The following is a 128,033-nucleotide window of genomic DNA, read 5'->3' on the forward strand; positions in this document are numbered from 1 at the left end:
CCTCGTGCATTGTGCCTGGAAGGCGCCCCAGGCCTCCTGCCGCCACTGCAGATCCCCCTGCACGCGTTCCCTAATGGAGGCCTGGATTGCCTCCACCGCTAGGATGTGGCGGCGAAGGAGCTGGTCCCGGTGACGGAGCCTGCGCCTCCGTGGTTGGCCAGCTGGGGGTGCCGCTGCTGCCGGACTGGAGGCTTGTGCTCGGTCCCGCTGCAGGGAAGAGAAGAAAGGATGGGTCAGTCAGGCAGGCCGGCCACTGTCCCCACACCTCATGCCCTCCACCCCGAGCCCAGGTGACCCCCACAGTTGTGTGGCTTGGGCCCACTCGGTTCCCCTCCTGCCCCCCGTGTTGTATGTTTGCATACAGGACCGCCCCTGGAGTAAGGTCCTCCTTTAGTATTGTAACCACCGGTCTGTGTCCTGGCCCCGTGGAGGGCGGGATGGCGCTTGTGTTGTGTTTGGGCTAATCACTGGTGTTTGACAGGGAGCGAGATGCATCCCCACACAGTGCCTGGGAGCACATCTGGCAGAGGTGGTCTGGGCTCTCAGATCCCATCGTGTGGGATATCTCCTGGACGGAACCAGAAGAGTGACTGGGGGGGAGGGGGTGTCCCATCCTTGCAGCAAAACTCAGGGCGGGTCTTCTCCCTCCCACAACCCCGGTAGCCCAGGGACATGTGTGGCTACAGTGGGGATTTCCCTCAGGGAGTCAGCCAAGGCATCAGAAGCAGGCGAGAGGCTTGATGGGGGTCACGATCACAGGGCTATGACACTGCAGTTTACCCAAGAGCAGCTGGTTATGCCTCACAGCCAGGCATGGGACAGTGTGCCATTCTCTGTACTGCACCCTTAGTAGAAGTGTGGGCTCTGAGGTGAGTCCCTGGCCAGTTCCAGGCAACATCCACTTTTTCTCCCTGGTCCCACCAAATGTGAGTGAGCAGCACAGTCCCAGGCATGCCCTATAGCTGCCTACCATGGCCACATGCCACTCAGTCACCACATGGTTGCAATTGGTGGGCTTTAGGCCTTCAAACAAAGCCCAACCACCAGGCACAAATATCTATCCACAGCATTTGTCAGCTTGACTTGGTTTGGAACCCATGCCCCTTGTCTAGCGAGTGCTACTTAGTTTATGGCGAATCCCTCTGTCCTAAAACAGTTCCACTATTCCATTGTCCTTGATTCATATAATCAGAATAACAACACTTTACCCCCCCTGCCTCAATAACAGAGAGACTGGGGATCCCACAGTGGCCAAAGTGACCATTTGGGCTGCTGTGAGCACATACTAGGCGGGGTGGATGTGCCTATGCAAATGAGATCAGCCCCTGAAGTCTTTTTGCACCATTCACCACAATTCACCACCAGATGTCAGGGTAGAGCTTACCCTGATCCTGCTTACAATAAAGCATGGGGGGTGGGGTCCGTCACACCGTGTCTCTGCTCAGGGTGGCAGCTAAGGTGGAGGATGAGAGGACCTACATGCTGAGAGGCAGACCTGTACACACAGCTGCTGAATTTCTGCCATGAAATTCTGTGGGTAAAAACACTGGAGATGTGCACACACACACACCCTCTCTGCAACAAGCACACCCATGGGCTACGTCTACACTGGCATGATTTTCCGGAAATGCTTTTAATGGAAAAGTTTTCCGTTAAAAGCATTTCCGGAAAAGCGCGTCTAGATTGGCAGGAAGCTTTTCCGGAAAAGCACTTTTTGCGGAAAAGCGTCCGTGGCCAATCTAGACGCGCTTTTCCGCAAAAAAGCCCCAATCGCCATTTTTGCGATCGGGGCTTTTTTTGCGGAAAACAGTACTGTGCTGTCTACACTGGCCCTTTTGCGCAAAAGTCTTTCGGAAAAAGACTTTTGCCCGAACGGGAGCAGCATAGTTTTTCCGGAAAAGCACTGATGATTTTACAGTAGATCGTCATTGCTTTTGCAGAAATTCAAGCGGCCAGTGTAGTCAGCTGGCAAGTTTTTCCGGAAAAGCGGCTGATTTTCTGGAAAAACTTGCCAGTGTAGACACAGCCATGAGGAATTGTCACATTCACAAGGGTTATTCTGGGAGCAAGCTCAACCCCACAATTCCACAGGAGCTTGGTTTAAATGTGCAACCCTCCCATCAAAACAACTTCCTCTCTTACCCTGGTAGCGTGGTTCACATAGCAACCTGCAGGGTGTGAATAATTACATTCTAGGAGCTGGGGTTTGTACAGATAGGTGCAAAAGCTCCTTTACTGCCTCTGTCGTGGGATGGGAGCTGAGGCCAAGGGTGAAGATGCACAAAGGTCCTGCTGTATTTCAGCCCCACTGCTGCCTGTGCTACTGCAAGCTACAGGTTTGACTGAATCCTTTAATTAGCCCAAAGCCGCTTGGCACAGAACTGTGAAAATACGGCAGCCAGACAGTCAGTGAAACAGCACCAGCAGGCGTTGTGCCCTCTGCTACCCATCCTAGCATGACTGCCCACCTCCCTCCCACCTCAACATTACCACCCTGGGTCTGGGGCTTGTAGCTGGTTAGGCCTCCCGGAGGGGCTCCTCTGCCTCTGGGTCAGTGGGTGCCTACTCCTGCGCCCCACTCCAGAGAAGGAGGAGAGGGAACAGGGTGCAGCTGCTGCTCTCTTCCTCCTCTCTCCCCACCCCCGTTCCTGTTCCTGCACCAGCTGGAGCTCTCCCCGCCCCACCACCACCTGCTTGCTGAGGCCTCACCTGCTGGACCTGCTCCCCCCTGGATGCTGCTGCTCCTGCTTCCCAACACTAGCTGCCACTTGAGGGAAGAAGGGGGGCCTGCCGGCCTGCACCCCCTCCCCTCGCCCGCTCCAGAGGAAGAGGACCCCACCGGCACCCACCACCCTGAGGCATTCTCCAGCTAGCTGCCACCCGCCCGCTGCTGCTCTACCATCTGCACCCCGCTGAGGGAGAAGAAGACCGCTAATTGGACTGTGGAGGGGGTTTGTCTAAGTCTTTTTTCACCTGCTCTTGGGGTGGTGGTGGACTGAGACACTAAGAGGGGGGTTGGGGGAGAGGCGCAGAGCCCTCCCTCTGGTCCAGCTGCCGCCCCCCCATACCACCACCCCCAACCCCCTCCACCAACCCTTGCATCACCAGGACTCGCCCCTCAGTGGGGCTAGCTACTCCCCCACTTTTTTACCAGCTGGGACTGTTCCGCTGCAGCAGCAGGCAAGGACTGAGCCCCTCCCCCCCCCACAAGCACTCGTGGGTGTGCTCCCACCGCCCCCCTTTGGACCCGGCCCCCCTCCCTCAGCAGTGTTCGGTTGCAGGGCTCCTTCACCCCTGCTCTCCCCACCCTGGCCCCCCTGCAGAAGCCTTGCCCACCCCACCCTGTTAGCCAGTTCTGTTTCTCCCTCCCTCCCTGAGTTTGCTGGCCAGCCCCACCCAGCCTCAGTTCATTTTCACCTGCCCCACCCGCATTTAGCTTGCTGCACTGTGCGTCCTGCTTCCCGGTCCTTGCTTTGCCCTGCCCCGCCCCGCCCTGCCTTGCTCACCCAGTACTGCCCTCCAGCCTCCCAGTAGTCCTCTGGCCCCGCCCAGAATACCAGTCCCCGCCCCGAGCACTTGTGCCCCTCCCCTGTTTAGTTAGCCCCCTGCACATTGCACCCCACCTTGACAGCCCCATAGTCCCCTTTTGTATCCCAGTGCAGCCAGAGGAGCCGGCCCCTGCCCTGCACCTGTTACTTTGCCCCCGCCTGTCCTGCCAGCACCCTCCTCCTCTGCTTCCAGCCTCGGAGGGAGGAGTGGTTGCTGACTCCAGATCCCTTGGTTCCCTGCTTCTGACCTATCCCTGTTGGCACCCTGCCTCCCTGAAAACAATCTAGCGGGAGGGAGTGGCTGCCTTTTTCCCATCCCCCTTCCTCCCCAATCGCATGCCCCTTTCCCTCGCACCCTTCCCTCCCTCCCCCCACGGTAGCGCCCTCCTCCCTTGTCACAGCCTCACGAGGGAGGAGTGGCTGCTAACCCCCCTCCCCTCTTCCCCGGGTGTCCCTCCCTGGAACCAGTACTCTCCCTTTCTCCACTCCCTACCCCCTCATTAACACCCTCCCCCCTGCCTGCCGTTTGATGGGGAGGAGTAGTTAACCCTTGCCCTCCCTCCTTGCCATCTGTGCCTCCTTCCACCCTCTCCCTATGATGGAGGAGGCCCCTCCCCCTGTCGGCCCCACGGTCCCGCTATTGCCACCAGCCCCAGAAAAACGCTGCGGCTGACCTCCTGACTCCCAGCCCGAGCTCCGCCGCTGCCATGGCCGATGGCCCCCCTTACCTCGGCTGGTAAGAAGGGCCAGGGAGGGAAGAAGGGCAAAGACTCGGCCCAGAAAGTCAAACCTCTCACGGCCGATGCCACCTTGCCCGCTGTGGCCCAGCTGTAGGGTAAATTGAGGTATCTTGCTGAGAACTGACAAATTCAAATCTCAAATCATTAGGCCAGCCTGAGAAGCATACAGTACAGCAGTTCCTGTGACCCTGGTTCCCCTGGCAACCACATTCCAAAGGGGCCTCTCTCTCTGATAAGGTCTGGCTGGTACCAGCCAAGCTGCGCAGTTTTCTCACTGTCTCTTGTGATTTCAGATTAATAAGCTTGGATCCCAAAGATCGTGCCAAGGCAATACCACCCCCACAGGAGACGCATTATATTTCCAGCCGACAAAATGATCATCAACATGCCTTAGTTTGTTGAATTATTTAGCTTGTTAGGAATAACTACCCTCCTTTCCCTGCTGTTCCCCCCACCAGCTCTGGGGGTGATCCATCCACGGCCCCCAGAGCGTACGCCCAGGTGGCCGCTGCCACCCCCCTGCGTGCCGCAATGTCATCAGCCCCGACCACCGCCTCCAGTTCCATCCCTGGTGGCCGGGGCCCCTTCCCCACCATGACCAGGAGGCACAGCGTCCGTTGCCTCCTGGTCGCCACATCGCCCCACGTGGAAACTTACATGCGGGCGTTGGCGAGGGTGGTGGGGGCCTCGGCTGTGGTGGCGGCCTCCAAAATGTACGGCAAGGCGGTGTTCTTCCTTGCCTCGGAGGCCGCCGCCCAGGAGGCGGTGGAGAGGGGCCTGGCAGTGGGGGGCGTGCACATACCCCTCGAACGGCTGGAGGACCTGGGCGTATGGGTGGTTCTCACCTCTGTCCCGCCCTTCCTCCCTAATGCCACCCTGCTGCCTGCCCTCTCCACCTTGGGGAGGCCCATTTCAACCATCAGCCCTCTCCTGTTGGGCTGTAAGGACCCCGCCCTCCGCCACGTCCTGTCCTTCCACCAGCAGGTACGGCTGCAGATGCTGCCAGTGGTGTGTGGCAGGGTGGCACTAGAGGGGTCCTTCATGGTGCCCTACCAGGGGGCCCTCTACCGGGTCCACTATTCAACAGGAGAGGCCCGGTGCTTCCTCTGCCAGGCAATGGGGCACATCCAGAGAGACTGTCCCTTGGCCCAGTTGGAGGAGGCGTCCAGGCCCCCCGGGGCCCGGGAGGGCACCAGTCCTAACACCACCGGCCCCCCTGGTAGTCCGGCCTCCGTGACTGCCCCTCCTCCAACCGATGGCTCTGCTCAGGAGCTGGAGGCATCCCCTCCGGCGTGCCCAATGGGGCAGATGGGCCCCGCCTCTACTCCATACGTCTCTGTGGGGCCAGAGGAGGAGAGGGTGGTGCGGTCGCTGCCGGGTGAGGGAGAGGGCCCCCCCAGGTGGAGGTTTCCCCGCCCTCCTCTCTCCCTCCCCTGCCTCAACGTCCCCCCCGAAGAACAACTGCGCCCCCCGGCCTTGCCCCTGCTGACCAGCCCTCCACCTTTACCTCGGAGGGCTGGACGCTTGTTCGGGGGAAGCGCAGAGCCCACCGTTCGTGGGCTCAATCTCCCCCCTCCAATGAAGAGGGGAAGAAGGCCCCCCCTCCCAAAAATCTCAAGGGGGGCCAGCGCTGCCAAGAACGCCCCCGGCAAGTGTCAGCAGGAGGCACCGGCCAAGGAGGCCGTGGCAGCGAGGGGGGACGATGCTGTCCCCCCTGCGGAGCCCATCCATGAAGAAGCCTTGGGTGGAGCTCCCCCAGCCCCAGTATCAACTGCACCCCCCACTGTCACTGCCGAGGTAATTGTTGCCTCAGTGACCGGCGGGGAAGGCTCCGGGGCCGAGGGGATGGAGTTTAGCTCCATCTTCGAGGAGATCGAGGCCCTGGGTCTGACCCCGCTCACCCAGGGGGAGGATGACTCTCTGCCAGCGGGCCTTGGTCTGGGCGGCAACTCTGTGGCGCCGCCCCCTCCTCTCCCCAACCGTATGCCCCAGGTGGCCGACCCCATCCTCACACTCAGGGCGCCCCTGCTGTTACCTATTGGCCTGGCCAACTCGAGAGCCGGAGCTGAAGCCGCTACAACCTCAGGGGTGACAGTGAGGGGGAAATCTCGTTCCCCTGGGGTACAGAGCCCCCAGAAGGGTCTGAGGCTGGAAGTCAAATCAGTGAGGCAGGAGAGAAATCTAGAAGGGAAAACTTTATTATGCATGCATGCAGGCTGGCAGCAGAGCAGTAGCAGTCAGCCCTGAGTTACAGGTTTTTTGATCCTTTATACAGAATGCTTAGACAGTTCAGTTGTTGATTGTTTTCCTTAACATATCAAAGTCTCAGCAGAAGTACTCTGAGACTTCTGTTCACACCAGGAGTGCTAGAAGTAAGTTTTACACAACAAAGGCACATGAGAATGTGGAGTGAGTAGTCTTACAAGGCAAACTGTAACAAAGATAAGAGTTTACATGATAATTTGTGACAGACTAGGAGTCTCCATGAATTTGAGATAGGCATTGTAAGGGTCTTTGATTAGAGTTTAGATGATTCCACTCTGATACAGGGAGAGAGGTCTGGAAAACTTTTAACCCTTACAGCAGTTTTCTTTTAGAGAGTTATGATTTCCTCCAGTGTCCCCCCCTTAGACACAATTGGAGTTATTTGATTTTCCCCACAATTGCCGGCACCGAGTGGCCGGGTCTCGAGCTTGAGGGCACCCCCTCTTCCACAAGTGAGGCAGGGCGGTCATCTCCCCTTCCTGTTGGGGGCCCAGCAGAGAACATCACTCAGGCTGACGCTGTGGTAGTAACGCCTGCCTCTCCATCTTAGCCCGGCGTCGGCGTGGGCCCCCTCCCTGTTCCTGCCCCCCTGGTTCCCATTCAGGAGGCGCTACAGCCCAGTGGTATAAACTTGGGGGGTCTTCCCCCAGACCCCGCCCCAAATTCTGGTCCCCTCCTCTGCCCCGATTCTCCCTTCACCCCTGTTCGTGCCCTTGGCCCTGATCCCACCCGCAATGAACCCATTTCCAGCCCCAAGTCCTACCCCATCCCTAATCCCTCTCCTACCCTTACCGTTCCCCCTCTCTCTACCCCCAACCCACCGTCAGGCCCTGAGCCCACCCCTCCTTCTGCCCTTACCGTGATGCCCGCCCCCCCCACCGTCCCCCCATTCTTCTCCCACTCCTGCCCCCGCTGGGATACCCGCCCTGCCTCCGCCGTCCCCCCAAACCACTGTTATTGCCACGCCCACGAGAGCCGTCTCATTCCCGCTAGCTGTGGGCGGCCCTCAGGGGGTGGTATTCGTATCCCCGGTCCCCAATCCATTAGGGGCTGCCATGTTCCCTCTGCCGCCCCCTCCCTTGCCGGGGTTGAGGACAGGCAGTACAGCGCCGTCGCTGTTGGCGCCATGCCGGGGATCGGATCCCTGCTTGCCCATCTCCGTGGCCCTTGAGCTCCATCTGGGGGCCCAGACGGAGGAGAACCCTGGCGTCCCCTCAGTGCTGAGGACCGAGCTGCGCCAATTCCTCACATATAACTGCAGGGCTAAGAGGAAGATGCAGCTCACCCTCCAGCGCTGGGGGGACTTTCACTCGATCCTCCAAGCCACTAGAGCCCTTTTGCAGGAGGGGAGAGGGACCAATAGGCAGTACAACGCGGCCTACCGCCAGACCCGCGGATTCCGAGACGCGCTCCTGACCTTCGGGGCAGAGTGCGGTCTGCTGTGGGGTCTGGGGGAGGCCGATGACCCCCCTGCCCGCAAGGATCCACCCCAGCCCTCATTATGAAGTACACCACATTCGCGACATTAAATGCCCAGGGCTGTAGGGCGGGTCTCCGCAGGAGCCGGGTGCTCTCTTTCCTCCGGGAGGGGGGGTACTCGGTGATTTTCCTGCAGGAGACCCACACGACTCCAGCCGTCGAGGCTGGCTGGCGGCTGGAGTGGGGGGACGGGGTGCATTTTAGCCATCTCGTCACTCGCTCGGCCGGGGTGGCCACCCTGTTCTCCCCTGCCCTATGGCCCGAGGTGCTGGGGATTGCCGAGGTTGTCCCGGGCCGCCTGCTGCACGTCCGGGCCCGCGTGGAGGGGCTGACGTTGAACCTGGTCAACGTCTACACCCCGCACGTGGGCCCGGACCAGGTCACCTTTTATCGGCAGGCAGCCACCTTCCTCGGCACCCTGGATCCTAACAAGTGTCTGGTCCTGGGCGGGGATTTCAACATCACCCTCGATGACCGGGACCGTGTAGGACTCGTGAACTGCCAGGCAAGTAGGAATAAGGGATCTTCCGGAAAAGGGTTTATTTTCCGCAAGATCCCGTCTAGACTGGTGCTTTTCTCCAGCAAAACCCCGAGCATTTGCAATTCCGACTGGTCTCATTAACATCCCTTTTACGGAAAAGGGTGCCAATGTAGACACAGCCAGTTAGTTCAGAAGCCTGGCCCTAGGTCAGGGCAGGCAGCAATCCAACACACTTGTTCAGTAGCCGAGTTGTGTTCAGGCGGGGCAGCAAATAAACACCAGTACAGGGCGGGGCGGCAAACAGTACACAGTTAGAAACAGTAGTTCATTAGCCCAGGCCTTCTTTCAGGTAGGGCAGCAAACAAACACAGTTTAGCAGTTTCCTAACAGGTGGTTTGTCTCCTTATTCAGGAGGGGTTCAGGCAACTCACCTGTGGTGGTGGAGAGGGGAAGACTGCCACCCGTCCGGTGGGTGGCAGGGGGGGACGCAGGCCTGCCCACTCCACTGCATCCCAGCCCAGGGCCCTAATAGCAGCAGTGCAGTCTGCTGATGGGTCAGCAGGGCTCCACCCCGAAATACGCTGACCTGGGAGTTTAATTGTCAGCAGTGTTCCCTGGGCCACTTCCCTTCTCCCCCTCAGAGCATACCTGGGCGTCAGGCCGGTCTCTCGGGGGTTCAAGGGTTTCCAGGTCCAGCTGGGGTCAGCCAAGTCTGCAGGAGACCCACACGATTCCAGCTGTTGAGGCTGGCTGGCGGCTGGAGTGGGAGAACGGGATGATTTTCAGCCACCTCGGCGTTCGCTCATCTGGGGTGGTCACCCTGTTCTCCCCTGCCCTACGACCCAAGGTGCTGGGGGTCGCTGAAGTCGTCCCGGGCCACGTGCTGCACATCTGGGCCCATGTGAAGGGGCTGACGTTGAACTTGGTCAATGTCTATGCTCAGACGGCGGGCCTGGACCGGGTGATCTTTTACTGGCAGGCGGCCACCTTCCTCGGCACCCTGGATCCTCGCGAGTGCTTGGTCCTGGATGGGGACTTCAACACCACACTCGAGGACTGGGATCGTTCAGGAGTCGAGAACTGCCAGGCTGCAGCAGACCAGGAGAGGCTGGGGCCGGCCTATTGGCACTTTATCGATAGCCTGCAGGAGGACGTGGGTTTCGTGGTGTCCTTCTGGGAGTTCTGGCTGGCCTGGCGGGGGCAGCGGCCCTCCTTTTCCTCAGCACAGCGATGGTGGGACGTGGGGAAGGTGCGCACGCGGCTCTTCTGCTGCGACTACTCCCGGGGCGCCGGCCAGCGGAGGGATGCAGTGATAGGGCAGCTGGAGCGGGAGGTTTTGAAGCTTAAGAGGCGCCTGGCATCCGACCCCGAGGATCCGCCCCTCTGCAAACCGTACTAGGAGAAGTGGGAGGAACTCCGGGCCCTCGACGACCTTTGGGCCCGGGTGCCTTTGTTCATTCTCGCATCCATCTCCTTCGGGAGATGGATCGCGGCTCCCACTTCTTCAATGCCCTGGAGAAAAAGAGGGGGGCTAAAAGGCATGTCACCTGCCTTTTGGCAGAGGATGGCACCCCCCTCACGGATCCGGAGGAGATGCATGGAAGGGCCAGGGCTTTCTACACTAGTTTATTCTCCCTGGATCAGCGCGGGTGACCGAGACCGACTAGAGCAGCCTCTCACTCTGGCTGAGTTCTCGGAAGCCCTCCGTCTCGTGCCCACTAACAAAACCCTGGGCATGGACGGGCTGACCGTGGAGTTCTACCATGTGTTATCCTTGGAGAGCGGTGTCCTCCCTCTGTTGGGCAGGCGAGCCGTGCTCGCATTGCTGCCGAAGAAGGGAGACCTTTGCAACCTTCGGAATTGGCGTCCCGTCTCGCTCCTCAGCACAAACTATAAACTCACAGCAAAAGCCATCTCGCTGCGGCTGCGGTCTGTGCTGGCAGACGTGGTCCACCCCGACCAGACCTACACTGTCCTGGGCCGCAGTATCTTCGACAATCTGTACTTGGTCCGGGATTTCTTGGAGCAATGGTCTGTCGTTTGTCCTCCTGTCCCTGGTCCACGAGAAAGTGTTCAACAAGGTGGACCACAGGTATCTCCTGGGCACTCTGCAGGCTTTCGGCTTCGGGCCCTGTTTTGTGGGTTTTCTCCAGGTGCAGACTGTTTGGTCAGGTTCAACTGGACCCTGACTGAGCCGGTCAGCTTCAGGCGGGGAGTATGTCGGGGCATCCGTTGTCGGGCCAGCCGTATGCTCTGACAATTAAGCCCTTCCTCTGTCTCCTCCACCGGAGGTTGACGGGGTTGGTGCTCCAAGATCCGGAGCTGCGGCTGGTCCTGTCGGCATACGCCGATGACATGCTCCTCATGGTCCAGGACCCGGGCGACCTGGCGCGGGTGGAGGCCATCAACCGGGTGCTGCTCCGCAGGGTGGTCCGCCTCGCCGACCCGGACGCCGTCATCCGGGGATTCGGCACCCTCGGCTTCCCCAACTGCGGGGGGGGCCATCGACGGGACGCACATCCCCATCCGTGCCCCGGAACACCAGGCCTCCCGGTACGTCAACCGCAAGGGGTACTTCTCCATCCTCCTGCAGGCCGTGTGTGACCACCGGGGACAGTTCACGGACATTAATGTGGGCTGGTCCGGCAAAGCACACGACGCCCGGGTGTACTGCAACTCATCCGTGTGCCAGCGGCTGCAGGACGGGACCTTCTTCCCCGACCGCCACATCAGGGTCGGGGACATGGACATGCCCGTGTGCCTGGTGGGGGATGCCGCCTACCCACTGCAGCCGTGGCTCATGAAGCCCTACACGGGGCACCTCAATCCCTCCCGCCAGGCCTTCAATGCCAGGCTGACCAGGGCCCGCATCGTGGTGGAGGGGGACTTCAGGCGACTGAAATCCCGCTTTCGATGCCTCCTCACCCGTCTGGACCTGGCCGAGCACAACATCCCTCCTGTAGTGGCAGCATGTTGTGTGCTCCACAATTTATGTGAGAGAAAGGGGGAGGCTTTCCTGCCAGCCTGGATGGCTGAGGCTGACCGCATGACTGGCCACTACGGTCAGCCCCGCACCGCCGCCGTCCGGGAAGCCCAGCGGGGGGCCGTCCGGATCCGGGAAGCCCTGCGGGAGAGCTTCCTGGTGGAGGAGGAGGACTGACCTCTCCCTGCATGCCCCACTGGGGCCTTCTTCCACCCTACCCCCTTCCCCTTTCCCCTCCCTACCTACTGTCAAATAAAGACACCTGTTTTTCAAACAAAAACGTCTTTTTATTTTACATAACTGGGGTGGGGGAGGGAGGGAGGAAGGAGGTTGGGAGAGGGGAGGGGGAAACCTGGGACGAGGGAGCTGGAAAGGGAGGGAAGGGAGGAAGGGAAAGGAAAGCTCAGGGGTGGGGGTCCGGCTGCCTCTCCTGTCTCGCAACACTGCGGGTCCGGGGGCGTTGGTGGGGAATGGTTGTGGAGGGTGGGGCAGGAGGGACGGAGGGTGTGGAGGAAGCAGGAGCGGGAGCAGGGGGAGGAGGAGGAGGAGCAGGGGGAGCAGGAGGGGGAGCAGAGGGAGCAGGAGGAATTGGGAAGTGGTCAAACAGGCTCTGGAGGTGGCCTCGCAGGGCACATCCCTGCTCCTCCAGTGCCTCCAAGCTCCTCCGGCGCAGCCTCAGGTCCTCCTGAACCCAGTGGTCCTGGAGACGGAGCTGTTGCTCCAGGAACCGGAGGTGCCGCCTCTGGTACTCCTCCTGGTTCCTGGCTCTCCTGCTTGCCCGGGCGCGGGCAGCTGCTGCAGGCGGGGTGGTGCGCCCTGCAGTCCCAGGTGCTGCGGCTGTGGTGAAACAAGAATAGCGGTCAATTACCCCAGGGGCCCAGGTGTGTGAAACCCAGCTCCCCTCTGCAAGGCCAGGGCCCCTGCAGGATCCCCAGCTGCTGCTCCATGGTGGGCAAGGCCCAGGCGCACGGTCCCGGGGCTCCCTCTCGCCCCAGCCCCCCATACACATAAGGGGAGCATGATGGTACTCACAGGTGGACGCCTCCCCGGCCTCGGACGACACAGGCGAGCGGCTCTGTGGGGTGCCTCGGGGGTCCCGGGTCCTGGGCAGGCTGCCGGCAGGCTCAAGGCTCTCGGAGCCCTCCTCCTCCTCCTCCTCCTCCTCCTCCGTCTCTTGGAGTGGTCCCTCTGCCCCGGGGTCTATCACGTCCTGGGGGGCAGGGACGGCATGAGCCCCCAGGAGGCGGTCCAGAGCCTGGAAGTGGGGGCACGCCTCCGGGTCGGCCCCTGGCAGGCAGGCCCAGGAGTAGGACTGCCGCAGGTCCTTTATTTTCCAGCGCACCTGCTCCCAGCTGCGCTGGTGGCCCCTGGCGGCCAGGCTGGCAGCCATGCGGCCATAGACTGCTGCGTTCCTGTGGCTAGTGCGGAGATCGTGGACATTGGAGGCCTCCCCCCAAACCTCGATGAGGTCCACGATCTCCGCACTAGACCACGCGGGCGCCCGCCTCTTGCGGCCCCGGGCAGGGTCCTGGGAGCCGCCAGGCTGGTCCTGGGAAGAGGGGGAGGGCTGGGTGTCATTGGGTGGCTGGCTCATGGGTGTCAGCTGCTGGGTGTGCTGGCACGGGTGCTGGCAGCCTTGCAACTGGCACAAACTGTGTAGCCAGCCCGTGGCCCTTTAAGGGTTCCGGGGCCGGGAGGGGGGCAGTAGAGTTTGCCTGGTGTTGGCCAGAGTGGCCACCAGGGCAAGCTGGGAAGGGCTAGCCTCCCACTAGTTCCAATTAAGGGTCTACACAGCCCTTAATTCGAACTAGTAAGTTCGAACTAGGCTTAATCCTCGTGGAATGAGGATTACCTAGTTTGAACTAAGCGATTCGTTAGTTCGAACTAACTTTGTAGTGTAGACATACCCAGAGTGTTCAGATTTTCCCCCTGTTAATGAAACATATAAACGCGTGTGGAAATTGACAAATTTTTTCAACACAGTTCTCAGGAGCAGGGTTAAGAGAGTGAAAGAAGATATTAAAGTTGGAGTGAGTCCTGCAGAAACGGTCCAATGTCCCAAGTCTTTGTTAATTTTACATTTAAATAATTCCCTTTTGCAGTATTACCAACCCCAAAAGGTCAAAAATCCTGAGTCACACTGTTGGTCCCTGGGCAGAGTCCCCCCCTTTCAGTGCTACAGCCCCTTCTCAGGGAGTTCACTCTAAGGATGTTAAAGAATGATTCATTTACTAGTCGAGTAGTCGATGGAATTTCCATCAACTAGTCAACAGGCACTTCCGCATTCCTCCTTTGAAATGTACAAGAGCCCCAGTGGGGGCTCTTGTGCATTTCAAAACTGGAACTCTGCGTGCAGCCCGGGGTCAGTGGGAAGTCCCGCTGACTCTGGGCTCCATGATGGTGCTTCCGCTTGGAAATGCACAAGAGCCTGGGGGCTCTTGTGCATTTCAAAGCAAAAGCGCCCATATGGAGCCCGGAGTCAGCTGGGGAGTCCCCCGCTGACCCTGGGCTCCATGCGGCACTGCTGCTTTGAAATGCAACATGGAGCCGGGGTCAGCAGAGAACTCCCCAGCTGACCCCGGGCTCCGCGTGGCCTTTCCACAGAACCCGGGATCAGCTGGGGACTCCCCAGCTGACCCTGGGCTCTGTGCGCTTTGAAATGCCATGCTGAAGCCCGGGATCAGCTGTGGAGTCTCCAGCTGATCCTGGGTTCCGTGGAAATACCGCGCGGAGTCTGGGTCCCCAGCTGATCCCAGGCTCTGCTCAGCATTTCAAAGCGGCAGCGCTGCACTGAATCCAAAAACAGTTGGGGGCTCCCCAGCTGACTCTGGGTTCTGTGGAAATGCCACAGGGAGCCCAGGGTCAGCTAGGGAGTTCCCAGCTGATCCTGGGCTCCATGCGGCGCTGCCGCTTTCAAACGCTGTGGCGGCATTCCAAAGGGGCAACACTGCATATGGAACCTGGGGTTAGCTCTGTGCGGCGCTGCCCCTTTGAAACGCCACCCAGTGGAGTAGGGTGGGCCCGGATCCCCCTACCGGGACACAGCCCCTGCCCCCATGACTTTGGCCATTAGGCCGTCTAGCCCTGCCTTAAAGGACCAGCTTTGGACTTTAATTCACTGACTCTAGCCATTGGGCCGTGTCATAACCAGGAGAGCTGGCCAGCAACCTGGGGACTAAGGGGTTAACTATGTCTCCTGTCCCTAGCCAGGTATCAGGTCAGCCAATAGTAATGCAGGTAGGGTATGTCTACACTACCCCGCTAGTTCGAACTAGCGGGGTAATGTACGCATACCGCACTTGCAAATGAAGCCCGGGATTTGAATTTCCCGGGCTTCATTTGCATAAGCGGGGAGCCACCATTTTTAAAACCCCGCTGGTTCGAACCCCGTGCAGCGCGGCTACACGGGGCACGAACTAGGTAGTTCGGAATAGGAAGCCTAGTTCGAACTACCTAGTTCGTGCCCCGTGTAGCCGCACTGCACGGGGTTCGAACCAGCGGGGTTTTAAAAATGGCGGCTCCCCGCTTATGCAAATGAAGCCCAGGAAATTCAAATCCCGGGCTTCATTTGCAAGTGCGGTATGCCTACATTACCCCGCTAGTTCGAACTAGCGGGGTAGTGTAGACATACCCCAAGATGCCTATATACAAATGCGAGAAGTATGGGTAATAAGCAGGAAGAACTGGAATTGCTAACAAATAAATACAACTATGATATCATTGGTATTACAGAAACCTGGTGGGATGGGACGCACGATTGGAATGTTGGTATGGAAGGGTACAGCTTGCTCAGGAAGGACAGACAGGGAAAAAAGGGAGGAGGGGTTGCCTTGTATATTAAAAATGTACACACTTGGACTGAAGTGGAGATGAACGTAGGAGATAGCTGTGTAGAGAGTCTCTGGGTTAAGCTAAAAGGGGTAAAAAATGAGGGTGATGTCATGCTAGGAGTCTACTACAGGCCACCTAGCCAGGTAGAAGAGGTGAATGAGGCCTTTTTTAAACAAACAACAAAACTATCCAAAGCCCAAGATTTGGTGGTGATGGGGGACTTCAACTATCCAGACATATGTTGGGAAACTAACACAGCGGGGCACAGGCTATCCAATAAGTTTCTGGACTGCATTGGAGACAACTTTCTGTTTCAGAAGGTTGAAAAAGCTACCAGAGGAGAAGCTGTTCTGGATTTGATTTTAACAAATAGGGAGGAACTAGCTGAGAACTTGAAAGTGGAAGACCGTATGGGGGACAGTGATCATGAAATAATAGAGTTCATGATCTTAAGGAAAGGTAGAAGGGAGACCAGCACAATTGAGGTAATGGATTTCAGGAAGGCAGATTTTGATAAGCTCAGAGAACTTGTAGGTAAGGTCCCATGGGAAGCAAGACTGAAGGGAAAAACAACTGAGGAGAGTTGGAAGTATTTCAAAGGGACGTTGTTAAGGGCCCAAAAGCAAACAATTCCGCTGTGTAGGAAAGATAGAAAATATGGCAAAAGACCAGCTTGGCTTAACAAGGAGCTCTTGCATGATCTCAAAATAAAAAAGGAGTCCTATAAAAAATGGAAACTAGGACAAATAACAAAGGATGAATATAGGCAAGCAACACGGGAATGCAGGGGCAAGATTAGAAAGGCAAAGGCACAAAATGAGATCAAACTAGCTACAGGCATAAAGGGAAACAAGAAGACCTTTTATAAATACATTAGAAGCAAGAGGAAGACCAAGGACAGGGTAGGCCCACTGCTCAGTGAAGAGGGAGAAGCAGTAACAGGAAACTTGGAAATGGCGGAGATGCTCAATGACTTCTTTGTTTCGGTCTTCACCGAGAAGTCTGGAGGTGTGCCTAACGTAGTGAATACAAGCAGAGAGAGGGTAAGTTTAGAAGATAGGATACACAAAGAACAAGTTAAAAATCACTTAGGAAAGTTAGATGTCAGCAAGTCACCAGGTCCTGATGAAATGCATCCCAGGATACTCAAGGAGCTGATAGAGGAGGTATCTGAGCCTTTAGCTATGATCTTTGAAAAATCATGGAAGACAGGGGAGATTCCAGAAGACTGGAAAAGGGCAAATATTGTGCCCATCTATAAAAAGGGGAATAAGAACAACCCAGGAAACTACAGACCCGTCAGTTTAACGCCTGTCCCAGGGAAGATAATGGAGCAGGTAATTAAGGAAATCATATGCAAACACTTGGAAGGTAATAAAGTGATAGGGAATAGCCAGCATGGGTTTGTGAAGAACAAGTCATGCCAAACTAATCTGATAGCTTTCTTTGATAGGATAACGAGCCTTGTGGATAAGGGAGAAGCGGTGGATGTCATATACCTAGACTTTAGTAAGGCATTTGATACGGTCTCGCATGATATTCTTATTGATAAACTAGGCAAATATAACTTAGATAGGGCCACGATAAGGTGGGTGCATAATTGGCTGGATAACCGTAGTCAGAGAGTTGTTGTTAACGGTGCTAAATCCTGCTGGAAAGGGATAACAATTGGAGTTCCGCAAGGGTCTGTTTTGGGACCCGTACTGTTCAATATCTTCATCAATGATGTAGATATTGGGATAGAGAGTACGCTTATTAAGTTTGCAGATAATACCAAACTGGGTGGGGTTGCAACTTCTTTGAAGGATAGGGACATAATTCAAAATGACCTTAGCAAGTTAGAGAAATGGTCAGAGGTAAACAGGATGAAGTTTAATAAAGAGAAATGCAAAGTGCTCCACTTAGGAAGGAACAATCAGTTCCATACATACAAGATGGGAAGCGACTGTCTAGGAAGGAGCATGGCGGAAAGGGATCTAGGGGTCATAGTGGACCACAAGTTGAATATGAGTCAACAGTGTGATGCTGTTGCAAAAAAAGCAAATATGATTCTAGGTTGTATCAACAGGTGTGTTGTAAGCAAAACTCGTGAAGTCATTCTGCCGCTCTACTCTGCACTAGTTAGGCCTCAGCTGGAGTACTGTGTCCAGTTCTGGGCGCCACATTTCAAGAAAGATGTGGAGAAATTGGAAAGGGTACAGAGAAGAGCGACAAGAATGATTAAAGGTCTAGAGAACATGACCTATGAAGCCAGGCTTCATGAACTGGGCTTGTTTAGTTTGGAAAAAAGAAGATTAAGGGGGGACATGATAGCGGTTTTCAAATATCTAAAAGGGTATCACAAGGAGGAAGGAGAAAATTTGTTCCTCTTGGTTTCTGAGGACAGGACAAGGAGTAATGGGCTTAAAGTGCAGCAGGGGAGGTTTAGATTGGACATTAGGAAAAAATTCCTAACTGTCAGGGTGGTCAAATATTGGAATAAATTGCCAAGGGAGGTGGTGGAATCTCCCTCTCTGGAGATATTTAAGAACAGGTTAGATAGACATCTGTCAGGGATGGTGTAGACGGAGCTTGGTCCTGCCTTGAGGGCGGGGGGCTGGACTCGATGACCTCTCGAGGTCCCTTCCAGTCCTATGATTCTATGATTCTATGTGGCAACAACACGTCTCAGCACTTTCCTCCACTAAGAACACTCCTCCTTAAACTGAGCCGGTAATGCAGAATCATTTCTTCTAGATAATTTACATCTTTGAAGAAACTTACTGTAATGGACAGAAGGAATGCTGGCCAGCACCTGGTGACTAAGGGGTTAAACTCACATAGCTAGCAAGGTGGTTGGAAGGAAGCCAGGGGAACCAATAGGAATAAAGTGCTCAAATTTGAATTGGATAAAGTATCTTGCCTGCTATCTTTGGGTACGTCTAGACTACATGGCTCTGTCGACGGAGCCATGTAGATTTGTTGTTTTGGAAAGGGGAAATGAAGCCGCGATTTAAATGATTGCGGCTTCATTTACATTTACATGGCTGCCGCGCTGAGCCGACAAACAGCTGATCAGCTGTTTGTCGGCTCGCGCACTAGTCTGGACGTTCCCCCTGTCGACATCAAATCCCTTTGTCGGCAGCCTCGGTAAACCTCATTCCACGAGGAATAACGGGACTGCCGACAAAGGGCTTTGATGTCGACAGGGGGAGCGTCCAGACTAGCACGCGAACCGACAAACAGCTGATCAGCTGTTTGTCGGCTCAGCGCGGCAGCCATGTAAATGTAAATGAAGCCGCGATCATTTAAATCGTGGCTTCATTTCCCTTTGCCTACAACCCTAATCTACATGCCTCTGCCGACAGAGGCATGTAGTCTAGACACAGCCTTTGTGTGGGAGAGTTAAAACAGGAGTTGAGACACAGAATGATTTAAACCCAGGCAGGACTACCATGCCTCCAAAGAATTCAGGGCATGGAAGTGGACTGAACCAAGAAAAGACTGGGAGTAAGTAAAAGGAAAAAGTGAATCTAGTTGCAATCAGGGTATTTTTCTTTATTTTGTGGTTTGGTTTCAACTGGTCTCTGTGAATCTATACCTCTCCTCCCCATTTACCATCTAAGAATTGTTCCCAGAGATTTTCTCTGTTTTAATTTGTTTTTCTTAGTTGCTCTTTAACATCTAGCAACCAAGTATGCTTTATCAAATATACTGTTTTGTTTTGTAATAAAAATAACTTTTTTAAGGTGTTGATTTGATTCTTGTGTCCTGGAAAGCACAGGAGGTCTGTCTGTCTGTGTGTGTCTGTATGCCTCAGCCTAAGAGGTCAGCTACCAGAGCCTGCAGCTTGTTTTTCTCTTTTCTTTTTTCAAGCTCTCTTGTGGCAAAAGAGCTTGGGGTACCCGGGGGGGGGGGGAATTCAAATGTTCACCCCCAGTTTTAGGGTTACAAAAATTCATTTGATGGTGGCAGCTACCCCCCAAAGTCAGTGAATCTGTGACTCTGGGGGAGTTTTTGTGTCCAGAGCCTGTAGAGGCAAGGCATATTTAAAATCTTTGCAGACCCCCACCTTCTGCACTCAAAGTGCCAGAATGGGGAACACCCCTGACATAGCATTAATATGAGCTTTGGAAGTTTCACAATCAGCGATCTCTGGGTATGTCTACACTACAAAGTTAGTTCGAACTAACTTTCCTAGGCGCTACACTAGCGCTCCGTTAGTTCGAACTTAATTCGAACTAACGGAGCGCTTAGTTCGAACTAGGTAAACCTCATTTTACGAGGATTAAGCCTAGTTCGAACTAGCTAGTTCGAATTAAGGGCTGTGTAGACCCTTAATTCGAACTAGTGGGAGGCTAAGGCTTCCCAGGTTTCCCTGGTGGCCACTCTGGCCAACACCAGGGAAACTCTATTGCCCCCCTCCCGGCCCCGGAGCCCTTAAAGGGCCACGGGCTGGCTACACAGTTTGTGCCAGTTGCAAGGCTGCAAGCACCCGTGCCAGCAGACCCTGCACCTGCCACACGATGAGCCAGCCACCCGACGACACCCAGCCTTCCACTGCTCCCCAGGACCAGCCTGGCGGCTCCCAGGAGCCTGCCCGGGGGCGCAAAAGGCGGGCGCCCGCTTGGTCAAGTGCGGAGATCGTGGACCTCATCGAGGTTTGGGGGGAAGCCTCTAATGTCCACGATCTCCGCACTAGCCACAGGAACGCGGCTGTCTACGGCCGCATGGCTACCAGCCTGGCCGCCAGGGGCCACCAGCGCAGCTGGGAGCAGGTCCGGTGCAAAATTAAGGACTTGTGGCAGTCCTACTCCCGGGCCTGCCAGCCAGGGGCCGACCCGCAGGCCTGCCCCCACTTCCATGCCCTGGACCGCCTCCTGGGGGCTCATGCCATCCCTGCCCCCTGGGACGTGATTGACCCCGGGGCAGAAGGACCGCTCCTGGAGAGAGAGGAGGAGGAGGAGGGCTCTGAGAGCCAGGAGCCTGCCGCCAGCCTGCCCAGGACCCGGGACCCCCGAGGCACCCCACAGAGCCGCTCGCCTGTGTCGTCTGAGGCCGGGGAGGCGTCCACCTGTGAGTACCATCGTGTTCCCCTTATGTGTACAGGGGGCTGGGGCGAGAGGGAGCCCCGGGACCGTGCGCCTGGGCCTTGCCCACCAAGGAGCAGCAGCTGGGGATCCTGAAGGGGCCCTGGCCTTGCAGAGGGGAGCTGGGTTTCACACACCTGGGCCCCTGGGGTAATTGACCGCTGGTCTTGTTGCACCACAGCTGCAGCACCTGGGCCTGCAGGGCGCACCACACCGCCTGCAGCAGATGCCCGTGCCTGGGCAAGCAGGAGAGCCAGGAACAAGGAGGAGTACCAAAGGCGGCACCTCCGGTTCATGGACCACCAGCTCCGCACCCAGGACCACTGGGTCCAGGAGGACCTGAGGCTGCGCCGGAGGAGTCTGGAGGCCCTGGAGGAACAGGGCCGTGCCCTGCGAGGCCACCTCCAGAGCCTGCTCGACCGCTTCCCATTTCCTCCTCCCCCTGCTCCCCCTGCTCCCGCTCCTGCTTCCGCTCCTGCTTCCTCCACACCCCCTGTCCCTCCTGCCCCCCCCACAACCATTTCCCACCGACGCCCCCGGACCCGCAGTGTGGCGAGACAGGAGAGGCAGCCGGACTCCCACCCCTGAGCTTTCCTTTCCCTTCCTCCCTTCCCTCCCCTTCCAGCTCCCTCGTCCCAGGTTTCCCCCTCCCCTCTCCCACCCTCCCCCCTCCCTCCCCCCACCCCACTTATGTTAAATAAAAAGACGTTTTTGTTTCAAAAACAGGTGTCTTTATTTTACAGTAGGTAGGGAGGGGAAAGGGGAAGGGGGGGTAGGGTGGAAGAAGGCCCCAGTGGGGCATGCAGGGAGAGGTCAGTCTTCCTCCTCCACCAGGAAGCTCTCCCGCAGGGCTTCCCGGATCCGGACGGCCCCCCGCTGGGCTTCCCGGATGGCGGCGGTGCGGGGCTGACCGTAGTGTCCAGCCATGCGGTCAGCCTCAGCCATCCAGGCTGGCAGGAAAGCCTCCCCCTTTCGCTCACACAAATTGTGGAGCACACAACATGCTGCCACCACGGGAGGGATGTTGTGCTCGGCCAGGTCCAGACGGGTGAGGAGGCATCGAAAGCGGGCTTTCAGTCGCCCGAAGGCCCCCTCCACCACGATGCGGGCCCTGGTCAGACTGGCATTGAAGGCCTGGCGGGAGGGATTGAGGTGCCCCGTGTAGGGCTTCATGAACCAGGGCTGCAGTGGGTAGGCGGCATCCCCCACCAGGCACACGGGCATGTCCACGTCCCCGACCCTGATGTGGCGGTCGGGGAAGAAGGTCCCGGCCTGCAGCCGCTGGCACACGGAGGAGTTGCGGTACACCCGGGCGTCGTGTGCTTTGCCGGACCAGCCCACATTAATGTCCGTGAACTGGCCCCGGTGGTCACACACGGCCTGCAGGATCACGGAGAAGTACCCCTTGCGATTCACGTAACGGGAGGCCTGGTGTTCCGGGGCACGGATGGGGATGTGCGTCCCGTCGATGGCCCCCCCGCAGTTGGGGAAGCCGAGGGCGCTGAATCCCCGGATGACGGCGTCCGGGTCGGCGAGGCGGACCACCCTGCGGAGCAGCACCCAGTTGATGGCCTTGACCACCTGCGGAGAGAGACACAGCAAAGCGCCAATCAGTGGGGCGCCCGGGTGGCTGGGAGCGTTCGTGCCCTGGCAGTGCCCCGCGCCCCACTCCCGGTAGCAACCCCCCTGGCGGCATGTAGTACGGCCAGGACAGCCCGACCCCTCCGGTGCGGGGCGCTTTCGCCTCCTCCCGCCCCCGCTTTGTCCCTGGGGCAGCCCATCCCCTCCTCGCAGCCCCCCTCCCCCTCGGCTCGGTGGCCGACGAGCGCCATACCTGCATGAGCACCGCTCCGACGGTGGATCTCCCCACGCCGAACTGGTTCCCGACGGATCGGTAGCTGTCCGGCGTGGAGAGCTTCCATAGGGCGATGGCCACCCGCTTCTGGAGGGGGATGGCGGGCCTCATGCGAGTGTCCCTTCTGCGCAGGGCAGGGGCGAGCCACTCGCAGAGCTCCAGGAAGGTGTCCCTCCTCATCCTGAAGTTCTGGGTCCACTGTCGGTCATCCCAGCGCTCCAGGACGATGCCGTCCCACCATTCGGTGCTGGTGTCCAGACGCCAGACGCGGCGGGGCACGCCGGTGCCGGGGCGCCGCCGCGGCTCCTCCACGGCCCCCAGGGTGGCCAGGCGGAGAGGCAGGGGGCTGACGTTCACCAGGTGGTGCCAGGCAGCCTCGAGCCATTGCTGGCAGGCTTGCAGCAGCAAGTCCAGAAAGTGCACCAGAAGGTGCAGGGCGAGCTCTGGCTCCATGTTGCCACCTGCGGCGGCCCCCCCGAAGGGAAGCACCGACACAGACGGGCACAGAGACCAACGCTTTGCTGTCCCTTGGCGAGGTTGGCAAGCAAGCAGGAAAAGCTGAGGACCGGCTGTCCAGGGGGGGTCCCTTTAAGCTCGAGCCTCAGAGATAGCCTCAGACAGCAGCCACACAAAGCAACTACTGACCTGATGCCCTGCCAGAACCGGTTTCAGCTGCCCTTAAATGCCCCCCTGTGTCCAATCAGTGTGGACGCGCTAGTTCGAATTAGCAAAACGCTAATTCGAACTAGTTTTTAGTTCTAGATGCGTTAGTTCGAATTAGCTTAGTTCGAATTAACTAATTCGAACTAAGTTAGTTCGAATTAGCGCTGTAGTGTAGACGTACCCTCTCTTACAATATTTCTCCAATGAGCGTGCCCGTCGACAAATGTTTTCCTTTACTATGGTTAGGGAATAATTTGCAAACATAACAGTCGACTGCCTTGGTGGTTTCCAAAAAAAACCCAACCAATTTTTCGTTTCTGTGGTCCCGTTTTTGTTCATCCTCAGAAAATGGGACTCATGAAGACCTCTAAATTGCTTTTGTCCTCCAACCTCATACTCTTTTCTCAGATTTTCCATACTACCTATGTTTTTCAGTTTATTTACTAAGAAATATTCTATCATATCCAATTAAATAGATTTTGGCCATAATGCAATGTCTTCAGAGTAGGTTTCTTCCCTTATTTCAACAAAATTACCAATATTTTGTAGTTCCATTGCCACTTCAGAGTCCACTTGGTCAACTTTTGCCATCATCATAGTATCCCCACAACTTGTCAAGTGATCAGATAATTGAGATGTTTCCTCGCCCATACTTTGAGGAATGTCCTCTGTTCAATACTGCAAGAGTTTTAAAATAAGATGACAAACTGTCTTTTTGCCTCACTTCGTCTTTTTACCTCACTTTCATTTTTTTTTACTTTGCCAGTCTTACAGTATCACTTCATTATTTCTAAAAAACTGACCTAGATTTTTAGGCAGATTAAAAATGTCTGAAAGAGCACGGGTGTAACTATGGGTGGCCTAGGTAGGCCGTGGTCTGGACCACCCTTTGCCCAATTAGGTTTAACACCAGTGGCATTGGAACATTTTTAATACTGAGGTGATGAAAGCCAGCCCCTGTCTCGCCTAGGCACAGGTCCAGACCTAGGTGCGGGCCACAGGCACAGGAACTAATGGTTCAGGCAGGGCTGCTGACAGAATAGCCAGGCCCCTGGGCAAGATGGGGCGGGGGGGAGTCTGGGCCCCCAGAAGGGCAGGGCTTCAGGTGGAATGGGCAGAGCTGGGGTCCCAGCACAGGAGCAGAGCCGCCATGGTGGTGCTGGAAAAGAAGACTCAGGGTATGTCTAGACTACAAAGTTTTGTCGGAAAAACAGTTGTTTTTCCAACAAAACTCATGGAACATGCACACTGCAAGTGCGTTCTTTTGACAGTAAATTGAAAGAAGAGAGGAGTTTTTGCGCAATTGGTATTCCTCTTTCTACAAGGAAGAAGCCTTTTTGCGAAAGAGCTCTTTCACAAAAATGTGTGTGGACAGGGAGGAGGGTTTTTTTTGCATGAGAACAGAACTCCAGGAAAAAGTGCAGGTGCTCTAGTGGCCACTCCATACCAGCTAATCACAACTCTAGAGTTCCTGTCTCCTGGCCCCTCTTAAAGCTGCAGGCACCCTGGACAAGCCTTATGGCAGGAAGTCGGACACAGAGCAGCAACCTGACTGCGCGGCTTTCCCTGCCACAGGCATTGCCAGCCATGTCTGCCCCTGAAACTCCCCGCGACCCCCCTGGCCCTTGCAGGGAGCAGCCCCAGGGGTCTGAGGACCCACCCAGGGGCAGCAAGAGGCGCGCCCCAGCCTGGTCAGGCCCGGAGATACAGTCCCTCTTGGAGCTGTGGGGTGAGGAGGAGATGCTCCAAGATCCTCGGGCCAATCGGCGGAATGCTGAGATTTGTGGCCAGATGGCCACCTCCCTGGCGGAGCGCGGACACCCACCCTGGACCATGGAACAGGTCTGGAGTAAAGTAAAAGAACTCTGCCAAGGATATGTCTGGGCCACCGAGCGCAGCTCCCACTCAGGGGCAGGACCCCACACCTGCCCCTATTACAGGGCGCTGCATCACATCTTGGGGGTTGGGGAAACGTCTTCCCCACCCATCCTGGTGGACTCCGGGATCAAGACCCCCATCATTGTCCAGCTGGAGGTCGCCCCGAAGGAGGAGCAGGAGGGCCAGGGCCAGGGCCAGGGCCAGGGCCAGCCAGCCACGCCGGAGGAGGAGGAGGAGACGGGCACCGTGACCCTCTCCTTGGAGCCAGTGTGTGTGAGCCAGGACATTTCCCAGGCCTTCTCGGATGCCTGGGAGGGATCTTCAGGTGAGTGGTCTCACTTTCTCACACACAGGGTGGGGGAGGCGGGCGCACAGGGGGTGGAGGACGAGTGTCATGCGGGATGCTCAGCCTGGATGTCGTGCTGCAGTCTATGCACATGCAAACATGTGCTGTGTTAGCCCCTGAGCATGCCTGGGATCCTGCTCCCAGGCTCAGGGGAGGCCAAACACATCCTGCCACGGAGGGGGGAGGGGGGCGGCTGGAAGCAGGCTAGCCACAAGGGTGCAGGCATGACCGGTCCACACCGACCTGGAGTGGTGGGAGTGAGCATGGGACCAACTCATGGAGCGCTGTGACACCATGTGTGGCATCATGTCGCGACTAGTGGCGCACCCGCCTGAGGCTGCTGCTCCTGGCTTCCACCCTCCTGCCCCCCTATTATGCCTCTGCTCCCTCCCCAGGTGATGCCTATGGCCCCACCCCCCACCCACCCTGACCCCACTCCAGCCCCCCTGTGGTCCCCAGACCCTCACAACCCCAACGAGGTCCCCGCACCCGAGGGGGGCACCTTGAGCCGGCCCCATCCCCCTCCCACCTTTTCTCAATCTTTCATTAATACAGACTGCATTTTTTTTTAAACCAAACAGGTGTGCTTATTGGGAGGTCAGGGAAAGGGCATAGGGAGGGGTTGTGGTGGGGAAGGGATAGAGCAGCAAGCCACAGGCCCTATTGGGGAGGCCCTGGGGGGAGTTACTGGAGTCCTTGAGAGAACCTCTCCCTCAGGGCCTCCTGGATGCGCACCCCCAACTGATGGGCCTGGCAGATGGCAGCTGTCTGGGGCTGCTAAAACATACGGCCCTCGCAGCCAGCGTCTAACCCCCACCCCGGGAGGAAGGCCTCCCGCTTCCGCTCCACAACGTTGTGGAGAACGCAACATGCTGCCACCACCTCGGGGATGTTGTGCTCCCCTACGTCCAGGTGGGTGAGGCGGCACCGGAACCGTGCCTTGAGGCGGCCAAAGGCACATTTCACCTGGATCCTGGCTCGGTTCAGGTGGACATTAAACAGGTCCCTGCTGGGATCCAGGTGGCTGGTGTATGACTTCATGAGCCACTCACTGCATGAGGGGGTATGCCACGTCCCCCACTATGCACAGAGGCATGTGCACATCCCCGACCGGAAAATCCCAGCGGGGGAAGAACTGAGTTGCGAAAGACTCGGGCATCATGTGCCCTGCCCGACCACCCGACAAAAATGTCAGTAAATTGTCCCCGGTGGTCAACCAGGGCCTGCAGGACAACGGAAAAGTAGCCCTTTCAGTTAATATATTGGGCCGCTCGATGGTCCGGTGCTCGGATGGGGATATGGGTCCCATCTATCACTCCCCCGCAGTTCGGGAACCCCAGGGCAGCAAATCCGGCCATGGTCACATCCAGGTCTCCGAGACGGACGACCCTCCTCAGCAGGATGGAGTTGATGGCCCTCACCACCTGCCTAAGGAGACAAAGAAACACACAAAACAGAGAATGAGAGGGGGGGTGCCTGAGCCCTTGGGAGGTGCACTCCCCTTCCCTGCCCCCCCCAAACACCCCAGGAGACACCCCCTGTGAGGCCGCCCCCCCCAGCAGCAGGGCTGTGTGAGGGTGGGACGGCACAAGACCCCAGGGATGGGGCTCCCCCCCACTCCACCACCCACAGCCCCCAACACCCCTTTCCCGAGGGTCCGCCTTATGCAACACTCTCCCCCCCCCCCCCCCCCGTGCAGGGACTGCAGCCCCAGAGTGCCTTACCTCCAGGAGGAGGGCCCGAATGGTGGACTTCCCCATGCCAAACTGGTTGCCCACCGACCAGTAGCTGTCCAGGGTGGCGAGCTTCCATATGGCGACGGCGACCCGCTTCTTCAGGGGGATGGCAGGCTGCAGGTGGGTGTTGCGTCTTCGGAGGGCAGGAGTGAGCCAGGCACACAGCTCCAAAAAGATGGCCTTCTGCATGCGAATGTTTTGTTGCCACTGCTGGCTGTCCCACCACTCCGTGATCAGCTGGTCCCACCAGTCCGAACTGGTGTCGAGCCTCCAAAAATGCCTCACCACAGTGGGGTGTGGTTGCTAGAGTGGAGCAGCCGCAGGCACAGAGAGGGACCCCAGAATGAGCTCGGGGTCCAGGTCCTGCAGGACCAGGAACGCAGCAGACACAAAGTGCTGCAAAAACTGCAGTATGGTCATGTGGGGTCATTGCATGCCCTGGGGCAGCTTCGGCTCCATGGCTGAAAGGAAAAAGCTGTGGTGTCCAAAAAAAGAGCAGGGCAACTACAGCAGGCACTGCTGAAGCTTTGCTGTCCCTCAAAAAGGTAGGCAAGCATGCAGTAGAAACAGAGAAACGGCTGGCCAGGGGGTCCCTTTAAGCGTATGTCTCCGGCAAGAGTACTGGAAAGCAACTGGTGACCTAAAGCCCAGCTTGAACTGGTTCCGGGTGGCCTTTTATGTGAGAGAGCATCCAATGAGTCTGGATGCGCTCTCTCACAAAAGCAGATCGCTTTTTCGATGCACTTTTGTGTGTGGACGTGCTCTTGCACAAGAAGTTTTTTCAGAAGATCTCTTCTGATAAAAGCTTCTTGTGCAAGAAGCCTGCAGTATAGACGTAGCCTGACAGAGAAGATACGAAGATCTCCATGGCCGCGGAGGACAGCTTCAGGCGCCCCAGTGGCCCTGTGCTGGCTGGCCCGGAGAAGTGGGCAGAAACCCAAATGTGCTCCACCTGAAGGTGAAGGGTTGCACAGTTACATCGACCACCTGAGTGTCCCCTGCCCGCCCTGGTCTCTCCATCTGCCAGCCAGACCGCTCTCCCCCTCGCCTACGGGCAGCAGCCACTCACCAGGTGGCAGCCAACAGCAGCGCAACATTACAGGGACTGGAGGACTCAGGAGGAGGGGGCAGGGCAGCCACACAGCCAGCTGCAGGAGAGAAGCGGCACTTTCCTGCTTCAAAGTGCAGCTTTTTCCTGCCGGCTGTGCAGCTTGTGGGCTATCCATCCCCGGCTGCCCACCTCCCCTACTGTCACGGGTAGCCGCCACTCAGGTGGCAGCTAGCAACACCAACATGGGCTGGAAGGCTTCAGAGGAGCACAGCCAGCTGCTGGAGGGAAATGGCGCTTTCCCACTTTAAAGTACCTCTTTCCCATTCAAAGCGCTGCTTTTCTGCAGCTAGCTGTGTGGCTGCCCCATGCTCTTCTGGAGCCTTTCAGCCTGTGTTCGTGCTGCTCGCCGCCTCCTGACAACTCTCCTGAGGTTGCAGCCTGCAGGTGAGCCTCCCTGCTCTCCTGCCCCCCCACAGCCCTCTCTGCAGAGGGACTACCCCCTCCCCCCCCACAGAGCAGCCACCCCCTGTGTGTGGGGGGGGGGTGGGGGGTGGGGGGGGATGCCAAACCCAGTGGTGGACTGCCTGGCCCTGGAGGTTCCATGTTGTTGGGGGTGTGCGCGCGCCAGCGTACGGTATGTTTTATTGTAAATCTCCCCGTGGCTGCAAGAGCTCTGAGGCTATGTCTAGACTGCCCCCTCTTGTGCAAGAGAATATGCAAATGAGGTGAAACGGTGAATATCACTGCACCTCATTTGCATACTTAATGAGCCACCATTTTTGCACAAGGGGCTTTTGGGCAAGGAGCAGTCTACACTGCTCCTTCTTGCACAAAATACCCCTCTTGCACAAGAGCCATTCTGCTGCTTATTTTCTTGTGCAAGACTGGGCAGTATAGACGTAGCCTGGGATTTTTAAAATCTCCTGTTCACGGAGTCATGTGACTACCTTAACATCTCAGACTTCATTTAAAATAAAGTTTCTAACCATCCTGGTTGTAAAGAAAACAATGAAAAATGTGATGGCTTTAAAGAGCTGTCAATCTTGATGTTTGGGGAGGCCTGACTCTGGGCTTTTAAGAAGTTGGGGTTGATAAAAATCCTCCCCCTCCCCCTCAACACCTACTGCAGTATTGTTTCATGAAAAGCTTTAGCTGGAAAGGGGAATAGGAAAGGGATGGAGAATTGGCTATTTTAAGCTCTGCTTGGAGTTCTTTGCCATGTGTTATGTATATCAGATGAGATTATCACAGTAGCTCCTTCTGGCTCTAAAATCTAGGAAAAGTATTTTAACCTCTGACAAGATGGCAGTGAGGCTGCTCTCAATAAAGATAGCCCTTGCTTCCAATTGTTCTTAACAACCTGAAGCCAGGGTTTCCTAAGGAAAATTATAGTCAAGAGTTAGATAATGAGATAGGAAAGTGAGGGGGACAGGAAGCAGGCTGGTGCCTGGGGTTTAGGTGGAGACAAAAGAAGCCTATGAGGGATGTGCATAGGGAGGGGAACAGAGGATGGGTTGGGCCCTACCAAATTCATGGCCATGAAAAATGTCATGGACTGTGAAATCTGGTCTTTTGGGTATTTTTACTCTACTATTAATGGGGACACCAGCATTTTTCAAACTGGGGGTCCTGACCCAAAAAAGGATAATTGGGAAGGGGGTGTCTCAAGGTTATTGTAGGGGGCATGCAGTATTGTTGATGACTCCTTTTGTTGTGTTTCGTTTTCTTCAACCTCTTTCACCGAGTTCAAATGTAGCAATAGATTTTGTTTTTTGAGTCGTCGAGCAATATCAAGGAGCCCTTCCTTTGCCTTTGGTATTTCCCTTGAGGTAAGAAGAATCCGATACCGTGGGTCAACATAAACTCCAGCAAGGAAATGAATATTGTTAAAAAGCTTCTCTTCGCGTTTCTGCATGGAGGATAGAATTCCTTCTGCAATTTGTCCACCATTTTCTTACAAGAATTTTGACAGTTTTCACCATTCCTTCATTAAAACTCCCGGGGTTACATCGATAGTTTGAAGATTCACCGTTGTTTGGTTTGGCTTTGCCAAGAGGTCTCGCAGGTTCTTCACTTTGTCCCATTCAGCTTTTGTTAACTTGAGTTCTCTTGTTCCAGCAGCAGCCACTTGTTCACAGTAGGATTGAAAAACGAGAAGCCGATCAATCATCGCAAATGTTGAAACCCAGCGAGTCACAGTATCCAATGATTGAGTTACCCCATGTAGATCAAGCAGAACACTTTGAATACTTGGGGTTCGTAATTTGACAACAACTTGTTGAATTTTTGCCAGAAATTTCTTCGCATGTTCTTTATTCAGTCCATCCCAGATTGACAACTGAAGAGTGTGAATACCACACTTCATCAGTTGGACTTTTGAGTCGTCCTCATGAAGCCATGTCGGAAGTATGAGGCTAGGATCATTAACCCATTGCGCAGCAGCATCCATGTTGAGTTCGATTTCATCCATTCCTTTAGTTCCTTCATCAGGCAAAATAGCTTCAGTTCTGTTCAAATCCCTGTTCTCAGAGGTGGAAATTTCTTCGACCATGGGACTCTGTTCCAGGCACAAGGATTGTTAGGAAGAGATGAGATCCACCCAACGAAGAGAGGAAGGAGCATCTTTGCGGGCAGGCTTGCAAACCTAGTGAGGAGGGCTTTAAACTAGGTTCGTTGGGGGACGGTGACCAAAACCCTGAGGGGAGTGGGAAAGTCGGATACCGGGAAGAAATGCAGAGAGGAAGGAGCAAGAAAGGAGGACCCCTGTTTTGAATGGAGAAGATAGGGTGATCAACTGGTTACCTGAAGTGTTTGTACACTAATGTGAGAAGCCTGGGCAACAAACAGGAAGAACTGGAGGCCTTGGCCCAGTCCAAGAACTATGATTTAATTGGGATAACAGAGACTTGGTGGGATGACTCGCATGACTGGAGCGCTGTCATGGAAGGGTATAGACTGTCCAGGAAGAACAGGCAGGGGAGAAAAGGAGGAGGAGTTGCACTATATGTAAGAGAGCACTACGATTGCTCTGAACTCCAGTATAAAGAGGGAGAAAAACCTGTTGAGAGTCTATGGGTTAAGTTTAAAGGAGCAAACAACAGCAGTCATGTTGTGGTTGGTGTCTGCTACAGGCCACTGAATCAGGTGGATGAGGTAGATGAGGCTTTCTTCGGACAACTGAGCGAAGCTTCCAGATCGCAGGCCCTGGTTCTCCTGGGGGACTTTAATCACCTTGACATCTGTTGGGAAACCAATACGGCAGTACACAGGCAATCCAGGAAGTTTTTGGAGAATGTGGAGGATAACTTCTTGACACAAGTGCTGAAGGATCCGACCAGGGGCCGTGCACAGCTTGACCTTCTGCTCACAAACAGGGAGGAACTAAGGGTATGTCTACACTACAGCGCTAATTCGAACTAAGCTAATTCGAACTAACGGATCCAGACTAAAAAACTAGTTCGAATTAGCGTTTTGCTAATTCGAACTAGCATGTCCACATTAAGTGGACCCTGAACTGGGGTTAAGGATGGCCGGAAGCAGTGCCGGCAGGGCATCAGAGGAGGACTTAGAGCGTGGAGATGCTGTCTCAGGCTAGCCGAGGGCTGTGCTTAAAGGGTCCCGACCCCCACCACGGACAGACAGTTCTCAGGGGTGCCCCGCTTGCAAAGCAGTCCTGGCTTGGATTGCCCGGACTACCCACACTGGGCACATCACACCACTCAGCCATCAGCCCGGCTGCACTTGCCGCAGGCTGCCATCTGGGGAGAGGGGGCAATTGGGGGGCTGCAGGAGAGCTTCCACCCCCAGAAGCCCGCAGAGCCAGCCCAGTCCTCCCCATCGGGGGCTCGTGCCCCATTCCTCCCTCACCTCCTTCCACTTACCCTTCCCTAGCCCCTCTTCTTGATGTACAAAATAAAGATAACGTGTCTTCCAAAATGGAATCTGTCTTTATTGAACAAAACTGGGGGAGACAGGGAAAAGGAGGTGGGAGAGGGGAAAAGAGAGGCTAGGAGAGGGGAGGGCAACTAAAATGATCAGGGGTTGGGAACAGGTCCCATATGAAGAGAGGATAAAGAGACTGGGACTTTTCAGCTTAGAAAAGAGGAGACGGAGGGGGGACAGGATAGAGGTCTCTAAAAGCAGGAGTTGGGTGGAGAGGGTGCATACAGAAAAGTTCTTCATTAGTTCCCATAAAGAAGGACTAGAGGACACCAAAGGAAAGGAATGGGTAGCAGGCTTCAAACTAGTAACAGAAAGTTGTTCTTCACAAAGCAAAGAGTCAACCTGTGGAACTCCTTGCTGCAGGAGGCTGTGAAGGCTAGAACTAGAACAGAGTTTAAAGGGAAGTGAGATCAAGTCATGGAGGTTGGGTCCATGGAGTGGTATTAGCCAGGGGGTAGGAGCGGTGTCCCTGCCCAAGGTTTGTGGAAGGCTGGAGAGGGATGGCACGAGACAAATGGCTTGGTCACTGTCTTCGGTCCATCCCCTCCAGGGTCCCTAGGGTTGGCCGCTGTCGGCAGACAGGCTACTGGGCTAGATGGACCTTTGGTCTGACCCAGTACGGCCATTGTAAGCTCAGGGCTCAGGGTCGGGGGTCTCAGTGGACCCCCTTGATTCTCTTGCACACCTGCTCCTGGGTGGCCAGGCTGGCAGCTCTCCTGCCCTAGCCGGCCACTTTCCTGTGCCTAGTGCGGAGATCGTGGACGAGGTCTACGATGTCCGCACTAGCCCAGGCGGGTGCCCGCCTCTTGCGGTCCCAGGCAAGCTCCCGGGAGCCGCCAGCCTGGTCCTGGGAAGAGGGGGAGGGCTGGGGGGCATCGGGTGGGTGGCTCGATCCGTGTCAGGTGCAGGGTCTGCTGGCTGGGTGCTGGCAGGCTTGCACCTGGCACTGGCACCGTAGCCAGCCCGTGCCCCTTTAAGGGGTCCGGGGCTGGGAGGGGGGCAGACGAGTTTCCCTGGTGCTGGCCAGAGTGGCCACCAGGGAAACCTGGGGAGGGCTAGCCTCCCACTAGTTCGAATTAAGGGTCTACACAGCCCTTAATTCGAACTAGTAAGTTCGAACTAGGATTAATCCTCATGGAATGAGGATTACCTAGTTCGTACTAAGCGCTCCGTTAGTTCGAATTAAATTCGAACTAACGGAGCGCTAGTGTAGCGCCTATGAAAGTTAGTTCGAACTAACGTCCGTTAGTTCGAACTAACTTTGTAGTGTAGACATACCCTAATAGGGGAAGTGGAGGTGGGTAACAACCTGGGAAGCAGTGATCATGAGATGGTAGATTTCAGGATCCTGACCAAAGAAAGAAAAGAGAGTAGTAAAATACACACCTTGGACTTCAAAAAAGCAGATTTTGACTCCCTCAGAGATCTGATGGGCAGAATCCCCTGGGATACTAACATGAAGGGGAAAGGAGTCCAGGACAACTGGCAGTATTTTAAAGAAGCCTTATTGAAGGCACAGAAAGAAACCATCCCGACGCGTAGCAAGAGAGGCAAACATGGTAGGAGACCGGATTGGCTTATAGGGGAAATCCTTGGTGAACTTAAGCACAAAAAGGAAGCTTACGAAAAGTGGAAACTTGGACAAATGACCAGGGAGGGGTTTAAATGTATAGCTCGAGAATGCCGGGGGGTTATCAGGAAGGCGAAAGCGCAAGTGGACTTGCGACTGGCAAAGGATGTGAAGGACAACAAGAAAGGTTTCTACAGGTATGTTAACAAGAAGAAGGTGATCAGAGAGGGTGTGCGGCCCCTAATGGATGAAGGAGGTAACCTAGTGACAGATGATGTGGGGAAAGCTGAAGTACTCAATGCTTTCTTTGCCTCTGTATTCACGGACAAGGTCCGCTCCTGGATTTCTGTGCTAAGTGACGCAAGATGGGATGAAGATGGACAGCCCGTGGTGGGTAAAGAACAGGTTAGGAACTATTTAGAAAAGCTAAATGTACACAAATCCATGGGTCCGGACTTAATGCAACCGAGGGTACTGAGGGAGTTGGCAAATGTCATTGAGGAGCCTTTGGCTATTATCTTTGAAAAGTCGTGGAGATCAGGAGAAATCCCGGATGATTGGAAAAAGGCAAATGTAGTGCCCATCTTCAAAAAAGGGAAGAAGGACTATCCAGGGAACTATAGGCCGGTCAGTCTTACCTCAGTTCCTGGAAAAATCATGGAAGGGATCCTTAAGGAATCCATTTTGAGGCACTTGGAAGAGAGGAAAGTGATTAGGAATAGTCAGCATGGATTCACAAAGGGAAAGTCGTGCCTAACCAATCTGATTAGCTTCTATGATGAGGTAACTGGCTCGGTGGACGTGGGAAAGTCAGTGGATGTTATATACCTTGACTTTAGCAAGGCTTTTGATACGGTCTCCCACAATATTCTTGCCAGCAAGTTAAGGGAATGTGGATTGGATAAATGGACGGTAAGATGGATAAAAAGATGGCCAGAAGGCCGGGCCCAGCGGGTAGTGATCAACGGCTCGATGTCAGGATGGCAGTCGGTTTCTAGCGGAGTGCCCCAAGGTTCGGTTCTAGGACCGGTTTTGTTCAATATCTTTATTAATGACCTGGATGAGGGGATGGATTGCACCCTCAGCAAGTTTGCGGATGACACTAAGCTAGGGGGAGAGGTAGATACGCTTAAGGGCAGAGATAGGGTCCAGAGTGACACAGAGAAATTGGAGGATTGGGCCACAAGAAATCTGATGAGGTTCAACAAGGACAAGTGTAGAGTCCTGCACTTGTGACGGAAGAATCCCAAGCATAGTTAAAAGCTGGGGACCAACCAGTTAAGTAGTAGTTCTGCAGAAAAGGACCTGGGGGTTACAGTGGATGAGAAGCTGGATATGAGTCAACAGTGTGCCCTTGTAGCCAAGAAGGCTAATGGCATATTAGGTTGCATTAAGAGGAGCATTGCCAGCAGATCCAGAGATGTCATTATTCCCCTTTATTCGGTTCTGGTGAGGCCACATCTGGAGTATTGTGTCCAGTTCTGGGCCCCCCACTACAAAAAGGACGTGGACGCATTGGAGAGGGTCCAGCGGAGGGCAACCAAAATGATTAGGGGGCTGGAGCATATGACTTATGAGGAGAGGCTGAGGGACTTGGGTCTGTTTAGTCTGCAGAAGCGAAGAGTGAGGGGGGATTTGATAGCAGCCTTCAACTTCCTGAAGGGAGGTTCCAAAGAGGATGGAGAGAGGCTGTTCTCAGTAGTGACAGATGACAGAACAAGGAGCAATGGTCTCAAGTTGTGGTGGGAGAGGTCCAGGTTGGATATTAGGAAAAACGATTTCACTAGGAGGGTAGTGAAGCACTGGAATGGGTTACCTAGGGAAGTAGTGGAGTCTCCATCCCTAGAGGTGTTTAAGTCTCGGCTTGACAAAGCCCTGGCCGGGTTGATTCAGTTGGGATTGGTCCTGCCTAGAGCAGGGGGCTGGACTTGATGACCTTCTGAGGTCTCTTCCAGTTCTATGGTTCTATGATTCTATGAAATGGTTTCATTGTCCTCGCTGAAATTTTTGACGGCACACGTCATGTTTGCTGCATTGTCAACGCAGATGCTCAGCACTTGCATTTCACTGATCCCAAATTTTTCTAAAATAGCTTTTACTTGACTTTTCACGGAGGAAGAATTGTGATGCCCTTCAGTGTCAATTATGTCCAAGGTTTTTACCACAGCTTTATCTTTTCCTTCTTCGTAGTACTGAGCATTGACTGCAAGGAAATTTCTGTTTCCACGGGTTGCCGCATCCATTTTCAGGTAGCACAATTTTTGCTCCACAGCTTTCTTGAGCTCTTTGCGACCAGACTCAGCTGTGCTGACAACTAAACGACAAACCGCATCATGCCCCGTCGAAATGCCAAGCTGCCAACCCATTTCACCTGCAATTTTTTGGAATCCTTTGTTCTTTAGCCTGAAGGTAGTGAGCAGTGTTGAATTCAAGCAAACCATTTCCATCAGCCCTTTACGGAAAGTATTGGCATCCACGGTGACTTCAAATATGAGGACTTCAAATATGAGTCAAGTTTTGTTTGCTCAATTTTAGGTTTCTTTTCAGATGAAGCTCCGCAAAAAATCTTTTCTCCAGGAGTTTTCAAAGAGCCAGATGAACGTCGTTTAGCCGCATCAGCTTTCTGTTTTGCCTCATCTTCCTGGTCCTTTTTTGTAACCAGAGCTGCATAGTTTTCAGGATGGTTACGTTTTACATGCCACAAAAGGTTGAAACTTTTCACGGCACTTGCTTCACTTGTCTTGAAGGTACATGGTTTGAGCTCGCCATTCACTTCCTTTTCCACCTTGCACTTTGCCGATTTCTTCTTTGCTTTTCCCAAAAGCCCAAATTTGGGCTTTTCAAATTCAAAAGTAAAGACATTGTTGAGATCCTTTTCCGTAAATTGGCTATCAATCACGGGGGGCAGATTTGAATTTTTGTTGAAGCCATGGCCAAATCTTGTGCTGCTACCGCATCCAAATGTTTCTTGTTATGATCTTTGAAAAGCAATGAAGAAAAGCATTACACTTTTTTTTATAATGTACCTGCTTGTGATATCTTAACCACTTAAGATACTTCGAATTTATTTTGGATTTTTTGGACAAAAATGATCACATTTTCTTTTTACACAAAATTATTTTTAAAGTATATTTTAATATTTTAACATGTTTCTTGCAGTTTTAATGAAGTAAGAAGTATTTTTAATATACATAATTTATACATTTTTATTTATAAATTGCAAGTTAGTTTTTCTTATGAAATTTTGCTGTAAAAATATTTGAAATATTTTCCAAGTTTTTAATTAATATCTCAAAAACGCTTTAATATAGATATATCAATTAATTTTGGTATGTGCCGTAGTGTTAGTACGTGCTATCACTGTTCTACAACATTAATTGTTGGGAAGTAATGAGGCTACACGTTACAAGGTTGAAAATAAACACATACTAATCTAACTAACTAATCTACAAAAGTACATACTCACCTAACCTGGGCACAAGGGTGGGAGCAGTCTGCAGTGTTTCTGGATGTCTGATAATTATCTGATGCTTTAATAAGACATATCTCCAAAAATCTTTGTAATTTTGTATCTGTACATTAAATCTTGATTTCAGCCGAAGTGAGAATAACTGACATATTACGTAAAGTGGTAAAATAGATGTTAATATCAATTGAAGCTGCTTTTGTAGTTAGCTAGCCATTCACAGTCTTTGTTTAATCCTGAGTTGATAGTGTCAAACTTGAAGATGAACTGTAGCTCAGCAGTTTCTCTTTGAAGTCTGGTCCTGAAGTTCTAAAGGTAGCCATCCTGCAGCAAAAAAACTTCAGGACCAGACTTCAAAGAGAAACTGCTGAGCTACAGTTCATCTTCAAGTTTGACACTATCAACTCAGGATTAAACAAAGAGGCTGCGTCTAGACTGGCAAGTTTTTCCACAAAAGCAGCCGCTTTTGCGGAAAAACTTGCCAGCTGTCTACACTGGCCGCTTGAATTTGCGCAAGAACACTGACGATCTCATGTAAGATTGTCAGCGTTCTTGTGCAAATACTATGATGCTCCTGCTCGGGAAAAAGCCCTCTTGCGCAAATGTTTTTGCGCAAGAGGGCCAGTGTAGACAGGTAAAAACTGTTTTGCGCAAAAAAGCCCCGATGGCATAAATGGCGATCGGGGCTTTCTTGCGCAAAACCGCATCTAGATTGGCACAGAAGCTTTTCCGCAAAAAGTGCTTTCGTGCAAAAGCATCCGTGCCAATCTAGGTGCTCTTTTCCACAAATGCTTTTAACGGAAAAACTTTTCCATTAAAAGCATTTGTGGAAAATCATGCCAGTCTAGACGCAGCCAGACTGTGAATGGCTTGCTAACTACAAAAGCAGCTTCTCCTCTCTTGGAATTCACACCTCCAGATCAGCTGCTAGAAGTGGGCCTCATCCTCCTTGATTGGATCCACCTCATCATCTCCAGCCTGATTCTGGCCTGCATATTTATTCCTGCCTCTGGAAATTTCCACTACATGCATCTGACGAAGTGGGTCTTTGCCCACGAAAGCTTATGCTCCAACACTTTGGTTAGTCTATAAGGTGCCACAGGACTCCTCGCCGCTTCATGAGGATGAAATTGACCAAAGTGGACTGTAAATTTGGTAGGGCCCTAGTGAGGGGCACTGAAGAGACAGGAAAGGGTAAACAGAGCGGCGGACACTAGGGATGTTAGATAGCATGTAACTGAATAGTAGTGTAACTGCATCAAATTTTAGCAGTTACAAGACTATTCAATAGTCCCCAGGTGCAGGGCCGGCAGCCAGTGTGCTCTGACCCCATTTCCAGGGAGCCCCCTGCCACCCTGTGCTACTGCCACTCCTGGGCCTGCTGCAGACAGCATGGGCCTGAGAGGCAGCAGCATGGGGGTCAGGGAGACAGGTGGCTCCACAGCATCTGGTGTTTGTGGGGAGCTGGCTTAAAGGCTCCTACCAGCCCTGCTGCCTCTGATGGGGGGGGAGGAGTGCGTGTAGGCCACAGGATTAACTGATAAATCGTCTACATATTGACATGCCTAGCAGACACCTGGATGAGCATTGGGGGTGAGGGGAGAGGCTAGCAGCAGGCCTAGCAAGAGTAGCAGACCCGCTGTGTGCCCTTAAGGATGACCTTGAGCCCAGCGAGCAGTGTCCCCTGGCAGGTTCTGGTACTCACGGAGGGCGCGGGGCGGGGGGCAGCAGCGCAATTGCGTTGTGATTGGTGGAACGTCCTCTGAGGACGCGGGGCACTGGAGTGCGCGCTCGTCCCTAGGCTACGAGCAGCTGGGGGATCGCGGAGTCACTCTGTTAGCTCCAGAGGGAGAGACACGAGCTCTGCTCCCGCTAGCAGTGCAGGTCCCCCCTCGCCGCCAGAGAGTCGGCTCAATATTCCGTCTTCCGTCATCCTATGCCGGGGGAGAATAGCAGGCTGTAGTTTGCTCATGGGGGCGTGAAGAGCGCCTGCGCGGCAGCGTTCTCCAAAACCCTCCTTCAACCGGCGCAGGCCGCCATTTTGGCTTTGGCTCTAGGGCCTGGAGCCTGTAGGATAAAGCGCGAGCTGAGTGTCTTTCACTTCTTCGCGGCGGAGCTGGAATAGCAGCCGTCCTTCGCTAGAGCCCTGGGCCCGGCTGTGTTCTCTGCCGCTCTACGAGTCCCCAGGCCCCACTACCAGCTGGAGAGCGAGGCGGGAAAGATGCTTTGCACGCCCCGCCGCTGAGGAAGAAGCAGTGGCCCGCTCGCCCCGCATGCTCTTGGGCCTCTGCCTCCCTAGTCCCAGGGATTCCTTTCTCCGCCGTGTCCTTCGTTTTCCCGCTCAGCCTGCACCTCGCTTGACTTTCTCCGGACAGGCCTTTCTCCCTTCAGCTCTTCGGCCGGGCTTTCGAGCTCTACAGCCCTTTGTCATGTTTTCGGCCGCTCGCTTCGACTCGTCGGACCGTTCCAGTTGGTACGTGGGCCCGCTCTCGCGGGCGGAGGCGCAGACGCGGCTGCAGGGACAGCGGCACGGCATGTTCCTTGTACGGGACTCGTCCACTTGTCCGGGGGACTATGTGCTGTCAGTGTCCGAGAACTCGCGGGTTTCCCACTACATCATCAACTCGCTGCCCAACCGTCATTTCAAGATCGGCGACCAGGAGTTCGAGCACTTGCCGGCGTTGCTGGAATTCTACAAGATCCACTACCTGGATACCACCACCCTTACAGAGCCCGCGCCCAGGTACGTGCCTCCGTGAACCCTCTCCCGGGTTGTGTGTGTGTGTGGGAGGCATGGGCTGCATTAATGCTCAAATAGCCACACCGCCTTGGGAGCTCTCGGGCAAAGGTTCTGTGCCGCTTCACCTTCCTGCTTGCAATTGCCTTGCGTGAAGGCGTGTATCAAGCCTGTTATTTGAGTGGCTGTACTTAGGTGCCATGCACTCTGCTAGTCAGCGCAGTTGGGGACTCTGCTAGCCTGGCTCAGATCCAGTGGAGGTGGTACTCTCTCTCTGAAGTTTTGTGCTTGGTTATTCTTCCTTACTCCTGTGTTTCGTGCTGATCTGAACGAGAGCAGGCCTGTACAACACATAGAATCCACGTACGGACTCAGTTGGACTATGGTGTACTCGTTGATTTTTAATGTTGGCGTTTTCTAGGCTAACATTTCCTAAACTCTCAAAAGTTGAGCCCCCCCCCCACCCAAGTCCCACTAGTTGTTAACGGCCTGGCCATCTTAATGTAGGCCTTACATGTTCCACACTTTGGGAAAGCGGTTATAGAATATGGACTAAAGACCTTAGTACCTTCTTTGCAGCCAGCTCATTACCTTAGCTCATCTCATGTTTGCTCATGCCGTGCCCTATATCCAGTATAGTACCCTACTTGCCTGAGTCACTAAACTACAGTAAAAATGGTTGATAAATTTAGACTAAAGATAAAGAACTTCTCAGCAATCTGCTTTGAGGCCTTAGGAATCCTGCACAAACAGCTACTGTTGAAATGCTAAGCTAAAAATAATATACTAAAAAGCCCAAATGGTATTTAAAATCCAGTTTTAGCTCACTTGACTTACTTAGGCAGTTTAAAGTCTCCCCATTAGTGACAGGTGTTGTGGTTTTTTTTAAGAACTTTAGCTAAACTGATTCTCAAAAGGCTTGTCAAAAAACTTCAGCTGTCATGAAAGGTTCTGGATATAATTACTAAGCAGTGGAATAATTTTGCCAGGGACCTGGTGGAAACCAGTTACTAGATTTTTTTTTTTTTTTTTTTTTTTTAACATTTAGTTTTAAAAATATGTTCAGTAGTTAATGATTATGCTTTGGGAGGAAGGCTAGCTGATGAGTAATTACAGTAAAACTCCATTAGTCTGGCATCCAATGCTCCGGGACTCCTGATGATCCGGCACCATCAGGAACCCGGAAGTGCTGGGGCAGCAGGACAGGCTTCCCCCATTCAGCTGCTGCTGAAATTGACCAGCAGCTGAATCTGGGAAGCCGGGAGCAGAGCAGCTGGGGTGCTGCCGGGTTGGTCGCGTAGCGCTGCCCCTCGGGGCTGCGGGACCAACCCGGCAGGACCCCAGCTGCTCTGCCCCAGGGGTCCCCAAGTCAGCCGCTGCTGAAACTGACCAGGGCTGACTCCAGAAAGCCCGGGGCAGAGCAGCTGTGCCTGGGGCTTTCTGGAATCAGCCGCTGATCTGTTTCAGCAGCGGCTGACTTGGGGACCCCTGGGGCAGAGCAGCTGGGGTCCTGCCAGGTTGGTCCCGCAGCGCTGTCCTTTGGCGCTGCGGGACGAACCCGGCAGCACTCCAGCTGCTCTGCCCCAGGCGTCCCCAAGAGCAGCTGGGGTGTTGCTGGGTTGGTGCTGTAGCGCCGCCCCTCGGCCCTGCGGGACCAACCAGGCAGCACCCCAGCTGCTCTATTGCAGGCATCCCCGATTCAGCTGCTGCTGAAACTCACCAGCAGCAGCTGAATCGGACGCCTGGGGCAGAGCCGGACTATCGTAAGGGGGGGGGGGGGCTATGAGGGGTCTGGGGTGGCATCCCCTCCCACCCCACCCCAGACCCCTCATAGCCCCCCCCCTTCTGATAGTCCGGCATATCGGATAATCTGGCACCCCCTGGGTCCTAAAGGTGCCGGATTATCGGAAGTTTACTGTAACAGGTGCTCTTACCCATTTGCAAGAGCAGTTGAGCAGGACTGTTTGGTAACGGTCAGTCAATGAAGGGTTGTGGCTCATTGCAGATACTCCTTCAAAGTCACTTAATAAAGTAATTCTTGTCCACCTGAATGCTCATTAATTTCTAGGGAAGCAAGTCTCAGTTTGCAGTCATGTGCTCTAGTCACTTAATTTAGTTTAATAGATTTCAGGCCTTGGTGCCATCTAACTTGATCCCAGGCAAACCTGTTCGTTTGCTCTTTGTTGAACACTCAGTATGCAGGCAAAACCATAGAAATCAATTGGAATTCTGCCTACATAAAGAATACAAGAATTGGGCCCCAAGTTAATTCTTCCTAGCAGTAGTAGCAATGCTACAAAATGGGATTGATTTAGAGCAGCGGTTCCCACCCTTTTCCAGATGAGGAGGCGGCGGGGTGTGATGCCAGGACGCTGGTGTGACATGGCCCCGCTGATTTTAAAGGGCCGCGGCAGCTCTGCTCTGGCCGCGTGTCCCTGGGAGCTGGCTGCAGCATGCGGCTCAGCCAGGGCGTGCCCCGCCGGCTCCAGTCCTTCCATGGCCCCAGCCCCCCTTTGTCTCCATGCTTTCTGTTCCCCACACCTCCCGTGGACCCCCTGCGACCCTCTGGCTCTGCGCCGCCCTTGCACCCTGCTCTCCCCCCTGATCCCTGCCCCCCCAGCTCTGTGCTGCCTGTTCCCTGCACTGCCCCTAGACCCCAATCGCACTGCCCCTCCCGTTCCCCACATCCCATTACCCGTGCCTCCACCACACCCTGTTTCCTGATGCCTACGTCCGTTTGGCTCTGTGCCTCCCATTCCCCGCACCACCCCTGTACCCCCCCCCCCCCACACACAGTTCCCTGCACCCCCCCACACACACAGTTCCCTGCACCCTTCTGGCTCTGTGCTGTCCCTGTTCTCCCTGTGGGTCGGGAGTGAGGGGTGCTTGTCCATAGGGAGGGGCTGGACAGGGCAGGGAAAAGGCTGCTGTGAGCCAGCAGTGAGTGAAAGGGGGAGTTGACTTGAAGCGCCTTTGCCTTTATGGGAAAAAAAACTAATGAAAATGCTGTTTGCTATTTATAGGGCTAAAATGCAGGGACAAAAACGAAAACAAACCCATTGCAAAATGCAAATGTGTAAAAGACGACAAAAAAAAGGGGGGGGGGCAAAAAATGTCTTGCTTGGGGCAGCAAAAAACCTAGAGCTGGCCCTGGGGGAGGGGAAGGGGCTGGGCTGTGGGGAGAGGAGGTCAGGAGAAGAAGAAAGGGGAAGGCACCAAGGGACAGGGTGCAGGAGAGACAAATGCCAGGGGGCCAAGTGCAGACAATGAGGGAAAGGGCAGGTGGGGAAGTGTCAGTGGTAGGGGGGACAGGGTGATGCTGGGAGAGGAGAGGGGAAGGGCACTGGGGGCTGGAGGGGGAGGTGCTGGGAGAAGGCTTGAAAGAAGGGGTGGGCATGAGGAAGGCGGGGATGGAGTAAGGCCTCTGTGAGGGCATGGGCATGAGGGGAATGGGGGCAGAGGGTGGTGAGGGAGTGGGTATTAGGGGAAAAAGAGGGCGAAGGGGGAGGCATCAGGAGGGTGCAGGTGCCAGGGGATTCTGGGGGTGGAGCAGAAGGGCAGACACCTGCAGGGGAGGGACTAGCACCAGAGGGGAGAGGTAGGGCAGGTGTGTAGAGGAGGAGAGGGGATGAGGAGGAGGTAGCTCACATGATTGGGGGGAGGGTTAGCTCAGTGGTTTGAGCATTGGCCTGCTAAACCCAGGGTTGTGAGTTCAATCCTTGCAGAGGCCATTTAGGGATTTGGGGCAAAAATTTGTCAGGGATGGTACTTGGTCCTGCTGTGAAGGCAGGGGACTGGACTTGATGACCTTTCAAGGTCCCTTCCAGTTCTAGGAGATAGGCAATCTCCATTAATTTTTTTAAAAACTTTTAGGGTATGTCTACACTACCCCGCTAGTTCGAACTAGCGGGGTAATGTAGGCATACCGCACTTGCAAATGAAGCCCGGGATTTGAATTTCCTGGGCTTCATTTGCATAAGCGGGGAGCCGCCATTTTTAAAACCCCGCTCGTTCGAACCCCGTGCAGCGCGGCTACACAGGGCACGAACTAGGTAGTTCGAACTACCGTTACTCCTCGTGGAATGAGGAGTAACGGTAGTTCGAACTAGGAAGCCTAGTTCGAACTACCTAGTTCGTGTCCCGTGTAGCCGCGCTGCACGGGGTTCGAACCAGCGGGGTTTTAAAAATGGCGGCGCCCCACTTATGCAAATGAAGCCCAGGAAATTCAAATCCCGGGCTTCATTTGCAAGTGCGGTATGCCTACATTACCCTCCTAGTTCGAACTAGGGGGGTAGTGTAGACATACCCTTAGAGAGTGGGGCTACTGGAGGAGTAGGCACAGGGGGGAGAGAAGGGCTGGCAGAGGGGGGGCAGGCACAGGGGGGAGAGAAGGGCTGGCGGAGGGGGGCAGGTCTCAGGAAGGATGAGGGCAGTGAGAAGGGCAGGAGTCAGGACAGCAGAGGAGGGTGAGGGGTTGGGGGCAGCAGGCACCAGGGGAGATGATGGAGCAAGGGGAGGAGACACGGCAGCAGAGAGAAAAGGTAGAGGTTTAGAAGATATTTATTAATAACTTATTAGTAATTACTGTTCTTATTCTTATTAAGGATTTATGCCATTTTAAAAAAACTTTGGGGGGGATGGTGGCGGGTTCCTTTTTTTGTCTGGCGAGTAGGATTTTCCATAATTTGTCGACCCCTGATGATAGGGCTTAAAAGGTCACTTTAAAGAGGCTGGTGTGGGAATTTTTTTTTAAGCTGCATCATGTCTCAGATTTGTCTTCCTGTAATACACTAGCACAGTGGTCTCTAACCTTTTTGACCACAAGATCACTTTTTTGATTTAAGTGCAATGTAAGATCTACCTCAAACTCAAATACCCTTGCCCCACTTCCTTCCCGCCCCTTCTTTGAGGTCCTGCCCCTGCTCCACCCTTTCTCTGAGGCCTCACCCTGCTCACTCCATCCCCCTTTCTCTCCCATCCTCACTCACTTTCACCAGGCTGGGTTAGTGATGCAGGCTCTGGTCTTGGGCCAAGGGGTTCTGGGCTTAGCCCAGGGTGGGGGATGGGGTCCAGGAGGGGTTTCAGGGTGCGAGCTCTGGGAAGGAGTGTCAGTGCAGGGGGACTCATGTTGGGTGCAGGAGGAGGTTCAAGACTGGGATAGGGATTCAGGAAGCAGGCTCTGGCTGGGCACCAAACTGAGATGGCTTCTGGGTGGTGGAGCAGTGGGGTTAAAGCAGGCTTGCTCCTGACCTGGCCTTGCACCACTCCTGAAAGCAGCTGGCATGTACAGCAAAGGCTCCATGGCGTCATGTGCTGCCCCTCATCTACAGGCACTGAGCCCACAGCTTCTACTGGCCACAGTTCCCTGTTACTGATCAGTGGGAGCTGCAGGAGCGGTGTCTGCAGGCAAGGACAGCATGTGGAGCCCCCCCTGCTCTGCCTCTCTCAGGCTGCAGGGATATGCCAGCCACTTCCAGGAGCAGCAATTACCACAGGGATAAGTACTCCTAACACACAGAATTGGTCATGTCTGAACTCATTACTCAAAGAATAAAATTTAAGCATAAGGCAAACAAGTGATGAAATGCACACACCAGTCAAAAACCAAAAACACTTTGCAAGCAGTAAAAGTAGTAACAGTAACAGCCCACGTGTTTGGTCAGGAGATGAGTGAAGGACTGAGACACACACACACACGCACATTCTCACAGACACCAGCTGTGTGAGTGTGACAGATGTTTGCATTGCCAGGCTCCCTCCATCCCCTTCTCTCTGTGGTGGGGAGGAGGCACACCCTGACATCAGTGCGGGCCCCTGCCCCCGCATCTCCCTCCCATGCCCTGTACAGCAAGCAGAAGGCTCCCAGCGGGGGCAGCTCCAAGGCAGAGGGCAGGAGCAGCATGACAGTGGGTGGAGGGGCAACTGAAGTGCCAGTGCTTAGTAGCTTCCTGGACAAACCAGCCAGGATCACCTGTCAGAGGCTCCAAGATCTGCTGGTAGATCCCCATCTACTGGTTGGTGACCACTGCACTAGAATATGGGCAGGACTGAGGTGGCAGTGTGGGTAGCCAGTTGCATGTTCTTGCCAATATGTAATAGTATTTTTCCCTCCTTATAAAACTCTTGGTAATTTTTTCCAGTGGGATATCTTATTCCAGGATGCTCCCCTTTTGAAGATGCTATTCAGCCTTTGTTTTTTAAACAATGTAAAAAAACTTCATTGCATACTTTGATCAGCTCAACCCTCTGCTTAAAAATACTTAATGTAGAGGAGCATTTTTTTCCTCTAAGAGCTACTAATTTATATTCACTTGAGTGAACAAATCATTCTCAACTGTTTATTGGTACTTGCGCTTCAAATCAGATGCAGGTTTTGACTAATTCAAAGTGTAGCTGGGCTCTTGCTCTTAAGTATGGTGGGGTGTGTTTTTTGTCCTGACTTCAGTGGAAATTATTTAAACAAGTATTATTCCACATGTTTTTTCCTAAATAGCTTGTTAAAATGATGGGTAGTCTTGTGACTCTTTTCAGAATGTTATGGATTTTGACATGTTTATCAGTAAACCTGTTCTTTATTCTGCATGCAGGAGCACATACAGACACCTGACAAAATGAGTAGTCCTGTGGCACCTTAGACTGACAAAATATATATTGTGCTTTCGTGGGTAAAACCCATGTGGAAGATAACGAGCCTTCACTCTGCGTTGTGTTTAAGCAACAAGTAGCCAGAGGCAGTTTATTCGAGCAATATTGCAAGGGAAGACAGCATAAGCGGATCTTCAAATACAAAACAATTAAAAGCCAATATGTACACCTTTCTGTTACATATAACATTAAACAATTACTTCCCTGCCCAGTCAGTTCCCACTGTCTTATCTCAAGGTTCTCACTGAGGTCAGCATTCCACTCTTATCTTGGAGAGCGAGACAGAGAGGCGAACAGCGTCTCTTCTAGGTCTCGCATTAGCAGGAGTCAGAGTGAACCAGACTCTTGCTCTGCTACTGACAAACCCTGAAATGGCTGCCCAAATCCCCTCTCCCTTAGTCCTGCTTCCACACCCACTTCATAATGGAGTGGGTTTTGCCCATGAAAGCTCATGATTCTATATCTAGTTAGTTTCCAAGGTTCTACAGAACTACTCATAAGTTAGACTAACACAGCAACTCCTCTGAAACACCTGATAGAGCACATGCAAAAGTGCTGTAAACTGCTACTATACCAATAGAGGGAAACATGGAAGCATTAATGTGGACTAGTCATAGGAGTCCTTTGTGGGTTAGACAACATGAAACATGTATTTTTGGTACTACCACATGTGGCGGTGCACCTGTGCTAGACCAATGATGGGCAAAAAACTAATGCAAAAGAAACACTAGCATTGGCTGCAGTGAGGTGTGATTGTGAAGTGTTCCCAAACTGTGAAGGTATGAAGTAATGAATAGTAAAGGTATGCCATTTAGATAATTTTCACTTGCTGTTAATTTCAATATACTTCTCTTTTCCAGTATTAATCAATGGGACCAACTGCTGAGTACTAAGAAAGTGTGTGTTTGGACCCTTTACAAAGTCAGCAGGAGGCCACACTGACTCCCTAGAGTGCCCAGCAAGAGAGCAATTGCAGTGCCGCAGCTGCCAACAAGTGTGCTCAGCACACCTTGGCCTAGCCATAGCCTGGGCTAACCATTTATAAGGCCCAGCCCTGGGTCAAGGTGGGGCAGACAGACAAATGTCTACCAAAAGTGGTTCAACAGTTTAAAGCTCTGGCCAGGTCCCAGCTGGGCGTCAGGCCTCCTCGCTGGTGGAGAGCTGACAAGCACAGGGGTTTTGCCCCACAGGTGGAACCTGCCACCCAAGGGAAGAGGTGGTGGGGGGGATGCAGGCTCACCTGCTTCACTGCATCCCAGCCCAGGGCCCTGACAGTGGCAGCACGGCAGCTACTGGGTCAGCAGGGATCTGGGCCGCAACACGCGGACTACATCTGTGGGTCAATGGGGATCCAAGCTGTAACGTGCTGCCCACCTGATCTCCATCTCCTCAGCTGCCCTGGGGTCAGCTGTCCCTGGGCTGCTTCCCAGTTCTTCCTTGGAGCCTACCAAGCTCCGGCGCTGCTCCTCGGGATCAGCTGGGGACAGAGGTGCCGGCAGGGTGTCCATGGGTTCCAGCTCAGGCAGGGGCCCAGGTGGACCAGTCCAGTCATCAGGGATCCCGGAGGTCTCAGCGTGTCTTCAGGCCTCTGGTGCCAGCAGGGGTCCTGCTGACCCAGCCCAGTTCTCTTGTTGGGTGCAGCACAGCTGAACCCTTCGCTGCTGGAGCTGAGCATCTGGCCATTTCAGCTCCTGGGCTCTGACTGAGCTCTCAACTCTTATATTCCTAGTCCCACCCTCTGGCTTCCTGTGGGCAGGGCTAGTTGAGGCTGGACCCACCCACCAAGGGGTCTTAGAGGGTCCTTCCTCTTCTAGGTCAGAGGGAGGCCATGTTGCTGTCCCAGACTCATTAGTGTTGTATACAGATTATTTTTGCTTTGAAGAAATCCCTGTTCTAGGCTACTATGGGCTTATTTTTTAAACACATTTTCTTGCTGTCTCTGAAATTCTAAAGAGTGAAGCTAGGTCAGTTGAAGCAGCAATTATGCCTTGGGTTGTCTTCTGTTGCAACCCCCCATAACCCATGAGAGTTTTGAGGCTGCTGCAAGGGAATTAGAAACACTCTGCTACTTTCCTTTGTGTTTTGAGTTCTCCTTTCTCCTGAATAACTCTGCTGCCTCCCTATGTTCTTATCTTTCCCAGGCAGTAACAGTACAAAACTGATAAAATTCTTGACTTGCAGTACTGCATACAGGGTTCTGCATAATAGCAACTAGGGCTGTGCCCCCTGCTTGCTGTGCTTGCCAACCCCCCTCTCATGGCTCCCCCTGGGCCACCAGGGAGGGCTGGACTGTGCCAGCCTGGGCCCCTTCTCCCACTGCTGGTGCATAAGCTGGCCTGGGAGCCCCGCTCCTGGTGCCTGTCCTCGGGCTGCTGTCCTGAGCACTGCACCCCGCTGCTCCTGGGCTGTGATGTGGGGCCTGCCGGCTACTGTGCCATGTTTCTTGGCATTGAGAGCCCTGTGGGGGTAGGGGTGGTGGAAGGGGAGTAGGGGCTTGGTTTAAAATAGCAATTCTAAGTGGCGAGGGGAAGTGGGGAGGTCGGGCTCAAGCTGGGAGGGAGGTAGGCGGGATACCAAGTGACATCTCTTCGTTGTCCTGCAGGGAAAAACTTTTTTTTAATACATGGAGAGATAATCTGAACAGGCTTCTTAATTTCACTCTGTTGCTGAGAAGTTCTAAAGCAGTAGGCAAGCAAGGTTGGAGGCCTCAACCATGTGCTCTAGAAACATTAATTTTTAAATAAGAACTTAAATACTGTAGAAACTGAAACTAGGTCACCACACTTACTGAGGAAAGCTGCCACCTTGTCATGGAGGAGTGGATTTTTCAAACCTTGCACTATAGATTGTTGTATGTGTAAAAAGAGGAATTTGATGCTGAAATGTCAGGTTTCTTTTTTTGTAAGGACAGCTTATCTAGATTTCCCCAGCAAACAGACTATTTTACAGTGGATTTTAATTCAACACCCTATTACTGGATAATCTCATCCACAGTGATGAGAGACCAGCTTTATGCTGATGATCAACACATCTACCTTTCTGCTACAGCCCTTTCATCTTCAGCCTAAACTAGGGATGTCAATGTGTAGTTGACTACATCAATTAATTGAATAAGCCTAGGCTTATCGGCTAATCTTGTCAACTACGTGAGGTGGTAAAGTTTGCATATGATACTGAACTGTTTGAGATAGTCAAGACAGAAGCAGACTGTGAAGAACTTCAAAAAGACCTCACCAAACAGAGTGGGCAACAAAATGGCAAATGAAATTGAATGTGGATAAGTGTAAAGTAACGCACATTGGGAAAAATAACCCCAACTATACGTACAGTATGATGGGGGGCTAATTTGGCTACGACAAATCAGGAAAGAGATCTTGGTGTTATCGTGGATAGTTCTCTGAAAACTTCCACACAGTGTGCAGCGGCGGTCAAAAAGGCAAATAGGATGCTAGGAATTAAGACAGGGATAGAAAATAAGACCCAGAATATCTTACTGCCCCTGTATAAAACTATGGTACGCCCACATCTTGAATACTGTGTACAGATGTGGTCTCCTCACCTCAAAGAAGATATTTTGGCCTTGGAAAGGGTTCAGAAAAGGGCAACTAAAATGATTAGGGGTTTGGAACGGGTCCCATATGAGGAGAGGTTAAAGTGACTGGGACTTTTCAGTTTAGAAAAGAGGAGACTGAGGGGGGATATGATAGAGGTATGTAAAATCATGAGTGGTGTGGAGAGGGCAGATAAGAAAATTTATTTATTAGTTCCCATAATAGAACTACTAGAGGACATCAAATGAAATTAATGGGTAGCAGGTTTAAAACTAATAAGCGAAAGTTCTTCTTCACACAGCGTGTAGTCAACCTGTGGAACTCCTTGCCAGAGGAGGCTGTGAAGGCTAGGACTATAACAGAGTTTAAAGAGACGCTAGATAATTTCATGGAGGTTAGGTCCATAAAAGGCTATTAGCCAGGGGATAGAATTGGTGTCCTTGGCCTCTGTTTGTCAGAGGCTGGAGAGGGATGGCAGGAGACAAATTGCTTGATCATTGTCTTCGGTCCATCCCCTCTGGGGCACCTGGCGCTGGCCATTGTCGGCAGACATACTACTGGGCTGGATGGACCTTTGGTCTGACCCATTACGACTGTTCTTATGCTTCAGCCTGGCAAACAATAGCCTTTGAATTTTCTTTAAAGAAACACAGTGTAAACCAGGTATGTGCTGATTTCTTTTTTTGCCCTGGAATTTAAATGACTTCTGTGTTGGCTGCCTTATTCTTCATCCATGAAGACTTTGAGTTTAAGGTACTTCATCCCCCTCCCCTCCCCCAGAGCCCAGCACCCCCCAGCCCCGCTCTAACATAATGCTTGGGTCCTGGATCTGCCACCACATGCTTCTCCTTCCAGGCACTGGGGCTTGTGCACTGAGCAGAACCCTCATACGCAAACACATCAGGCCCTGCCCTCTTTCCTCCAGAGAACCCCTGCAGAGACCCAGTGCAGTCCTAGCCAGAAGAACTGCAGCATCAGCTGCTGGATCTGAGTCAGGAAACCCAGGGTTGGGACCAGGGTGCTGAGATGGTGCCAGACCATGGACAGGGCCAGTTGGTTAAGCACCAGTGCACTCCTACGCAGGGAGACGCACTGGAGCAGTCCTGTCCATCTCCGCAACCGCTCAGCTACCTTGGGCTTGAAACCTTGCCAGTTCTCCAGCGGAGAGGGATGTGTGGCAGAGAGAGCAGTGGACCCACGCTCCATCTGATGGCCTGAGGCGTGGGTGGGAGGGAGGGAGCTCACCTGCTACCCGGCCCCAACCACCAGGCCAGAGCTCTTGACCCAGTTGACCCGGGCGGAGGAGGCTGCCGAGTAGACGGCTTGACAGGCCTCCACACGCACCAGGTCACCCGGGTCCTGGACCATGAGGAGCACGTCGTCAGCGTACGACCGGATCAGCCGCATCTCCAGCTTACGGATCACCAACCCAGTCAACCTCTTCAAAGGAGACGGAGGAAGGGCTCGATGGCCAGAGTATACAGCTGACCTGACAGCGGACAGCCTTGATGCACTCCCCGCCTGAAGCTGACCGGTGCGGTCAGGGTCCAGTTGAGCTTCACTAAACACTCTGCAGAAGCGTACAGCACCTGGAGGAAACCCCACAGAGTGCCCAGGAGGTACCTGTGGTCCATCCAGTCGAACGCCTTCTCCTGATCAATGACACACCGTCCCTACACCCTAGCTCTAGTACAGCGGTCCCCAACCTTTTGAGGTTGTCGGGCGCCAGGGGGCGTGGCCGTTTGCCCGCCCGGGGGCGGGGCCCCCCCATAGCCGCCCGCCCGGGGGCGGGGCCCCGGGGCCGGCGCGCCCCCCCCCCCCCCCCGCCACGTGCCCGGGGCTGGCGCCCGCCCCCGCCAAGTGCCGCGCGCCCGGCGCTCCCCCCGCCAAGCGCGCTCCCCCGCAAGTGCCCGTGCGCCATGTGCCTGGGGCCAGGTCAGCCCCGAGCACCTGGCGGGCGCATTGAAATGCCCCGCGGGCGCCATGGCGCCCGCGGGCACCGTGTTGGGGACCACGGCTCTAGTAGATCCCAGACCAAATAAAGGTTGTCAAAGGTGGTATGGCCCGGGACGGTGTAGGTCTGGTCTGGATGGACCATGTCTGCCAGCACAGACTTGAGTCTCAGGGAGCTGGCTTTGGCGATGATTTTATAGTCCGTGCCGAGGAGTGAGATGGGATGCCAATTTCTCAGAGCGCGAAGGTCCCCCTACTTAGGCAGCAAGGCGAGCACAGCTTGCCTGGACGACAGAGGGAGGACCCCACTCTCCAAGGACTCGGCCCAGATGCTGGCAAGGTCCAGGCCGAGGACGTCCCAGAACAAGCAGTAGAACTCCATGGTTAGCCCATCCATGCCCAGGGACTTGTTGGTGGGCATGAGGCGGAGGGCTTCCGAGAACTTGGCCAGAGAGAGAGGCACCTCTAGCCGGTTCCAGTCGCCCGTGCTGACATCAGGAGTTGCTTCCAGAGAACTCTGCGGGCGTTGGTTGGATCTGGCGAGAAAAGGGAGGTGTAGAAGGCACGAGCCTTCTCGCGCGTCTCCACCAGATCCGTGAGGGTGTGCCATCTTCTGCCAGAAGGCAGACCATGTGCGTTTTTTCCAGGGTGTAGAAGAAGTGGGAGCCGTGGGCCCGGAGTTCCTCTCGCTTCTCCTGGTACACTCTTCAGGGGGTGGATCTCTAGAGCCGGTGGCCAGCCGCCTCTCTAGTTCTAAAACCTCCTGTTCCAACTGCTCTGTCGCTGCATCCCTCCGCGGGCTGGCCCCCCGGGTGTAGTTGCAGCAGAAGACCCTTGTGCGCACCTTCCCCACATCCCACCACCACCACCGTGCCGGGGGAAAGGCGCACCGCCATCTGCGCCAGGCCAGCCAGAACTCCCGGAAGGATGCTAAAAAGCCCACGTCCTCCAGCAGGCTGTTGTTGAAATGCCAGTAGGCTGGCCCTGGCCTCTCTGGGGGGGAAAAGAGGCCGTCATGGCCACCAAGTGGTGGTCCGAGAACGGGGCCGGCCGAATGCTGGAGGAGTGGGCTCGAAATAGATGACGAGAGAGAGAAATGCGGTTCAACTGGGAGTGTAACGACGGCTGATGCTCTACCCGGAGAAAGGTAAACACTGTGCCCTCGCCCAGGTGGAGGTCATACCAGACGTCCACCAGGGAGTGTTGGTCTGTTATCTCCCTGAGGAAACCCATGGTGGCCGGGCACTGCTCAGTCCCCCTGCAGTCCTGTTCCTTGAGGGTGCAGTTGAAATCTCTGCCTAGGACCAGGCACTTGCGAGGACTCAGAGAACAGAGGAAGGCAGGCGCCCGCTGGTAGAAGTGGAGCCTCTCCGGGCCGAATGTCAGGGCGTAGGTGTTAGTGAGGTTTAATGTCAGCCCCTCCACCTGAACTTGGAGATGCAGCAGGTGGCCCTGCATGACCTCGGCTTGATTGGTTGACTCATAGACTTTAAGGTCAGAAGGGACCATTATGATCATCTAGTCTGACCCCCTGCACAGTGCAGGCCACAGAATCTCACCCACCCCCTCCTAGAATAATCCTCTCACCTATATCTCAGATATTGAAGCCTTCAAATACTTTGAAGACCCCAAGATGCAGAGAATCCTCCAGCTGTGATCTGTACCCCATGCTACAGAGGAAGGCAAAAAACCTCCAGGGCCTCTGCCAATCTACCCTGGAGGAAAATTCCTTCCCGACCCCAAATATGGCGATCAGCTAAACCCTGAGCATGTGCGCAAGACTCACCAGCCAGACACCCAGAAAGTTCTCTATAGTAACTCCTATCATCCCTCCATTGACCTATTTCCCACTGATAATGAATGGTCAATTAGTTACCAAGATCATGTTATCTCATCAAACCATCCCCTTCATAAACCCATCTAGTTTAATCTTGAAGCCAGATAGATCTTTTGCCCCCACTACTTCCCTTGGAAGGCCGTTCCAGAACCTCACTCCTCTAATGGTTAGAAACCTTCGTCTAATCTCAAGCCTAAACTTCCTACTAGCCACCTTATATCCATTTGTTCTTGTGTCCACATTGGTATTAAGCTTAAATAATTCCTCTCCCTCCCTGGTATTTATCCCTCTAATATATTTAAAGAGAGCAATCATGTCCCCCCTCAGCCTTCTTCTGGTTAAGGTAGAGTCTCCTTTCATAAGACAGGTCTTCCATTCCTCGGATCATCCTAGTGGCCCTTCTTTGTACCTGTTCCAGTTTGAATTCATCCTTCTTAAACATGGGAGACCAGAACTGCACACAGTATTCCAAATGGGGTCTCACCAATGCCTTGTATAATGGCACTAACACCTCCTTATCTCTACTGGAAATACCTCGCCTAATACATCCCAAATAGATGACGAGAGAGAGAAATGTGGTCCAACTGGGAGTGTAACAACGGCTGATGCCGTGGTTGAAGTAGATCCTGTCCCCGCACTCCAGCCGCCAGCTAGCTTTGGTGGCTGGAGCAGTGTGGGTCTCCTGCAGGAAGATGAGTACCCCCCCCCCCCCCCCCCCGCCTTCCCGAAGGAAGGTGAGTACCCGACACCTGTGGAGACCCACCCTGCAGCCCACGGTGTTCAGAGTGGTAAGAATGAACAGTGGCATTGAGAGGGCTGGGGAAGATCTTAGCTGGCAGGAGTGCTGGCAGTCCCCATCAGGCCTCGCAGCAAACTGTGACCATACCCAAATGTGAGCAGGTCGTCATGGAGGCTGTGGACCCGCTGGTAGGCCGCAGCCCCCTGCCACCCGGTCCCTTTACCCTCCCCCCAACATGGCCTTTACCATCTGAAGGATGAGAGCTACTTTGTTCTGGGAGCCATGAATGTCTTCAAAGAAGTCGCGCATCTCACCCCTCAGCACGTCGGGGCCTTGGGCCAGACCACTCTGCACGCCCCGCGACTGATGCGGGAAAGCAGGGCCTCTGAAGTCCCTGCTGGAATGATGGCAGGGGTAGTGGCAGAGGGAGAACAGCCTCAGATGTGCTTGGAGCAGGAGAAACAAAAACCGCTTCCCCGGGGCCAATGTTTGGGCTGAATGTGGCAGCTCTGGGGGCAGCAGTAACAGTGTAAGGGGAGGAGACGATGTCAGGGAAGGGATTGGGGAAAGGAGGAAGCAAAGTAGGAGGAGCAAGAGGTGGGGGATTAGGAATTAGATGAGGAGGGGGAGCAGGAAGAGGAATGGGAAATTTTGGTTGGGAGAGGGGCAGATCAGGGAACGGGAGTGGGGCAGGGGTTAGGGGCAGGGGTTAGGAGCCTCAGTGGAAGAGGCACTGGGATGCAGTGCCTCCTCGCAGGGCAGGGGATCAGTGGCAATGGTGGGGGATATACTAAACTTCCTAGCGCCAGGCTCCGGCACCTCTGAGTGCAGTGCTGGAGGTCCTAGTGCCAGGGGTGATGGGGAATGATGCGAACTCCTGCCTGCTAGGAGCCCCCAGGGGTTCAGTGGCCAAAGTGCTGCTGATGGCTGGGTAGTTGGTCACACCCTGGGGCAACCCGGAGAAGGGAGAGTGGCGGGTCGGAAGGAGAGGCCAACTGTTGTCCTTCCAGGGCATGGTGATCTCCCCACCGAGGCAGCCAGGGGCAACCCTAAAGCCCCCACCTCTTGGGAGAGAAAGGTGAGTCCGCTGCCACGTGGTCGCTCTTGCCGGCGGCAGGGTCAGCGGTTGTCCTCACAGTGGAGGTGGGGATGGTGGGAGAATTCTCCATGGACACTTCCTCTTGCAAGGACTCTGGGAGGGAGGCGTTTACTCCTCCCGCAACCGTTGTGGTCACCTCAGCCGCCCCACAGTGCTGTGAAGCGTCCCGGGGCTCAGAGGGAGGGATGGCTCCAATGTCCAGCCCCAGAGGAACAAGGAGGGTATCCTCCCCTTCAGTGGGTGGGGTGGAATGCTGGGCTCACTTGTGGCGCCTCCCCATGGCAGCCTCCCAGCCCTCAGAGGAGGGCTGGGCCTAAATGGAGGAAGAGCCAGGGAAAAAGGGGAGTGGTGGGAGGGTGAGGGAGGACAGGGGCTGGGCAGCTCAGGAAGGGGAAATCTCCCCAAGGTAGGCTCTGTCCAAGTCTCGTTGCCGACCCTGCTCCCCTCTCCTTTGCAGGCCCGGCCTTGCCGCTTTTGGCAGTGACAGCAGCACCCGCTCACTCGTCCGGGCCCTGTGGAGCCCGAGCGGGACTGATGACGGTCACAGTGGGAGGAGGGGTGACCTCAGGGTCCAGACTGTCAGGGCCACCGGCGATGGTAGGGCTGGTGCCCTCCCAGGCATCAGGGGTCCCGAGTGCATCGTCGGGCTGGGCCGGGGAGCACGTCCCAAGAGACTGCCTGTCGCCTGGCAGAGAAAACACCGGGCTTTCCCCCAAGGTGTAATATACCCGGTACCGGGCCCCTTGATGGGGCACCAGAAATGACTCTCTTGGGCTTCTCCACCATGCCCCGCTGGCAGTAGTTGGATTTGTACCTGCTGGCGGAAGGAGAGAATGTAGTGGAGGGTAGGGTCTTTGCAGCCCAGAGGATGGGGACTTAAGACTGACAGAGGCCTCCCCAGGGTGGAGAGGAAAGGCAGTAGGATGGCATTAGGGAGGAACGGAGGAGAATACCACCCGTACGCCCAGGTCTTCCAAAGGCTCAAGGGGAACGTGGACTCCCCCCACCGCCAAACCCCTTTCCACTACCTCCTGGGTAGCGGCCTCCGACGCCAGGAAGAATACCACCTTCCTGAACTTTTTAGAGGGCGCTACCACAGTCAGGGCGGGAAAGGGGCTGTGGCCATCGGAGATGGAATTCTGGGGGGCAGCCTGAGCGCATTGGGAGGTGGGCGGCTACTTGGGCGTACGCCCTCGGGGCTGGGACACTGTTGCCCTCAAAGCTGGTGGAAGGACCAGGAAAGAGGGGAAGCCACGGCTGAGGCCGTGGCAGGGGGAGGTGACCCTTTTCCACAGGGGTTTTGCCTTCTTGGTGGGGCTCTTGCCCTTCTTGGTTCCCTAGCTGTTCCTTAGCCCTTCCTGCCCTTCAGGGAGGCTTTCTTGGTGGTGACAATGATGGCAGAAGGTGCCGCAGCAGGAGCAGTCGGGGTCCCAGAATCCCTGTCCACGTCTGCCATTTCCACTGCATGAGTGGGCGGGCCGGCAGCCTCAGAGGGTTCAGTATTCATAGAAGTCATGGGCAAGGGGCGTCACGTGACTGCCCCTCAGTTGTGTTCATGGGGGGGGGTGCGTGGGAAGGAGAGGAATAGACAGCTAGGAGAGGCCAATAGTGCTGGGGTAGAGCAACCGGGGGGGGGAGTTCATCACTCCCCCTTGCTAGGCTGGAAGCGGGGTGGGAGGGCAGCAATGCTACTACGAGGAAGGGGGGTAGAGCAACAAGGGGTACAGCTCCCAGCACAGGATGGAAAGAGTGGCTCCTTTGGCTGCACTGGGAACATGAGGGGGTAAATACTTGGAAAAACATGGGGAAGTGAAATGGTGCGGGGGGAGAGGGTAGCTGAAGAAGAAAGGGAGGCTCAGACACCTAACAAGATAACAGAGGGGGGCCTGGGTACACGGGGAGGGGAATGCAGGCTGCGAGGAGGTGACTGCTCAAGATGCGAGGGGGCAGCAAGACACTGCTGGGGGGGGGGGGAACCAGTGTGCCCACAGGCACCTGAGTGGCAGGCCCACAGCATGTGCTGCAGGACCCAACAGAGCAAAAGACTGGGGGGAGGCAAGCAGTAGGGCCGAGGATGGAAATGGCCCCTGTAGCACCTGGGGCTGGAGGGAGTGGCAGCAGCAGAGATGCAGGGGAACCAGCAGGGGTGGTGGTGGAGGGAGTTACCCACCCCACCCCACCAAAGCTGTACCAGCTGCTGCTTAGGGACCCAGATGGAAGGAGGGTCCCTTACAAACTCTCTCTTCTCTCCCCCTCCCCCCCCCAAAAAAACTGGAGAGGAAGGAAGAACCCCAGGAGCTGCTCTAAAGCAGCCCCCTTATCTCCTCTGCCCCAAAGGGTGTAGCAGCTGCAGGAAGGGTGAAGTCCAGACCTGCAGCAGTGGGGAAAAAAGGGCCAGGCAGTCCCCAAAAAGATGGAAAGTGGGGGTCTGCCTCCCCCCCCCCCGGGTGAGGGCAGCAGAGGGCCCCCCTACCCACCACCACACACCCAGTAGCTCCTACAGCCAGCTGAGGTGAAGGGGTGGGGGTGGGGGGAGGAAGCTGCCTGCAAACAGAGCAGGCAAGAGAAGAGGGGGGCCTAGCCCAGAATGTAGCTGGGGCCTGCCTGCCTGCCACAACGCCAGTAGCCCCACCCCCCCAATTCTCCCAAAAAAGAGGGGAGGAGGGGGAGAAAGCACAACAGGCCCAGACCAGCAGCCTGCTGTACTCCCATCGAAGAGTGGCTTCTTCTCTTCACCTCCAGATCTGACAGGGTAGATGGAAGGGGAGAGAGGCAGCTCTGAAGAAGAGCAATGGCCCTGGTTAGTCAGGGGCAGCTGAGACAGCTCACCTGGCCCTTAATTGATTTATAGCAGCCCTGAGTTCAGGCTGCCAAGGGACCTCTTTAAAAACTTTCCCTGTGGGGGTGGGCTCTGGAGAGCGGAAGAGGAGTTTGGAGGAGGCAGAGGGAAGTGAGAGCTGATAAGGAAAGAAATAGAGAAGCTGAAAAACAGAACGTCAATACTGCCAATAGATGGGAAGGTAAGGGGCTCTGACAGGGAGTGTTTGGGCTCCCTTCCTCAAGTGGCCTGAGAGCCCAGCTGGTAACTGAAGAGGACTGGTTACTCAGCCCAGTCTGACTAGGGTGTCTGTCCCAACACCTATTTAGCCAAGGGGCAGAATCTCAAAATGCTAGAAAGGGCAAGTGAGACTGCAGGGTTGTGGACAGGGCACGTGTCTGGGACCCAGGAGTGGGTCTGACCCTGCTACAAATGTTAATGACCAGGGCTCGACAAATAATGCAATCTACTTGCCCGTGGCGAGTAGATTGCAACCCGGAAGAGCTGGGTTCGGGCGGTCTGTGCATGCGCAGATCACCGGACAGCATGGCTGGCGAGCCCTGTTAATGACTATTTCTATTCTAGGAAATGAGTAAATTTTGTTACTCGGTATACAGAGTAAGGTAAATACCTATTAAAATACTTTTTTTTAAAAATACTCAGGTATCCAAGCCCACCAATGGGATATGGATCAGCCCCTACCATGCCCACTGGAGAAGAAAATTCTGAATATGTTCGGACTCTCTATGATTTTCTTGGGAGTGATACTGAAGATCTGCCATTTAAAAAGGGTGAAATACTGGTAATTGTAGAGAAGCCTGAAGAACAGTGGTGGAGTGCCAGAAACAAGGATGGTCGAGTTGGGATGATCCCTGTTCCTTATGTAGAGAAGCTGGTCAGATTGTCTCCTCATGGGAACAGGAATTCCAACAGCTATGGTATTCCAGAACCTGCACATGCTTATGCTCAACCTCAGACCACAAGTCCCCTTCCCTCTGTATCCAGTACACCTGGAGCAGTGATCAATCCACTGCCATCAGCATGGAATGGACCTGTCTATGCCAAAGCTATTCAAAAAAGAGTACCGTGTGCTTATGACAAGACTGCCTTGGCATTAGAGGTAAGATTTTTCTGAAGTTCTAAGTCTCTAACATCTTCAGTAATTAGTCTTTTTTTTAATTAAAAAAAAAAGCACAACTTGATTGAAATGGTAGCAACCTGATTATGTAATTTATTTGAGCCATTCATGTAGGTGGTTGTCTTAAGTCAGTCAGGCAAAGTCCAATCTACTGAAGTGACTGAGAGAACAAGGTCTTTATTCATACCATAACAGCTCTACAAAAACAATTGCATCATCCATACCACTTCCCTTTAGAAAGGAACTAGCGCACGTACAAAGATGTACCTAATTCAGACTGTGACTACTCTTCCACAATAGGAATTTTTCTTCTTCCAGTGAACAGGAGCAAGCAATGGACATAGGTGTGAGTGCCCCTGGAGTGGTGCACACATGCCACACTATATAGGGGAGGGGGATAGCTCAGTGGTTTGGGCATTGGCCTGCTAAACCCAGGGTTGTGACTTCAATCCTTGAGGGGGCCATTTAGGGATCTGGGGCAAATCTGACAGGGATGGTTATTGGTCTTGCCATGAGGGGAGGGGACTGGACTCCATGATCTCTCAAGGTCCCTTCCAGCTCTATTAATAATGGACACTCCTCGGACCCTCAGTTCCTTCTTACTGCTGGTGATGGTGCTTGGAACAGCCTGCTCCAGCTTTAGCTAAAGCTAGCATTCCCTATTGTTCGTAAATAGTTCTGTCATTAGTTACAGTGGTGGAAAAAGTACCCAAAATGTTACTTGAGTAAAAGTACTGCTACTTTGGAAAAAAATGTAATGAAGTGTAAGTCAAAAGTACTCTTCCAGAAGGATACGAGAAAGTACAGAAGTATCACATCTTAATTGTACTCAAGTATCCAGAAATAAAAAGTAGGGGAGAGGAGGCAAGGAGGACCAAGTTTCAGGGTTTCCCACAGGCTTGATAACACTTTTGGGGTTAGATTTTTTCAAAGCGCCACCCCACCCCTTGGGCTCTGGTGTGAGGCCAAAATGAGGGGTTCAGTGTGCAGGGGGAGGGTCCAGCCAAGGGGGAGGTGCAGGAGCGGGCTGAGGGTGGGGTGTCTAGAAGGGTGGGAGGGTGCAGGAGCAGACGGGGGCTGGGAGACCTGAGCAGGAGGGGCAGTGCTTGAGAGGGATGGGGGTGCGGGGGGCTGGTCATGAGGGGAGTGCAGGGGGCATGCTTATTTAGCTCCGTGCTCCCCACTGCTCCTATTGGCCAAAATCTGGCCAATGTGAGTAGCAGGGAAATGTGCAAGCAGTTTCCAGCACCACGTTCCCCCAGCCGGGGGGAGGATGAGCGGCGCCACGCTTCTTCTCCCTCACACACAGGATCTAGCCTGCAAGGCTCAGGGCTCCCCACCCCTGTTTTTGAGTGAAAAGGTGTTGATGTGACTATTAAAAAAAAAAAAAAAAAAAAATTCTTCATTGGCAGGGTCATTGTGCTTGTTTATTGGCTATTTAAAAAAAATTGTCATTGCATGATTGGCTGCTTGTACATGCAGCTGTGCTTCAGCAAATCCAAATGCTGGCTTGCGCCACTGTCAGTGGGGTGATGAAAGTAGTGAGTAACTAAGCATTTCCAGAAATGGTGGTGGAGTATAAAGTACAAATTTTTTTTTTTTTTTTTTTTTTAAAGAAAATTTTGTACTTTATACTCCACCACCATTTCTGGAAATGCTTAGTTACTCACTACTTTCATCGCGCCACTGTCAGTGGCGCAAGCCAGCATTTGGATTTGCTGAAGCACAGCTGCATGTACAAGCAGCCAATCATGCAATGACAATTTTTTTTAAATAGCCAATAAACAAGCACAATGACCCTGCCAATGAAGAATTTTTTTTTTTTTAAAAGAAAACACCTACTTGAGTAAAAATCTAAGCATCACAAATTAATACTTGAGTAAAGTACAAATACCGAAAAAAATGTACTTAGTTACTTTCCACCTCTGATTAAAGTACCTGTAAATAGTTGAAATCTGGATTATTTTACACTACGTCTAGACTGCATCCCTCTGTTGACAGAGGGATGCAAATCAAGCACGTCGAAATTGCTAATGAAGCAGGGATTTAAATATCCTGTGCTTCATTAGCATAAACATGGCTGCCGCTTTTTTCAAAATGGAGCTTTTTCAGGAAAAAATGGCAGTCTAGATGCTGATCTGTCAAAAATAAACCCTTTTTTTGACTGACATCCTGTAAACCTCATTTTTTTTTTTTTTTTTGAGGAATACAGGATCTGTTGAAAAAGGGTTTATTTTCGACAGATTTGTGTCTAGACTGCTGTTTTTTTCGAAAAAGCTCCATTTAGAAAAAAGCGATGGCCATGTTTATGCTAATGAAGCACAGGATATTTAAATCCCTGCTTCATTAGCAATTTCAACATGCCTAATCTACATCTCTCTGACAGAGGTGTAGTCTAGACACAGCCTTAGACTTTGCCTGGGGGGGATGGGGCATGCCCTGCTCCCTGGGCTTCAAAGCCTCCGCCGAGTGCCGCAATCCCCATGCTGACTGTCTTCACTGTCTGGGGGCAATGGTGAATTTAGAGTTAGTTCAGCTTTATTTGGGGTGGATCCCCTGGGGATCGCTCTTCCTGCTCCTCCTATTTTTCATCCCCCCCCCCCCTTCGTTCTCCTATATTATAAGTAAATTAAGTGAGGTACCTTGATTTTGGGGGGGGTGGGGGTCTTTTTTCTGCAGGCCACTTGAAAATTGGTGAGGGTATCTGTGGCCCACTTAATGAGCTTTACAATAGTTAGCTCATGGTACAAACAATATTTGGAAAGTGCTTTGCATAAGAGCGCTTTATTAAAAAGAAAAGAAACATAATCTTTCCTCAGTCCACCTGAATGGAGTTCTCAGAGCACAATTTGAGAACTTGTGGTCTAGATGAAAGCTTGTATTTGCATTAAGTTAACGTGAAATGTGTAAAACGCATAGATGATGCATGAATGGGAAAACAAAGTTAACTTCCACTAAAGAGACTTACTCAATTTGGAAAAAAAGAACAAACCTTATTCAAATAGCTTTCTTCACTTTTTCTTTATAAAATCATCAGTTAAGTTATGGTAAGTAATATGCTGTAAAGAGGCACTTTCAATTGTCAATATTTCTGAAATTACCAAATGTTCCTGACTCAAAATTATTTGCAAAATACAATAACTCGTTTCAGTACAGAAAAAGAATGTTCACCAGAAGCATTTGTAACAGGCATTGTTAGAAACCATTCTGAAAATATTTCTACATTTGGAACAGTTGCTTACAAATCGTCACGTACAAGTTGATACAAATCAGTTGGTGATCTCCAAGCACACACCTCATCATTTTTGATAAAATGAATGAACTGTTTCATGTCACCTTCAAAAGATTTGTCTATGTCCTCTCGGTAGAATTCGCTTAATTTCTTACTGTAGTGGCTTTTAGCATCTTCATCCATAATTGTCAAAAACATGCAAAATAAATCAACAGTTTGCTTTAGAGATTCACCTCTGCTCTGCAATTGCACTATTATTGTGCCAAAAATAACATTGATGGTCTCGATGATCTTCTCTTTCCTTTTTAAATGGATTTCATTGTCTCTAGTTTCATCGAAAAATAACTTCCTGGGCTTTTTGTGCTTCTCATCAGAGATATCAGAGGAACTGTAGCTTGGGAAGGAGTTCTAGTAAAATTTGGGTGGGTAAGGCTCACCAGTCTGACCAGAAATTCTAAATGGGTCCTCTCTATCCCAGGTTACAATTTAGTAAGATTTCCCCCTCTTGAGGGCCAGCAAGCAGTTGACAGCAACCACACCTTAACTCAGGAAATGAAATAGAAAACAATTTTATTGCTAAAGGGAAGAAAATGATAATCACCATGATGAATATAGCGGCAAGAACACAGATCACTTGGGTTCCTTCCCCAGATGTCATTAACCCAAATTAAAACTCATCTAAGTATACGAAGAGTAATCATATAACAATATTCTGTACCCACAAGATCTTAAGAACTCCAGGGCTGGGCGGGGAAGGACCAGCCTTCCTTTGCCTGGAAGGCCTTGGAGCAGGTAAGTATTTAGTTTCTGACCTGACAAGATAAAAATGCTCTGGAGTGGGCTTCTGTCAGCAACAGCTGAGGCAGCAGCCCCGATCTCTCAAATCTCTAGGCCTAAATACACCTTTTGGCGCCAAAATGTCCCAGATGTTCAACCCCTTGTCCATAGTTGGGTTTGGTACCCTAAGATTTCTGAGGGTACCATCTCTAATTGGAGAAAATATTTGGGGAACTCATGAGTATGTATAAGATATGACTGATGCTTTCTTGGATGGCCTGCCAGGACTAAAAAGGCGGGAACTTGCGGTTTGGACTTAGACATCTGGTGTCTATTGCGCTGGAGATTTGAAATAAGTTATCCCCAAGTTAGCAGATTTTCTTGCAAATTTCGAGCAAAATTAAAAAATAGCTTATTGCGCCAACCACAAAACTCTTGCCTCACACATCTTATGGAAAATAACAAGAAAAACATTAAATATTAACTAACTACCATACTTCTGCTATAAGCAATCACACAGAAAATTAATTCTGCAGGCACTTTGCATTACTAGCCTGTTCAAATCTATATACAATAAAAATAAAATAGAACAGCTATCAATTAGTAGGCTAAGATAGAACATATCATTTAGTAGGCTACAAAACCTATATTTGCTGATGTAAGCAGGGTCTGAATCAATGCTTCCATTACAGCCAGCTGTAACAGGAAAGCCCACACCCAGGATTCCTATGTAAATACACTTCAATCAGGTTGCTCAGGCCTGCTAGATGTTCAACTGTTAGACAGTGCTTTGCCCATTGTAACCAATTTGGCTGTTGTGGGGGTTATAAACTGGGTTAAAACTAAATGCAGGAATTGTAAGATATGAGCACCAATGCTTGCAGTTATTGTGGGAATGCACAATGCAGAAAAGTCAGACTGTGTTTAATTCAGTTAAGAGACCCTTGTCTGTGTAAATACACAGAGGCTGGCCTTTGAGACCTATAGATTGAGCTGGGGAGGGAGGTGAGTCAGCAGGCTGTATGTCCTCCAGGTGTAAGCTGTAAGACTGGCTCAACCTGTTTCTCCCCACTGTTTTAATGATAAGAGTAAAAAAAGGCTCCGTAAGTAGCCCCTCTTGTATGTAAATTCACTCCAGTGAATGCTGGAATCTCTTGTGGCTGGTCTGTGCTTTGGGCCAAGAGCTGAAATCATGAGGTCTGATCCAGAGCCAAATCCACCACAAGCCAGCAGATGATGTGACGAGCACCCAGCAGGGTAGTGATGGAGAGGCATAAGGAGCGGCCAGCAGAGCGGTGGCAGAGAGGGGCAATGAATGGCCAGCAGGGTGGCACCAGAGAGCAGTGAACAGGTGGATGGCAGTGACTAGCAGGATGGGTGAGATGACACCGCACCCCCAGGATGGGAGGTGAACTTGTCAAATCTCTCTGCGTAATGCCCCCAGCCTCCTTAGGGAGGAAGTAATTTCCACACCCTGCCTTGCCTAAGGAGCTGCCCCCTATCTCCAGCCAGTCAGAGATGCAGAGCTGTGGCTGCCTGGCCCCAAGGGTCTCAATGGGGTCAGGAGGGACCCCCAAGGCGCTGCTCTGCTGGTTACCATGCAAGCAGTGTGTGTGCTGCCACCTGCTCCCTGAGGCCCAGAGCGCCTGGACTGGGATGACATGGGGAAGAAGCAGGGAGCCAGGGTGTGTGCTCCGGCCTGCCACAGCCCAAGGAAGAGGCCCAGCTCAGAGCAATGAGGAAATTGTTTATTTCATCTCACCCTCCCCTCCCGCTAGGGCGTTTGCAATGCCCATGCCTAGTGCTCACGGGTCCGGTCGCCACTGTGATACACTTCCTTAGTCTACTGTCATCCTGGGTGTCTCCTCCGTCCCGCTCTTGCAAGGTCTTGCCTGGGCAGGGTGGGCGCAGGGTGCTATGCAGCACATGAGCTGTAGCCAGTAATTAGGGGCCATTGGTGGGGGTAGGCTATTGTTGGGAGACACTGCATGTGCCCTGGGCCAGCAGGGAGAGTGAGCAGCCAGGCCCCCTGTCCACAGGGTGGCGATTAGAGTGATGCCATTTTGGGATGTCCTTGCTGCAAATCACGAATGGTCTACGGACCATGCTTTGAGAGCCACTGCTCTAGATTTTCAGAAGCGTAGGATTTTAGTGGGACAACATGAAGAAATTGCTCTAACTTGCCAGTCACGTGTCTTAAAATTCATGTTAATTGCTCTACCTTGTCACATAAGTCATATGGGGGGCCTGCAGCTCAGCAGGCTAGGATGGAAGTTTCCATCCCTGGAGTATACAGCTTAGCATACTCTGGGACCCTGCGAGCGCAAACAGCAGCTGACCCTTATCAGCTTTAACCCATGCACTTGAGCTGGGAAACTACTAAGTGGCAGAAAAGTTTGACCTCGGTCTCAGCTTACAAGAGTGATAAGAATGGCATTGAGCCTGTACGCGCACACCTGGTAAACAATTGTAGTATAACTAGTGTAGGGAGTCCTGTGCATGGTGAGTCTCACTAGGGACCTAGACCTTGGAGGGTGCCCTGGATTCCCCCAGCTGGAGCCATGTCCACTGCGGCCTGGTGTGAGGTGACAGGAACGGGACTCCCTGCAGACTGAAGGGGCATAAGCATTTCCAAGTGCCTATTAATCTCTTATGGATTGCTCTGCTTGTGGTTATTGATGTGTCACTTTGCAGTAGCTGTGTAACCATCTGGCGGTATTAACTCTGTAATAATAGTGATATAGTGAAATTGATAAAAGCAACTATCCCTAATGGACTCTGTTGTGAAGCGAATCCATAATCCTGTTTGGTCATGGCCCTGTGAGTTGACATACCTGACTCGTGTCTGGTATTGTATCAACTATTATGGAATAGTACTGGGTATCCTTTACTTATTTATATTTTTTAACAAACTTAAACATAGCATTAATATGAGCTTTGGAAGTTTCATGATCAGCAATAGCTCTTGCAACATTCTCCAATTAGAGTGCCTGTCGACACGTTTGTTTTCCTTTACTGTGGTTGGAATAACTTGCAAATATAACAGTAGACTGCTTTGGTGGTTTCTGGAAAAAAAACAACAACCAATTTCTCATTTCTGTGGTCCCATTTTTCTTCATCCTCAGAAAATGGGACTCATGAACTAAATTGCTTTAGTCCTCCAACCTCGTACTCTTTTACCTATGTTTTTTGGTTTACTTAGAAATATTCTGTGATGTCCAATGAAATAGTTTGGCCATAATGCAATGACTTCAGGGTAGGTTTCTTCCCTTACTTTTACAAAATTACCAGTATTTTTTTAGTTCCTTTGCCACTTAAGTGTCCACTTCTTCAACTTTTGCAGTCATCATGGTATCCCCACAGCTTGGCAAGTGATCAGATAATTGAGATGTTTGGTTGCCAATAATTTTTGATGAATGTCCATGTAGTGGGACCTATTTGAAACCATGCGGGAACCAAGCCTTGCAGGAGGGACAACTGGACCCATGTCCAACTAATCACGGGGGACAAATAATGACAAAATGATCAAGGGGTGCAGGTCACAGATTTGAAAGAAGGGAACCGGATGGAGACACCCAACAGAGAACCCCGGACAGCACCCACTGCTCCTTGAAGCTGTCAAGGGAGCCAGTGGACGCCGCCCAGAGGAACTCTGCCCGGATACGTGACACTAGGGAGGAGCAAATATAGGCCCCACAGTTGCAGGGAACCCCCCTGTCTAGCATCCTCTCCCTGGTGTTACAGATGGTGGTTTTAGCTACATCCAGGAGGAGGTTGACGAGGAGGTCTCGCGACTTTGTGGGGCCATGGATTGGGTGTGCATAAATGAAAAGGTGAGGGGAAAAGTGCAGCCAGAACCTCAATAAGAGGTTCTGGAGGAGCCGGAATAGGGGCTGCAACCTAGCGCATTTGAGGTAGGCATGCGCCAGGTTTTCCCTCATGCCGCAAAAGGGGCAGATGTCCGGGGTGGGGGTGAACCGCGCCAGGTAAGCGCCTGTGCTCACAGCTCCATGAAGGAGCCGCCTACTGATGTCCCCGATGGGCCGCGGGATTAAGGTGGAATATACGCTGGCCCATTGGGGTTCCCCACCCTCAACGGGTCTTAGGTAGTCCCGCCACTTGGTATCGGGGCGGGACACGAGGGTGGGGAAATACTGTGGAGCACGAGCGTGTACAGCTGTTCCCTAGGCGCAGTTCGGAAACAGACCGGCTGCAATTTTTGCAGCCAGCTGGGGGTCCAAGGATGGGAAGGCCGGGGGGGCCCGCGGAACAGGTGCCCGATAATAAGGGACGGAGGGTTTGCAGGAGGGGAGGGGCGGGGCGTACCCTCTCGCAGGGACCGCTGCAGGAAGTCGAGAGCGGGCCGCAGCAAGGCCGCCTTCACCTCCTGGAGTAGGCGCAGGGGGGTGGAGAGCCCCATGCGCTGAGCGAGCACTCAGGGATCCACCCAGTCCCCCCTGTCGTAGTCCAGGAGGTCTCCGACCATGGTGGTTTCTGCCAGGATCAGCCTCCGGCGCACCGAGGGAGACTCCGCCACCTGCACGCACGAGGCTGGATTGTGGAGCAGGGGCTCTGCGAGGAGGTCTGCTCCCTCGGAGGCCACAACGGACCTGGTCGCCGAAAACAGCTTCCAGGTCTGGAGGAGGTCCTGGTAGAATTCCGGCAGCTCTGAGAGGTCTCGTGGAAGACCCCTCGGGTGGATAAAAAAGAGCTGCCGGTCGTATTGGAGCCCTTGGAGGCGGCGGAGGAAGGCGCGCGCCAAGGTGCCCCATGCCGGACTACCTGCACTAAAGAGGAGTCTCTGCAGGGCCTGGAGGCGGAAGGTCCGGACCTGGCTGCGCATGCAAACCAGGCCCTGGCCCCCCTCCTCCAGGGGGAGAGACAGGACTCCTGCAGAGACCCAGTGCAGTCCTGGCCAAAAAAACTCCAAAGCTGTCCTCTGGAGCTTGGCCAGGACCTCTGGGGCCGGGCGCAGGGTGCTGAGCCGGTGCCAGAGCATGGACAGGACCAGCTGATTTAGCACCAGTGCCCTCTTGGGAAGGGAGAGACACCGGAGCAGTCCTGCCCATCTCTGCAACCGCTCACCCACCCTGGCCTCCAAACCCTGCCAGTTTTCCGGCGAAGAAGGATGCGTGGCGGATAAATAGACGCCCAGATAGAGCAGCGGACCCGCGCTCCACCTGATGGCCTGAAGCGCGGGTGGGAGGGAGGGAGCCGGCCCGCCACCCGTCCCCGACCACCAGGCCAGAGCTCTTGACCCAGTTGACCCGGGCGGAGGAGGCAGCTGAGTAGACGGCTTGGCAAGCCTCCACCCGGGCCAGGTCGCCTGGGTCCTGGACCACGAGGAGCACGTCATCGGTGTACGCCGACAGGACCAGCCGCAGCTCCGGCTCTCGGAGCACCAACCCCGTCAACCTCCTACGGAGGAGACAGAGGAAGGGCTTGATCGCCAGAGCGTACAACTGGCCCGACAGCGGACACCCCTGATGTACCCCCCGCCCGAAGCTGACCGGCTCGGTCAGGGTCCAGTTGAGCCTGACCAAACACTCCGCGAGGGCATACAGCACCTGGAGGAAACCCACAAACCGGGGCCTGAAGCCGAAGGCCTGCAGGGTGCCCAGGAGATACCCGTGGTCCATCCTTTCGAACGCCTTCTCCTTGTCCAGGGACAGGAAGGCGAATGACAAGCCGTCCCTACACCCAAGCTCTAAGAGATCCAAATACAGGTTATCAAAATGCTACGGCCCGGGACGGTGTAGGTCTGATCGGGATGGATCACGTCCGCCAGCACAGACCGCAGTCATAGTGAGATGGCTTTTGCTGCGACCCTGTAGTCAGTGCTGAGGAGCCAGACGGGACGCCAATTCCGTAGGTCGCGGAGGTCCCCCTTCTTCGGCAGTAAGGCGAGCACCGCTCGCCTGCACGACAGAGGGAGGACCCCGCTCTCCAAGGACTCTGCCTAGACGGTGACGAGGTCTGGGTCGAGGACGTCCCAGAACACGCGGTAGAACTCCACGGTCAGCCCGTCCGTGCCCGGGGTTTTATTGTTGGGCATGAGACGGAGGGCTTCTGAGAACTCGGCCAGAGTGAGAGGCAGCTCCAGCCGGTCTCGGTCGCCCGTGCTGACCGTCGGGAGCTCGGTCCAGAGCGCCTTGCAGGTGTCGGATCCGGGGAGAACAAACTGGCGTAGAAGGCCCTAGCCCTTCCACGCATCTTGGCGGCATCCGTGAGCAGGGTGCCGTACTCTGCCAGGAGGCAGGTGATGTGCTTTTTGGCCCCCCTCCTTTTCTCCAGGGCGTAGAAGAAGCGGGAGCCGCGATCCATCTCCCGAAGGAGCTGGATGCGAGATCGAACAAAAGTGCCCCGGGCCCTGTGATCTTCCAGGGCCCGGAGCTCCTCGCGGAGGGGTGGATCCTCGGGGGCGGACGCCAGGCGCCTCTCAAGCTTCAAGATCTCCCATTCCATCTGCTCTATCGCCGCATCCCTCCGCTGGCTGGCGCCCCGGGAGTAGTCGCGGCAGAAGAGCCGGGCGCGCACCTTCGCCACGTCCCACCATCGCCACGCCAAGGGAAAGGTGGGCCGCTGCCCCCCCCAGGCCTGCCAGAACTCATAGACTCATAGACTTTAAGGTCAGAAGGGACCATTATGATCATCTAGTCTGACCCCCTGCACAGTGCAGGCCACAAAATCTCACCCACCCCTCCTAGAATAATCCTCTCACCTATATCTCAGATATTGAAGCCTTCAAATACTTTGAAGACCCCAAGATGCAGCGAATCCTCCAGTTGTGATCTGTACCCCATGCTACAGAGGAAGGCGAAAAACCTCCAGGGCCTCTGCCAATCTACCCTGGAGGAAAATTCCTTCCCGACCCCAAATATGGCGATCAGCTAAACCCTGAGCATGTGGGCAAGACTCACCAGCCAGACACCCAGAAAGTTCTCTCCCGGAAGGACGCCACGAAGCCCACGTCCTCCATCAAGCTATTGTTAAAATGCCAATAGGCCGGCCCCAGCCTCTCCGAAGTCAGAGAGGCTTTCACGGCCACCAAATGGTGGTCCGTGAACGGGGCCGGCCGAATGCTGGAGGCGTGAGCTCGTGCCAGATGGAATCGAGAAAGGTAAATGCGATCCAACCGGGAGTGGCTCGACCGCTCGTCCCCCCACCCGGACGTAAGTAAAGGTGGTACTGTCGTCCGGGTGGTGGTCCCGCCAGACGTCCACCAGGGAATGATGGTCTACGATCTCCCTGAGGATGCCTGCCGCGGCCTGGCAGTTTGCGAGTTCTACACGGTCCCGGTCATCGAGGGTGGTGTTGAAGTCCCCGCCCAGGACCAGGCACTGGCGAGGATCCAGAGTGCCAAGGAAGGTGGCCGCCTGCCAGTAAAAGGTGACCTGGTCCGGGCCCGCGTTCGGGGCATAGACGTTGACCAGGTTCAACGTCTGCCCCTCTGCGCGGGCCCGGACGTGCAGCAGGCGGCCCGGGACAACCTCGGCAATCCCCAGCACCTCGGGCCGTAGGGCAGGGGAGAACAGGGTGGCCACCCCGGCCGAGCGAACGCTGAGGTGGCTAAAATACACCCTGTCCCCCCACTCCAGCCGCCAGCCAGCCTTGACGGCTGGAGTCGTGTGGGTCTCCTGCAGGAAAACCACCGAGTACCCCCCCTCCCGAAGGAAGGAGAGCAACCGGCTCCTGCGGAGACCCGCCCTACAGCCCCGGGCGTTCAGTGTCGCGATGGTGGTGTACTGCATTGAGAGGGCTGGGGTGGATCCTCGCGGGCAGGTCAATCGGCGGCCTCACGCAGGCCCCGCAGCAGACCGCTCCCCGAACCAAAGGTCAGGAGAGCGTCTCGAAACCTGCGGGTTTGGCAGTAGGCCCCGTCGTCCTGCCTATTGATCCCTCTCCCCTCCTGCAACAAGGCTCTAGTGTCCTTGAGGATGGAATGGAAATCCCCCCAGCGCTGGAGGGCGAGCTGCACCTTTCCTTTTGCCCCGCGGTTATCCGCGAGGAATTGGCGCAGCTCGCCCCTCAGCGCCGAGGGGGGCGGCCAGGGTTCTCCTCTGTCCGGAACAAGGCAGCCCTTAACGGATTGGGGACCGGGGATACAAAAACAACCCCCCGAGGGCCGCCCACAGCTAATGGGAACGAGACTGCCCTCGCGCGGGTGGGTCAGGTAACATGACAGGGAGCAGGACGGGGGGACGGCAGCGGGGGGGGGGGGGTCTCGAAAGTCAAGGTGGGAGAAGGGGTGGGCTCTAGGCCATACGGTGGGTCGGGGTTAGGGAGTGTGGGGGGGGGGGAGGCAGGGATAGGAAAGTGATCAGGAGCAGGGGAGGGCTCGGGGCTGGAGATGGGTTCGTAAAGGGCGGAAGCGGGGGTGGGGGGAGGATCGGGACGTGGAAGCGGATCAGAATCCCGGGCGGGGTCTGGAGGGGCGTCCCCTGTGGCCATCCCACCAGGCTGCGGCGCCTCCCGAATGGGGACCTGGGAATCAAGAATGGGGGGGGGCCCCGCACTGACGCCGGGCTCAGGTGGAAGAACAGGTGTTGGTGCCTCAGCGTCGGCCGGAGTGGTGTCTTGTGTGGGGGCCCCCAGCGGGAAAGGGGGATGACCGCCCTGCCTCGGTTGCTGGAGAGGGGGCACCCCCAGCCGCTCAGCGCGAGCCGTCACCCCTGAGGGCTCGGCGTCATCCATTCCGGCGCTCGAGTCGGCCGGGCCAGTGGCAGTATCAGGGGCGCCCCGAGTGTGAGGACGGGGTCAGCCACCTGGGACACGGGGCTGGGGAGAGGAGGGGGCGGCGCCACAGAGTCGCCGCCCAGACCGAGGCCCGCTGGCGGAGGGTCGTCCTCCCCCTGGGTGAGCGGGGTCAGACCCAGGGCCTCGATCTCCTCGAAGATGGAGCTAAACTCCATCCCCTCGGCCCCGGAGCCTTCCCCTCCGGCCGCTGTGGCAACAATTACCTCAGCGGGGACGGAGGGGGGCTCAGTTAGAGCTGGGGCCGGGGGGGGGGGGCTCCACCAGAGGCCTCCTCGTGGATAGGCTCCTCGGGGGGGCATTGTTGTCCCCTCTCGCTGCCACGGCTTCCTCGGCCGGCACCTCCCGCTGACGCTCGCCGGGGGCGATCTTGACAGCGCTGGCCCCCCTCGGGATCTTTCGGGGGGGCCTTCCCACTCTCCTCATCGGAGGGGGGAGAGGGAGCCCGCAAACGGCAGGCTCTGCGCTTCCCCCGAGCGAGCGTCCAGCCCTCCAAGGTAGAGGTGGAGGGCTGGTCACCAGGGGCAAGGCTGGGGGGCGCTTTTGGTTTTCGGGGAGGGTGTTGTGGTAATGCTTGATAAGGGGGGGGATACCTCCGCCTGGTAGCGACCGCGCCACCCTCTCCTCCTTGGGCCCTGCAGAGACAGATCGAATGGAGGTGGGGCCCGCCTGCCCGCTCGGGCACGCCGGAGGGAACGCCTCCGGCTCCCGAGCAGGGCCGTCAGTTGGAGGAGGGGCAGGGTTGGAGTCCGGACTACCAGGGGAGCCGGCGGTGGTGGGGCCGGCGCCCTCACGGGACCCGGACACCTCCTCCGACCGGGCCAAGGGACAGTACCTCCGGATGTGCCCCATCGCCTGGCAGAGGAAGCAGCGGGTCTCCCCCAAGGAGTAGTGGACTCGGTAAAGGGCCCCTTGGTAGGGCACCAGGAAGGACCCCTTGAGCGCCTCCCCGCCACATGCCGCTGGCAGCAGCTGCAGCTGTACCTGCCGGCGGAAGGACAGGACGTGGCGGAGGGCGGGGTCCTTACAGCCCAACGGGAGAGGGCTGATGGTGGATATGGGCTTCCCCAGAGTGGAGAGGGAAGGTAACAGGGCGGCATTAGGGAGGAAGGGCGGGACGGAGGTAAGGACCACCCGTACGCCCAGGTCCTCCAGGGGTTCGAGGGGTATGTGCACACCCCCCACTGCCAGGCCCCTCTCCACCACCTCCTGGGCGGCGGCCTCCGAGGCAAGGAAGAACACCGCGTTGCCGTACATTTTGGAGGCCGCCACCACGGCCGAGGCCCCCACCACCCTCGCCATCGCCCGCACGTAGGTTTCCATGTGGGGCGAGGCTGCGACCAGCAGGCAGCGGACGCCGTGCCTCCTGGTCATGGCGGGAAAGGGGCCCCGGCCACCAGGGATGGAGCTGGAGGCGGCAGTAGGGGCAGATTACCCGGCACAGGGGGGGCAGTGGCGGCCACCTGGGCGTATGCTCTGGGGGCCGTAGGTGGATCACCCCCAGAGGTGGTGGGGGGAACAGCAGGGAAGGGAGGGGCTGCAGAGGCGGGCGGGGCTGCAGCGGGCGGGGTGGCCTCGGCCACGGAGGGATCGACTTTCTGGGCCGGTCCTCTGCCCTTCTTGCCTCCCCGGCCTTTCTTGCCGGCCGAGGCAGAGGGTCCACCCGCAGCGGTTACTTGGGCCGGTGGCAGTGGTGGGACCGAGGGACCAGCAGGGGCAGGGGTCTCCTCCATCCTGGGGAGTGAGTAGAAGGAGGTGCAGATGTCAAACGGGGGGAGGGGGCAGGGGTTAACCACTCCTCCCCACCAGGCAACAGGCAGGGGAGGAGGGTGTCAAGGGGGGGCTAGGGAGTGGAGAAAGGGAGGGCACTGGGTACAGGAAGGAATAACCAGGGGGTCGGGGGGAGAGGTTAGCAGCCACTTCTCCTCGATGCGGCTGTAACTAGGGAGGAGGGTGCCACCACGGGGGGAGGGAAAGAAGGAAGGGCGCGGGAAAAGGGAATGTGCGGTTGGGAAGGAAAAAGCGAGGGGGGAGTAAAGGCAGCCACTCCCTCCCGCTAGATTGATTGCAGGGAGGGAGGGCGCTAACAGGGAACCAAGCGGTCTGGAGCCAGCAGCCGCTCCTCCCTGCGAGGCTGGAAGTAGAGGAGGAGGAGGGTGCTGGCAGGGTGGGCAGGGGGTTAGGGAACAGGCACAGGGTGGGGGCCGGCTTCTCCGGCTGCACTGGGGTACAAAACAAGGGGGGGGCTACGGGACCATTGGGGGGTGCAATGTGCAACGGGAGCTAACTAAAAAGGAGAGGGAAGGAAAGGGGTAGAAAGCGCTCAGGGCGAAGGCTAGGTACGCTGGGTAGGGGCAGGGAGGCTAGGGGAAAGGATAATGGTGGGCAAGCAAGGGCGGGGCTAGGCAAGCAGGGGTTGGAAGGCGGGACACGCTATAGCAGGTGGGGCAGGGGTTGTGCTAGGCTCGGGCAGGGCAAGTGGCAAACAAACATACTCTAGGCTGGGCAGGGTGGATCAGCAAACTTAAGGAGGGAAAGAGAAAGGAAACTGGCTAAAAGGGCGGGGTGGGCGAGGCTTCTACAGGGGGGAAGCAGGGGTGAAGAGGCCCCCCCCAACCAAACACTGGTGAGGGGGGGTTGGTAGGAGCACGCCCACGAACGCTTGTGGGGGGGTTAAGTCCTTGCCCGCTGCTGCAGCGAAACAATCCCAGATGGTAAAAAGGGGGGGGGGGGGTAACAGCTAGCCCCACCGAGGGGCGAGTCCAAGTGGTGAAAGGGTTGGTGGAGGGGGTTGTGGGGGGTGGTGGTATGGGGGGGGCCTCTAGACCGGGGGGAGAGCTCTGCACCTCTCCCCCAGCCCCCCTCTCGGTGTCTCAGTCCACCACCACCCCAAGAGCAGGTGAAAAAAACTCAGTTCTTGGAAACAAACCCTCTCCACAGTCCAAATGGTGGTCTTGTCCTCTGCTTCCTCGGCGGGGTGCAGGTGGTAGGGCGGCAGCAGCAACAGGCGGGCAGCAGCCAGGTGGGGCAGGCCTCTGGGTGGTGGGTGCTGGTGGGGTCCTCCTCCGGAGCGGTGGAGGGGAGAGGGAGGGCAGCCGGCAGGCCCCCCCCCCCCCCCCCCCCCCCGGCAGCAGCAGCCAGCTGTGGTGGTGGTAGCAGTAGTGGTGGTGCGGAGCAGCAGCTGAAGCGGCGTCCGGGGGAGCAGGCCTCAACAGGCAGGCGGCTGGGTGGGGAGGGCTCTGGCCGGTGCAGAGGCAGGAACAGGAACTGGGGGGAGAAGGGAGAGAGCAGCTCCTGCACCCTGCTGCCTCTCCTCCTTCTCAGGAGTGTAGTGGGGCAGGGAAGGGGACACCCACGGAGGCGGAGGAATCCTTCTGAGAGCCATTTTGGGCACAGCCTATCCCTGGTCCTGCTGGAGGTGCAGGTACCTGTGAAAGGGGAGACAAGGAGTGGCCCAGGGGGTAGCACAGGCTGAGAGCAGCCCTAGGCCAGCACGTTGTGGGCGGGAGCCCCTGCTGAGCCAGTAGCAGCTTCACTGCTGCATCCAGGGCCCCTGGGCTGGGGCGCAGTGGAGTGGGAGGGCCTGTGGCCCCCCCTGCCACCCACCAACTGGGTGGCGGTCTCCCCCTCACCTCTGCTGCAGGTGCGCTCCCTGCCCAGTTCCTGAACTAGGAGCACCTACAAACCTGTGTGTGTGTTTGTGGCCACGCCTTGCACCAGGGCCCTGAGTTAGGGCCAGGCCAGCAGTTTGTGTACCGCCATGCTTTGTATTAGAGCCTGGCCACTATTTGCTGCCCTGCCCTGAGCTAGGGTTGGGCCGCCAGTTTATCGCCCCGCCCTGCACCAGGGCCTGGGCTTGCGTACTGTGCTTTGGTGCCCAGCTGGGATCCAGGCTGGACCTCTTGAAGGGGCAGGACTAGGACTGTTGCCCTGCTCAGGGCTATGAGCAAGGCCGGGCATGCGAACTATTGCCTCTCACCCCGACCTGAAGCAAGGCCGGGAATAGACTCACAGACTCGGACTATTTTAAGGCACAGTAGGGCAGTAGGGTGGACTAGCCGCCCACTGCACCGGGGTGGAAGAACCACCTCCCGAAGGCCTACCGACCTACAGCCAACCAGCCCCCGGAAGGGGGGAAGCATAGAGGCTGTTGTGGGTGCTGCCAGAGGGCAGGGTCTCAAAGGATCCTGCCACCTGCTGTCTGAGCTAATTCCCAGGACCGACGGCTGGTGGCGCTGTGGCAGTAAGTGCACCCTGCTACAGTCCACTATTCAATACTTCAAACATTTTTTTAAATAAGATGACAAACTGTCTTTTGCTTAGTTCAGTTTTTTTGCCTCGCTTTGATTTTTTTGGGGTTTTTTTTTTGACTGTGTGTGGTCGAACAGGTACAACAGAAGGCTTGTTGGTTCATAGGGACACAGTGTAGCCCAGGATAGTTGTTAACACAGGAACTGGGAACAATCAGTACTATTCCTCTCGGGTTTGGGGGGGGGGGGGGGTGTCTTCTGGCCTTGTTCTCTGCCTCCCCCCATCTGAAAACCAGCTGAGACTGACCCCAGGCCCTAGTCCCCAGCCTGGAGTCAGCCCCACCTATCCCTTTGTTCCCTTAGCAGGGCCAGAGTTGCTTCTGCTGTCACCTGGCCCTCAGGACGTGAGAGGCTGCACATTCTTTTCCAGTGAGTCGGGCCAAGTCTTCCTCTCCCTGACCAGACAGCGTTGCCGTACCCAGGGAAACTGAGGTGTGTATGTACGTATGTGTGTGTGTACACACACACACACACACACACACACATTACAGAACAGCACAATGCCACAAGGCAAACCGAGTGAATACAGACAGGGTGAATGCGGTACCTGCTATGTCACATTCCTTCCCACCTTGGAGACTGGACTGAACAGGGCCACTCAGCTTGTGGCCTAGGGGAACTTCAGACCCCTTGCTCCGGGACACAGCATCCACTATAACACTCATTGACGTGGAGGTCCTCCATGTTTTAATCCTGCAGGAGCAGATTCCACCTCAGTGGTTTGGCGTTGGCCCCCTTCATCTGCTGCAGACAGGTCAGGGGAGAGTGGTTGGTGTACACCGTTAAGGGTATGTCTATACTGCAGAGTGTGTGGTGTGTGGTTTTTTGAAAAAACGGCTGTTTTTTCTGAAAAAAACTTCACTTATGGCCACACTGCAATTGCGTTCTTTCAAAAAAAGTCAAAAGAACAGAGGGGTTTTTCTGACATTGGTAAACCTCTTTCTACAAGGAAGAAGCCTTTTTCGAAAGAGCTCCTTCAGAAAAAGGTATGCGTGGACAGCGAAAAGGGAGTTCTTTCGAAAGAAGAGGAAAAAGCACAGGGGCGCTGGTGGCCACTCCATCCATAGTAATCAGCTTACCTGCGAGATAGCGTCCATTCAGCGTGGACGCTATCTTTTGAAAAAGCAGATCCCTTTTTTGATGTGCTTTGGCAGTGTGGATGCTCTCTTTCGAAAGAAGTTTTTTTGGAAGATCTCTTCCGGAAAAGCTTCTTCTGAAAGAAGCCTGCAGTCTAGACGTAGCCTAAATATTGCCCAAATAGATATGGCTGCAGCTTTTGAAGGGCCTACACCATAGTTAGGCATTCCTTCTCTATAGCAGTGTAGCTCCTTCGAGAGGTGTCCCTGCGGGTGCTCCACATGAGGTGTAGAGCGTGCCAGTGCCTCTCAGAGGAGTTTCTTCAGCAGTGTCTCGGAAGGCCCTGTGAATGTGCGGCGCGCAAAGTGTGTGGGCTCCCTCGCTAGCTGTGCACACGCGTGGCCCCCGCCTCCCTTCAGTTCCTTTTTACCATCCCTAGCTGTGGCCGGAACTCCGCAGTGCTGTCCAGTCCTTAGCATACAAGCCGATATGAGCTCTCCCAGCTTCAAACGCTGCGCGCTCTGCAAGGACGCCATGTCTGCCTCCGATGGGCATGACGGCTGCCCGAAGTGTTTGGGGAGCTCTCACTCAGGCTACGTCTAGACTGCAAGCCTCTTTCAAAAGAGGCTTTTTCGAAAGATACTTTAGAAAAAGCTTCTTTTGGAAAAGAGCATCTAGACTACAAGCAGATTTTTTTGAAAGTCGCTTTTTCAAAAGAGTCTAGATGCTGTCTTTCGAAAAAGCACAGTTTGCATTCAATAGCACTTTTTTTGAAAGTACTTTAGAAAAAAAGGTGTTATTCCTCTTAAAATGAGGTTTACCACCATCGGAAAAAATGCCACGTTCTTTCGATTTACTTTTGAAAGAACACAGCTGCAGTCTAAATGCAGGTGATGTAGCCTTTTTTCAAAAAAACTCTTTTTGGAAAAAAAAACCCTGTGGTCTAGACCCACCCAGAGCTTGCCCCCATTGTGTTAAAATGAAACCCCGGTCTCACATGGAGAAAGAGCTTAAACTGATAATGCTCCACAAGGATAACAGCAAGCGATGTGCCTCTGACCCACCCTTGGGGTAGAGCTCAAAAACCAACAAGGATAAGCCTAAGTCGCCTAAAAGAAGGGCAAGTTCATTACCTCAGCAACCCACCAAGAGGCATCCTGAGGTGGTAAAGTCAGACCACTCAGATAAGAACCATCTGAGCACGTTTGACTGCCCAGCTACTTCGGGTGAACAGTGTAGTAAGCCAGAAAGCACTTCAAATGCTGCACTTACGGAGGCAACATGCTATTCCGTGCCAGCGTTAAAAACTCTGGTAACACTGACCGTTATGACAGCTACACCGGTACCTCAGCCTCTCACGATGGCACCTAGAGAAGAGATACCGCATTCTGTGAACGCTGCCCCCTCCTCTCAGTAATTAGGAGCTATAGCTCTCCTTCTCAGCTCTGCGGTAAATACGGGCTCCTCTCAGTTAGCGCAGACCTCCACGTCACAAACTCCCCTGGTCATCTACAGGGAGAATAAAGACTTGCGGATTGACTCAACTCTTCACTCCCCTATATTGAGTGAAGATAGATACATTCAATCACTGCTTTCTGAGGACTCACATCCGCACTCTCCCCTCATGTGAAGAGGGAGAGGATTTTGAAGCTTTCTCACCACAGCTGTCCCCTCAATCACAAGGGGCACTGGGGACACACAGTTACGCAGAACCAGACCACCTCAGAGCGCAAATGACCCCCTGGGCTCCCTATCTGTGGATGCCTCCATCTGTGGCATACCTGCCACAGGGGCAAATGTGGAACCATCCTCCACAACAGCATAGAAAGATCATGTAAGACTAAGCATATAGATAAGCCTCTTTCACGCTCCACTGAATCTCCTTACAGATACACTATGAGGAGTGATGATGACTGCCAATACTCCCCTAGGTCAGCCACAGGATCTTTGGCTCACACATAATTACTAGCTGATATAGGGGAAGCAATCCTACCTCCCTCTGCTAACACTTCAGAGGACATCTCCTCTTTCCAAGACTTATTTAAACGTGTGGCGCAAGACCTGAATATCCCTGTGGAGGAAATACAAGATACTCCCCACGAGCTCACTAACATCTTACAATCCAGTTGGTCAAAAATTGCTCACCCTATCAACCCAGCCATTCTCCAACCTGCAAAAACTTTATGGCAAACACCTGCCTCGATTTCCCCCATGAGCAGAAAGGCGGACCAAAAGTATTTTGTGTTGCCCAAGGGATCTGAATTTCTCTTCACCCATTCCCCCCCAATTCCCTTGTGGTGGATGCTGCACAGCAGAGAAACAAGCAGCAAAATCGCTCAACCCCATTTGATAAGGAAAACAAGAGATTAGATGCATTTGGCAAAAGAGTATACACTTCAGCCACACTCCAGCTGAGGGTAGCAAATTATTCAGCCCTACTTAGTAAATATGACTACAACAATTACAGGAAAATGAACACATTTATTGATGATCTGCTCGAAAGCAAAAAACTGCATTTCAAAGCCATCGTCTCTGAGGGACAGGCAATTTCACGTATAGCGCTGCAAGCGACGCTTGATGCAGCAGACACAGCCACAAGGTTGATGGCTACAGCTGTTCCTATGTGACGGGCCTCTTGGTACAACTCTTCAGCCTTCCCGTGACAGCTATAGACAGCTGTGGAAGATTTGCCATTTGAAGGGGAAAACCTTTTCTCCTCAAAGACCAATGAAGTTCTTCATTCCATGAAGGACTCCAGAGCCATTCTCCGATCCTTGGGTATCCAGGCTCCTACAACAAGAACAAGACAATATAAGTACCAACCGTGCCACAGACCAAGGTACCAGCAGCCCCCTTTCCAGTACCACAGACAGGAACAACCCCTTTATCAACAGTGGGGTCAAAATAGGCAGCAGAGGCGATGGTCCCAGACTAATACCCCCAACTGTCCGGGGCAATCCAATGAGCAAATTTTGAAAATATAGTCGAGAGATTGAAAACCAGAGTGCCATCTCCAGAATCCTTCCAAACTTTGAGTTTTGTTTACTCCCCTTCCATCATCAATGGGAATTAATTACCTCAGACAAATGGGTACTACAAACTATTTCCCTAGGGTACACCATCCCCTTTCTCTCCCCCCCCCCCCCCCCCAATCCCATCCCTCTTTAGGGACCCATCTCATGAGATCATTTTACAACGAGAGAGATCACCTGTTACATATAGGAGCCATAGAACCGGTTCCACCACAATTCCACAGAACAGGTTTCTATTCCCATTATTTTCTCTTAGAAAAGAGGACTGGTGGCTGGAGACCCATCCTAGACCTCGGATCCCTAAACAGCTTCATAAAAAAACCAGAGGTTTAAGATGGTTACCCTAAATACAATTATTCCAGCTGTGGAGACGGGCACCTAGTTTTCCCCTCTTGACTTACAAGATGCATATTTTCATATTTCTATCAGACCATCTCATAGATGTTTTCTCCGTTTCACTTTAGGTTCAAACCATTTTCAGTACACAGTCCTAACCTTCGGACTCTCCACAGCTCCGAGAGTATTTTCCAAGATCCTAGCAGCAGTCACTGCCCACCTCAGGAGACAAGGAGTTACCATATACCCCTACCTGGACAACTGCCTAGTAAAAGCAAGGTTCAGACACGAGTGCCATCAACACACTCACATGGTGCTAGACTGTTTTCACTCTCTAGGTCTTCTAGTGAACCACGCCAAATCAATGCTTGCACCCTCGTAGACCATCCAGTTTATTGGGGCACACCTCAACTCTGTCACAGCCAGAGCCAGCCTGCCTCCCTCCCTCCCAACAGAGCCACTCACATCAGGCACCTGGCACTATTCCTCCAGGACATGCCTACAGTCACCACACTCGACTGCCTCCGGCTTCTCGGACATATGGCTTCGTGCAACCCAGTGGTGCCCAATGCGAGATTATTTATGAGGTGTCTCCAAGGCTGGCTCCTAACCCAGTACAAACGAAACATTCATTCACTGACAAAGAGACTGACAATGCCTCCATCAGTCAAGGCATTATTAAAAGGTTGGATGCCTTTGTCCACCATAACTATAAGCACGCGGTTCCAATCCACAGAGCCCACAGTGGTCATCACCACGGATGCCTCACTCACAGGCTGGGGCACTCACATAGACTCATAGACTCATAGACTTTAAGGTCAGAAGGGACCATTATGATCATCTAGTCTGACCCCCTGCACAGTGCAGGCCACAGAATCTCGCCCACCCCTCTTAGAATAATCCTCTCACCTATGTCTCAGATATTGAAGCCTTCCAATACTTTGAAGGCCCCAACATGCAGAGAGTCCTTCAGCTGTGATCTGTGCCCAATGCTACAGAGGAAGGCGAAAAACCTCCAGGGCCTCTGCCAATCTACCCTGGAGGAAAATTCCTTCCTGACCCCAAATATGGCGATCAGCTAAACCCTGAGCATGTGGGCAAGACTCACCAGCCAGACACCCAGAAAGTTCCCTATGGGGAAAAGCCGGAAAAGAGCGTCTACACTGGCCCCGATCCTCCGGAAAAAAGTCCTTTTCCGGAGGATCTCTTATTCCTACTTCAAAGTAGGTCTTTGTGGTGTCTTTGAAAAGTGTCCATGCAGCTTGCAGAGATTTTACTTTTGTCATGTACCTCTTAATTTCTGTTTAACTAACTTCCTCATTTTGTGTAGTTCTGCTTTCTGAAATTAAATGCCACAGTGTTGGGCTGCTGAGGTGTTTTTCTCACCACAGGGATGTTAAATTTTATTATATTATGGTCACTACTTCCAAGCAGTCCAGTTATATTTACTTCTTGAACCAGATCCTTTGCTCCACTTAGGACTAAATTAAGAATAGCCTCTCCCCTTGTGGGTTCCAGAACCAGCTGCTCCAAGAAGCAGTCATTTATGGTATCAAGAAATTTTATCTCTGCATCCTGTCCAGAGGTGACGTGTACCCAGTCAATATGGGGGTAGTTGAAATCCCACACTATTACTGAGTTTTTTAATTTGATAGCCTCTCTAATCTCCCTTAGCATTTCATAGTCACTATCACTGTCCTGATCAGGTGGTCAATAATATAGCACTACTGCTATATTCTTATTATTGGAGCATGGAATTACTATCCATAGAGATTCTATGGAACATTTTGGCTCATTTAAGATTTTTACTTCAGTTGATGCTACTTTTTCTTTCACGTATAGTTCCACTCCCCTACCAGCACGACCTGTTTTGTCCTTCCGATATATTTTGTACCCTGGTATGACTGTGTCCCATTGATCGTCCTCATTCCACCAAGTTTCTGTGATGCCTATTATATCAATATTCTCCTTTAAAGCTAGGCACTCTAGTTCACCCATCTTATTATTTAGACTTCTAGCATGTGTGTATAAGCACTTTAATAATTTGTCACTATTTATCTGTCTGCCATTTCTTTATTGCGTTAGACTCTTTCATTTGATTGTGGATCATCTGATCTGACCCATACTTCCCTCCTCTCCTCCTGACTAGAATATAGAGTATCTCTATTAATAGAACCTCCCCTAATAAATGTCTCTGTCCGAGCCATGTGCTCTTCCATACCCGTCGGCTTTCCCCCATCTCTTAGTTTAAAAACTGCTCTACAGTATTTGTAATGTTCAGTGCCAGCAGTCTGGTTCCATTTTGGTTTAGGTGGAGCCCATCCTTCCTGTATAGGCTCCCCCTATCCCAAAAGGTTCCCCAGTTCCTAATAAATCTAAACATCTCCTCTCTACCCCATCGTCTCATCCACGCATTGAGACTCTGAAGCTCTGCCTGCCTACCTGGCCCTGCGCGTGGAACTGGAAGCTACCACAGAGGTCCTGGATTTCAATCTCTTTCCTAGCAGCCTAAATTTGGCCTCCAGAACCTCTCTCCTACCCTTCCCTATGTTGTTGGTACCTACATGTACCACAACCACCAGCTCCGCACCAGCACTTCACATAAGTCTATATAGATGTCTCTAGAGATCCGAAACCTTTGCACCAGGCAGGCAAGTCACCATACGGTTCTCCCGGTCATCGCAAACCCAGCTAGTTACATTTCTAATGATCGAATCCCCCACTACTAACACCTGCCTTTTCCTAACAACTAGAGTTCCCCCGGAGATGTATCCTCAGTGCGAGAGGATACCATAACAGCCTCTGGAAGGAGGGTCCTAACTATGGGATCATTTCCCTCTGCCCCAGTTGAATGTTCTCCTTCCCTGAGCCTTTCATCCTCCTTAACAGCACAGGGGCTGTCTGACCGGAGGTGGGACAGTTCTACAGTGTCCCGGAAAGCCTCATCTTCGTATTCTTGGTCTCCCTTAGCTCCTCTAATTCTGCTACCCTGGCCTCCAAAGCCTGTATGTGGTCTCTGAGGGCCAGGAGCTTCTTGCACCGAATGCACACACATGCCACCCGCCCACAGGGCAGGTAATCATTCATGATACAGGGAGTGCAATAAACAGGATCGTCCCCTCAATATCAATTCTTATTGAAAACCGATGATTGGGCAGAAAGACATCTCCTCCCCCCCCGCCCCCAAATTTGACATGGCAGAAGCAACAAAAGCATGAAAAGGCAAAGAAAGAGAGACCTCTCCTTAACCAGACTCCAAGTATTTAGAAGTTCAAACAATCCAACCCCCTGTATTATGATAAAAGACCGCCTTGGCTTAACCAGGAGATCTTGCATGATCTAAAAATCAAAAAGGAGTCCTATACAAAGTGGAAACTAGGTCAAATTACAAAGGATGAATACAAGCAAACAGTACAGGTATGCAGGGGCAAGATTAGAAAGGCAAAGGCACAAAATGAGCTCACACTAGCTACAGACATAAAGGGAAACAAGATGATGTTCTATAAATATATTAGAAGCAAGAGGAAGACCAAGGACAGGGTAGGCCCACTGCTCAGTGAATGGTATTGGGAAGGGGGTAGGTTTAGAAGATAAAAGAACAAGTTAACATTCACTTATAAAAGTTAGATGTATGCAAGTCACCAGGGCCTGATGAAATGCTTCCTAGAATACTCAAGGAGTTGATAAAGGCTCAGATACCTCCTCTAGCTATCATCTTGGAAAAATAATGGAAGATGGGAGAGCTTCCAGAACACTGGAAAAGGGCAAATCTAGTGCCCATCTATAAAAAGGGAAATAAGAACAACCCAGGAAACTGCAGACTAGTCAGTTTAACTTCTGTGCCAGGAAAGATAATGGAGCAGGTAATTAAGGAATTCATCTGCAAACACCTGGAAGATAATAAGGTGATAGGGAACAGCCAGCATGATTTTGTAAAGAACAAATCATGTCAAACCAATCTGATAGCTTTCTTTGCTAGGATATCAAGTCTTGTGGATAAGGGAGAAGCGGTGGACGTGGTATACCTAGACTTTAGTAAGGCATTTGACATGGTCTTGCATGACCTTCTTATCAATAAACTAGGGAACTACAATTTAGATGGGGCTACTATAAGGTGGTCACCTAACTGGATAAACGTTCTCAGAGTTATTAACGGTTCACAATCACGTTGGAAGGGCATAACAAGTGTTCGTTCTTCTTCAAGTTATGTCCCCATGGGTGCTCCACTGTAGGCGTCGGGTCGCCCCGGCGCCGCAGATCGGAGTTTTTCGTAGCAGTAGCCAATCGGGCTGCGCATGTGCTCTAGGAGCCTCATGCCGTTCACACCTTTTGCTTCACGCGTGTCCTGATCGCCCCTCATTTCCTTCGTTCCCGCCCTCAGCTGCAGACGGAACTCGTCTCGCGCCTCTGAGCCCTACGCTTCAGAGAGATGTATTTAGTTAGTATTAGAATTAGAGTTTTACAGTTAAATAGTGGATAGTTCTCTTCATCATTGTCAATTTTGGTTGTTTAAAAAAAATTATTTTAACAGGGAATTTTTTTTCTAACCGGCCTTCAGAAAAAAAAGAAGAAAGAGAATAAGAAGAACACAAAACCAAGACATTTAACCCCTCATTATGCTGGGATTCCAGCCATCCAACGGAGCCCCCTAGGCCAGAGAAGAGGCAGGCAAGCTCTCCCATATCAAAAGGCAGCAAAAAGAGAGCCTCTCCAACGCACTCCTTACCGCCCCGAATTAGCACCAGTGACAAGCCAGGTACTTCCGCCACTGCGATCATCCGTTCCGCTAAATGCGTGGAACCGAAGCCATGGCATGGGACACTGCCAGCACCTCCAACACTGGCACTGACACCGGTGCTGATTACTGCTCCGGCACCAGCAAACCCAAGGACAGCGGACAAATCCTCCACCTCATCCGCATCGCTGTCAACCACCAAGCCCCTGGCACCGACAAAGGCAATGTCAAAATCCAACTGTAGACCTCCCACTCCACATATCCCGGAACCGGTATTGTCCCCAGCACCATCGTCACCACTGTTGGTGCCACACTCCCCAGGGCTGATTGAGCGTTCTTCCTCTGAGCAGCACACACACTCACATCTCAGCTCCTCATGCGCACCGGCACCGCACCCCAGGCAAATGAGGTATATTTGTCCTTCGCTGCCTCCTTCTTCCTGGGGCTCTGTCAGATCCCAGAGATCTCCAGTGCTGTCGGTGCAGAGCATTTTTGACGAGGACCGAAGGAGTGTCTCATCTTCCAGACAGTCCTCGCCCACTAGAGCATACTGGTCTGCCTATAAGCACAGGCGTCCCTATGACTATCCTCCATGGATGATGGAGTGGCGGTATCCACCTCGTTATTATAGGCATGGGTCACACCCTGCTGCCACAGGTCGACTTCTAGGCACCACCTACGTCATCTTCCAGACTGCCACCTTCTTCACCCCAGGGGTGTACACAGACCGCTGCGGACCAGAATGACACACAGGAGGGTCAAATAACAGATGTCGATGACCTTGCTAACCATGACACTTCACCTACAGATCAGTCTTCCTCATCCCCTGATGAGGCAGTTGTTCCAGGAGACGTATCCCCGGTAGATGACCTCAAACAGTTCCAAGAGCTGTTTAAAAGGGTGGCCATGAGTCAACAAGTACAACTCACGGAGGTCCAAGAAAAACACCACCACCTTGTTAAGAACCTCCAACCCGTACAGAGGGCCAAGATTGATAGACGAAGTGATGATGGAGACGGCAGACGAGATCTGGCAAATGCCTGCATCTGCCTCTCCCACCAATAAACGTGCTGATAAAAAGTACTTTGTTCCCTCCAAATGTCTGGACTTCCTATTTACCCACCCCCAACCCAACTCAGTGGTGGTGGATGCTGCCCAACAGAGATCCAAGCTACCTCAATATCGTACTACGCCCCATGACAAGCATCTGGACCTCTTTGGAAGGAAGGTCTTATTCATCTTCCACACTCCAACTGTGCATAGCATGTTATATGGCCCTTTTGGCAAATCACGACTTTGACAGCTATACGAGACTGACCGACATGATGAGCCATCTGCTGGACAACAAAAAAAACAGTACTCAAGTCAGTCATCCAGGAGGGCTACTCTACGGCTCGTACAGCTTTACAGATGGCGCTAGATGTGGCAGACACCGCAGCAAGGTCCACTGTGACTTCGATTGTTATGCAGAGGGCTTCCTGGCTCCAAGCTACAGGAGTCCCTAAAGACCTTCAAGGGAAAGTGGAGGACCTTCCCTTTGATAGGGAGCAACTCTTTGTGGCAAAGACCGATGAGGTCCTTCACACTAGCAAAGACTCTCGAACCACATTCAGGACACTAAGGATGTATACGTCTCCCTATAGACATAAGAGATTCATGCCGTACCATTGTCACCGTGAGCCACCTTACTGGAGGAGCCAGCATAGACCCTATGACCAACCTTGCCCCAAACCCCGTGCCCAGAGGAAGCATCAAAACAACAACCGCTCCTCTGCTTCTCATCCTACCAAACAGCAGCTTTGAGATACTGGTCGGGGGCCTGCACGACATCTCCCATGTCCATCTTCCACAACACACCACTGGGATGCAGTGTGCAGTGGAGTGAGTGGGCCTACGTCCCCCCTGCTACCCCATGCTTGGGTGGCAGTCACCCCACTCGACGTTACTTAACAGCAGCCTGAACCCGCCCGAGCAAGGGAATCTAGCTGGGCGCTCATATTAAGACTGTTAAACTGTTTGCTTGCCACCCCGTCCCGAGCTGAGGCTTGGGGCTCTGAACTGCTTGCTTGCCACCCCACCCTGAGCAAGGGCCTGGGCTCTGGACCGTTTATTGGCCTGTCGCCAGCCCTGAAGAGCTGAAAGCCACTGTTAATTCCCTAAAGAACTAAGCAGGGGTGTAGTGGCCGCCCACTGACCTCGAGGGGGAGGTGCCCCTCCCTGAGCCCTACAGGCTTACAGTCAGGATATTAATGGACAACACAACTACTATGTATTATATCAACCGTCAAGGTGGCACCTGATCCCGTTCCTTGTGCTCAGAAGCACTCCACCTCTGGAACTGGTGCATCGCCAACAGCATAACCCTGACGGCCTCATACCTGCCAGGAATCAATAACACCGCAGCAGAGACTCACAGCAGGAAAAGGGTTTATTTTCCGCAAGAGCCCGTCTAGACTGGCGCTTTTCTCCGGCAAAACCCTGAGCTGGAAAAAAGCGGCAGCCATGTTCATGCAAATGCCGCGGGGGATATTTAAATCCCCCGCGGCATTTGCAATTCCGAAGTGTCTCATTAGCATCCCTTTTACGGAAAAGGGTGCCAATGTAGACACAGCCCAACTGTTTACCTAATACTTGGACGTGGAATGCGGTTTAACAGTTAAACCCCCTTAGTTCGAATTATCTCAGAATCCCGCTTCTCTGCCGCGTGCAGAGTAGACGCGGGCAGTAACTTCGGGCTGGTCAGTTTCCAAAATGGCTACCGGCTGGGATTATGCTAATCAAGCGTGGGATATTTAAATCCCGCACTTCATTAGCAATTTCGGTCGCCCTCATTAGCCTCTCTAATTCGAACTAGGGGGCTAGTGTAGACATACCCTTAGTGTTACACAGTTCTTAGTTTTAGTAGTTTAGATTAGTTTAGTAGTGTAAATAGTTGTTCAGTTGATTGTTCTTATCAGGGGAACTTTCCCTGTTTTATCTCTCCCCTCTTGGGGAGGGGATGCCCGGGCCGCATGGTTTTAAACTGTGTATGAAGTGCTCTAAACCTATGCCCTGCGGCGATCCGCATGACTCCTGTCTGAAGTGCCTAGGAGAGGGCCATCGCACAGACAGCTGTCAAATTTGCAAGAGCTTCAAGCTGAGAACGAAGCGGGAGCACGATTCCCGCCTGAAGCTCATTCTGATGGAGTTCGTGCTTCAACGCAGTGTGCCGGCTTCCGTTAGAGAGCCTTCCTCAGCACTGAAGCATGCGGCACCAGCGAAGTCCTCATTATCGAGGCACCGGTCACAGTCTCCAGTGCCATCCAGGTAGAGGCAACACAGGGGAAGATCCCCTACGAAGTATGGCCTTAAAGTGCGCCACACAGATGGGCATGCGGCCGAGTCGGTGCATCAGGAGGCTCCCATGCCACGTCAGCACCGGTTGAGCTTGACTCACAGGGAGAGTCCAGCACCAGATGCGGTGATTGAAGAGGTCCGGCAGCTGTTGACTCTGGAGGCCTCTGACGCGGCACGTGACCTCATAGAGCTCACCTCATCCCCGGGAATGGTCACAATCGCGGATGACTAGCACCGGCCTCCTCCATCAGCACCGGGACCAGCCATGCCACCGACGCGGCTGAGCGCTCCGGTATACATGCTGCCCCCGGTGCCTATGCTGGTCCCGATACTGGCACTGTAGCAGCCCTCCGTACCAGTGATTGTATCGGTGCTGGCAGTGGTGGCCAGACATAGGTCATCTCATCGCTCTCTGGTGCCATCATCAGCGCCGCCTTGGTGGGCCTCGGACTAGTCCTCTGAGTCAGATGCAGACTCCGTCCGCTCTAGGGTCTCGTCCTATAGATCCAGGTCACGACACCGTTCCCAATCTCGGAACCTGTTTCAGCACCCCAGCCCGGCCTCCCACCAGCCTTGGCTGCCCCAATGTCAGCCTCAACAGCAGTGGCTTTTCTGGACCCCCTGGGCGTAACATCGGGCCCAGGGGCCTCAGCCGTCCAGACGCTCCTTGGTGATGGCTCAGTCCAGAAGCACTCCCTTTGGAACCCCTTTGACCAGGGCTCCGGCTTCGGAGGCAGGGCACCCTTCATATAGGGAGGCCGTCAGACCAACTGTAGAAGGGGAGGGTGCAGAGAGTCAGCCTGCTGTACCAGCTGCCCCACCACCTCAGGCGATGGAGCAACAGCTGGGACATCCTCTGCCGAGAGAGTCATCTTCTTCTTCGCCAGATGATGCACTGGCCGACCCTGCACCTTCTGTGCCCACCATGGATGACAGGGTGCATCAGGACCTGCTTTGCCGACTGGCGGCAAATTTGGGGGTGCAGGCAGAAGAGGTAGCTGAGGACCTGGACCCTATGGTGGATATGTTGACGGCAGACACCCTGGCTAGGGTCGCGCTGCCGCTTAACAAAACCATGTCCAAACTGGCTAAGACCCTGTGGCACACACCCGCCTCCATCATGGCCACCCAAAAGGAGGATATGAACATCTGTACTCCCATCCAACCCTGGGTTCGCTGGTAGTCCAGGCAGCAGGTCAGAAAGAGCGGCAAGGGCTTCCTGGGCCTACGCCCAAGAGTAGGGAGCCAAAGAATTTGGACCTGTTGGGCAGAAAGACTTATGCAACCGGAGGGGCGCCAACTCCATATCGGGAGCAAACACGTGATGTTGAGCAGATTTGTCTATTGCATACAACACGTTGTCTGCAATAGACAAATTCAAGGTGCGCCTACCACAAGACGCGAGGCAGGAGTTTCGGGCCTTGTTGGATGAAGGCAGGGTGGTCTCGTTCACAGCGCTTCAGGCGGCGTTAGACGCAATGGACTCTGCTTCCCATACTATGGCTACAGGGATAGTCATGAGCCATAGTGTTTGGCTTCAGGTGTCAGGAATCCCACCCAAAGTCCAAAACACGCTACAGGACCTACCATTTGAAGGCACTGACCTGTTCTCCGAGCAGACCGACTCGAGGCTACATAGCCTTAAGGATTCCAGGGCTATGTTGAAATCCCTGGGAATCCATACCCCGGCCCTGCAACGGAGGCCTCTACACCCTAGGGCTACCCTGAGACCCTTCCGACAGTCATTTAGACCTGACCGGGGCAGAAGGAAGGGCCGAAGTTACAATGGTAACAACAATAGAAGTAGACGTAGGGGCTCCAGGCCTGACTCAGAAAGGGGATCAGCTCCGCCCCCTAACCAGCAGCCTAAGACATTATTTTGAAAATACACCCGAGGACAGCGTTCCAGCCTCCCGACATAACCCCATCCTTTGGGTCCCTGCTCTCCCATTTCTCCCTTGTCTGGTCCCAGATCCCCTCGGCTCATTGAGTACTTGACTTGGTGGAAAGTGGATATGCTATCCCCTTCCTGTCACCCTCCCTCCCCGCCCCTCTTCAGGGACCCCTCTCATGAGCTACTATTGAAGTGGGAGGTATCCACTCTCCTGACCTTAGGAGCAATCAAGCCCGTTCCAAGGCTGTGACAGACCGGGCCGTGTCTGGGCACAGCTGAGGGCGTCCGCTCAGGGCGAATTGCTCAAATCCGGGGCTCCTTACAGCCCCCCCTGACTGGTGACCTCTCCAAATAGGCCACAAACCAGTCTCACAGAGTGCTTCAGCTGCCTACCTGAAGCCTCCCGAGCAAAACCCCTCCGACACCCCAGCAATATCCGTGCCCCAGATGGCCCCGGGCCTCATACACAGGTGGGGGGGGGGCGGTCCTAGCACCCAATCCCACCAACCCGGAACAAGTTCTGTCCGGTTCCAAGAAACCAGCCACAGATCCCTGGTCAATTTACCCTCTGGATCTTACCCACAAATCACGCTGGGCCAATCCTTTAGAATCTATAACTAAAGGTTTATTATCACAAGAAAGAAAAGCATGAGTAAGGTTATTAAAGTACAGTACGTTACATGCACCGAATCTCCCAGTTCTCGATGCAGGCTCTAGCAGAGATGTTGCAGCTGCTGGTTTAAAAGTCCTTATTGCACATCCTAGGGTCAGGATGGGTTCACAGGTCTTCCGGGCTCTTCAATCCCTGCAGTGCTGCCTCTGGGATGAAGTGCTGAGCTGAGAACAAAATGGCATCGACCACATGGCCTCTTTATACCCCCTCCCTGGCCTCTTCTGGTATGCAGCAGGTCACCTGGTCCTCAGCCTCTCTGTGTTCCCTTTCAGGTGACAGCCCCCATTCTTTGGGTGTGTCCATAGCCCATTGAGAGCCATTGTTCCACAGGTAATTCGCATGTCCACAGGCTCGGCCCTGCCCAATGCTTAACCACATGCAGGGAAATCTTCAGTGTCCATACAAGTACATGCTAATAATTGCACACACAGACATTATACAAACACATGAACAGCGTACATAGGATTATCCGATAATAAGCTTCTATTCAATACCTCACATGGCCCCCTCCTATACCATTTTTGGGGCCAACACCCCCACCTATGGGTGCATCAGGGATCTGGCTGCTCCCTTCAAGATCCAGCAACGTGACACCCCCAACGCAAAACTGATGCAGGAAGTGATGCCAGTAACATCACTGAGGGCATCACAGGCCTCCCCAAACAAAATGGCGGCGTGCCTCAGTTTCCCTTCTCACACGGGACCTTCTGGCGGGAACCCTTTTTGTCCTGTAAGAAGTTCCCAAACCAGTTACAAGTGTTAACCATGAAATAGCAACATAACACTGTCCCCTTACATACCGTCTGTCGTTTGGTACATCTCCAGACAGATTACATGGTATTTTCATAAGCTCATGCACACTGTATACCGTTACAATTCTCTGCAACAATAATACATTGGTTACAAGAATTAACATCAGTAACAAGAACAATCCTATATCAGGTGTATACTGAAATTCTCCGTCAGGCCCCTTCTCTGGCCCCACACCATTGCAGTTTTGGCCCTTCAGGTTTAAACTGCAAATCTTCTTGGCCAAAGCAAGTCCTGCCCCTCCCCCTTGTCCTCTGGGCTCCAGGCCTGAAACCTCTGGCCAGACCAAGACAATGGGCTGGCTGGGCGTGACTCCCTGGCTCACAATGGCCCTGGAATTCTCCCCCTTCCCCCACTCAGTGGGGTAACAGCAGTAAGCTGTAGACTCCCAAGTCTCTCCTCTGTCCCTCTCTAACCTCTGTTTCCACATGGAACCAGATAGCAACTTCCCTGATTGAGTATGAGTGTCCACTGTGTCCAGAGATGGGAGCTTAATTGCCATCTCCTGCATCCTAGGGAGAGTGACCACACAGCTGTTCTGCTCTGCATACTTAGCTACCCAGCCCTTCTCCTGAATCTGAGACACTAACTTCCCACTCTCCTCACTCACCTGGGAACAATCCTGTCCCCCACACACTATGACTTCCCAGCAAGCTGGTCACCCACAGTCACTGGGTTAGCAGCCTGCTCCAGTTCTCTGGATGTTCCTGCCTCATCTGGAACAACCCTCAGTCCCTCTGAGACTTCTCCACCACCATCCACACTGGGTTTCCCTAAACCCAAGTCAGTGGAGTCACTGCTAACAGACAAATTCTGTCTGTCAGGCACCAAAACAAGTGCCTCACACAAGAAGCTGCTGCCGTTTACAGGCAGAGCTTTCTCCTAAATGCCTTTTCCAAGCAAGGTCCTGTCACCTCCCTCAGTCACAGCAAACTGCTTGCTACAAGCACTGCCAGGACTCTCCTCCCTATGAGCTTCCTTAAGCAGCAGTTCACCCGTCTCTGGCTCTGCAGCAGCCTTGCCCTGCTGAGCCACAACCAACTCCTCCTGCAATTCCCTTACTCCCTGAGTCATCTCTGGCCCCTCTGGTGGATTCACAGACAATCCCCTCTTGGGCACACAGACAGACCCACAAGAGACAGGGTCAGAAGCACCTTCACTCCCTGTGCAACTCTCTAGATGGCTGTAAACGTCCACACCATCATTAGGCACCAGAGTTAACACACCCTCATTCTCTCCTTGTGCCCGGGCTAAGGGGTCTCCCTGCTCCCACAGAGTCGCTCCCCCCTCTGCCAGCAACACAGCAGCATCAGGCACAATATCAGGGTCACCACTGTCTGGTCTCTGGGGTTTTGGTAAAACACTGACTGACTCTACCTGAGTCACCTCATCCCTCTCCCCAGCAGACACAAACCTTGGGCCACCCCCTTCCTGGGCCTTCGCCATATCCAGACCCAACTCTGGGACAACAGCCCTGCTCTCAGCCTTCACAGGCTGTGGGGCACCTTCCTCAGACAAAGGAAGAAACTCTTCCCCACACACAGCCAGACAACCAGAGACAGCTTCTCCCTTGTCCCAACACCCCTGGCTAATCTCAGGCATACAGCTAGCCACTGGGACAGCTTCCTTTACTGCCCCCTTGCTACTTCCACCAGCCAAATTGCCAGCTTGCACACACTGTGCTTCTTCACACAAATCAATTTCAGCTTGTGCAGGTTCAATTCCACAAATCTCACCAGCCACCAACTCCTCAACTAATACTTCACTCTGGCCAGCCACTCCAGGCTGCCCCAGAGAAACATTTCCCTGATTTCTGGGCTCTTCTTGCCCTCGTTCTGATTCCAGCCTCACCTCTGAGGCATCAGACAGGCCCTCACCCACAGGCTCACATGTAGAGACACTTTCCCCTTGGTTACAGGGAGACTGACCAGCTCCAGGAAACTTTTCATACCCACATGCACCCCCTTCCCAAACCTCCCTGTTAGCTACAGGTAACACAAAAGGTTTGCATTCACACATGCTTTGGGGTTGGGTCATCACATCAGCTGGGCAAAATACGTCTGCCATATCATAAGCATACCCCATACCCACAGAGTTATACATTGAACCTTCAGGAGAATACAGTCTCTCTTGTTCTTTTAGTCTCTTAAGCTGGAGGTCAAGTCTAGCATTTTCCTCCTTGGCTAGGGCCATCTTCTCTGCATGCTCCGCCATTTCCTTAAGCTGACGTCTGGTCCTCTCTGCCCTTCTCTTTGCATGTTCTGCTTTTCTCATCTCAAGTTCCCGATCCATCTCCTGCTTTCTCTTAGCAATTTCTTCATCTGCCTTCCGCCTTCTTTCAGCAGCCTCCTTGGCTTGCTTCTGCTCCTTTTCATCCACATCTCTGGTTAATAACAGCACTACCAGATCTAGTTTAGAGGCCCTTTTCCTAAAGGCAATGCCTCTCCCCAAGCACAAATCCTTCAGAGCACTTTTGCTCAGACTCTCATATAATTCCGGGATCATCGCAGCGGCTCTTTAATCAACCAAACTCTCAACACCAAAAATCAAATTTAGACAGCGTGGGGTCCTGATCCCAAAGCTCAATTGACCAAGATCTGTGGATCCTGCCGACTACGCCACTGTGACAGACCGGGCCGTGTCTGGGCACAGCTGAGGGCGTCCACTCAGGGCGAATTGCTCAAATCCGGGGCTCCTTACAGCCCCCCCTGACTGGTGACCTCTCCAAATAGGCCACAAACCAGTCCCACAGAGCGCTTCAGCTGCCTACCTGAAGCCTCCCAAGCAAAACCCGTCCGACACCCCAGCAATATCCGTGCCCCAGATGGCCCCGGGCCTCATACACAGGTGGGGGGGGGGGGTCCTAGCACCCAATCCCACCAACCCTGAACAAGTTCTGTCCGGTTCCAAGAAACCAGCCACAGATCCCTGGTCAATTTACCCTCTGGATCTTACCCACAAATCACGCTGGGCCAATCCTTTAGAATCTATAACTAAAGGTTTATTATCACAAGAAAGAAAAGCATGAGAGTAAGGTTGTTAAAGTACAGTACGTTACATGCACCGAATCTCCCAGTTCTCGATGCAGGCTCTAGCAGAGATGTTGCAGCTGCTGGTTTAAAAGTCCTTATTGCACATCCTAGGGTCAGGATGGGTTCACAGGTCTTCCGGGCTCTTCGATCCCTGCAATGCTGCCTCTGGGATGAAGTGCTGAGCTGAGAACAAAATGGCATCGACCACATGGCCTCTTTATACCCCCTCCCTGGCCTCTTCTGGTATGCAGCAGGTCACCTGGTCCTCAGCCTCTCTGTGTTCCCTTTCAGGTGACAGCCCCCATTCTTTGGGTGTGTCCATAGCCCATTGAGAGCCATTGTTCCACAGGTAATTAGCATGTCCACAGGCTCGGCCCTGCCCAATGCTTAACCACATGCAGGGAAATCTTCAGTGTCCACACAAGTACATGCTAATAATTGCACACACAGACATTATACAAACACATGAACAGCATACATAGGATTATCAAATAATAAGCTTCTATTCAATACCTCACATGGCCCCCTCCTATACCATTTTTGGGGCCAACACCCCCACCTATGGCTGCATCAGGGATCTGGCTGCTCCCTTCAAGATCCAGCAACGTGACACAAGGGGCTTCGAAGGGTGATGCAGATATGGCTCCCGCAGTGGCAGCCGCCAACTCAGTGGCCTTACCATCAAGCCCAGGGTCCTGACCCATCCAGAGCAGCATTGGTGGTAACCTCAGCTCACTCAGCCCTCAGGACAGCCCCCTTGGCTACACCACTCGCCAGGGGTCATTGTCCAGGGCCAGTCCTCTAGGGGTGACTGGGACCCCCGCCTACCCACCTTCACGACCACCATCGGTGAGGTCTTCAGAGCCGTGACATTCAGCCGGAGCCCTGGACGGACGTCGCAAGTCCTCTGCAGCAGCGGGAGTTCTCGTCCTCACCTCTCGACGAGGCCCTGGCGGACCCTTCTCCGAGCATGCCAGCAATGGACATACGGATGCACCAGGAGCTCTTCAGGTGGCTGGCCCAGAACCTAGGGATCCAGGCGGAGGAGTTCAAGGAGGAGGCCGACCCCATGGTGAACATCCTCACGGCGGATTCCCCAGCCAGGATTGTTCTTTCACTGAATAAGACGGTGGCAAAGATCACTAAAAACCTATGTCAGACGCCAGCCTCCATAGCCCCACCCAGAAAGGGATTGAAAGGAGGTATTTTGTGCCACATGCGGGACATAAGCATCTGTTTGCCCACCCACCTCCGGGATCGGCGGTGGTTCAAGCGGCCTGCCAGAGGGAAAGGCAGGGGCAACCATGGTGTACTCCAAAAAGCAAGAAGTTAGACCTATTGGGGAGGAAAGCGAATGCCACGGTGGGCCTGCAGCTGAGAATTGCAAATCAGCAAGTAATGCTCAGCAGATACGCTTACAACTCATGGGTGGCAATGAATAAGTTTAAGGCCCAGCTCCCTGAAGGCTCCCAGCAGCAGTTCGCCGCCCTTGCTGAAGAGGGCAAAATAGTGTTGAGGACGGCCCTTCAGGTTGCTCTCGACACTGCAGACTCTGTGGCAAGATCAATGGCCGCGGGCATAGTAATGCGCAGATGCTCGTGGTTACAAGTCTCAGGCATCCTGCAGGAGGTACAGGTGACACTCCAGGACTTGCCCTTTGAGGGTTCCAGTCTCTTCTCCGAACAGACTGATAGCAGACAACATAGTCTGAAGGATTCTAGGGCAACTTTGAAATCCTTAGGCATCCACACACCCGCTCCGCAATGCCATCCGCTGTTTCAAATACCACAGAGAGGTCACCAGCAGGGGCCCAGATATGACAGCAGGAGAAGGAATAGGTCCAACAACAACAACAGAGGGCCTAGGAGGGGACCACGATCTAATGCGGACCAGAAGCAGGGACCCTCCAATAAGTCCCAGGGCCCAAAATCAGGTTTTTGAAGGAGCACTCGGACGGAATACCAGTGTTGAAACCAGATCGTCCTTTCTGCCACAGGCTGTTCCCCTTTTACCATGCCTGGCACTCTATTACGTCAGACCGTTGGGTCCTAGACACAGTACAAAGGGGATATTCTATTCCCTTCCATACCTCCCCACCTTCCCACCCCCCTTCCTGTCCGTCTTCAGGGACCCCCCTCATGAGAATTTGCTCATTCAGGAGGTCTCTTCGCTGCTGGGGTTGGGAGTGATAGAAGAGGTTCCAATATCATTCAGGGGGAGGGGTTTTTATTCCCGGTATTTCCTACTCCTGAAGTCCAAAGATGGCCTTCGCCCCCTTCTCAACCTCCGGGGGCTCAATGCTTACATACGGAAATCGCGTCTCAGGATGGCAACATTGGCCGCCATTAATCCCTCAATCTGGGAGACTGGTACACCACCCTTGACTTGAAGGATGCATACTTCCACATCTCGATTGCCCCATATCACAGGAAGTTCCTTCATTTCAAAGTGGGCGAGAACCATTTCCAGTTTGCAGTGCTGCCCTTCGGCCTATCCACAGCCCCCAGGGTATTCACCAAGTGCATGGCAGTGGTGGCTGCCTTCCTGAGAAGGAGGGTGTTACACGTCTATCCCTATCTAGACGACTGGCTGATCAGGGGCTGGTGCAGAGACCAGGTAATCTCTCATATCAGATTGGCCAGGGACACCTTTGCCAACTTGGGACTGATCCTGAACGAGGAGAAGTCTACTCTTACACCAACTCAGGTGATAGTTTGTGGGGGCGTGGTTGGACGCTACAACGGGTCGGGCATCCCTCCCACGGACCAGATTTCTTGCCCTGCAGGATATTATACAGCAACTGCAGGCCGTCCCGATGACGGCGAGAAATTGCCTGAGACTTCTAGGCCATATGGCGGCATGCACGTGTGTGGTGCAGTACGCCAGGCTACGCCTTTGCCTCTTCCAGAACTGGCTGGCCAGGGTGTACAGACCAGCTTGCGACCATATAGATGTGGTGGTCACAGTTCCTCAGGAGGTCTTGTCGACCCTGAGCTGGTGACCCTCTGCTCCGGGGTCGATGACCACCCGGGGGGCATGGACGGCGTGAGCCCCCAGGATGCGGTCCAGGGCTTGAAAGTGGGGGTAGGCCTCCGGGTCGGCCCCTGGCAGGCAGACCCGGGAGTAGGACTGCCGCAGGTCCTTTATTTTGCAGCGGACCTGCTCCCGGGTCCACTGGTGGCCTCTGGCGGCCAGGCTGGCAGCCATGCGGCCGTAGACAGCTGCGTTCCTGTGGCTAGTGCGTAGATCGTGGACATTGGAGGCTTCCCCCCAAACCTCGATGAGGTCCATGATCTCCGCACTAGACCAAGCGGGCGCCCGCCTCTTGCGGCCCCGGGCAGGCTCCTGGGAGCCACCAGGCTTGTCCCAGGAAGAGGGGGAGGGCTGGGTGGCATTGGGTGGCTGGCTCATCTTGTGGCAGGTGCAGGGTCTGCTGGCTGGGTGCTGGCAGCCTTGCAATTGGCACAAACTGTGTAGCCAGCCTGTGGCCCTTTAAGGGCTCCGGGGCCGGGAGGGGGGCAGACAAGTTTCCCTGGTGTTGGCCAGAGTGGCCACCAGGGCAAGCTGGGAAGGGTTAGCCTCCCACTAGTTCGAATTAAGGGTCTACACAGCCCTTAATTCGAACTAGGCGTTAGTCCTCGTGGAATGAGGTTTACCTAGTTCGAACTAAGCGCTCCGCTAGTTCGCATTAAGTTCGAACTAGCGGAGCGCTAGTGTAGCACCTATCAAAGTTAATTCGAACTAACGGCTGTTAGTTCGAATTAACTTTGTAGTGTAGACATACCCTAAGATATTCTCTGTCTTATTCTCTATCCCTTTTTTAATGATTCCTAACATCGTGTTTGCTTTTTTGACTGCCGCTGAACACTGTGTGGACGTCTTCAGAGAACCATCCACGATGACTGCAAGATCTCTTTCCTGATTAGTTGTAGCTAAATTAGCCCCCATCATATTATATGTATACTTGGGGTTATTTTTTCCAGTGCGCATTACTTTACGTTTCTCCACGTTAAATTTAATTTGCCCTTTTGTTGCCCAATCACTTTGTTTGGTGAGATCTTTTTGAAGCTCTTCACAGTCTGCTTTGGTCTTAACTACCTTGAGCCGTTTAGTATCGTCTGCAAACTTTGCCACCTCACTGTTTACCCCTTTCTCCAGATCATTTATGAATATGTTGAACAGGATTGGTCCTAGGACTGACGCTTGGGGAACACCACTAGTTACCCCTCTCCACTCAGAAAACTTACCATTTATTCCTACCCTTCTTTTCCTGTCTTTTAACCAGTTCTTAGTCCTTGAAAGGATCTTCCCTCTTATCCCATGACAACTTAATTTACATAAGAGCCTTTGGTGAGGGACCTTGTCAAAGGCTTTCTGGAAATCTAAGTATACTGTATCTACTGGATCCCCCTTGTCCACGTGTTTGTTGATCCCTTCAAAGAACTCTAATAGATTAGTAAGACATGATTTTCCTTTACAGAAACCATGGTGACTTTTGCCAAACAAATTATGTTCTTCTATGTGTCTGACAATTTTATTCTTTACTATTGTTTGAACTAATTTGCCCGGTACTGACGTTAGACTTACCTGTCTGTAATTGCCGGGATTGCCTCTAGAGCCCTTTTTAAATATTGGTGGTACATTAGCTATCTTCCAGTCATTGGGTACAGAAGGTGATTTAAAGTATAGCTTACAAACCATAGTTAATAGTTCCACAGTTTCACACTTGAGTTCTTCCAGAACTCTTGGGTGAATGCTATCAGGTCCCGGTGACTTGTTACTGTTAAGTTTATCAATTAATTCCAAAACCTCCTCTAATGACACTTCAACCTGTGACAAGTCCTCAGATTTGTCACCTACAAAGGACAGGTCAGGTTTGGGAATCTTCCTAACATCCTGTGGAGGCAGGAAAAAGGGGATAAGGGAATTTGTGTGCAGCCATCTTGGTCTTGTTAGCAAGAGAGCAAGAGTCAGGCTAAGTTTGTGGCCTGACAACGCAAGAGCTGTAATAAGACGCTGCCTTCGCCTCTCGCCTCCATACGGAGATAAGGATAGAATGCTGACTCTGGTAGGGACCTTGAGATAAGGAGCATCTGGGTGGAACTAAAATAACCGTTAGCCATTGGTGTTTGTAATGGGAAGGAGACTAATTGTTTAATGTTATTATATGTAACCAACAGTATATAAACTGCTTCATAATTGCTTGTATTTGAAGATCTGCCTCGCGGGGGCTCCCCCCCCCAAACCAGTTTTTCTCTTGCTGCAGCTTGTAATAAAACTGCCTCTGGCTACTTGTTGCTTTCAAACTCAGAGTGAGGACAATGTTTTCTTCGACAATTTGGTGCCGTGACTTGGATGGCAACGCCCAATTGAAGACAGCGGCTGCAGACCGTCCCCCTTGACCCCCAGGGCGCCAAATGAGAGGTAAGAGACCTTTTGAAATCTCTACTGGGGTGTGGAGGAGGACTGCTCGTGGGGTCGTCTGCTTCTTCTGGGCTCACGCCATCCAAACTTCTTGAATCTGCAACAAGGTCAGACGCAAAGCGGTTCCGGGGAGTTTGTTTGCCGCCCCCAAGTAGAGTTAAGTTGGTGTGGTTATTGGTGGTGCCGCCCTGAGTACAGGAAGAAAGTTGTATTGCATCCGGACATAAGGCACCTGAGGTTTATGCAGTCCTGGGGAACTGCTGTGGTTCTGGGGGGGAAACGTGTTTTTTGCCACCCCTGGGGGAACAGTGTGGTTGCCGCACCAAATATGGACGAGGTCCATGGAAAGAGATGCATCTCAATGTAGAAAACTGGGGGAAAAAAAGAAAAAAAAAGAAAGTACCTTTGAAAAAAACATGGGTATGAATGTAATTAGTGGTGTGAATGCCGCTGCCCAGGTCTCTGAGAAGTAAGCTGATTCCAGCCGCACCAGGGCTCTCCCACGAGGGAGTTCTGAAAGCAAGGAGGGGGTCAGCCGAACCTTGAGACTGAGCGGATATGTGAGGGAGTGACGACTCCCCTTATTTCATGAGCTGCTGATAAAGTCTGACACTCTAGACCCAGCAGACCCCTTCTTTGGAGTGTGTAGATTTAGATTCCTATAAGCCGCTGAACGGACAGGGAGTGGACAGGGTACTCCCCCTGAGTGACTAAACTGGGTGGGGGTCAGTCTAAGCATACCCCCTTGCCGCTGAAAGGCACCCCTGTGTACTACATGTACGTGCATAATGGTCCAAGGACCTGTAGGCATTTGACAGATTGACAGAGAAGGATTTGATCAAGTAAGGAACTGAAAAGTGGAAAATACCTAGAAGGTAGTAATAACATTGTTAAAAAACCCTCTCATTAAAAGAGAAAGAAATTAAATCCCCGAGAGATGAGATTGAAGCTCAGAAAAGCAAAAATCCTCCCTACAGTGAGAAATGTAACTTACAAGCAGCAGCGCCTCTGTGCCAAAAGAATGCACTAGGAGTGAGAGGAAAGGATTTCTCAGCTGGAGCACCCGAATCAACTGTGCCGCCTCTCCCAAGCTTGGGGGGAATTTGGCACAACATTACTTCTCTCTATGCCCAGCCCCATACAGGTTATACATCATTATAGATAGAGAGGAGGCACGAAAGATAGCTAAAAGGGATCAGCTCTTCCGTATGGAAAAACAGGCTCTAGTAACAAATCTGCCCGATCCAAAGCGAAACACCGAGTTTTGGAATAGACTTGACTTAGCTTGTGGGAAGTGTTCCTCCAAATTCTGAAGGAAGGAATTTCCGCTGACAATCAAGCCATATTGGCCCTAGGCATTTTGGTTGGGGACCCACACCCACACCCACACCCGCACGCAGGAGCAGGAAAGGGCTGCCAAGCAACTTCAGGAGATTCTCAAGCCCCTTGTTAGCAAATAGATAATTACAGCCTCTCCGGCTGGAATCTCAGGCAACCCAAGGACATTTCACAACGCACAAGTGGGGGCTGTCCAGAAAAAAAAAAAACAGTTTAAAACCTTCCCCTCACGCCGTTATAACTGGCTCGAGGGCATGGGAGGAGGTGAATTAAAAGCCACCCTAAGTCAACCGGTAGAAATTGAATTTGAAGATGTAATCACTAGAAGCTAAATCTGCTCTAACAAGGAGACACATTCTGCGGCATAGATCTCCTTACAGAGCATGGGGCGAGTGATCCACCCCAGAGTCAGCAGCATAGATCAACCCTGCTGCAGCTTGGCTGTTATGAAAACCCCTGTACTAAGAAGTTTAAAATTACTATTAGCTGACTTCAGTAATAAATAATAAATATTTGAATAAAGCCATTTAGCAAGAATCAAGAAAGACCATAAGAAGGAAAAAGCATGTGAAAGGAGAAGGTAAGAGGTTTGGAGCTCGATGGGCAAAGTAGAAGGAATAAGGACAGTAGAAATACAGTCATTGGAAAGTTAAATTAATAGGAAAGTTAAATTAATAGGAATGAGGAAAGTTTTCATATGAGGGAAAAGCAAGTGATTGAGGGTATGCGAAGGTAAGAAGTGGACTCCGGGGGAGTGGGGAAGGAATTAAGCGATTGTTGTAATATGTGAAGGGAAACCTGCTTTAAAAATGACTCCTCGTTTCTTTGCAGCCTCTTTCTTAAGCAGTGCGCAAATCATCCACGCAAAGAAACAATCAAATTTAAACATTTGGCTACAGACACGTTTGTTAAATCTGCAAAGGAGAAATAAGGAATTCTATTGACACTTAATTGGTTAACTGCATAAAAGAATGAAATCTATACATTCAATCCTTAAGGTTAAATTTACACTCTAAGGGTATGTCTACAGTACAGCGCTAATTCGAACTAACTTAGTTCGAATTAGTTAATTCGAACTAAGCTAATTCGAACTAACTCATCTAGAACTAAAAACTAGTTCGAATTAGCGTTTTGCTAATTCGAACTAGCATGTCCACATTAAGTGGACCCTGAACCGGAGTTAAGGATGGCCGGAAGCAGTGCCGGCAGGGCATCAGATGAGGACTTAGAGCGTGGAGCTGCTGCCTCAGGCTAGCCGAGGGCTGTGCTTAATGGGACCCGACCCCCACCCCGGACAGACAGTTCTCAGGGGTGCCCCGCTTGCAAAGCAGTCCTGTCTTGGAGTGCCCTGAGTGCCCACACTGGGCACATCACAGCACTCGGCCATCAGACCGGCTGCACTTGCCGCAGGCTGCCATCTGGGGAGAGGGGGCAATTGGGGGGCTGCAGGAGAGCTTCCACCCGCAGAGCCAGCCCAGTCCTCCCCATCGGGGGCTCGTACCCCATTCCTCCCTCACCTCCTTCCACTTACCCTTCCCTAGCCCCCCTTCCTGATGTACAAAATAAAGAAAACGTGTGGTCAAAAATAGAATTTCTCTTTATTGAACAAAACTGGGGGAGACTGGGAAAAGGAGGTGGGAGAGGGGAAGAGAGAGGGTGGGCGAGGGGAGGGCAACTAAAATGATCAGAGGTTTGGAAGAGGTCCCATATGAAGAGAGGCTAAAGAGACTGGGACTTTTCAGTTTAGAAAAGAGGAGACTGAGGGGGGTTAGGATAGAGGTCTATAAAAGCATGAGTGGGGTGGAGAGGGTGCATCAAGAAAAGTTCTTCATTAGTTCCCATAATAGAAGGACTAGAGGCCACCAAAGGAAAGGAATGGGTAGCAGGCTTCAAACTAGTCACAGAAAGTTGTTCTTCACAAAGCAAAGAGTCAACCTGTGGAACTCCTTGCTGCAGGAGGCTGTGAAGGCTACAACTAGAACAGAGTTTAAAGGGAAGTGAGATAAAGTCATGGAGGTTGGGTCCATGGAGTGGTATTAGCCAGTGGGTAGGAGTGGTGTCCCTGCCCAAAGTTTGTGGAAGGCTGGAGAGGGATGGCACGAGACAAATGGCTTGGTCACTGTCTTAGGTCCATCCCCTCCAGGGTCCCTAGGGTTGGCCGCTGTCGGCAGACAGGCTACTGGGCTAGATGGACCTTTGGTCTGACCCAGGACGGCCATTGTAAGCTCAGGGCTCAGGGTCAGGGGGTCTCAGTGGACCCCCTTGATTTTCATGCACACCTGCTCCTGGGTGGCCAGGCTGGCAGCTCTCCTGCCCTAGACGGCCACTTTCCTGTGCCTAGTGCGGAGGTCGTGGACGAGGTCTACGATGTCCGCACTAGACCAGGTGGGTGCCCGCCTCTTGCGGTCCCGGGCAAGCTCCCAGGAGCCGCCAGCCTGGTCCCGGGAAGAGGGGGAGGGCTGGGGTCATCGGGTGGCTTGGTCGAGCTGTGCCAGGGGCAGGGTCTGCTGGCTGGGTGCTGGCAGGCTTGCACCTGGCACGGGCACTGTAGTCAGCCTGTGCCCCTTTAAGGGGTCTGGGGCCGGGAGGGGGGCAATAGAGTTTCCCTGGTGTTGGCCAGAGTGGCCACCAGGGAAAGCTGGGGAGGGCTAGCCTCCCACTAGTTCGAATTAAGGGTCTACACAGCCCTTAATTCGAACTAGTAAGTTCGAACTAGGCTTAGTCCTCCTACAATGAGGTTTACCTAGTTCGAGCTAAGCGCTCCGCTAGTTCGAATTAAGTTCAAACTAGCGGAGCGCTAGTGTAGCACCTATCAAAGTTAATTCGAACTAATGTCCGTTAGTTCGAATTAACTTTGTAGTGTAGACATACCCTGAGAAAACAAATCATTGTTTTAAGGATTCAAGCCCTGAAACTTCACTGTGTCTCTGTTCAAGGCTGAGTTGATAACACTCTTGGCTTGTTTTCAGATCCAAGGTTGTGTGTGAGTGCAGACTACCTGTCTGTTCAGGAGGGGTGTGGGGCCACTGTCCCCTCCCCCCCCCTCCTTGAGTGAGCCTGTAAAGTTGAATATGATTCTTTTCAGGAAAAGAAAAGCTTTTTGCTTGCTGGAACAGTAACTGGCCAACACCTTGTGCTAAGGAAAAACATTATAGCTTCACACATTAAACCTGATCTGTGGTTTTCTTCCACAATCCTCAGCCATGAAGACTGAAGCAAAGAATTCATTTAGTTTCTCCGCAATGAGTTTATCGTCTTTAAGTGCTCCTTTTGTATCTGGATGGTCCAGGGGCCCCACTGGTTGTTTAGCAGGCTTCCTGCTTCTGGTGTACTTAAACATTTTGTTATTACCTTTTGAGTTTTTGGCTAGCTGTTCTTCAAACTCCTTTTTGGCTTTTCTTATTACATTTTTACACCTAATTTTGCAGTGTTTATGCTCCTTTCTATTTACCTCGCTAGGATTTGACTTCCACTTTTTAAAACATGTCTTTTATCTCTCACGCCAGCCTACAGGGGAGCTGGAGGAGAAGGCAGCAGTGGGGTGAGGGAGTTTGCCCCTGGTGCCCCCGAGAGCCACTTTGGCTCCCTGCCCGCTTCCACTATGCGGCAAAGGGACCCCGTTCAGAGCTGCGGGATTGAGGATCCGCCAACCTCAGTCCTCTCTGTCCCTTCCCCTCACCTCATGGGGCTGAAGCACCAGAGGAGTGAGGTGTCTCAGTTGGGGCCCTCATCAGTGAGGGTTGGGGGGTTTGGGGGAGTTTTTTTCCCTTCTCACTTGTGTGGTCCCCAACTGATTTTTCTTCCAAGAAAGGTTTCCCACCCCTTCCGTAAAACATTGAAACTTTTGTGTTGGGCATAAATTAATATTTTACTTAGTTTATCAAACTTCATTTTAAATAAACATGAGAGAGTTACAATGCTTAATCTGTTTAATAATGTAAACTAAACCATTCTCCCTAATTGAAGCACTAGTAAAATGGCTCAGGCATAATTATGTAATTAATGGTGAGTTTCCATTAGCAGCTGGTGGTCCATGGCAGTGTTTTCATTCAGCCACGTGGTCTACGGGCCAAAAAGTTTGATAACTACTGGTCTAGATCATCCCTATCCAAACTGCTTTTAAATATCTCCAGTGATGGATATTCCACAACCACGCTAGGCAGTTTATTCCAGTGTTTAACCACCCTGACAGTTAGGAAGTTTTTCCTAACGTCCAACCTTAACCTCCCTTGCTGCAATTTAAGACCATTGCTTCCTGTTCCTATCATCAGAGGCCAAGGAGAACAATTTTTCTCCCTCCTCCTTGTAACACCCTTTTATGTACTTGAAAACTGCTATCCTGTCCCCTCTCAGTCCTCTCTTTTTCTAAACTAAACAAGTCCAATTCTTTCAGTCTTCCCTCATAGGTCGTGTTTTCTAGACCTTTAATCATTTTTGTTGCTCTTCTCTGGACCTTCTCCAATTTCTCCACATTTCTTGAAATGTGGTACCCAGAACTGGACACAATACTCCAATTGAGGCCTAATCAGTGCAGAGTAGAGCAGAAGAATGACTTCTCGTGTCTTGCTCCCAATACTCCTGTTAATGCATCCCAGAATCATGTTTGCTTTTTTTGCAACAGTGTCACATTGTTGAGTCATATTTAGTTTGTGGTCCGCTATGACCCCTAGATCCCTTTCTTGTAGTACTCCTTCCTGGACAATAACTTCCCATTCTGTATGTGTGAAACTGATTGTTCCTTCCTAAGTGGAGTACTTTTGTATCTGATGAAGTAAAGGATGCCAAGTACTATTCCATAATAGTCGATTCAACACCAGATGTGAGTCATGTAGACCAATTAACATTAATTTTAAATGTGTGACCAGCCATGGTGAAGTTGTAGAGTGATTTCTTTGTTTTGTCCCACTATAAAATCCCACACTTCTGAATGTCTAGAGACAATGGTTTTGGAAATGATTGCAAATTTAGCTTTGAATATAAAAAATTGTCCTGGGCAGAGCTTTGATAATGCTGCAAATATAGCAGGAAAATATTCAGGTTCACAGGCAAGACTGACCAATGCAAATCGTTCTACTTTATTCATATAATGTTCCAGCCATTGCTTTAGTTCAATATGCAACGCTGCAGCCACATCTTGTAGGGAGTGACAATTTTTTTTTTAAACTTCGTTCAAAACATATATGCTTTTTTTTCGGTTTTCACACATCGGTACAGTATGCTACAATCATGCTTGGAGCAGGTAAATGGAAAACATTTGACAGTCAAAAGAATGTGTGACAGCAGGTGGTCTGCCCCTGCATATGCTGTTGTTAGACAATTGTTAGCCTGAGTTGACAGGTTTTGTCATGAAACGTTGAAATGACTATAGAGCCGTGGAAGCAGAGGCCCTAACATTAACAGCAAACGTAGGTTCATCTGATGAGAAGCATTAAAAAAAACCCCGTGAAGTTATTTTTTGATGAAACTCGAGACAATGAAATCATTTTAAAAGGGAAAGAGAAGATCCTTTTTGAGACCGTCAATGTTATTTGTGACAATAATAGTGCAATTGCAGAGTAGGAGGTGAATCTCTATAAAGAAAACTGTTGATTTATTTTGCATGTTTTTTAACAGAAGTGTCAATGAAGGTTCTAAAGGCTACTACAGTAGGAAATTAAGTGAATTCCACATGGACACACACCTTTTTGAAGATGAAGTGAAACATTTCATTTATTTTATCGAAAGTGATGAGGTCTGTGCTTCGAGATCACCAGTTGATTTGTATAGACTTGTACCTGACGGTTTGGAGGCAACCTTTCCTTATAGAAACCATTTTGAAAATATTTTTTAACAATACCTGTCACAAATGCTTCTGGTGAAAGTTCTTTTTCTGTACTGAAATAAGTTAAAATTATTTGCTATATACAATGAGTCAGGACCATTTGACACGTTCAGCAATATTGACAATTAAAAGTGCCTCTTTACAAACTATTACTTACGATGACTTAATTGACGATTTTGTTAAGAAAAAGTGTACAAAGAAAGCTATCAATACATATCTTTTTTCCAAATTGAATATGTTTCTTCAGAGGAAGTTAACTTTTTTCCATTCATGCATCATCAATACATTTTATTTTTACACATTTTGCATGTTAGCTTAATACAAATACAGTACAAGCTTTCATTTAGACCAGAGGTTGTCAAACTGTGCTCCGAGAACTCCATTGAGGTGGACCAAGGAAAGGTGGTTATGTTTGTTGTAATAAAGCATTCTCATCCAAAGCACTTTACAATAGTTAGCTCATGGTACAAACACTATTTGGAAAGATCATTAAGTGGCCCACCAAGACCCTCAGCAATTTTCAAGTGGTCTGTGGGGAAGAAAAGTTAAGATGACAAAAACATTCAAGGTACTTCACTTTATTTTCATTTATTTCTTATTACTTACTTGTGGGATGCGCCCCGTGCTTGTTATGCTTGGCAACCCCCCTCTCTCTGGCCGCTTTTGCAGCCAGCGAGTGTGTGAGCATGATGATGTCCTTCTGTCGCCTGTCAGGAAAAACTTGAGAGAGAGAGAGAGAGAGAGAAGGACAGGAAAAAGAATGAAAAATGGGAGGGGCCGAAATAATGAATATTTGTTTTTCTTGGCTGGGTCCCCAGGGGGCCAACAAAAATAAAGCTGTGAACACAGGGCCCCACTAACTCTAAATCCACTACTGTTTTCCAGGTAGCAGCAGAACTAAATTAACTGGATTCTTGTCCATTTCATAGCTGCTAACACTGTGTTGAAAAGCAAAATGGACCTTTTTTGTAGTTTAGTATAGCTATAAGCATCACAGCAGATGCAAACATTGGAGGAGTCCATAGACTTAGGAAGACACACCACGAGTTAACATTTTGAGAAAATGTTCTTCGGCCATAATGGCTAGAAGTTTATTCTTTAAAATGAAAGCTTTCATTCTGACTGACTGCATTGGTTGGTCCCCATGCTCACTCAAGTAGGTGGTGAATTCTCCATAGATGAGCAGATACATTTCTCCAAGCTCTGATTCTGGAAATCTTGAGACTGCATTCAGTATAGCAACATAAGGAAAAGCCAGCACAATGTGTAACTACTGAATTGTATGAGCTGCTAAACTGTTATATGAGCAATATTAAAGCAAGCATCTGCTACAGTTTCACATATTAATGCAATATAATTATGAACAGTACAGGAACATGGGGGGGGGGGTAAAGTTTGAGAACTACTGGAAAGGGAAACATGTTTAACAGTTAAATCTTTAAACATTAAGACTATTTCAAAAAGACTATTAGTCAACTTACCTTGATGCTAGTTGGAGGTAGAAATTCTGGGTATTTTGCTTCATGCACTGCTCTAAGCTATAGGCGGTAGAGTCTTTTAAAAAATGAGATGGGTATCCTGTCATCAGTGGGGCTGTACTGAGTTCCAGTTTGTTTAGCATTAAGTTCCTTAGTTCTCATTCTTCATTCCTATTACAAAATGGGAAGGAATTGTCTTGACACTATTCGTGCTCTAAATTCTTAAATGGTGGAAACCGTGAATAGAGCTAAAATCTTTATTCTAGCTCTTATTAATAAGAATGTATTTTTCTCTAATAGAAAACTGTAGCTTATTTGGATATTAAATTCAAAGTAAGTATTCTTTCATAACCACAAGTTTTTTGTAATGTGTACATAAATATGAAACATTCCCCCCCCCCCCCCTTGCAGCTAAATAAGACATTTTTCATTTTTAAAAAAAAATTTACTCATGGGGCAAATTAACTGAATTATACAGGAATATGTCCATCTCTCCTCTGTGGGAAAGTGCAGCTTATTTTTTACTTTAGTTGTGCAGCACTATATTTAGCTTACACATAGGACGATACCTCTTTAAAACTAACTAGTATTAAATGTGCTGTCCATTTTTTCAGAGGAATGCAGTATTCACACTATTACAGGTTCCAACCTTAAGTTGGTCAGTGTAGTTAAACAAGTTTGAATTTCAGAATTATAGGAAAAGTCTTTATTGTATGATCAAATGAATTTTAACTGCTTGAGAGGATGCAGTAGTCATATAGAAAGCTATTTTTCTCGCTGATGTTTAATGCGGTATTCTTTCTCCTCATTTTGATTATCTTTATGTTGGCAACTGTAGTCCTGTACTGTGGTAACACTGTTTTTTATTATGCAGGTTGGAGACCTCGTGAAAGTTACAAGAATGAATATAAATGGTCAGTGGGAAGGTGAAGTCAATGGCAGAAAAGGGCTCTTCCCTTTCACGCACGTCAAAATAATTGACCCTCAAAACCCAGATGAAAATGAGTGATTCCTGTTGCCCAGCTTACACTGCTGCTTCATTTTTCTGGTATTCGAGGTGGGGATGGTGCCTGTTAATGGCACACTGCTAGCACTGTCCATTTTTTTTCTAGCTTGCTGCAGTTTGATGGTTCTTTTTATACCCATTTGGAATGCACACAACTGAAGTCATGTACTGACCATACCATAGTTGCATCATCCAGGCTGTAGCATCGCTTCTAGAACTATTTTGGCCCTTAAGATGGAGAAGACTTGAAGCCACACAGGTAGATAGGAGCAAGAAAATCTTTCTTTTGAGGCTTTCAAGGATAGCATGTTCTGGCCTAATCATTAGGAGGAGAGTTCTAACTCTCTCAGATCAAATATGAAACTTTTGCATCACTGTACAAACAGAGCAACAAGAAAAAACTGCAATTTGGGGCTGAAGGAGGGAAGAGCTAGATTTGAGCAATCCCAAGATAGTATAATCAAAAAGTCTTTTTTTAAGACAAATTGGACATTTTGAGCAGCTATTTTAACAAGGTTGTTTTTGCGATACAACTCTGAGCTTGCTGTTGACCTAGAAATAAAGCTTATGTGACGAAAGCAAATACCCATTGAAAATTGTGTTTAAGTGGAGACGATTATAAGAACTTTTGTTCACATGGTAAATGATAGCCCATTTTGTCATACATAAAACCAATTCTGCAGATGCTTACAGAGATAAAAGTTGCTGGATGACTTGCAAGCACTAGAACTGTAAAAAAGAGCTTTAAAAGGGAAACGCTTAAGCCTGGTCTTACAGACTTTTGTACTAGAACAGTTCTTAGGGAGGGATGTAGGGTTTGTTAGTTTTACTAGTGCAACCCAGTTTGAGGGAGAGAAGAGAGAGAAAGGTGCCTTATACTGACAACTTGTTCCTCTGTATAAATTATATTGGTATAATAGCATCCACACCGGGGGGGTCATACCACTTTAAAAGTTTAGTTATAGTTAAACAGAGCAAATTGTGTGAACCCACATTTGTGACCTCTTCTGCCTGCTTCTCAAGGTGAATTTAAACATCTTGAAATAAATACATGTGTAAAATTATTCTTTGTAATATTCCCGGGGACTTCATTTGTACCTTCTCTACAGAAGCTGACAGCTCTAAATAGCAGGATGTACTCTTATCCACTAGGTATTAAGGATTTCTTCAAGCATAGAAAAAGATGCAGAAATCCAAACTCTGCTTTCAGCATTTAGAGGAATATACTTGAAATATTAACACACAAGTATTTTTTTCATCTTATGTTGGAACATGTCTTCTTTTAAGGATGTTGGGCTGTTAAGCCCTGAGCACATGTTGCCCTGAACTATATTGAAGTGCCTTGAGATTCTTGTAGAGAAGGCACTGAAGAATGAAAAAAAAAAAAGTTGCAGTGCTTATCGGTTAACACTATTATCCCCTCCCCCGCCCGCGTGGCTATTCAAGTAAATTTTTTTAGCGGGCTGTCTGATAGGCTGGCTCATGCTGGGTCCTGGCAGCAACTGCAGCAAGGGTAATTGCTGGGACCTGGCTCGAGCCAGGATTGAGCGCTTGCAATGCAAACCCTTATCAATTAATGGTGTAGTCCACAAAATTTTTGTTGACTACATGATTAACAAATTACACGCTTCTTAACATCACTAAGCTCAGTTAACCTATTAAATATTCTGTAGTGCTTATTAAATGGCTGAAAGTCGTCTTAAAGCATTTTACTGCCAAAAATATTGTGAAATAGAATAACATTGACTAAAAGTGTATGGTGCTATAGGAATGCCTGGCTGTGGGCAATGGAAACAGTTCTGCAGCTCTAGAAAGTAAGTGTCCTTGTAGATGTGTGTGTCCTGACCCTATCTTAAGTTATTATGAAGCTCATACTACTGAAAGTTATCTTGTACTTAAAAGTGCACTAAACTCATGCTACCATAAGGTTCTCTTTATTTTGGCCCTAACCTAGCTGTCAGTGTAGGGTTTTTCATTTTCTTTTAAAAATCCATAAACATATGATTTGGAAAATGTTATTTTTTAATCAAAAATAAGGATTTCCTTTAAAGCAGTCCTTCTTTGGCTATACTGTGTACCTGGAACGTTGTAAGCACTGTTCTGGGTTAAACTAATCTGGTGATCCCACAAAAAAGCAAACCATCTGTTGGCAAAAATCTTAGCTAGTGTCAGTACAAGAAAGCACGGCATTTACATAGTGATTTCTAATGCAGAGAACACCTAATAACTGTGAACCTAGTTTTGGACCACTTAAATGGCTCCCTGTGTCTAACAGTAAATGCCTCCTGAACTTGATGGTAAACTTGCATCAATATGTCTTTTATTTTATTATGAGATAAGTATTTTCATATAGAAACTGCATTTGATCAATTTGCGTTTCTCCTTTTTGAGGTCACTCATTGCTTGCAGTGCTTTCTGTTGCTTTAGAGAACGTTTTCAAAAATTCCTAGATGATCGATAACTGTCAGTGTTGCTGACACTTGAGAGTATAAAATATATTTAAAATGAGCCATAACACTTTATCATGTTATGGCTTCAATCTATGCACCATTAAGTGGATCATGTGTGTCATTTAATTTTTTGTAGATGTCTGGGTTCAAATTAGCAATTGTTTCGGTTGTTAAAGCAATCAAAAGTTTACTGCTCGACTTTTTTTCTATTGTGTACACATATATACATTGAAACCTCTGACCAGTATGAAAAGTTAAAATGAAAACTGATCTAATCTGTCTGCATCACTGGACAAGCACTAACTCAATTGTTTACAAATCAGGCAGGAATAAAGGGAATATATTCTGTTTGGGTTGGGGCTCTGAACATATTTTTTGTAAAGGGAAAAATGTATTTTGTGCCATTTCATGTGCCTGTAATCTAACTTTTTATATTAACATCCTGGGAATGTGGGCTTTTTGTTTATAGTAAAGTTTAGAAGCATCTCTGTGCAATTGAAAAAGTGAGACCTGCCTAAAAAGATGGCCTTTTGGGACCAGTAGATGTGTTCCTGTATAGTTGTAATTTTCTGTGTACTTGTATTTTAAAAGAAAACATGTTCTGAGAGAAGAAATTTTTTGCAGCAAGAAAGGTGTCCTTCTTTTGAGGGTACATCTAGACTACAGAGCTTTTCCGGGATATCTCTGGTATCCTGGAAAAGCTCTGCTGCATCCAAGGAACATGTTTCCGAAAAAAAATTCGGAAAAGCAGACGTGGTTTTTTCAACATCCCTGTAAACCTCGTTCTATGAGGAAGAAGGGATGTTCCAAAACAGGTTTTTTTCTGACGTTTGGCCCCGTGTAGACAGGCTAAACGTCAGAAAAGCCTCTTCGGACGAAAAGCAGGAAAATTTGCGTATCTTTTTCTGACTTTTCTTTGTAGTGTAGAGACAGCCTTCACTGTGTTTTGGGGATCATAGCTTGTTTTATTTTTTGTGCTATAACATTAACAGTATTAAATGAATTTTATTCTTAGAATAGATGGAGTGTCTTTTTAAGACTAGTGCCTTTTTATTTTCTTACTCCACTCCTTTCGTAATACTGGTCCCAACATCAAGCCAGTGTTATTAGTGCCCTGTTTGTATAGTCTGAATAAAAAACCTTGTTACATTATTTGTGGTCTGTACAGCTTTCTCCAATATCATTAGCAGAGTCTTTATTCTGCCATCACTCACAGCATGTAAGTTACAGTAGTGATCTTGGCCCTTCCCTTGCTGAAGTTTTCCAAGTATAACTATTGTCCCCGCTAGAGGTGAGAAACTGTTCATTTGCTTCTCTCCATCCTTATGCTCCCACCCTCCCAACATGAAATACTGCTAAGTGAAGAAGGTTGCTCTGATCATTGCATTCACCTGTAGATCACGGGATAGGCTATTGATATACAGCAGAAACAGACTAAAGATTAGATGCAGTGTAATTCCTGTCTGAACTTAATTAAGCTATTCTTGCTGGGGTGGGGGGAGCTCTACTATTGTATTTTCTTCACTTAAAGTGTTCAGTTTCCTGCGCATGGGCTAAGGCAGGGGTTGGCAGCCTATGACTTGCAAGCCAAATATGGCTAAGTAGGGCACCAAATATGGCTTTTATGACCATATTTGGCTGCCCTGTGTGCTGGAGCTGGAGCCAGGGCTGTGATGCAGCTGCTTCTGTGGCAGCCTGGCCAACAAGGCCTCAACTGGGGCCCAGCCCTCATCTGGCTGCAGCGTCCTGTCCTGGGGCAGGCCTTGCGGTCCAGCCCCCATCTGGCCACAGGAAGGGCTGGCGGCTGTCCTCCCCTTCTGCTGTGGCACAGGTAGGAGGGGGTGAGGTGGTGATCCAGCTGCAGCAATCCTGGCCTGACCCCTTGTCCAGCCATTGCTGCCCGGGTGCAGCAGCCCAGGTAAGGTAATCCAGCCCCCCCCCCCCCCGGCCACATACTCTGCTTCCCACCCCCAGTGCCCTGCCTCCTGCACCTCCCACACAACCCAACCCCCTGCCCTGAGACCCTCCTGTACCCCCACATCCCCAGCCCCCTGCTGTAAGATTGACAGAAGACAGCCTGAATGCATGCATGAAGCTGGATTTGACCAGTTTAGCATAAACTTCAAAGAAATGTGTGAAAAGATGCAGAAGTCCCATTAAATAGGCTGAGTGTACAGTTTAATTTATGCTATTTGGAAGCCTATAGGGCTTGGGGAGGGGCACCTCCCCCTTGGGCTCAGTGGGCAGCCACTCCACCCTACTACCCTCTGCTTAGTCCCCTGGGGAATTAACTAGGGGTTTGGCTTTTCAGGGCCAGCGGCAGGCCAATAAACAGTCCGGAGCTCAGGCTCATGTTCAGGGCTGGGCGGCAAACAGGTAAACAGTTCTGCACGCAGGCCCTTAGTTCAGGACAGGGCACAGTTCAGAGCCCCCCACCAAGCTTCAGGGCAGGGCGGTGAGTAAATAGTTCAGAAGCCAACCCTTGCTCAGGGTGTGGCAGCAAACAAATAAGCAGTTCAGAGCCCCAAGCCTTGGTTCAGGTTAAGGCAGCAAAACAAACAGTTGAACAGTCTTAATATGAGCACCCAGCTGGATCCCCTTGCTCAGGCGGGGGTCCAGCAGGTTCAGACTGCTGTTCAGTAACAGCCAAGGGGGTAGACTGCCACCCTAGATGGGGTGGTGGGGGGGATGCAGGCCCACCCACTCCATTGTGTCCCAGCCCAGGGCCCTAGTAGTAGCAGAGCAGTCTGCTGCTGGGTCAGCAGGGATCTGCACTGCAACACACTGACCTGGTTCTGGCCCAGCCAAACAGTGGTCAGCTACTCCTGGGCTTCTTCCCTTCTCCTCCTCGGGTGGTACCTGTGTCCAATACAGGTTCTCTGGGCTTCATAGCTCTGAAACCCCTGGCCAGTTGGGGCCCTAATGGCCTAGGCCAGTCCTCTTACTCTTCTGGGTCCAGCTACTTCTCTGGGTGCACAGGGAAGGCTTCTGGCTCATTCTGTTACTGGCCTCTCTGGCAGGCCTTTTATCTCCCTGGCCCCATCTTCTGGCTTCCGGTCAGGTGAGCCCCTGGGGCCAGGTGCTGCCCACTAAGGCTTGGGGAGGGGTGCCCACTCAGAGCCAGGCTCCAGGAGAAGGAGGAGGGTGTGATAGCTGCTCCCTCTGCTCTGGAGCACTCTTCCCTTTCTCCCCTACCCTGCCCTGCTGCCAGTTGCTGCTTCTGCTGCCAGTGCTGTGAGGAGCCCTCCCTGGCCAGCTGTCTCCTGCAGCTGCCTGCCTGTTGCTGGGCCTTTCTTCCCAGGACTGCTGCTGCTACCGCCTATAACCTTGCTGTTGTCTGGGGGGCTACTGGCCTGCCCCCCGTCCCAGAGGGAGAGGTGAAGAAGACCCACCACCACCATCCAGAGACCTTTCCCTGGTTGGCTGCCGCCCACCCGCTACTGTAACATCTGCGTTGAGGAAGTGGAGAAGCCCTCCATTGGACTCATGGAAGGGGTTTGTTTGCAAGACTGAGCCTTTTAACACCTGTGCTCCTGGGGTGGTGGTAAACTGAGTTGCTGCGAGGGGGGCCGGGGGAGAGGCACAGAGCCCTCCCCACAGTCCAGCTGCCCTCTTTCCATTGCCACAACCCCCTTGTAGCATGAGGACTCTTTGCCCCTTGGCGGGGCTAGCTGCCCACCCCCTTTTCCACCTTGGGACTGTTTCCACAGCAGTGGGCGAGAGAATGAGCCCCCTGAGCGCTTGTGGGAGCACTCCCACCCGCTTCTTGGACTTAACCCCCCGCAGCTACATTTGGCTGAGGGACCTTCCTCACCCCTTGCCTTGCCCCTTTGCTTCCCCACCACAGCAGCTGGCCTCCCTGCCCCACTCTAGCAGCCCAGTTTGTTTTTCCTTCCCTCCCTGCTACAGCCCTTCCTGGAACTTAGTTTGTTGCCTGCCCCGGGCTATCTCCATGCAGTTCCCTGGTCTGCCCCTCCCCCACCACTGGTCAGGTTGCTGTGCTGTTTGCCCTGCCCTTCAAGCTGCTACCCTCCTCAGTGCTCCACCAGTCCCAGCCTCCCACTGCTCCTGTTCGCTCCCTCCCCCCAGCCTCCCATTAGCCTACTGCTCAGTGCGCCCTGGCCCTCTCTGTGATGGCGCATTGGGGTTTCCCTGTCTCCTGCACCCCCGTAGTGGCACGAACAGACTCCGCCAGCCAGTAGGATTGAGGGAGTTTATTGCTTCTTCGGGTAGTCCCCATGGGTGCTCCACGTCTGGTGTCAGGCTTGTCCCGGCGCCGCGAATCGGAGGCTTCACATAGCTGTATTTGGCCGGACGGCGTGTGCGTGAGCGCTCGAGGCCATTCGCGCCTTTTTCTCTCCGCGCGCGGTCCGGCACCCGCTCCAGTTCCTCTCAGCTGCCTCTGGCCGCGGACGGAGTTCTCTCCTCTTCTCTCCTCTCCTCAGACTACTTCAGACATCTTGTTAGTTAAAAATATAATTAATCAACCTTATCTACCTTTCCCTTTCCTTATCTTCACTGTTTAAAAAAAAGTAGAAATAGAGACGTTTCACTAGTTATCTCCCTCCCTGCTGTTTCCCATTGTTCTCACTTGACGCCTAGACGCCTCTCTCTTTCTTAGAGAACAAAAAAACAAAAAAAAACCCACGGAAAGAAGCTAAATACCAGAATACAAGGAAAGAAAGAAACAGAAAGGAAAGAAGCAAAACGACGATATAAAACAAACGGCAAGCGGTTACCAGCGCAAGCACTCAAGCGGCAAAAATGCCGGGCTCCCCCGGTTTTAAGAAGTGCTCACTATGCCACAAGGCAATGCCGATCTCTGACGGCCATGCCTCCTGTATTAGGTGCCTTGGGGAGACGCACTTGCCCCAAAAATGCACCCACTGTGCTAATTTGACCACCAGAGCCCGCATGGACCGTGAGAGACGGCTAAAAATTATTTTATTTGATAAGGCACTCATGCCTCAAGACACGGGCTACACGAATGCTGGCTTTGATGTAGGGAGGAGACGGGCTCCCTCCCCAAAGGGTAGCCCTCCCATGACGGAGAAACCCTCTCCAGCCAGGTCCCTGCCTGTTGTCCCGCAGAAGCCAAGCCGGGCACATCTGGCTCCTCTACAGGCACAGCGCCTGTTTCAGGCTCTAAGAAGCCGACCGGCACCGCACCACGCTCCCGACCTCCCACCGCACCGGAGCGCTGCCTTACAGATTCTGCCCTGCCGGCACTGGCAGCCTTGGTGCCGCTCTCCTCACCTCACACAGCTGCAGCTCCCCCCCTCCCAGCTCAGGAGCTGTCCTCAGCACCGGCACCGACAGGGCTCCAGCTGGGATCAGCAGCTATCCCTGCTCCGCAGGCGGCTGCTGCTCCGTCAGCAGAGCTGCCTACTTCAGCACCTAGGAAGGCAACTTCCAAGTGTCGCAGGCACGCTGCTTCTCCTCTGCCTTCCCCGATAGCTTCGCCTGGGCCATCCCTGCAGCACCATTCCCCTGCACCTGACCTCACCAGGGATCAAGAAGCTCGTGCCCGCAGAAGTCTATCACCTTATTATCGCTATCATAGGGAGTCTAGCTGCACATACTCAAGGCATTCTCGACCGTGGTCTCCTTCCCGATATCCCCGCTCCCCTACACGTTCACCACGCCATGCATATTACATCAGGCACGCTAGTGTCATATCTTCTCGACACTCGTGTCCGGGGTGCTCAGATCGTCACTACATTCATTATGATAGACCCTACTACTATGTGTCAACTCGTCACAGTCACTCCCGCTCCCATCGGAGATCACCGTGCTCCTGCTGCTCTGTTAGCCCGGCTTCTCAGCATGTTGAGCCCAGGGCGCGATCACCTACTCATCTACCACCCCCTCCAAGGAGTCCAGATCCGCAGCGTGGCCATTCAGACCCTGAGGAGGGACAGATTTCGGACACAGAGACGGACGTGTCAGCTAATGTGCATTCATCATTTCCTTCACCAGATGATGCTGTAACCTCAGGTGACACCTCACCACTGGATGATCTCAAAGAATTCCAGGACCTTTTTAAACGTGTGGCGCAAAGCCAGGAGGTCCAGCTGTCTGAGGCACAGGTAAAGCAGCATAAGTTGTTGAAAAATTTGCACCCCCAACAACGATGCAGAATTGCACTCCCAATTGACGAGGCAATTATGGACGTGGCACACGAAATCTGGCAGACTCCCACTTCGATCCCGCCTACTAGCAAAAGAGCAGATAAAAATATTTTGTCCCATCAAAAGATATGGATTTTCTTTTCAATCATCCTCAACCCAACTCTTTAATAGTGGATGCAGTACGCCATAAAAACAAGACATCTCAGTTTAGACGCTCACTCCCAGATAAAGACACTAGAAAACTCGATCTATTTGGGCGCAAAATGTATTCATCATCAACCCTAATGCTCACGATTGCAAATTATGCCGCTCTTCTCTCGAATCATAATAACGACAATTATGCCAAATTGCCTGAACTGATGCAGCGCCTCCCTGACGCTAAGAGACCTCTGTTGAAAGCGATCGTCCACTGGGGGAGGTTGCTACTGTATGCATTTCCCCCCGTGGCTCTAGTTCCAAGAGTACTGGAGAAAATCGTCGTGGACAGAGCCCGGGTCCTGCTGATAGCGCCAGCTTGGCCCCGACAGGCGTGGTACTCCACGCTCCTGCAACTGTCCATTCGAACGCCTTACCAACTCCCTCTCTTTCTGGACCTCCTAACGCAACAGAACGGATCTGTACGCCACCCGAAATTACTCACTTTGTACCTGACCACGTGGATGCTAGATGGTTCAGCACATCCGAGAGTTTTTGTTCGGACCAAGTGAAACGCGTTCTGTTGCATAGCAGAAAACACTCCACGAGGAAAACATACCTCGCAAAATGGTCTCGGTTTACACAATGGTGCAGCTCCAATGCCATAGATCCCTCTGGCTCACCATTGCATTTTGTACTTGACTACATTCTGCATCTACACACGACCGGTATCTCGATACCGTCGCTTAAGGTCCACCTAGCAGCAGTCACGGCATTCCACCATATAATCGATGGCCGGTCTGTATTTGAGCACCCCACTACGAAGAGGTTTCTCAAAGGTCTCATTAATCTTAACCCTCCACGTAGACCCCCCATCTCCGGTGTGGAATCTCGACCTCATGCTGGATGCTTTGACACGTCCACCTTTTGAGCCTCTCGCTACTACGTCCCTTCAGCTGCTTATGACCAAAGTCGTCTTTCTTCTTGCTAGAACGTCTGCATGCAGAGTGAGTGAGATGGCAGCCCTTATGGCATCTCCCCCATATACTATCTGTAATAGGGACTCTGTGACACTGAGGTTGCACCCAGCCTTCCTGCCAAAGGCCTGCACAGACTTCCACATTAACGAACCGATCGTCTTACATTCTTTCTGCCCGAAACCACATACCTCGCTGCACGAGGCTCTTCTGCACACGCTGGACGCTCGCTGAGCCCTTGCATTTTATATTGATAGAACCCATGATATCTGAAAGACGGACCGTCTCTTCATATCTGTCGCAGATCAGTTTAGAGGTTGTCCACTCCCTGCACAGCGCATTTCAAAGTTGATTGTCGCTTGCATTACCACCTGTTATACTGTCTGTAACAAGTCACTCCCATCACAGCCTAGAGCGCACTCCACTCGTGCAGTTGCTACCTCTACGGCCTTCCTGAAAAGAGTCCCTCTGCGAGACATCTGTCGAGCAGCTACTTGGTCGTCAAACACCACCTTCATGAAACATTACACAATTCTGCAACACTCTACTTCAGACTCCGCTGTAGCCTCGGCAGTACTCCAACGCTGCCACAACTGTGATTCTGTAGCCCAACCTTAGCTTGGACTCACCTTTGTGCAGTAACGATGGTTCTTCTTCGGGGATGTCCCCAAGGGTGCTCCACTATGGGTGCTGGGCTTGCCCCGGCGCCGCAGACGGAGACTTGTCATTAGCAGTGTCCGGCTGGACCACGCATGTGCCGCAGGCTCGCGGCTTTCGCGCTCTCTGTCGCACGGTCCGGCCCCTCCGCCAGTTCCTCTTCACCGTCTCAGGCTGCAGACGCTTGTAGCCGCGCTCCTCACTCCACAGAACTAGACTGCTTCTAGTTCTCCCTTTGTATATAAAATTTCCCTTTTCCTCCCTCTCCCCTCTCTTTCCCCATAAATTAAAAAAAAAAGTTTCTTTCAAGAGAGGAAGGACAAAGAGAACTATCGGGAGGAAAGCACAGACCGCTCTTACCTCCCGCCTCTCAGCTGTTCTCCTGTCAGCTTCTCTGTATAGCTCCGTTCACCTTAAAAAAAAAAAAAAGAAAGAAAGAGACAGACTGTTAAGATAAAAAGAACAAAAGATAGCCTGGTAATGGCTCTGCCCAGGTATCAGCCCTTAACCACCTACTGTTCAAGAAAACAAAAGATAAGAAACAGCAGGCTGCCTGTAAATGTCAGGGACCGGCTTTAAAAAATGCGGCTCCTGCCGTGAGGCAATGCCAGCCTCGGACAGCCATGCCGAGTGTATTCGTTGCCTGGGGGAGTCTCACATCCCCCAAAAGTGTCACCATTGCTCTAGGTCAGGTGTCTCCAACCTTTTTACACCCAAGATCACTTTTTAAATGACAGACCAAGCCAAGATCTACCGCCCCACCCCTTCCTTGAAGCCCCGCCCTCTCTATTCTCCTCCTCTCCTTTACTTGCTGTCCCCAATCCTTATACTGCTGCTTATTTTTTTAAAAATTCTTCTGTAGGAAGAGGTTTTTCCAACATTTGGCCTGTCTACACTGGACCAAATCACTGGACCAAATGTCAGGAAAAAAAAACCCTTCTTTTGGAAGCCACCTTATTCCTTGTGGAAAGAGGAATATAGGGGTGACCAAAAGAGCCTGTTTGCTCTTCCACTAAAAAAGCGGAAGAACAAACGCAACCCTGGATGCAGAAAAGTTTTTCTGGGATATCTCCAGAATCCTGAAAAACTCCTGCAGTCTAGCTGGACCCTTGCTGTGTTGAGACAGGATGTATAGTCTCTGGGGTGGGAATGAGGGATTTGGGTGTGGGAAGGGGTGAGAAGTGCAAGCTCTGGGAGGAAATCTGGATGCAGGAGGAGGTGGAGAAGGGGACACTGGCTCGGGAAGGGGGCTCCAGGCTGGGCAGTGTTGGGTTACTAAGCAAGCCACAGGCTTGCGGATGTGAGGGTGCAGGAATCTGGGTTGGGGTATGTGAGGGGCTGAGGGCATGAGGTTCCAGTGTTTGATAGGCTCAGATCTAGGGTCTGGGGAAGGGGGAGTGCAGGAGTGGTTGTGGCCAGATGGGGGCTTGGCCCCAATTGTGGGTTTCTTGGCCAGGCTTCATTTTTAAATAGAATACTATGTTCAACACAAAAAGTTTCTGCATTGTCTTTATTTATGAGAATGGCAGGGAACCTGCCTTGAGTCAGGGGTCACTGACCCATAGAAAAGTCATTTGGGAGCAGGGGACACAGTACTGGGGAGGAGTGCTAGTGGATTCTGGAGCAGGGAACAGGGTGCCAGTGGGGGCAGGGGAGAGGGGGCAGGGTGCCAGGACAGGTTTCTGCAGCAGGGGACAGGGTTCCAGAAGGAACAGGTTTCTGCAGGGGGGACAGGGTGCCAGGGGACAAGTTTCTGCAGGGAGGTGCAGGTTTCTGCAGCGGGGTTGGGGGGGCAAGGGAGAGGGAACAGGGGGCCAGGAGCGCGGGGGACAAGTTTGGGGCAGAGGAGAGGGAACAAGGTTGGGGGCAGGGAGTTCCCTACACCAGCCACGGAGGGAAGCCTCCGACCTGCACTCCCTCCGGACTGACCGCAGGGCAGCCGGGCTGGAGTGAAGAAAAGCGGCTGCCCGGCCAGCTGGCCGTGGTGCTCAGCCAGGGTGCCACCAAGCTCCACTTGGGCAGGCGCAGAGGGGAAGCCGCCCAATCAGCTGGAGCACGGTTCAGCCTCCTCTGGGCTGAACACCACAGCCAACAGGCCAGGCAGCTTCTCCTCTGCACCAGCCCACGTGGAGCGTGATGCACCCTGGCTGAGTGCCATGGCCAGCTGGCCGGGCAGCTGCTTCTCTTCCCTCCAGCCCGGCTGCCCTGCACTCAGCCCAGGGAGGCTGCGCCTAGCTCCAGCTGTGAAAGCCACAGTCAGCTGGCTGGGGTGTTTCAGCCCTCCCAACCTTCCAGCTCCCACCATTCCTCACAGCTACTCACCTGTGTTGTTGCTCAGTGAGTAGCTGCTCTTCAAATGAGGAAATCTAATGTAAATGTACTGCGCAGGCGCACAGTTCAGAGAGGGCTCAAGAGCTACTCGTAGAGCCCCTGAGATCTACCGGTAGCTCACGATCTACTGGTTGGTGACCACGGCTCTAGGTTCTCCTCCAGAGCCAGGAAAGACAGGGAGAGGCGCCTTCGTATGCTCCTCTTCGATACAGTCCTACAGCCGCTGCAAGCTGGCTTGAATCAGCAGCCTCCTAAGCGCAGGGCTTCCTCCCCTGCTGCGGGACTTCAGAAGAAAATGACCCTGTCCCCAGCAAGATCCCTGCCAGCTGCCTTTAATGGCAGGGACAGCCAGGCAGAGACACCTGGGACCTCTGGCATCGCAAAGCCATGTCCCCCTGCTTCAGCGGCTTCTAAGCCTAAGCGGCCACGGGAGTCTGCAAAGACACCGGCTCCCCAGCCGGCATCAGCACAGCTGCTTCTTCCTCCTCTGGCACCGAGCGTTGAGCCGGTGCCGAGAGCAGCCCCGGACCCGACCACAGCACCGGCCCCGACACCGGCCCCGGCACCGCCCCCGAGTCACCGCACGGTGCCAGACTACACGGCGCCGACCCGTTCCGCAGCCGGCGCGATGCCGATCGCTCCTGCCCCGCCGCACCAGGAGCCGAGCGCTTCAGCGGCCAGCGCTTCAGCGCATGCCGCAACCCAATCACTCCGGAGCCCTGCTGCTTTCTATTCCCCACGCCGCCGCAGCTGCTCCCGCTCCCGCTTCGTCTCCCCGGCACCGTCCTCTCCTCTGCCGGCACTGCGATCTCCACGCCGCTCCTCTCATCGGTGCCGCTCTCCTCGCGGCTCGTCTAGACTGCCCTCCCCGTTTCTGGCTGCTGCATCTCCCCATCGCAGGCACCAGCACAGACATCTCTCTGCCTCTCCTGCCTCGTCCAGGGCATCACACCTCCGCTCCTCCTCGCCCTGCTCCCCGTACCATTATCAGTATGGCGCCTACCATCGCGACGATCGTGACTTTTGACATTCCCATAGCCGGTATTCTTACCGACCACGATCCGTCTCCGACTACGCTGCACGCAGGCACTCTCCAACCCCGGCTCCCCTTACTCCTCCGCATCATGCGACATCACCATCTCACCACTCTTCAGAGCTGGAACATACTCCCTTCGTGCACCATACCTCGGGGTCTTCCATTCCGGTTTCATCTCCTCCGGAGGATGCAGTGAACCCTGACAACAGCTCTCCTCCAGACGACCTCCGTCAATTCCAAGAATTATTTAAGTGGGTAGCTATTACACAGGAGATTCCTCTACAAGAGCTCAAAGATAAGCAGCATAAGCTTTTTAGGAATCTCCAACCACGACATAGTTCACGCCTCGCCATCCCTCTCGACGAAGGCATCCTGGAACTGGCTGACGAGGTGTGGCATGCTCCAGCATCGGCCCTTCCCACCAACAAAAGAGCCGACAAGAAATATTTCATGCCACCAAAGGGCATGGAATTCCTCTTTGCCCATCCACAGGCTAACTCTTTAGTAGTGGACGCAGCTCAACAGAGATCTAGAGCCCCTCACCTCAAACACCAGGGCTCTGCTAAAGACGTAAGGAGGCTCGAAGTTCTGGGCAGGAAGGTATACACCTCAGCGACTCTACTCCTCAGAATCGCCAATTACTCGGCGCATCTCTCCAATCATACCTTCAATACATTTTCATGCCTCACTCCTCTCATGGATCATCTCCCCGACTCAAAAAGATCGATCCTGAGATCAGTCATCCAAGAGGGCTACACATCAGCGAGAACGTCCCTCCAGATGGCCATGGACGTGGCTGATACTGCTGCTCGTTCTGCCGCTACGGCTATTCTTATGCATAGAGCCTCTTTCCTCCAAGCGGCAGGAGTTCCAAAGGAACTACAGACAAAAGTCGAGGACTTACCCTTCGACAAGGTTAAGCTCTTTGCAGAGACCACGGACGCAATCCTGCGCTCCTCTAAAGACTCTCTGACAACCCTGCAAACTTTGGGGATGTATACGCCCCCCTTTAAGAGACGGCGGTACTCACCCTATCAGCGCAGATATGATTACCCCTACATTAGACACCAGTGGCAACAACAGAGGCCTTTTGACAATCAGCGTTCTTGCCAGAGGCCTCAACGACGCCGAAACCCAACCGGCAGAACGAACATGCCGTCCAACAGCAAGCAACAGATTTGATGTGTTGGTCAAGGGCGAGCAGACAGTCACAGGCAGCACCGTGAATCGTTCAACCCAGCTGTTCCACCACCGTCTAAGACCCTTTCTACATCAATGGGCAAAAATCACCACGGACAAATGGGTCCTCGAGATCGTTCAGTTTGGCTATCCTATCCCTCTCATAGCCGTCCCTCTTCAGGGACCCCTCTCACGAAACCCTCCTCAGATTAGAGGTCGACCGCCTTCTCTCTCTGGGTGCCATAGAGCCAGTTCCGAAGGACTTCAGGAACAGGGGCTTTTACTCTCACTATTTCCTCACCCAGAAAAGGTCCGGAGGCTGGCGCCCTATCCTAGACCTCCGTCGTCTGAACAAATATCTCAGGAAACAACGATTCAAAATGACAACACTAGCTGCCATAATCCCTATTTTAAATCCACAGGACTGGTTTGCCGCCCTCGACCTCCAGGACGCCTATTTCCACGTCCCTATTCACCCTGCTCACAGAAGGTTCTTGTGCTTCGTCGTGGCGGAGGACCATTTTCAATACAAGGTCCTCTCCTTTGGGCTATCCTCAGCCCCCAGGGTGTTCTCAAAGGTCCTATCCGTGGTCACGGCCTTTCTCCGATGCCAAGGGGTGCTCATCTTCCCTTATCTGGACGACTGCCTGCTCAAAGGCGCTTCGGCACACGAGGTCTCCCACATGGTTCACCTCACAATGCAAGTCTTTCGATCGCTCGGACTCCTCCTCAACGAGCAGAAGTCCGTCTTGCATCCCACTCAGGACATCGAGTTCACTGGACTCACTCGCCGGCAGAGCGTTCCTACCTTTGCAGAGGTTTCAAACCATCCAGGACCTCATTTGCACCATCACCGTGAGCCCCACCGTCCCACTCATCACGTCTCAGACTCATGGGCCACATGGCCGCCACAACGTACGTGGTGAAATATGCCAGACTACGCCTGCATGCCCTTCAGCACTGGCTGACCCTCGTATACCACCACACCAGATACGATCTCCACAGGCCCGTTACACCGCCACCTGGCGTTCTTCAATCACTCCGATGGTGGACCAGTCACACAAACCTGCTGTCGGGCATACCATTTCACCCGCAGCAGCCTCTCCACCAAATCACAACAGATGCCTCCCTACTAGGCTGGGGGGCCCACATGGGCTCCCTCTCGGTACAAGGCCAATGGTCTCCACAAGAAGCAAGGTTACACATAAACCTCCTAGAGCTTCGTGCTATTTTCAACGCATGCAAATCCTTCCTTGTCTACATCCGCAATACCACTGTGACGATACTTACAGACAACATCATAGCCATGTGCTACATAAATCGCCAGGGCGGCGCTCGCTCCCGTTCGCTGTGCACGGAAGCTATCCGCTTTTGGAACTGGTGCATTCGCCACGGGGTGACTCCTTTGGCATCCTACTTACCTGGCATCACAAACGTGACGGCAGACTTCCTGGGCCGTGCATCTCTAGGGGATGCCTTCCTCGTGACTTGGCGCGGACCCCTCCTTTATGCATTTCCCCCCATACCTCTCATTCCCAAGGTCCTTCAGAAGCTGAAGGCGGACAGGGCTACGCTAATCCTCATAGCCCCAGATTGGCCTCGCCAGCACTGGTTTCCATTCCTGCACCGCCTCTCTGTGCGGACACCGATCCGCCTTCTGCCTCTCCATGACCTCCTCACACAAGACCAAGGACGCCTGAAACATCCCCAGATACAAATGCTGAACCTAACAGCATGGTTCCTAACTGGCTGAACCCATGTGAATCTCTCTGCTCTGCCGCAGTCCAACACATCCTAGTACAAAGTAGACGACAAACCACGAGGAAAACTTACCTTCACAAGTGGCGCAGATACTCCTCCTGGTGTAGCTCAAACCACCACGATCCGACACGTCCGTCCATTTCCTCCGTACTGGACTATGCACTGCACCTAAAAAACAAGGGTCTTGCGTTAGCCTCCATCAGGGTGCACCTCGCAGCAATATCAGCATTCACACCACCTATAGATGGCGTTTCTATCTTCGCCCATCCTACAACTAAAAGATTTCTCAAGGGCCTTATCAACATGGACCCACCACGCAACCCAGTCCCTTCTGTGTGGAGCCTGGATGTGGTACTCGACGCCCTAATGGGGCCACCGTTCGAGCCTCTGGCGACCGTATCCTTACAATTCCTCACTCTGAAAACGGTTTTCCTGCTCGCAGTAACCTCTGCATGCAGGGTTAGCGAGCTTTCCGCCATGATGGCCATCCCACCATATACGATCTTCCATAGCGATGGAGTAGTCTTGAGATTACACCCGAGGTTCCTACCCAAGATTGTCTCCAATTTCCACGATAATGAACCCGTCATCTTGCCAACTTTTTTCCCCGAAGCCCCATGCCTCGCCACGAGACGCGGCCCTACATTCCTTGGACATCCGCAGGGCCTTAGCATTCTACATAGATCGCACTAAATCGTTCAGGCTTATGGACCATTTATTCGTCTCCCTGGCACACAAGTCAAAGGGACAACGTCTATCTTCCTGTGAGGGGGGTCACTCACCACCGTAGCGGGGGTCCGTCGTCTGTCCCCGGAATCAGTCCATTCCACCCGCACAGGCCTCCGCTCACGTGGCGTTTCCCCTCTGGAATCTTCTGGTCGCGTTGCTCTC

At 52.5% G+C, this 128,033-nt stretch overlaps 2 protein-coding genes across 4 annotated transcripts; one reads left to right on the forward strand and one right to left on the reverse strand.

Moving 5' to 3' along the window:
* Window positions 1-21,158: 21,158 nt before the first annotated feature.
* Window positions 21,159-25,078, reverse strand: LOC149520841 (uncharacterized). Its single transcript, XM_089775076.1, has one exon. The coding sequence runs from the start codon at window positions 22,702-22,704 to the stop codon at window positions 21,766-21,768; it is 939 nt and encodes a 312-aa protein (XP_089631202.1). The 5' UTR covers window positions 22,705-25,078; the 3' UTR covers window positions 21,159-21,765.
* Window positions 25,079-38,699: 13,621 nt separating this feature from the next.
* LOC102456320 (crk-like protein) lies at window positions 38,700-114,087 on the forward strand. Of its 3 annotated transcripts, XR_012899113.2 has the most exons (4): window positions 38,703-39,646; window positions 58,946-59,402; window positions 100,730-100,842; window positions 110,354-110,491. XR_012899113.2 is itself a non-coding variant. In XM_075915895.2 (3 exons), exons 1-3 carry the CDS (start codon window positions 39,177-39,179, stop codon window positions 85,785-85,787), a joined length of 1,245 nt encoding a protein of 414 aa, XP_075772010.2. In that variant the 5' UTR covers window positions 38,700-39,176; the 3' UTR covers window positions 85,788-100,723. The 3 variants fall into 3 exon arrangements, 2 of the variants coding, with proteins under 2 accessions (XP_075772010.2, XP_075772009.1); XM_075915895.2 differs by lacking the exons at window positions 100,730-100,842; window positions 110,354-110,491 and adding an exon at window positions 85,470-100,723 and having other exon boundaries at window positions 38,700-39,646; XM_075915894.2 differs by lacking the exon at window positions 100,730-100,842 and having other exon boundaries at window positions 38,705-39,646; window positions 110,354-114,087.
* The last annotated feature ends 13,946 nt before the right edge of the window (window positions 114,088-128,033 follow it).

Source organism: Pelodiscus sinensis, chromosome W, assembly GCF_052426305.1.
Source record: "Pelodiscus sinensis isolate ZL-2025 chromosome W, ASM5242630v1, whole genome shotgun sequence".
NCBI lineage: Eukaryota > Metazoa > Chordata > Testudines > Trionychidae > Pelodiscus > Pelodiscus sinensis.

Excerpts from the sequence above, each read along its gene's own strand:
- LOC149520841 (XM_089775076.1), bottom strand. The coding sequence starts at position 22,704 with ATGGAGCCAGAGCTCGCCCTGCACCTTCTGGTGCACTTTCTGGACTTG.
- LOC102456320 (XM_075915895.2), top strand. The coding sequence starts at position 39,177 with ATGCTCTTGGGCCTCTGCCTCCCTAGTCCCAGGGATTCCTTTCTCCGC. Across the intron at positions 39,647-58,945 it reads CTTACAGAGCCCGCGCCCAG|GTATCCAAGCCCACCAATGG; the intron begins GTACGTGCCTCC and ends AAAAATACTCAG. Across the intron at positions 59,403-85,469 it reads AGACTGCCTTGGCATTAGAG|GGAATTTTTTTTCTAACCGG; the intron begins GTAAGATTTTTC and ends TTATTTTAACAG.